Raw genomic sequence first — 144,179 nt, 5'->3', positions numbered from 1 at the left:
CCAGGAACTCTGCTAATCACTGGTCATATATTATCTCATTTAGTCCTTACAAGAAACTGCAGTTTGCTCTGGTTATTAGCCCCATTTTAACAAACAAGGAAGCCAAGGTTCAGAGAGAGGAAGTTTAGCCTACTCGATTTTTAATACTTGCATCCTAGCTCCTTTGCTCTTTCCTCTCTCCTCTGGCTCACTCCCCTGGCTCACTCCCCTTCCCTCTAGCAAAAGAGAAATACAATCCAGGATGTGAAAAGATGCTCCAAGAACACAAACTCACATTGTGTCTAGAGCATCTGCAACTCCCGTCACCTCCCCCAGGATCACTGGCCATTTATTTATTCGGGAAACAATTACTGCAAGTCTCCTCTGTACTGGCTGAGGATAAAATAATAAGCAAAAATAATCATCATGTAGCCCTCAGGAGTTTACCGTCTGGGAATACAGTCAAACCTGCTGGATGTCTCTGAAAGCAAATGGGGCTCTCTGCCCCACCCCCAACCTCTGCCCAGGTGGCAACTCATTCATTCTTTAACATTTAGGATTTACTGAACTAAGATTGAGTTGGGCTGTAAGTAACGTGAAATCCAAGTGTCAATGTCTGCCTTAAACTATAAAGAGAGAGGTGGATTTTTCTTATATGACAATGTCTAGTACAAAATTGTTTAAAAGATGTCAGGGGTGCCTGGGTGGCTCAGTTGGTTAAGTGTCTGCCTTTGGCTCAGGTCATGATCTCAAGGTCCTGGGATCAAGCCCCATGTGGGGCTCTCTACTCAGTCAGGCGTCTGCTTCTCCCTCTCAGTCTCCTTCTCTCTCTCAGATAATAAATAAAATCTTAATTAAAAAAAAAAAGTAACATAAACTTAAAGATGTCAGAACAGAGAGAGGTCTTGATGGTACTGTTGGCCTTCGCCACATGGACATGAGATGGCTGCCACAGCTCCAGCCATTAAATCTGTATTCTAAATAAGAGGAAAGTGGGAAGGTCATCAACAAAAGGGCTTCTGTCAGCTAAGTCAGCCTTTCTTTTGTGGGGCTATTCTGGACATCCTTTGCAACAACTGACACTTTTATAACAGACACTGTCTCTACCTGCCCCTCAAGCCCCTTATAGTCATCACCCAGTTACCATAGAATTTTCTTCTACAGACACCATCCTGTGGCCCCAGTCACTTGCTTGGATCAACACACAGAGCAGACTCGAAGTGCGGGAGTTAATGGTGCCCAGGGGAACCTCCCCCAACAATGGCACTTGTTGGAAGTGCCAAGCTTTCTTGCCCTCAGGTGGGAACACCTGGGGCCTATCATACAGCATCTCTCAGAGGTTCCCAGGGGGATGAAGCCCCAGTTGTCCCCCACAATAACCTGTTCCCTTCCCTACTCTGCATTTGGTTTCTTCCTTGTCTCATTTCCCCCACTTACATATACAACCTTCTTGGAATCACCCGCCACGTGAACTGGCTCTTAGACCTTTGCCTCAAAGAACGTGCTTCTGGGAACCCAGCCTGAGCCAGCCCGGTGGGTGAGGCTGTATCCCATGGCTACCTGGGCTCTAAGAGTCTGGAAATGCTGCTCCCATCAACGCTGGGTTTCTGCAGCCAGGAGGCTCCCACCGAGCCTATAACGGTCCCTACCACACCTGAGTGCTTACCTCTAGAGGACACCCAGAATCCCTGCTGTTAGCGCCAAGGACCCTCACAGTACCATGTCATGCCAAGCATCACGCGGGGCACAGGGGTCCTGTTGCAGCCGGGCACATCCTCTGCCCTCGGCGAGCGTACGGTCTCCGTGGGGAGGCAGAGACAAAGAGCAGCTACAGTACTGCGGACTTTGGAAAGCACTAGTTCCCTGCATGGCTCTGTCCTAAGAGATTTAGACGCACGACAACATGCACTTTCTATTACCAATACTCGTACCTTAGAGGGTCCGGCGTTAGGTTCTACTTCTCCCTACTGCTACAATGCACATTCCCACCCCCGCTCTTTTCCTCCAGTGCTTCTGCCCAATACCCTGCCTTCTCTTGGCCTCCTTGTGTATTCAAGCCATTCCCTCCAAAAGACCTGGGAGCCTCTCCCTTCCAGCTCTTTCTCCTTTGGCTCAATGGATCTTGGCCGCATAGCAGAATCGCTGGAGAGATTTTTTAAAGCCCCACCTGTGGGCGGTGGAGGGCTGCCCGACGTAGTCCTGAGCGGAGTGGGAACCAGGCGTCGGTGTCTCCAAGCTCCCCCAGGCAGCTTAGATTTGCAGGCAGGATGGGAACCGGTATTCTAACCTCTCCCTTCTACAAAGGCCTTCCGTTTGACCTGAATCTCCCCTGAGACTTTCATCATTTGGTGGCTGGCTTGTGTGTATTTGTCTCGTCCCCCAAGCCTGGGTCCTGTAGCAGCCTTCCCAGCATCCAGCAAGGGCTGACCTTCCTTTCCACACTCAGCCAAGATGTGTGTGTTCACCAGGAGGCTGGCGGACACACAGGGAGTCATTTATCTCCGTCTCTCTTCTCCCCAGCCCTTCCCGCTCAGTGGTGGCCGTCACGCAGGCCCCCTAGGAGCTGACCTCTGCCTGGTCCGCATGTGGCTCTCAGTGGGGCCTCCTCAAGGCCAGTGCGAAGGGCTTGCCCTACCCTCATGCAGCCTGCCCTTCACACTGGCAGGGTCAGAGGGCCCTGCAGGCTGGAGTGTGCACAGCCAGCCTGCAGGGCCCCTTCTGCCTCCCTCACCTCGGCTCCAGCCTCAGCAAGACCTCAGGGAAGTGCCTGCCATTGCAGAAAAGAGTCTCCAAAGCCGCCAGGGGCGCATCTCTGTAACTCAGCCCCGCTACCACTAAGGGGGAGAAGTCACACCGCTCCCCTCCCCTGGGGCCGACTTTTGTTCCTGCCACCACCAGGACAGAGGTTATGACAGAAGTGACCCCCAGGCTGGGTCACCAAGGCGATCCAGCTTCCTTTTGCTATTCTCTCATGGCATGCTCCTTTGGAGGCCCGGTCACCTTCTGGGAAGGACGCCCAGGTCCCCCTGGAGAGGACATGTTAGGGGGCTGCTGGGTGGCAGCCCCAGCTGGGGCCTCAGCCCATGGTCAGATGGGCTGCAGACCTGTGGGCGACGCTCCTGGGGGGCTCCTACTAGCTGCCCTTCAAATAAAAACCTGCCTGGGAGAGAGCCACTGCAGGGACCCAGCCAGCGTGTGCATGGGCAGGGGCCAAGGGACCCACCTGCTGCAAGCTTCCCGCCATGACGTCGAGGCGGTTTCTTCTGCAGCCGTGGGAAACTGACATACTGAATGCAAGTGGGCTCGAGGCGTGGGGGGGGGGCAGGGAATTCTGGGGTTCCCAGAAACAGCTGGTCCCCTTGGCCAGGAGAACCTCTTCTTGGTGGGACAGCTGGAGACAAGCCAGAGCACCGACCTCTGAGGTTTGGAGCCAGGTGGGGCCCTGATGGTCTGGCTCCCAGGTGCCCCGCGTTGTTCAGCCCCAAAGTGGCTTGGGGGTGATGGCCCAGACTGGGGGCCTTTGAGCCAAAGTCTCCTTCTTGCCCCTGGGGTGGAGGAAGCAGAATGCGGGGGGGGGGGGGCAGTGAACAAACAGGGCTCCACAGGGAGAGCGGAGTTATCACCCGAAGCCATGTTTGACTTGGCTCCTGCTCTGTTTTTTCTTTTTCTTTCTTTCTTTCTTTTTTTTTTTTTTTTTAAGGAATGTGTTGCCAACATTTAAAAACTGGAAGACTTCAAATAAAAACCTGTAGATATATAAATATGTATCCCCACCCCCTCCCCATCACAGAAACAAACATGCTGAGTTTTTCTTTTGAAAATCAGACCAGCTGGGCCCACGGGGTCTGGCTGTCTGTTGGCAACAAGGAGCTACAGCTGACTGTGACCCAGGGCTGTCCTCTCCAGTGCACCCCAGTCCCCCTCTCCCTGTTGCCTCCAACTTACCAGGCTTCACTTACCATGGTAAACTGCCTGGCCCCTGGAGGCATTTGACTTTAGAATTTCCAAGGCCCATTGGCTCAGCTGGCCACCCAGGTCCATCCCTTAGTAGCTGTGGGAACTAGGACAAGCTCCTTCCTGTCCTCTGCCTCCAGTTTCCAGCCTGTAAAACTGATACACCTGCCTTGGAGCATGGAGGGGGGAGAGAGAAACAAAGCAAAACAAAACAAAATGCAGGAGAGAGACTTATCCCAGCATCTGGTGTATGGCAAGCACTTTATAAATAATTGTCATTGTTACCATTATAGTTATTTTTGTTATCTGAGGTCTTGGACCTAATTCTCCTATGGCTCCTGCTCAGCCCACACAAGCTGTGTCCCAACACCCCACCCTGCAAATCCATCCCTGAGGCCCAGGAGAGCCACGGGGACGGGAAACGGCCCAGAGCCACAGCTTTGCCTGCAAAAGTAAATATTAGTGTTGGCCCAGCCTGGGAGCACTGGAAGCAGAAGAGCAAGTGTGCTGGAGCCCCGAGCAGCACGCCTGCCAGGAGCTGCCAGGCAGAAGGACCACCCCAGCCTGGCCCTCCAGGTCTCCAGGTTGCTTCCAGGAACTCAGCCCGTGGACCCTGGCACCCCTACCGGTGTCCCATGACCAGGAACGGCCAATTCCTACCAGGCCTGGGGTCTGTGATGCTGGGGTCTGGGATTCTGGCTGTGACAGTGACCACCCCCAAGCAGGTGACAGAAGGGCAATGGCTTCCCTTGGGGACAACATGACCAGTGAGGAGGCAACCCAGTGGGTCATGCAACTCAAGCAGAAGGTCTTGCTTTGGCTGCAATTGTCTGATTATTTTAAGGAAAAGGAAGCAAACGGAGAGTCAAGGGCTTTGGATCAGACGGCTGACCAAAACCAGAGACCCACCCTGGCCACTGAAAGGGGTCAGATGAGGACAGAGGAGGTTATTGTCACACCCTGGACCCCAAACAACTCAGAGACTAAGGAATACTTGTGCTCTCTTATCTTCCCCATCAACAGCAGGACTTTAGCAAACTTGCCAAGTACCCAGACATCAGGGTGGGGGGTGGTTAGTTACAGGAGTGGTGGCCTTTGGGGTCAGTCAGTCCTGGGTTGGCATCCCAGCTCTGCCACTTAACAGCTGTGTGATCTTGGTCTAGAGTCCTCTCTGTACTTCAATTTAATTTTTTTTTTTTTGAGATTTTATTTACTTATTTGAGAGAGAATACGAGCAGAGAAAAGGGCAGAGGGAGAAGCCGACTCCCCACAAAGCAGGAAGCCCAACGTGGGGCTCCATCAGGACCCTGGGGTCATGACCAGAGCCGAAGGCAGACACCCTGCCGACTGAGCCCCCCAGGCATCCCTCAATTTGCTCATTTGTAAACTGGTGATAACTCTGCCTACCTTTGAGGATGAAATGAGACCCTTCCGCTTCCCAGTGCTTGACGGAGGGAATGTGGTTGCACCAGCTGAGCAGGGCTTTGTGCCCGGCACCTCCTGAGCCAATGACCAGCCTGTGGACAGTCAGTAGCCACCTGCCCCCACCATCACCACCGCCATTCCACGTGCGTGCGATGGCATAGTATGCAGCCGTTTAAAAAGGAATGGGGGCCCTCCTGCATAACCAGCTCCCTCCAGATCGACTCGTGGACACCCAGGGATGGTGGGTAAGCACGGGTTTCTCAGCTCACCTCTTCCCTGTGGCTGGGCAGACCCTGCAGGCTAATGCCTATAATCCTGGCTGGGCAGGAAGACCCTGATGGCCCCAGCCCCCAGATGAAGCCCCCCCCCACCCCGCCGCTTCTACCACAGCATCCCCCACAAATAAACCATGGACACAGTACATTTCTGCTGGGGAAAAACTCCTTCTCAACTCAATTCGCTGCCAAGCCAGGCGAGTGCTCCAGCTCGACAGAATTATCAGCACCGAGCTAACAGTGACAGATGAACCGAGAGGCAAGTGGGGACAGCCAGCAAACAGATCTATTTCCCAGCTCCGAGATTCCATCTGGGTTTCCCCCAACAAAAGACGAATTTCTCTGCGGAGGTGTCCACAGGCCCTCGTGTTGGAGTGAATTTTCTTCCCCTCGGCCTTCTGCCAGCGGCTGAGGAAGGAGGCAGGAGCCCAGGCGGCGAGCCCCTTTGCTGCAGCCCTGAGCACCTTCGGACCTAGGGAAGCTTTCCCTCGAGCCCATCCTAGAGGCCACAGGAGGACTGGTGGGGGGGAGGGGCGGGGGGGGGGCGGAAAGCCTGAAAAATGCAGCTCTTTGGTGAAAAGAGATGGGCTGTCTGGAAGCGAATGGAAAACAGTCCAGTTCAATCCAAGGGGAAATTCTTCTTCCCCCAGGCATTCTATCTTAGGAGTCTTCCCAGACAATCTTGTCCCCCCACCCCCCACCCCCCGCCCCGGGCCCCGCCGTAGCCCTCTAGGAACTGAAAGTGCTCCTGTGGGCGCTGCAGGTCCTGCTGGGCAAACGCTCCCTAGATGATAACACTGGAAAGCTCTCAAGTCAGCGATCCGTGGCCGCAGCCGGGCCAGGTGGTGGCCACACACGTGCAGCCGTGGGGGCTGGTGACGCCCGGAGCTGTCTCTCTGAGTGGCGGGGAGGTCCAGCGCTAGAGGTCTCCCGGCAGCCCCCCTCCTCGGGCACGCTGTGAGAGCCGCTAAGTGATTCCACAGCTCCATGCCTGGACAGCCCTATCCATCAGACGGGACAGGGAGGACACCCTCCCTTACAAAGCGGGAGTTGCTCTTAATATCACTGTTCTTGTGTCTTGATAGGGAGTATTGCGGTAAGCTAGACACCTGCAAGCCGAACACTGGGTCAAAGGGCATTTCATTAACCATTTTGATAGATACTTAAAGCCCTCCCAGTTTTCACCCCTGTGTCAGGCAACTTTTCCTGTGTAACAACCTTGAGATTTCAGCGGCGTGCCACAACAAACATTTCTTTTCTGGCTCACCTGCGGGCAGTGAGGCCTGAGGGTGGGGTTGGCATGGCTGGGCGGAGCTCCAGGCTGTGTCTCCCATCCTCCTGGGGCCAGCAGCTCCCCCGGGGAAATGTGATTCTCATGACAGAAGCACAGGAGACACAAGCGGAGACATTCAGGCCTCTTAAGACCCAAGTCACAGCCGGCCACCGTGACTCGACTCCCAGCCCCATCTCACCCAGCAGAGCAAGTCCTGTGGCCAAGCCTGACAATGGGACAGAGGCCTACTGTCTCCCATGAGGTCACTGGAGCCGGGGAGGAGGGAAGACTTGCTGAGCCATGATCCAGCCTACCCTACTCTCTGCCTCACGGGTGTGTCTATTTAGGTTCAGGCTCGGGCACAGGGAGGTACAGACAAAATGCCTATGGCAACACAGTTGATGCTATTGAAACCTAGTGGAAAAACCCAAATATCCACCAACAGGGAGTGGTTCACTAAACCACGACTCATAGGGAGGGGGGTACTATGCAGCAGTGAACAAGGACCGGAGCCGATCTCCATCAACAGGCAATGAGAGAGTCCCCAAGTCACAGAACAAGGGATCATGGACAGTAGGATTCTTTTGGGGGGGAAGAACATCTCACCGTGTGTGTGCGTGCGTGTGTGTGTGTGTGTGTGTGTGTACATATGGAAGAAAGGCTGAGAGGAAGGCCATAGTCCATTTTAACCCTGAGAAAGAACTTCTAAATCATTTTCATCTTTTACAAAGATGATATGTTTATATATTACATGTGAAGTTCTTTTTTTTTTTTTTAAACTAGAATACCAGAAGAAAGATTTTAAAATAACCATTGTTAGGGGCTTGAGACCTTATTAGAGGCAAATGTTGTAGGAACTCAGGAATGTTTGGCTCCTGCCAAACCAGGGTCGTGCTCCTTCCCCTCCGCCATCACCCTCCTGTCCCACAAAGTCCCTCTGGGAGACGAACTCACATGAGCCATCAGAGAAGGAAACTAAAAGTGGCCCTTTTATTATGAGCTGGGCTTCCTGCCCAGGCAGCCAGAGGCCCTGGGCAGTGACTGAGCTGAAGCTTGAGGACGGGCCCACGATCCACGTGGGCTCCCCCAGCCTGCCAAGCCCTGGCCTCACGTCCGGCTGTCTGTTAGGCCTGATAAGACTGGAGTGTCAGAGATGCCCACGAGGAGTGGGGGAGAGCCAAGATCGTCACACGGGCGCCAGGAGGTAGGCGGGGGCCTCCACCGGGGACCCACCTCTCGAGAGGGGGAAGCCACACCCATGTGAGTAAGCCTGCCTGCCAGGAAACCCAGGTCCCTGCTGGCGTTCCCTCTTTTGGGAGAGGGATGAGAAAGGAGGCAAGAAGTAGAGGGTCTCTATAATCACGACTGTTTCCTCCGAACCCCTAGACCAGCACTGTGCAGCACGGCAGCCGCTAGCCCCATAAGGCTACTGAAAGCTCAATGACTTTAAAGATTCAGCCACTCTGGTGCATTACACACACACTACGTGTGCGACAGTCACATGTGGCAGGGGGTGACCACTTCGAGTGGCCAGGATGGAGAGCACCCACGGTGACGTGGGAAGTTCTGCTGGGTGGGGCTCCTCCGGGTCACATGCAGGGGCAGGGACCGAGGTGTGTCCCCCAGGCTGTGCATCTGGTATGGGAGGTGGGGTGCTGGGGGGAGCAGTGAACCTCGCTCTTCTGTTCTGGACATCATCAGCAATTTTCAAAATGTCTCGGATTCGGAACACCCCAGGAGGCCCGGACCAGATGTCAGGAGTATGGTCTCCTTCCCGGGGCTGGGGGAGCCGGCCTCCTTCGTCCAGGCCCCATTCTCTGCTAGGGGCAGCCTAGGTCTGAAACAAAGAAATTTCCATCTGTCTCCCCTTGGCCATTGCACGGAAGGAAAGTGGACACCTTTTGGACAGGGAGGGACCGCGCCTCACCCAGAGAAGTCTGGTTTCTGCTCATGTCATTACACAAAACTGCCTGTTAAAACCCTCATGTGATCCCCTGAAAATCAAGTTTCCAGTCTCACACCCAGGGTCCCCTCGATGACGTTCAGCGCTCCAACACACTGCCTGCTAAGAACTCCCCTACCTTCTGTGCCTTTGGCCAGAGCGTGCCCCTTGTGATTCCACTCTCCCCAGAGGTGCTGCCCCAGACCTTTCCCTCACTGTTTTGCCCCCGAGGCTGTCGACAGATTGCCAGGGGCTGAATCCCAGCCCACAGATGTGGATTATTTGTTCCCTATAACCCTTGGGCAAAGCTTGAATAAAGGGCCTCAAGACACCAAGAAATGTCACATAAAACCCCAGATTTCTGGCTTCCTTCAAGAAACCAGATGTTGTTACAAGCCCAGAGCCATCTTCCCACATGCCAATAAACCCACGGGAGCCCAGAAAGGCTGCATCTTCTCCCAGCGGTGCTCTGGCACTTGCGTTTGCCTCAGACCCCACTGCTCCCTGGTGCTCCCACCTGACCCCAGTGGACATTAGAATAAGGGACTTCACTCCCACTGTTCACTCCCCCAGGGCTCTCCTCTCACAACTCCCTGGGGGTTCCCAGGATTCTCTCATGCTGGACTTGCCATCACCTCTCCTGTCCCCCTCATTGCCACCACTAACCTAGACCTCATCTGGCTATCCAATAGCACCACCTTAGCCGGCACCAAAATACCATCTCCCCTTCCTTCGCAGGCATGCCTGCCACCGTATCTCCAGGGACAGGGGCTCCCTGCACAGGCCAGAACACCAGGGGCCACCAGCAAACTTCACAGCCCAGCCCTTTTCCTAAGTACAGTGCCCCTCAACCTTGGCAGCACAGTCTGACCTTCCCTGGAACAGCACCGTAGTTTCTTCCCTGGATTCCCTCGTAATAGTCAACAGCCACTCATTCACTGGACATTCACTCATTCATTGAGCACCTACTATGTGCCAGGCACTATTCCAGTGACAGTGACAAAAATAGATAAAAATCTCTGTCCTCATGTGCCTACATTCTAGTGGGGAAGAAAGGGTTAAAAAAAAAGAGAGAGAGAGAGAGAATAAGAAAAGATACCCATGTGTAAGATGGTGATAGGTGCCATGGAGAAAAACTAAAAAGAGGGTCCCAAAGGGGGCTGTCATTTTAAATAGGTGGTGAGGAGAGGTCTCAATAAGAAGGTGACATTGCAGCCATGACCCCAAAGAGGTGACGACGTGAGCTGTCTGGGTATCAGCAGGCAAACCAATTCAAGCAGAAGGAACCTCCAGACAAGATGTGCCAGGGTGGCTTGGTCTAGGAACCACAAGGAGCTCATGGGGCTGGGGTGAGGAAATTGGGCCAGGGGGGCCTCCCAGGAGATGAATCAAGGAGGTATTTGATGGGGGAGATTGTGTAGAACTTGGTGGCCCATTGAAAGGACTTTGTTTTCTAGGCTGAGAGAAATGGGCTGTTCTCAGAAAGTCCGAGGCAGAGGGGAGAAGTGATCGGTCAAGGTTTCTCAGGATCTCTCTGGCTGTGGTGTTGAGCAGAAGCCAAAGGAGCCGGGACTGACGTGAGGAGATCAGTCTCAAGGCAGCGCAGCGAGGCCAGCTGGAGATGCTGGCATGGACCAGTTAAGTAGAATGGAAGGAGGGAGAGAGACACAGTGACTTTCTGCACCCAAAGAAAGTAGCACCAAATACACCTGCAGACGTGTTAGAGCCGGGATACGGGAGCAAGTGCCCTCTGAAGACACTGGCAAGGACCACTGCTGCGTATCCACAAGGACAGTGTTGCTGTGAATGAAATGGTGAATTTCTTACATTCATACCACTGAACGCATTGCTTTCCCAGAACTGGGTCATTGAATCCTCCTGCAAACCTACATGGCTGGGACTAGTGCCCTGCCAGTCTGTGCACTGGGGAGATGATACAGGGAAGACTGGAAAGGCAGGGCCGGAGCACCTAACCCCTGAAGCTTGTGGCTCCCTGGCCAGCCTGTCTGGCTCCTATCCTGGTTCTGTCACTCTCTAGCAACAGGAGGTAGGGGACTTGATTTCACCATCTCTCCCCTTATGGCTGGGTAACAAACCACCGCAAACCTCACAGCAGTCACTGTGTTACTGCACATGCTGTCTGGGCTCCCCTGGGCAGTCCTCCCCTCCCCCAGAGTCACCGGTGCACCTACAGTCAGGCAGGGGCTGGGGCTGAGGTCAGCTCCAAGGGTTCCCTACTCATGCACCTGGTGCCAGGGCTGGGGAGGCTCACATTCCCCGAACGAGAAGGCTGGAGCTACTGGGGGCCCTCTGAATCCTCTCCAGGATGGCGGCTTCGAGACTTCCCAGCTTCTTTAATGGAGGTGCAGGGCTCCAAAGGTCCATGTCTCAAAAGAGGCAGAACCAGGAGGATGCTCCAGCATCAGGATCTGGTCTCAGAAATCACACGGTCATCTCTGTTCTATTCCAGTCCCCAGAAGTGAGGTCCTAACCCTAGCCTATATTCAAGGGGAAGGGGATTGGACTTCATCTCTTGAGGGGGGCAAAGAATTTACAGGCACATTTTAAAACTACTCTGTGCCTCAGTTTCCCCATCTGTAAGATGGGGCAAATTATGATAACAGTCTACCTCAAAGGATGAAATTATTCAGGTACAGCATTTATACCATGTCCCATACATAGCAAGTATGGTGGGTTTTTGTTTTTTGGTTTTTTTTTTAGATTTATGTTTGTTTTGAGAGTAAGCACCAAGGCGGGAGGAGCTGAGGTAGAGAGAACCCTAAGCAGACTCCATGCTGGGCATCTCAGGACCCTGAGATCATGCCTTGAGCTGAAACCAGGAGTCAGATGCTTAACCAACCAAGCCACCGGGCACCCCAGTAAGTCCTGTTTTTTGTGTGTGTGTGTGTGTGGTTTTTTTTAAACAAATGATTGCACTTCATTTAGATCAAACTCAAATAACTTTCAAGCCAACAACCTGGCTTTTCCCAGATCTTTAGACATCCACCAGGGACTTTGGCTTAGATGGTTCCTTGCAGGTGCCAGCCAGCCCAGAGGGGCTCCCAGCTGAGCAGCACCTGGCTGGGCCTGGGACACGGGCCCTCCAGGTTTGACTCCCCACCTGGCAGGTAGGGGTTAATTCGTTCTGGCTCATTCGTGAGTTCAATTGTGCAGCAGAAGTCTGCGGCTTCCAGCCAAGCTCCCTGCTCCCCTCCCAAGGAGCCATGTCAGAAGAGGGAAGATAATTAGTCATTAAAATGAGTGCTTCAGGAAGATGACAAACGTCAAGCCCCCGTCTCACAGCTGGGCGACATCCTGACATTTAGAGCAGTCCCACAGCCCCCGTCACAACGCTCAGGATGCAACATCCATCCGGCTTTCCAAGTCATGGCCCAGAGGACCTTGGGGCTGCCCTTCCGGCTGCAGACTCCGTGTGCCCCGGGGTTCCACCAAGAACTCACTCTCTGTCATCTGTCTGGCAAAAGTGGCATCCCACTGAGAGTGTCCCGTGCTAACAATACCCAACCATGGGCCTTGCCTCCCTCCCATGCATTCACCAAGCTGCTTATCTATCTGTCTTCCCACCAACCCACACACCCATTTTTTCATCTGTTCATCCCTCCTTACACCGATCTGTCCATCCATCCACCCCTCCTTCCATTTATTCCCATGTCCATCGTCCATCCATCTCTACACCAGTCTACCCAGTCACCCCAGCTGCCATCCAGCCACCTCTAACCCAATCCTTCTCCTCATGCAGACACTTAGTACTTTATATACTCAGTGCTTAAGTACTTAGTACTCAGTACTTTAGTACTTTATGTACTCATTTATTTCTCCAGCCAACATTTATTAGCAACTACTATTCCTTCCTTCCTTCATTTAAACAACATGTAGAGAACTTAATATCTTTTATTTATTCAGCAATGAGCTCCTAACCGTTTACATACTCACTTAATAGTGATGAGACAGACACCGTTTATTTACTTATTCTGCAAACTTGTTAGCAACCACAATTCAGTCAGTCAGCAAACAAGCGAGCATTTATTGAGCACTTACTGATGCCAGAGCCTGTTCCAGTCATTTGGGATCTGGTGATAACAAGGACAACGCCCATGTCTTTCAGCATCAAAAAGTCTAAGCAAGGGGCGCCTGGGTGGCTCAGTGGGCTAAAGCCTCTGCCTTTGGCTCAGGTCATGATCCCAGAGTCCTGGGATCGAACCCCGCATCGGGCTCTCCGCTCAGCGGGGAATCTGCTTCCTCCTCTCTTTCTCTCTGCCTGCCTCTCTGCCTACTTGTGATCTCTGTCTGTCAAATGAATAAATAAAATCTTAAAAAAAAAAAAAGTCTAAGCGAGAAGACAGACCCAGCGACAGTCCTGGTTGTTCTCTAACAACCGTGCGTTTGTCAACACACTGACAAACACACGCACGTACTCGGTCTCCAACAAGATATACGGGATCAAGACTGGAAGACTCCAACAAGGCTTCCTGAGGGAGTCCAGGCAGCGGTGACTCACCCGTGGGCTTGACACCCAGGCTGCCTTGGATCCCAGCTCTGAGGCTCTCATGACTGGCCACCTGAGTGTCATTTTTCTCCTGGAGAATGGACGGAAGAACATAGTCGCGCTTATGCAGAATCGTGAAGAGGGAGGCATGTATGGTTCCTGATCAGAGAGTAAGTGGTTGCTCTCTGTACTTAAAGCGTGCGGAGCCATTAGCCACTGAGAAGGCAGAGGGAGGGCGTTCCAGGCAGCAGGACCCAAAGCCGAGGCCCAGGGGCCAGAAAGTCTTGTGGTGTGCGGGGCTGGGGCATGGGGGACTAACTGTGATTTAGGGTTGCTGCAAGAAGTGGGGAGAGAGGAAAAGGAAGGGGAGGAGGGGCTGGGGAAAATACGGACCACAGCATTTAGGACAGGGTTCTCAAATTTCGTTCCCTGGAGCACAGCATCAACATCAGGTGGGAACCAGAAACGCAGACTGGGGGGCCAGACTGCAGACCCACAGGATGAGACACTTGGGGTGACGCCCAATGTCCGGTGAGTTCACAGGCCCTCCAGGTACCTGCGATGCTCTTGAGCCTGATCTAGGGAGTGAGAGGCTCTTTTGTACTGGTAGCTGGGGAGAGGGTAGGGAAGAGCCTGGCAAGGTTTCCCTGGGGAATGAGGGTCAACAGATTGGCTTTCCTTACCTAACAATAAAATAGAGTTTATTTATTTTTTTAGTCGTCTCGACACCCAGCGCGGTGCTTGAACTTACAACATACTCTTCAGACTGAACCAGCAGGGAAGGTAGGTACCAGAGAAAACTCGGCTCTCCTGCCGGCAAAACAATTCCCTGCCAGCTCCCCAGGGAACTGGGGGCCAGGTGTGAGGAAGCACTTGCCTTGGGGACCGCCTACCCCTGAAGGCTGGGGACAGCTTCTGGCTCAGATCTGAGGGCACTCAGCCAGGACTCAGCCGGTTCTGGGGGCTCCGCCTCCTCCCTTCGTGCCCCAGCCTCTGCCTGTCACACGCACGCAGGGGTGTCACAGGAAACAATGTGCCTTTGCGAGCCGCCCTGGCTGCGTTGGCAGAGGCCTGGCGTCAGGCATCACAATGACTCTCATTTCCTAGGAAACAAGGAGTCGCACTTGTACCTTTGCTGGGAGCCTCCGCATTTGGAGCCATCATGTGACTCAGGCAGCTATTTTTAGCTTCCCCCAGCCCTGTGTTGTAGGAAGAATGATTTGATGAAAATACTAAACTCATTAAAAGCCTGGGGGATGGGAAGGGGAGGGGAGGAGAGGCTGCCAGAGCAAGGAGGCTGCAGCCTCCAAGATTCCAGCCCAGGCTGAGCAGGACACAGGGGATAACAGCGGGGACCTGGCATTTCCCCCGGGTCTGTGCCTGGGGAAGTGGGTGGGAGGAGGGACCCACCCCCACCCCCGTTCCTGGTATGGCTGGTTCCCGCGATGAGCTAAGCACTGTGCTCAACATTTTATCCCATGGCTTTATTTCTGCCTGACCATGCTCTAGAAAAGAAACCCCCCACCCCATTCTGTGGAGGAGCAAACTGAGGCTCAGAGGGCTTAAGGAAATTGCTCGAGGTCATTAGCTAGGAAGCCTGGCTTCTTGGACTGGAACCCAGGTCATCCGACGCTGGAGCTTGCCCCTTACCCATCCTGCCAGAGGGAACCCTATGGGTACCTGCTAGCAGTTGGAAGCAGGGAAACAGGGCCAATTTCGTGGGCATGCCACCCAAGCAATCACACGGGGCCCACACTTGGTAGGGCCCTACTGTCAGTTTAGTAAGTGCTGTTACCCTCTTGAAATTCTCAGTCATCCTTAAACAAGGGGCCCTATATTTCCATTTTGCATAGGGTCTAGCAAATTACACCACCTGTCCCACTAGAGAATTCTCCAACCCTCTTCACGTGCCCCTCTAATCTGCACAATGCATGAGTTTCTGTTTAGTTTTCTTCCTCCTGTTCAGAATAAAGGAGGACTTTTTTTTTTTTTTTTTTTTTTTTTTTTTAATTGTGTTCACAGTGAAGACCCAAATCCTGGAGTCACCCAGAAGTGCCTTCCAGTCCCAGCTGGGCCACTTACTGGCTGTGTGCTCATAGGAATCTGCTTCTCCTTTCTGAACCTATTCCCTCATCTGCCCCATTTATGGATGCAGGAGAATGAGCTTGGAGAAGACAGTAACTTGTCCAAGGTCACAGCCAGAGAGCAGCACAGGCAGGATGAGAACCCAAGCCTAACCACAAGTCCAGGGTGAACGTCAGACCCCGTCCTGCCCTGAGCGGGGAGCACAACCCCTCATCTCACACAGAAGGGTGACCTCAGTTCCCACTGGAGCCCCTTCATCCCAAGGACTCTGAACCTGATGTGGGTTCACGGGGAAACATGGGCTCGGCGAGCCTCATCCCCAAGCTTCAGACACCCACGCAGGGAACCTCCTCCTTGCTCCTTTGGCCAAAACATGTTTTAATCGTCCGCATGCAAACCAGCTCCTCTCACACCAGCACACCAATTTCCCAGGCAGCCCGCACTGTTCAGAGGCCTCAGTTAGGATGTCCTACTATAGAGGCACTGAGGAGAAAACGCTGGAGATGGTGCCAGTGGCAGGAGGATTGCTCAAGACAGACCTATCTTTCTTTGGGAAAGACATGGTCTTCAGAGTAGAGGACAGGATGACCACAGGGGGACCGGACAGTACAGAGAATCATACTGGCCTCTGAAGAACCTCCAGGATCAGGGAACCCAGACTGAGCCAACTGCATTAGCTGCTGCCTCACCCATGTCCCTGGGGCCCTCACTTCTGCGGACATCCAAAGGCTTCTCAGGCAAGCACATGGGACCCTCCATCCATGGGAAGCCCTGGTCTCAGGAGCAAGCCTGGCCACCTGGAGATTGCGCAGTCCATGCCCCCCAGGAGCAGCCTCAAGCAATGGCAGTGGGGAGGTAGGGATCAAATGCCTGCCGCCTTGCACCTCAAGTGGGACAGTTCTGAGGTGAGCTCCACACCATCTCCCCAGGGACCCACCAGCACCAAGGCCGGTTGCCCGTGGCAACAACCTACTCAGTTCTGTGTCCTCTCTTGGCTGCTTTCCCTTCCCTATCTCATTTCCCGACACCTCTGCCAGTGTTTCTCCCCTCAAACCCTCAGAGTCTGCTTCTGAGGGAGCCACCCTCACCACAGAAAATATTCATTCATTCATTCATTCATTCATCATTCATTCATGCTACAGAATGTCTGCTGCTTTATGAGCATGAAACTTACTTCCCATAAGCCTCTAAAAATTGGGAATTGTCATTCAGTTAGAAAACACTCATGGAGCACCTCGGTTGGCTCAGCCTCTGACGCTGGTCCCCTTGGCTCCAAATAAACCCAGAAACCTTTACCGAGAGTGTCCCCTGTGCCAGGCCCTGAGCAAAGACCCTCCATGAGCATCTCTTCTACCATACAGACAATGACCCAGTAAAGTGGTTATTTGTCACCTCCTTTTTCAGACAGAGAATTGAACCCATAGGAAGGCCAAGGGTTTTTCCAAGGGGGCATCACAAGGAAGCAGCAAAGCCAGGATCCCAGCAAGGTGTGTGGGAATCCTGAGTTTGCTGAGTCTTGACCTAACCACCATGCTACACAACAGCCCACCTCCCCTGCTGCACCCCCCAGGCTCCCCACACCAGCCAAGTGGCCCTAACATTCACCCAACAAGTCAGCTACAAGTGGAGGAGCTCAGGCCCAAAGGACTCGGGCCCCAGAGTCAATTCTCTACCCCTCCCTTTACCTGCTCTGTGACCTCAGGCAAGTCAGTTCATCTCTCTGAGCCCCAGACGCCTCGTGCCTACAATGGGGTGGTGGTGATGGTAGTTCTTTGGGATAATAAACTGATGCCTTAGGACTTCCAGAATCCAGACCTGGCCCCAGTTGCTGTATCTAAAGACACAGGTGAGCGTGTTGCGGGGAGGCCATTTCCAGTTGTGTTCCAGGAGTGTCTCCGAAGCAGTGGGCTGAATCCCAGATGCCTTTCCCATGGAAACAGCGTTCTCAGTCTGCAAGACCCTCTTCCAGCCACCAGGTACCACACTTCCAACTGGTTTAGAGGATTATACCTGCCTCACTCCACCACCAGCCAGGCCCTCTTTCACAAGAGAAGACTGAGCCCTAAGAGGTAGACTTCACAAGGCCAAGAACACAGACAAGCATCCAAATCTGGGACCATCCAGTGGGGAAAGGGGTGGGAGATGGGCAGGAGCTTTGGGACAGCAGAGACAGGTGATGTCCCCCTGAGCTGTTGAAGGCCCCAGAGGCAAGGAGAGTCTGTCTAGATAGGTGGCTTTGGGCAAGTAGCCTCTCTGGACCTCAATGTCATCCTCTGTGAAATGAGATACTAATCAGCAGTATGGGGTTGTTGTAAGGATTTAATGAGATGCTGTGTCCAAGGCCCTCAGCTCATTGTCAGCCTAAGTGGGAGCCTTGGAGGGGGAGGGCATGACGAACGGTGGCCAACCGTCCCTTTCACACATGACCCCAGCAGTATCTCTAGTCTGTATACATTGCTTACAATGGATCTTGACCCTTCTCCCATCGCAAAGTAGAGTCTGGGGGTGCCTGACTGGTTCTACCAGTAGAGCACGTGACTCTTGATCTCAAGGCTGTGACTTTGAGCCCCACACTGGGTATAGAGATAACTTAAAAACAAAATCTAAAAAAAAAAAAAAGCTGAGTCCATGTTCTCGCCTCTAAAACTCTAGAGTCTGAGCCGGCAGTGGCTTTGGCAGAAGTGACACTATGAGACTTCCAAGGCTAGGTCAGGAAAGACAATGCATCTGTCCCGGCTCTTTAGCGACACCTACTGTTTGAACGCAGCCACCATGCTGGGAGGAAGCCCAATGAGCCCCGTGGACGGATTCCCACTAAGAAGAACCAAAGGGTTCAGTCGGCAGCCCTGGCTGAGCTCCCAGCAACCAGGCAGCATGCACTGCTGGCCACGTGACTGAGTCATCTCAGACGCACCCCCTCCAGTCCCGGACAAGGTACTTTGGCATTTGTCACATGGAGCCGAGGAAAGCTCTCCCCACCCAGCCCTGTCCAGATTGCAGATCCATGAGCAAAACAGATGATGGTGGTTGTTTTAAGGCACTAAGCTTGGGAGCGTTTTGTTTGCAGCAGAAGAAAAGAGATTCAGAAAGGTTAGGGAATTTGCCTGACATCAGAGCACTGGTCAGTGGAGCTAAGCCTGAACCAAAGTCCTCAGTGTCCTGGAGCAATTCTTCTCTTCACAATCTGTGGGGGTTTTTTTGTTTTGTTTTTTGGGGTTGTTTGTTTGTTTTTAGAGATTTATCCATTTGAGGGATTGGGGAGCAGACTCCCTGCTGACAGAGAGCCTGACATGGTGCTCCATCCCAGGACCCTGGGATCATGCCTAGAACTGAAGACAGACACTTAACTGACCCAGCCCCCAGGCACCTTCTACAATCTTCATGTAATAAATGAGTTCATCAGGGCTCAGAGAAACTCAGCAACACACTCCAGGTCACAAATGTTATGGGCTGAAGTGCATCTCTCCAAAGAGAGAAGTTGAAGTGTAACCTCCCCCACCCCACCTGCAGGTCCCATACTTCAAAATGTGACCCCATTTGGGAAGAGGGTTTTCAGTAGAGGTAATCAGGTTGAGATGAGATCATTAGGGTGGCCACTCGTGCAATATGACCAGTGTCCTTATTTTTTTAATAAAAGGAAATTTTGGCCATAGATCACACAGAGGAAAGACCATGTGGAGAATGTCATCTCCAAGCCAAGAAATGCCTGAGGCTACCACAATGTAGGAGAAAAGCCTGGAACAGATTCTCCTTTATGGCCCTCAGACAGAGTTAACTCTATGACACTTTGATTTCAGACATCTAGCTTCCAGAAGTAGGCAACAATAAATTTCAACAGTTTGAGACACCAAGTGTGTGGTAGTTACTGCAGCCCTAGGCAACTGGTAACAGCTCGGAAGTGGGAGTCTACCCCAAGTGTGCCTGAATTCTAATTATGTTCTACTGCCTTTCCCCTGAGGCATTCCGGGAAGGCTTCCTGAAGGAAGTGGCATCTAAGTCCTGAAGGATGCGGAGGAGTTAACCAAGAGGTGAAGGAGGCAAGGGTGTTCTCTGTAGAAGGGCAGCTTGGGATGCCAGGAGACCTGCTCTAAAGGCAGAAGATGTTCTCCTGGCTGGCATGGGCGGGCGTGTGGCAAGGGCACAAGCTGGCCCGGAGGCAGGAAGAGGATGGCCTTTGTTAATCCAGCAGGCAGGCCATTTGGATGTTACCCCGAGGGCAGTGGGGAGCCATCTGCCTTTTTCTTCTGATTCTTGTCACCCCAGCAGGATTCCTCTAAGAGCATTTCACACTGGGCCCAGCCCTCCCCCTTGGAGCCTGGAAGTGAGCGAAATGGTGGGTTTGTGCTCAGCGGGAGAGGCGCTGTCTTTGCAAAGCCCCCTCAGGTCTGGAAATTAAGGGCTTCCACTGCGGCTGACTTCCACCCTGCGGGCCCCTCAAAAGGTGTCCTCATTGCCAAGTGCGAATCCAAATAAAGAAAGGCCTCCACAGAGCTCTTGCTGGGGGTAGAGGCATGGGAGGGGGGGGGTTGGGGAGGCCCTCTGAGGGTGGCTTCCTGAGATCTCCCCTACAGGGTGGCCCCATCTCAGGAGGCACTGGGTGGGATCCTCAGGTTCTCCTGCCAATGGGAAGGCTTCCAAATAAGGCGTCCCCTCCCACCCCCAGGGAGCCGGCATGTGGAGTCATTATTAAGATCCCTGTCATCTAAACAAGGCCCCACTGGTTGTGGCAATTTGGATGTCAGATGCCTTTCTCCTACCACCACCATGCCCCTCAAAATCATCTTTGCATCTCCCAAAGTCTTCCCCAACATTCCTTTCAGATTCCAATTCCTCGGCTAAACCAGAATTTCCCACGTGTCCCTAGGCCGCCGCCGTCACCCCGTGCCCCCGCTCCAGTCTCCTGACGACCTCCTGCCTCCCCCAGGACCCCCGCAGGTGCTCACCAGTCCTGGATGAACAGATGTGGCCCACAAACACCGGATCAGGGAACTGCAAGACCAAGCAGAGGCTGGGCGTCAGGAGCCGGCTGCAGGGGTGTGACTGCCGCAAAGTGAACCCAGCACCCAACCACTCCCCCAGAGGACCCGGCCATCTTTCCAAGAAGCTTAAGGGGTCTTTCAACCGTAAGATTCTCCTGCTGGTAACTGTCCTGAGAGGCTAGGAGACTGAGTGGTCGACCTGATGGGAGCCAGCCTTGATTGGTGGGATTGATAGGGTTCTCCCCCACATGGTCCTGCTGAAACCCCCTTCCCCTGTGCTGCCCCCCCAGGCAGGACCCGGAGTCTTGCTTCACAGGGGTCCAGAGTACGCCCAGAAGGAACAGAAGGAAGGCAGGGGGAGACAGGGGAGGAGTTTAACTCAGACTTCTGTTTGTGTGTGTTTGTTTTGTCTTTGCTGCTGGAAAAGAATCAGGACAGAGGGCTGGCTGTGCCTTGTTCACAGCAGGCCCCCGGGAGGTGGCCAGGCCCTCTGGGGTTATGGCTGGGCTTGGAGACAGCCTCTCCCCTCACTGCCATGAAATCTAGATTAGGCTGGGTTTCCACGGGGAATAAAGAGGAATGATTTCCTAGGAAGGGGCTGGAGTCTGAAGGCACTCAGGGCACCACCAGGGAGGCAGCTGGGGTGGACAAGATGATCATGGACGGAGGCAGTCCCTAAGGAGGGCCCCTGCATCAGAACCCAGGCCAGCCCCCACCCCCGGCTCCCCCCTCTCCCCACCATTGCTGTGCCTAAGAGGGAGCAGCCTTGGGAGGGGGCAAAGGACTGAAGTGTGGGGAAAGGCCAGAGGGGCCTCGGATTTCTATTGTGGGGGCAAACACTGCAGCGAAGAGGTGGGGTGGCCCCATGGGGCTGAGATGGTCCAGTCAGTCCCACCAGCCCTCAGGACGAGGGCTCAGAGTGGGGCTGAGAATGAGAACCTTGGAGAATATGCAGACACCGCACAGCTTTTCCAAAACTGAATTCGGGCTGCAGAATCACCAGAGGAGGAAGAAAAGACATCGAAGGAGAGTCAGAGAAACAGACAAAGGGAAAATTACAGGCCGAACGCGGGAGGGAGAGAGGCAAAGAGAGGCTTGAAGGCGAGTATGACGGGGAGGAGATGAAAGAGCTACAGAGAGGAGATCCGGGGAGAGGAGGAGACGCAGGGGGATGGGAGGGAGGGAAAGGGGAGGAGGAGGAGAGTGGGGGAAGGGAGGGGGAGGAGAGAGGAGAGGGGGGGAGGGAGGGGGAGGAGAGGAGAGCGGGCCCAGGGAAGAAGGGAGAAGAGAAGGGGCAGTTGGAGGGGGGAGAATGGAAGGAGGAGAGGAGGCTGGGAGGGAAGCACCTTGCAGAGGAAGAGAGGGACAGCCGCAGCCCCCAGGACATGCAGCCTTGGGGTCCCAGGCCGCACACACAGCCTTGGGGTCCCAGGCCGCACAGCTCAGGGCCATGCTGCACCCCATACTACCCTCCGCAGTGCAGGGCATGGGGCAGAGCCCTGAGTTCCAGTAGCCCTGGGCAGCCAGCCCCCTAACCCCGCCCCAGTGCCCTAACCGGTTTCTGCCTTCCTCCGGTGAGTAGAGGCAGAAACCCCAGTCTACACCACTGGCCCTCACCTAGCGTGTGCTAGCGCGGGGTGCGGTGGCGGGGTGGGGAGCTGCACCCTCCCCCAGAGGCTGCCTTAACGGACACAGCCCCGCAGCGACTCACCGAGCCCCAGACGAAGGAGCCCCAGGCGTTCAGAAGGGCAGCTTCTGGGTCACGGGGTCACAGAGAGGGCGTGCTCCAGGCAAAGAGCAGCCGAGGTTAGGCCCCATCAGCCCCAGTTTAGGTCTCTGGCCCCACCTGGCAGCAAGGAGTGCCGTTGAATGTCATCTTTGTTTCGGGGGGGGGGGGGTCTTTGCCCACCTAACATCTGAAAGTTCAATTTGGAAAGAACGAAGAATGTTGAGGGACATCAAGCGGAGAGCAGCAGGGCCCCAGAGAGAGGGAGCAAGAAGTCCATGGTAATAGGGGAGCCAGGAAGAAAGGGGCGCTAAAGGCGTGAAGGGTTTCTGAAGGGGAGAGACCAGAGCGAGAGGCTAGGGGGCAGGGCATGGGGTGCCGGACCGGCATGCGGCTTTCATTCCAAGGGGAGGCGTATATAGAAGTCCGCAGGTTCTGGCTCTGCCCCTCATGACCGGTGGCTTCGGGCAAATGACTCCAATTCCTGGGACCTCCGTTTCTGCACCTGTAAAATGGGCACAGCCATAGCACAGACTTCTTGGCTTCCTGTAAGGGTGTGGAGTGAAACGCCCACAGCGCACACACCAGCAGCGGGGCCCGCCGGGAGCCCTCAGTGACTAGAAGCTGTGAGAGAGCACAGGTGAACGGAACCAGGTGGAGAGAGGTGCGTGGGAAGAAGCTTCTAGGAGCCCCTTTGGCCTAGGCCATCATTTTGCCTGCTTGGAAAAACTCAGCCCCAGGTTGGCAGTCCCAGGAATGCTGCGTTGAACCCCTTCCATACTTTCTTAATTTCGTCCTCACGCAGACCCTAGGAGTTGGGGTCTGTTCTCATCTCCATTTTAACGAGGGAGCCCGGGCTCTAAACACCGGATATGCCCGCTATTGTCGCAAGGCTAATAAGCAGTTGAGCTCAGGTGCCAGAAGGGGTCCAGAGAGTCCTCCCTGCCAAAAGCACACTCCGTTTCAGCAGCAAGCAGCCTCGGTCTCTCTGAGATGAATGTTCACCCCTCAGGCTTCAAAATCCTGGCTGACCCTGCTGGACCAGGGAACAGAACCCCTGAGGAACCCTGCCTGGCTGTGGGGAAAGCCCCAGGCCCAAACATAGGAATTCAGTGAGCGGGACACTTCCCTTCCAGGCTTTTCCTTGACATTCCTCTCCTCTGGCTTAGAGGAGGGGTTGCCGCAGGAAAAGCATGCGACGTCCAGGTCACTGATGCTCGTGCCAGGACGCGGGTCCAGCTGGGGCATGTGTGCCGGGCAGGCAGGATCCAGAGAGCAGGGGGGAGGGGCCGGGGCACAGAGGGGGCCCAGTGTTTTCTCCCAGGCGGCTTGGAACAGGATGTTCTGAAATGAGGAGGTAAGCCAAGAAGTAGGGCATGTGCATGTGCATGTGCATGGGTGTGTGTGTGTGTGGAAGGTGAGTGGTACAGTGGGATGTCAGGGGCAGAATATGAGCAGCTGGGGGAGGGTTAGGCATTCATCTGAGCAGAGCAGGTGGGAGCTGATGATGGAGGTTGGAGAGGGGGAGCAAACAGGGGAGGGAACGGGGGAGGAGAAGAAGGAAAAGGAGGACCCCAGCGATGTCAGGGGCATCTCCTGCTCTCACTGTCCCCTGTCCCATTCCACTGGGAAGAGCATGGGGGTCCCTGCTCTGAGGAAAGCCTCATGGACCATCCCGGCGGTTGGGGGTAGCAAGCTGGCCAAGATCTCTTCCCCTGGCTCCCTGGCCTGTGGCTTCTCTGGGTGACCAGTGGGTTCTATGAGCCACACGTCCTCTTATTTCCCACCCCACACCCATCCTTCCTGAAGAATCAGGAGCAAGAGGCTGATTTGGGACCACTACTTCTGGACATTGCTCTAGGGGGATAAGGCATGTTTCTAGTTTGATTTAGGGGTTTGTCTGGGATTCAATAATGATTCATTTGGTTCCATAAGAAGGCAGACTTTGCAGGGGCGCATGGGTGGCTCAGTCAGTTAAGTGTCCATATTCAGCTCAGGTCATGATCCCAGGGTCCTGGGGTCAAGCTCCACATCGGGTTCCCAGCTCCATGAAGAGCCTGCTTCTCCCTCTCCCTCTGCTGCTCTCCCTACTTTGTCTGTCTCTGTCCAATAAATAAATAAAATCTTAAAAAAAAAAATAAAGAGGGCAGCCTTTGTCTTGGTGTTAATGAGGTTAGATGAGGGATGGTGGTAGTTGGCTGGTTGTCATAGGGCTTGACCGGGCCTCAGACTGTCGGACCCTGAGACTAAATAGGACTGACTGGCTGACTGAAACTGGGTGGATGGATTGAGCTTGACTGGTTAGGTGACTGGTTGACCACCAACTACAAGTCTGACTGACAACAAGGCTAACTGGTTGATAACAATGAGCTTGGCAGGTAGTTGACTTGTTGGCTGCCTAATTCAAACTGACTGGATAACTGTGTGACCAGGAGCCTTAAGTGATGATCTTGCCTGAATGACATTAGCCAGCTGGGGGCATGGCTGCCTACTTCAGACTGACTGGACGACTGGGTGTCTGACCCCAACCCCAGAGCCTTGACTGATGGCCTTTAGTGCGTGCTTGACTCTCAACCGGCTGTCCGGCGGCTGCTCCTTTGTGGCTGTGACTGACCAGGCCACAGACTGGAGATGCCAATGACTAAAGGTGACCGACCAACAGGCAGAAACTGACTATGCCCGATGGACTGCTCCGGCTTGGTGACCTGACTGTGTGCTTTAGTCCTTGAAAATCAAGTGCCTGGCTGCCTTGACCACCGCAGACCGCCTGATGACCACCTACCTGATGGTCATGGAATCTCGCTGTGAGACACCACCCTTCCAACTGAAACACCTTCATATGCTGACTGGCTGACTGATTTTGATTGGCTATTGGGTGACAGATGATTACTAGGGGACTGCTTGGCAATTTGAGGGGGTGCTGACTGACCCTGCCTCGACTGGCCAGTTGGCCGACACCTCGGTCAGGGAGACCGGCCGACTGTGACTGAGTGACCACCATGTGAGTGAGCGTGTCTGACCATATAGCCCTGACTGTGCGACGGAGTCTGACACTGAGACAATGAACAACTGATTGGCTGAGCTGGGCTTGCGGGCTGACAGGCTGGCTGTGACTGTGACCCCTGGTGTGAACAGCTGTGACTGGGTGTAACTGAGTCCAACTGTGAGTCAGTGGCTGACGGCCCGACTGGCTGACTGGTGGAGGCCGGCAGGACGACTGGCCGACTCGTGTCGTGAGAGGCTCTGCCTCGCTGTGTGGCCCTGGCTGCGTGTCACAGTCTGACTGTGAGACCATGACAGACTGACTGACTGACTTTCCTGGCCAACTGCCTCTGGGTCAGCCTGTAAACACAGCCCCTACCTGTCCCAGAATGATGAGGGGCCCTACAGGGAGCTAGCCCAGCCTGAGGGACAGAGCAGCTTCTGTGGAGCGGTGGGGGCGGGAAGACAGAAGCAGGAGCCGCCAGAGGGAGAACGGGAATAGGCCCTGCCCAGGGCTGAGCCCAGATGGAAAGTTCTCCACCTCACCCTCACAGGGGCTGGGTCACTGGCCCACATTTTCTGAGCTATGTTTTTGGCTCTAGTCTTATAGCTCCTTTATTTGGGGGGAATGAGGAGGGAGGAGAGGGAGCTGGGGGAGCCTATGAAAATATCGAGCCAATAACTCACCAGCAGGATGCCGGTTATAGGAGCCTGCTGTGGGGGAGGGGCGGGAGGAAAGCCAAATGGGGGTTGGAGAGCAGGTTAGGGGGCTTGGACTGGGACCAAACTCTGCCCTGGAAAATTCAGGCCTTGTAATGCGGAGCTGGAGAAGCCTGAGGAAGGAGCAGTGTGTCTGTCAGGCACACCTCTCTTACTTCCTCCATTTTATAGCTGAGGAAACAGAGGCCCACAGCCCTCAGGGCCCAGGGCATTTCCCAAAAACCTTGCACCCCGGGACCTCCCCAACAGAACCTAGGAAAATGGTGAACTCCAGCCCTCTCTTATGTGCCCCAGCAGGCACTGGGCAGTCGGTTTTCAGGGGCACAGTTGAGGACTTTGGGCAAGATGCTCGGCCCCCGGAGCCTCAGTCTCCTCGTCGGTTAAAAGTATTTCTAACAGGAAGGCATTTGGCCGAACTCAGATGCCTCTACCGCCAGCTGTATGTGTGGTTTCCTCACCCACAAATGTGAACAATATCAACAATGGCTCTTACTCTCTAAGCCTCTCCAGAGAGGGGAGAAAACAGAATCCAGACAAAGACCTCCACTCAGTGCCTGGCACTGAGCAAACAACTAAGAAATGGGAACATTCAGGATTACCAACACTCACCTCCCGGGGGTATGTGAGGATTCGTAAAGATCTGCCAGGCAGATACACCTGGGAAGCCACGCTCGACCCAAGTGGTGGAAGACAGCTGGGCATCTGCCAACAGCTCCATCCCTGAACCCGGCTAGGCTGTCCCCAGCCGACCTGAAATGCCACCGGGCCCCTCCCCGCCAAGGATTTCACAGACTCTCTGGGGGCTTTGGCTGCTCCTGACGCTGGGGCCTGGCCCCCAGGGACGGGGAGGTAAAAACAGGAGGAAATTCTCTGGGGTTCCCCCGGGAAGAGCCAAGGACCCAGTTGTCATGAGGAGGCCCTGGGTGGTGCAGGGGCCTCTTCTAGGAAGACCCGGGGTCTCAGGCCCTCCAGGGAGGAAAGGCCAGGCTCTCCTCTGACCCAGGGCAGGATTTCCCCAGGAGGCTGAGAACCCAGGTATGAGCCCAGAAAAATCCCTCCCACACTAACACAGTCACCCTGTTCTCAAAGAGCTGTTGAGGATATGAGCTCATTTGACCTTCACAGCTACCCATAGCTGCAAATTAAAACCAAGTAATGAAGCCTCACCAAGGTCACAGCTGAAGAACAGAAAGTGGCCTCCTAACTCCTTCCCTCCTCATTCATTCCTTCCTGAGGCTGGAGACTTCAAACACAACTGCCTGCGGATCCCAGCTCAGCCAGTTACTGGATCTGTGACCTTGGGCCAGCGATGTCTCTGTTCAGAGCGTCAGTTTTCGCCTCTGTAAAATGGGGATGACTATATCACCAACGTCACAGGATGGTGGTGAAGTTTTGACAAAATGCTCAGTAAAAGCTCTAAAAATGTAAGGCTCCAGGGCGTCTGGGTGGCTCACTTCATTAAGCAACTGCCTTCGGCTCAGGTCATGATCCTGGAGTCCGGGGATCGAGTCCCACATCAGGCTCCCAGCTCCACACGGAGTCTGCTTCTCCCTCTGACCTTCTCCCCTCTTATGCTCTCTCTCACTCTCTCTCAAATAAATAAAACCTTAAAAAAGAAAAAATGTAAGGCTCAGGGAACGGGAAGTTTCTCTCTTCAGTCCCACGGCTGCTTCCTCATCGCAAAACAGAAGGAAGGACCTACTACACAGGGTCACTGGGAAGGAGTCAACAAGCCCCTAGCATAGGTGCAGCCACATCGCACAGCTCCCGGGGCCACGACTCACATCCTCAGTGATCAGTCATGGCCTCGCCAGCTCTCATAGGAACTATTTATTTGTCTTACTCTTACTGGGTAAAGCAAAGAAGGAAGCAAGTATTTAAATACGAAGGGTGTGCTAAGGGCTAAGTGGAGGTGTGGGAGAAGGCAGAAAAGGGACCCCCGTGAAAGGAGAACCAGTGAGGGAAGGAGGAAGGAACAGAAGGCGTAAGAGACATCTAGTGCTAAGCAGGGAGACAGACTGCACCAGCTTGGGGGCTCCCGACAGAGGCAAGGCCCTCGAAAAGGCCTGGAGGCTGGAGACAGTGAGCTTCTGGGGCCACCCCAGATCCTAGTGGGGCTGGAGTTAGAGTCCTGGGGATGCAGGTCTGGAGAGGGTGACCTCAGCCCATGCTTGGCGAGGAGGAGGGCAGAAGGAAGACCCAGATTCCTGAGGCTCAGGAACACTGGCAGAGGGTCCTTGAGGCTTTGGCCAGACTCTCGGCCAGTCCCTGAGCAGCTTTCCTGCATGGGGCCTGGGAGAGGGCTGCTGGGCTCCCCGCTCCCGATGCTACAGGGTTCTAGGCAGGGACAATCACTGTCCCATTTTACAAAAATTTTCTCCATTCCACTCATCACCACTCGGTGTATTAGAAATGTGGGTTATTTGCTTATTATTAAATAACCCACAAATGTGGGTTATTTTAAAACTGCACAAAGAGGGGTGCCTGGGTGGCTCAGTTGGTTAAGTGACTGGTTCAGCTCAGGTCATGATCCAGAGAGTCCTGGGATCAAGTCCCACATCTGGCTCTCTGCTCAGCAGGACCCTGCTTCTCCCTCTGCCTCAATCTCTCTCTGACAAATAAATAAATAAAATCTTACACAAACAAAGACCAGGATTTTTGTCTGCCTCATTCACTGTCATATCCTCCACACCTACAATAACAAAAAGAGCAAATGGTTCAAGTTCAGAAAGGCGGGGTGACTTGTCCAGGGTCGCACAGCCAGTAAGTGACAAAAGCTAAGGATCTGAACCCAAGTGGGTCTGACCCTCCTATATTAAGGGTTTGGCTCAGTGATGCCTGTCAGCGTCGTGAAGTTTTTTTATGTGGGCACCAGGCCTTCAGGCCCTGCCCTCTGCCTTCTCCTGGTTGATGATGGGGTAATTGCGGGCGGCTGTGTGACTCACCCTAGGAAATAACCAGAAGAATAAAAATAGTTTCTGTTGGCCCCAGGCATTAGGTTTCACAACAGAATGGGGGCACCGTGAGAGCAAGGAAGGTGCCCATTTCACTTGGCACTGGGTCATCAGTGCCAGACAAATGCCCGGCCCATCGATGGTGCTCAGGACTTCCCTGTTGATGAAGACCTTTCCCTCCCTCTCTCTCTCTCTCTCTCTCTCTGGATTCTGGACCACCAGTTTCCGGCCTTGAGGTCCATGCCATGTTCCCTGCTTCTCTGAGCATCCCTCTGGCTTCTGGCTCCCCAGGGTTCATGACCCAGCCTCAGCAAGCCCCTCCCTTTCCCTGAAGTCCCTGCTCTCTGAGCCTAGTGTCCATGACAGTCACCCCGACATCATGACGGGAAAGGTCCCGAGTTAGCCTTCCTGCCCAGACGGTCCCCTCCATGCTGGCCAGAAGGTGAACACAGATGTGCTCTGATACCCTTTCCACGGCTCCATATCAACTTCTCCCTTCCTCAGCCAGGACTTTCCAAGAAAAACGTACCCTCTGCCCTTCTCTGTACATTCCTTCCTCCCAAGCTACCGGAAATTGAAATCTACAAATTTCCCGGGCTGGGAGACAGGGAGGAAAGCAATGGGAAGGTGCAAACAAGGCCTCATTAAGCCCCGTCTCCAGCCCAGAGGGGCAGGGCAGGGACGGTTGCAAGTATCTCCCCAAAGGAGGAAGAGGGAGACAGGAGGATAGGTGTATTCGTAGACCATCTCAGCCGTGGCAGAAGGTGACTGATGCCACACTGAAGGAGAGAGAGCCCGCTCTGCAGGAGGCCTGCGGGCTTTACCCAAGAGGAGGCCTCAGTCACTGCCACCGCAGCGATCTTTCAACTGCGTGCACAGACATTTCAATCAGCCGCCAAGCACCCCAGTGCCAGCACTTGGTGAACTCTACTAACTCCATGTTTTATTTTATTTATTTTTTTTTTTTAAGATTTTATTTATTTATTTATTTGACAGACAGAGATCACAAGTAGGCAGAGAGGCAGGCAGAGAGAGAGAGAGAGAGAGAGGGAAGCAGGCTTCCTGCGGAGCAGGGAGCCCGATGTGGGGCTCGATCCCAGGACCCTGAGATCATGACCCGAGCCGAAGGCAGCAGCCCAAACCACTGAGCCACCCAGGCGCCCCTAACTCCATGTTTTAGAGCCTTTGCTTTACAAACACACTCATACTGGATCGATGTCATAATAGGGCCGCTACGAGCGGACGACCAGCACCTCCCAGTAGCCAGGGCTCTGCGCTCAGCACTTTATCTCCAGTAAGACTCCGCAATTTCACAATGTTTCTGTGAGATAAGGTGCATCCATTCTATGGAGGAGAAAACTGAGGCTGGGAGAGCTTAGATCACTTGCTCTGAGCCACAGTGCTCTTCTCATTTGTGCTTTTGTCCCCCTGCAAGGGGAATCAGGAAACCACTGCCTAGAGGCCAATCTAGTTGCTGCCTGTTTTCATAAAGTTTTATTGGAACACAGCCTTTATGTGGTTGCTTACGAATTGCTTCTGGCTGCTTCGTGCGCTATAGGAGCGGTGCTGATTAGTCACGGCCCCACAGGCCAAAAATATTTACAATCTGGACTTTGGCAGAGAAAGACCACAGCTTCTGCTTTATCATCTATTCTCTGCCTGTTCCCCCAAAGGGACCCTTTGTAAAGCTAACTCAAGTCATGCTGTAAACTGTTTAAAATCTTTTGAATAGGATCCAAATTTCCTTCCAAAGCCCATGGGGTCAGCAGGATTTGGCACCTGCTAACCTCTCCCATTCTCACCCCCCACTGACCACATTCTAGCACCTGGGACGTTTTTCCATTTACCTAATGTCCTGGGCTCTTTTTGACCTCAGGACCCTTGCCCATGCTGTTCCTATGTCTGGAATGCTTCACCGCCCCTCCCGCCCCACTTTAAGTCTTAGCTCAAATACCATTTCCTCTGAAAGGCCTCTCCTGCTGTTACTCTGAATCCCCATACCCAGTCTGTTTCTTTTCTAGAGTGGTCATAGTTTGTCATTTTATCTATATGTTCACTTTGAATCTCTCTCCCTTTTTTTAAAAGATTTTATTTATTTATTTGACAGAGAGAGAGAGAGTGAGAGCAGGAACACAAGCAGGGGGAGTGGGAGAAGGAAAGTAGATTCCCCACTGGACAGAGAGCCCAATATGGGGCTTGATGCCAGGACTCTGCAATCGTGACCTGAGCTGAAGGCAGACGCTTAACAACTAAGCCACCCAGGTGTTCCTAGTCTCTCTTTTGCCCTAGACAGTAAGCCCCAGGAGGGCAGGGACTGTCCCTGTGTTGATGAGTGCTTTATCTTCCACTGGCCCCTAGGAGATGATCTATGAATAGATCTATGAACATATGAGTAACCGCAGCACATGCATGTTGGCCCCTGGGTCCTCAGGCCTCCCAGCCCCCTCCCTAAGCAGACAATCCTGTCCTCTCAACCCTCCCACAAGCACTCAGAAAGCAAGACTCGTAAAAGACTGCAGAGGGACTAGGTAAGTCCTGAGACGTGGACAGCCAGGCCCTGCCCCCAGTGAATTCCCCAGGGACCAAATCCCAGCACCTGAACCCCTTTCCTTCTGTGGAAACGGCTGGCCAGAGAAGAGTCGTCCCCTGGATGGCTGCTCCTCACTCAGGCCCCACCAAGTGCTCCCCAAGATTCCCATCCCTTGAGAGGCTTCAGGACACAGCTGGGCTTCCTTGGAGGCGACCACATGGCAAGACTGGGTTTGGTGCTGAATGGGAGCCAGATCCTGGGTGGAAGAGGGTTGGATGGGGACCACTGAAGAGATATGTCCATGTCCTAATGCCTGCAGCTTGTAAATGCGACTGTATCTGGAGAAAGGGTCTTTACAGATGCAGTTAAGGATCTCAGGATGGGATCATCCCAGCTTACTGGGGCAGGTTCTAAATCTAATGACAAATGTGCTTTTAAGAGACAGAAGAGAGGGGCACCAGGGGGACCCAATTGGTTGAGCATCTGCCTTGGGCTTGGGTCATGATCTTGGGGCCCTGGGATCGAGTTCCGCATGGGGCACCCTGCTCAGTGGGGAGTCTGCCTCTCCCTGTCTCCAACCCCGCACTCCTGCTCTCTCTCTCTGATGAATAGATAAGACTTTTTAAAAAAAGAGAGACAAGAGATAAAGAAGCAGACCCAGAAGAGAGCCGATGTGCAGACGGAGGCAGAGGCGGCCACGTGCCCCAGAACACCTGCCAGAAGCCGCCAGAAGCCGAAACCGGCAAAGCAGGAGCCTTTCCCAGAGCCCCCGGAGAGAGTGTGGCGCTGCCGCCACCTTGACTTCCGAGGCCCAGGCCCCCGAACTGTGAGAGAACACAGCTGCCCAGTTTGTGGCTAATTTGTTAGGACAGCCACCGGAAACGAATACACCTGAGAAGGGCAGCCTCCCTTCTTGCTTTGGCCCATGAAGGACAAGCTTCCGGAATCACAGCATCGTCTGCTGGAAGAGACGCCCGGGCCCAGTCACCCGCCATTTGCTGACCCCGGGCACCCCGACTCCGCAGGACCATCCCTTTCACTTCCACAGGCCACTCTGCTCTTCTCTTAGTATTTTTCTTCAGGGGACCCGACTGGCTCCCTTTTCGAGCGTATTTCCAGAGAGCTCTTCCCTGATGGGGAAGGGGTCGGCACCCCTTGGAATTCATCGCATCCAGCCTCAGTTCACGTCTGCAGTCCACAGAGCACTTGTGAAACCCTGACTACATACTGGACAGCATTCAAGGCTCCAGAAACACAGCAGGGACGACGCAGACGGGACACCCCATCCTGTGGGCCCGGCCACCTCCTGCAGAACAGGTTAAGGGATAATCGTCCAGAGAAACACAAAGCTGTCAAAATTCATGACCTGTCGTGGCATGTCCCCTCAAACTGTGTGTGACCCCCATGTGGGGAAGTGCTGACACAACCCTGCCCCTGCCCCTGCCCCACAGGGAAGGAGTGGAGGGTGGGGAGCAGGGTGGAGGCAGAGCCCCGGCTTTGAATTCTGGCTGTGCCATTGCTTGGCTAGAGGCCCCTGAGAGCCTCAGTCTGCCCCCTCTCTCTGCCCCACCCCTGAAGCAGAAGGGGTCCAGTTCCCGGGGCTCATGGTCCACTGTGGTCAAGAGCCTGTGCTCCAGTGAGAGCGAGGGGCCTCTCCCCCAGCCCCTGGGGTACGTGGGGGTGTTGGGGCGGAGCGGGCACAGTGGCATTTCCCAGGTGCTGAGCCCGCTGGGCCCAGAAGCTGGCTGGGAGGGCAGGCGAGAGGCAGGCTCTGGGAGAGAAGGCACAGCCTGCCAGCGCTCAGAGCGGTGCCAACCCCATCCTCCCACGGGCGACAGGAAGGGGTGTCTTGTGACTTGTGGGATCTGTGGGCAAACAAACCGTGAAGCTGGATACTCGCCCAGGGAGGACAGGAAGCCTGCTTCTGAATCCTTTGGTTGTAATAAACATCATGCATCGAGTATCTACAATTTGTCAAACCCAGACGACCTGTTTTATATGGTTTACCAGCACAGCAATCCCCAGCTTTACAGAGGAGATGGACACAGCACAAGGGGACATGGCTCTAAATGACAAGGCCAGGGTTTAAACCCAGAGCTTGTCTTAGCGACCTCACTCTACCACCTTTAACTCTGTTTCTGAATTAGTAAGGTGTTTTTGATTGCAAGGGACAATTATCCAATTCACACTTAAGCCCACCTCTATCCCCAAAACAGATTTATTGTAGAGTTTAGGGCTTTCAGGCACAGCTGGATCTAGGTGCTCAAACAATGTTCTCACATTCCTGTCTCACCCCTTGGCTTTGTTTTCACCAGGATCAGCTTCACCTTATGGTACCAGAGGCACAAAGATGGCTACCTGAAGCTCTTGGTTTCTACTCTGTTTTCCAGACTCACTGGAAGCGGGAACTTCTAAGAGTTCAAGCAGAAGTCCTGAGCATTATTCTCATTAGCTCAGCTTGGATCACATGACCAAATGGGAACCAATCATTTGGTCAAGGGGTTGCTGCATTCCCATTGGTCAGAAGTGGATCAGGTGTCCATTCCAGAAGTGAGTAGGTGGGGACAACAACCCCCATCCCCAAAATCACGGAGAATGAAAGGCGCGCGCGGGGGGGGGGGGGGGGGGGATGATTTACCCAAGAGAAATCAGGAATCATGTCCCAGCAGAATAGGTTCTTGGCAGGCAGAACCAACTGGCATCCTCTACTGACTGTTTCTCCCTTCAGTCATTGGTGAAGTGGTAAAATCTCCAATTTCATCCTCATGAAAAGAGAAGGTAAGGGCTTCTCCTAGGGCAGCAAGGCAAGGTGGCCTTGAGGTGAGCTACCTTTGTGTGGTAGGTTGGATTGTAGAGGAAGTGGGTCGCACCCTTCTCTGAACTCAGAACCTACCTTTGTGTGGTAGGTTGGATTGTAGAGGAAGTGGGTCACACCCTTCTCTGAACTCAGCACCCTTCTCTGAACTCTAATGGCTCAGCATACCATTAGAGCCTTTGGGCAACAGGGAATAGGTGAGTGTGTGGGAACACAAGCTGTCGATGTGTTTGTTTCATTTAGTTCGATCTTCGGTGCTTCTGCCATTTTGCCATAATGTCTTACTAAAATTTTACCATAATATCTTACCATGAGACATCCTCTGGATAAGTACAGATCACACAGCAAAGAAATACATGGAACATTCCTGATCATAGACCCAGCCTAAAGCAGAGGTACCCCAGATGACCCACAGTCCCAAGAGCAAGACACATAAATAGTTGTTTTTGTTAAGTTCCTAAGATTTGGGGCGAGTTGCTGGTTAGGTGGCATTCTAACAGGAAAATCTGGAGGTTTCTATGTTGAAGGAGACCACCATTCTTTGAAGTCAACAGTCTCTCAGGAAGTTAGTATTCTGAGCTGGGGCAGTGTATATTCTGCCAACACCCCCTAGGAACCCAGAGAGCCATCATACTTTAACATGGTGGCCATATTTCAACTCCTACCCAAGAAAGGCTCCAGGGGTCAAAAGGACTTCCAGCATATTTCTGGATGGGGTCTCTCAAGATCTTTACCAGCTGTGCTACCTTGGGCAAGTCACTCTGAGCCTCAGTGTCCCCATCTCAAAGAAGGAATAATACTAAGCCTTGGCTGTTGGTGGGGAGGGGACTGATTGAGAGCATACACAAACACAGCTACAGTGCCTGGTGTGGTGAGATGAACCTGGGACGAAAGGAATCTGGAACTTGGCAAGGCAGGTTTTTCTCTTCTGTTTTGTTTTGTTTCGTTTCAGTTACTTGAAATCACATAGGCGATTTATTTACTTAGATGGTTCATCACACAAATAAAAAATAAAACAAGGACATGTGAACAGCGCCAAGCAATTGCTACAACTTGAACCTTTGGGGAGGAACGCCGGCTGGAGGAAAAGTCACAGTTCCATGAACTGGGAAGACCTCGAACTCTCACCCTTCATTTCCACTGGGAATTTACTATCAGGTGGGATTTTAATGCCTGTTGGCCACCCAGCCCCTTGTCCAGCCTTCTTTGGGCTCTGCCTCTCTCTGCCCCTTGTCCCCAGCCCTACTGTGTGGACCTGAGTGAGATAATGGCCCTAGACCAATATCCATAGCAAAGCAACAGCTAATCCAGTGCCCAACCGGGTGCCAGGCACTGTGTTAGACAGTTAGGCAGAACCCCCTGAGCGCTCACCACATCCCTGCGAAGCCGCTATCCGCTTCACATCGGATGAGAGCTAGGCTTGGAGATTTCAGGTGACGCGTCCACACCCCACGTCCCTATTCTGGGCTGTACTCCTTGGTCCTGGGTGCTGCCAGCCCCAGAGGATGCTGGGTCAGCAAGAGTCACCTCCATCTTGCATGGAACCTCAGACAGAAGTTCAGTGTCAGGGCCCTCCTTCTCCTCATTCTGTACTTCCTGCCGCAGTCTGCGAATCTGGCCCTGGCTCCATCGCTCTGCTGGGAGGGATGGACCCAAAGCTGCAGCCTCTTCAAGCCCATCACTGGCCATATCTGGAAAGGGCATCTTTGAAACTCGAAACTCTGACCCCACAGCAAGTTCCCCGTCCAGGCCTTGGTGGCAAGCAGACATCTCCACGGCAAAGCCCACTGGAAGGGGCTGCAGAGCCCCGTCCTGCTCTTGGCATGACCTCTTCCCAGCCGCATGGCCTCAGGCATTCACTGATCTGCCTGGGCCTCAGTTTGACCATCTCTATTGAGAAGCACACACAGTTGATTCAGGGGTTTCCGGTTTTAGGCGAGGATGCCCTTGGAGAAAGCACTGTTGGAGAGCAGCTGTCGCAGGAGAGGCCTGGGCCATGGCTCGCCTCTGTCCTCACGGGAGCAGTGGGAACACTACTAACCTGGCTCACCCCGGGGGCCCCACCCAGCTCCAGCATCCTGTGTGATTCTTGGATCTCAACACGAGTCCCCCAGAAAAGTTTTTCTTCCCAAATGTGTTAGTTGAGACCCTTGGGATTCAAGTGACAAAAACTCAATTCAAACCAAGTTAAGCAAAAGGGAGGGCTCTAAGGGCAGAGTCCCTGGAATTCCAGGGCGGCTTTTTTCAAACTTGGCACTCCCTCGCCTAAAGCCCCTTTGAGTGGCTTTTCCCAGCCTCCCCACCCCCACCCCTGAGAAAATGTGAATGCATTCCTTTAGCTTCTCAGTCTGTACCTGATCTGGCCCCTGGTTCTCACTCCCTCCTGCTGAGCCTCCCCCTCCCTCATCCAGGCCTTTGCACATGCTGTGCCCTCTACCTGGGATGTTTCTCACCAAGCTCTTTCCTATGGCTCACTTCCCCCCCTTTAGGCTTCAGCTCATTTGTCACCTCTTCAGAGAGGCCTTTCTTTTCTCCTCCAACTTCAGCAGCGCCCCTAGCTCCCTTTCGCCTGACCTGGGCCGTGTCTTTGGTCAGCATCGTCTGCAGGGAGTTACCCGCGCTCATCTTGCTGTCCATCTCCCCGCTAGACTGTCCACGGTGGTGTAAGACTCTCTGACTTGCTTCCTGGGGCATCCCTGATGTCTGACACTACTCGCTGTGCACGAGGGCTCCAAAAACATGTGTGGGATGAATGAATCAACAGTTGACAGTAGCTCTTCAGGCTTTATCAAGTCCAGATTCCTTTGCCTCAAATTCAGCAGATTTCTCCTTCTCCCTCCTTCTCCCTCCGGGACAGGTCTGGAAGCCACTGTATCCTTGGTACTTTCCTGCCCCCTCCCACCAAACCATTCCCCCGTCCCCCCTACCACCACACCCCCACCCGGCCCCCACCCAAGTCTCCCGTTAATCTTCCAGAAGCTAACCACTTCTGCCCATCCCGTCTCCGCTTCCAGACCAACCTGCCATCTCTCCCCGCAGGGCTCCTGCTGCTGCTTCCCAGGAGTGCTCCCCTTCTGACCACACTCCCACCTCACCCCTGCAGCTCGGCTCTGATTGCAAAGCTTTCCCAGCATCGTCCTGACACTCAGAGGAAGCTCACCGCCTTCCTGTAGGCCCCAGAAGCCCCCCATATGCCTTCTTGCCAGTTTCTTCCTGCTCCAGCCCTGTGTTCACTGGACGCTTTCCCCAGCTTAACAAAGCACTCTGCACTGTTGTCCACACACTTGGGCCAGGGCTCCTGGAGCAAGTCTGCCTCCTCTCCCTCTTTCACACCCCAGGGGCAGAGACACAGCCTGACGTTGCACACGCAGCCCAGCCCTGTTCCTGGCTTTTAGTGGTGCTTGATAAATACTGGTAAATCAATGGTTGAATAAACTCAGTTGAAAACCTATCATATGCCAGATGTTAATCTAGACATGTAAATAGGTTATCTCATTTTCTCAGCAGTTTTGCAATGTAGGCACTATTGTGTTTGTTGATTGAATACATGACTGAACCAAGGAAAGAACTAATGGGGGCAGAGCCACAGTCCACAACCACACAGAGGCCAGGAGGAAACAGCATTTGTGAAAGGCACGGAGCATCAGGCATGAGCGAATGAGAGAGAGACTGTGGCAGGATGCAGCCCCATGGCGTCTATTACCGGTTGAATGGTCTTCCCTTGAAATTCCTATGCTGCGGTCTCACTCCCAGGACCTCAGCATGTGATCTTACTAGGAGGCAGGGTCTTGGCAGATGACATTAAGATGAGAGTGATAGGGTAGCTCGAATCCAATGTGACGGGTGTTCTTATAAAGAGAGGAAATGAGGTCACGAGGTACAGTCACGTGGAGAGGAAAAGGCCGGGGAGAGGGGGCCTGGGACGGATCCTTCCCCCACAGCCCCCAGAAGGACCCCTGCCAGTACCTTGATCTTGGACCTCCAGCCCCATACATAAAATGTATATGAAACCATACATTTCCACCCTTAAAGCCCTCCAGCCTGGGGTACTTGGTTACATACAGCGTCCCTAACCAACTCAGGCGGCCTCTGAAGGCACTGACATTCAGACACACTTTCAAGCCCGGTGGGCCAAACGAGATTTGTCCGGAGGCCGCATCGTGTGGGAGGAGGAGCAGGGAGCCAGTGCCGTGGCTTCCCATGTCCCGGCCACACTCCGTCCACTGGGAATCAGCTCTGTGGGAAGCTGAGGTCAAGCCCATCAAATGGGAATTCAATTACGGTTTGGAGACGCATCCTTGAGGTCACAGATTAAATGAGGGCAGGCGATGAAGGCAGGGCCTCCCTGAGGCGCTGGTGCCCCAGGCTCGAGAGGCTGGGCAGCGGCCCTGAGCAGAGCTCAGCGAGGCCGGTTTGTCAAGCATAGGAGAAAACCTGAATTAAAAAGAAGAGGTAGACTGGATTAGTTTAGACATGTCTGTTGACTAAGATCCCCAGCATATGGTAATCAATGCTCTATAAAGCACGTTGGAACTGCCGTTTACACGTATCTGTTCACTGTAAAAATGGAATCTATTTTTTTCCCCTCAATTCAGAAATCTCATGTTACATGGAAAGGTTAATTACAAACCAACTTCTAAGAACCCTTTGTTGGAAGCTTCTGTTTCATTTTCTCCAAGAGGAGTCCTTGAACTCCATATTTGGGAATGCAGACTCAGGCTGGCTTCGAGAAGTCACTTCCTGCTTCTAGCGGCCCCCAGATGCAGCCAACCTCTCAGATGGCCCGACGGAGTTGGGACTAACCAGAAACCACTTCAAACCATCCACAACCGTCTAAAATGTGGTTTTGTTGCTTTTTCCATTTAGGTTGAAGACCACCATCTCTTCAGCATGTTGTTCTGGTTGCAAAAGTAAGAGGGTCTCAAGTTCTGGGACCACAATGAAAGACATACAATACTCCAGTGGCTACACCAATTAGGTCTGTGTGTTCCCAGCGCTGGGGAAGGTAAACGGTCTATTACTCTGTGGGTAATGCATACCACATGGCATTCCTCGGCCTCAAGGAAGCCCAAGAGGCCTCGTTTTCCTAGTGATAACTGCAGGGGCCTGGCACAGAGTAGGTCCCCAGCTCTAAGATGGAGCCCCTTCATCACCATCAGCTTCGCCGTGAACTTCCCAGCTTGCCATGGCCCCATTGCAGCCTTCCCAGAAGGCTCATGTTTTCTGCAGCCGTGTTTGGAAACTTCCTTACAGCAGGTGTGGGCAAGGCTGGTTTTTGTCTGCTTGACCATTTTCTGCTTCCTCTGGTAATAGGTGTCCATGGGGTCTCACCAGGCAGTCATGAAGGTACCCAGCCAGCCCCTGGGTATCATGGCTGGGCCCATCAGAGGACTGCATTCCTCTGTTTGGGTCCGGGATGGGCACGTGACCCAAATTCCCTGGGAGTTATAACTGGTGTGCAAAGTAGTCCTCCTCTTTAAAAGAAAAAAAAATTTATTCTGTCCTATAGGGATATACACTTAAGCTTCTAGCAACCAATATTCTTGCCTGATGGAGTGTTCCTGGCTACAGCAGAACCACAAAATAAATCACAATGATGATAATAATAATAATGGTCAAATACTTATGTAGTATTGACTCTGGCAAGCACTATTCTAAATGCATTATGTTTATTACCTCCCTGAATCCCCACAACTTTCCTCTGAGGTCAGCACTCTTATCCCAGATGAGGAAACTGAGGCATAGGAAGGTTAAGTAACTTGTCCAAGATCACAGAACAAGAGAGATTCAAATCCAGTCAATCTGGCTCCAAAGTCTTCACTCTTATTGGCTACCATAGAGCTCACAAGGGAAAAAGAGAAAGATGTCATCGGTTAAGGCCCTGCATCTTGCCATGCCTGAAGCTACTCCTGAATCTCCCAGCATCACAAGCCAATTCATTCCCTTTGGTGCTTAAGCTACTGTGTTTTGTTGTCTGTGTCTTGCAACCAAAGGAGTCCTGCTTCATACATCCCTCTAATACATTCTGCCTAGGTAGAAGACAGACAAGAAGCATTGCAACGAATTTTCTATAGTGCATTTAACAGGGTTCTGACTATGAACATGAAATCCTTTTTTCTATTTCTATTGTTAATCTTTTTCCACAGACTATGAAACAGAGGCTGGAAGAGGTTGAGTCACTCCTCCAAGACTACATAGCTAGTAAGTGACAGGTGTGTCTGAGTCCCCTCAGGTCTGCCTGACCCCCTGTCCATGACCCTGACTACCTCCCTACAAATCCGTAGTGTCATTATGTTTATTTGTTTCTTAAAGATTGATGAATTCATTGATTGATTTTAGAGAGCAGAGTGTAAGCAGGCATAGGGAGTGGCAGAGGGAGAGGAAGAGTCTCAAGCAGGCTCCTGCTGATTGGATAGCCCATTACGGGGCTTGATCTCAGGACCCTGAGATCATGACCTGAGCTGAAACCAAGAGTTGGATGCTTAATTGACTACGCCAACCAGGCACCCCATCATTATGCAGATTTTTTTAATGCACAGTCCAACTGCTCCCAAAATTAACATGAAGGGTCATAATAGAAATGCAGATGGCAGGACTGTTAAAATTGGTGTTTTTTAAAAAATAATCTCTACTCCCCTCCATGTGGGGCTTGAGCTGATGACCACAAGATCAAGAGTCACATGCTCTACTAATTGAGCTAGCCAGGCACCCCTAAATTTGGTGTTTTTAAACAATAGTTTTATTTATATATAATTCCCATATTACATGATTCAAACATTTAAAATGTACAACTCAATGATTTTTCCCATATTCACAGTGTTATGCGAGCATCACCAAAATCAACTTCAAAACGTTTCATCGCCCGCAAAGAAACCCTGTATCCTTTAGCAGTCACTTTCCATGTCCTACAAATTTGCCAGTTCTAGAGATTTCAGTGCTTTCTTTTTACTGCCAACAATGGAAATTCTATGGAAATATTGCATTTTATTTACTCATTCATCAATTGGTAGATATTTGATGGGGTTTTTGTTTGTTTGTTTTACTCTTCAGCTATTCTAAATAATGCTGTGTACATGTTTTTCTGTTTTCATTTCTTTGGCATAAACCAGGAATTGCTGGGCTATATGGTAACCCGATGCTTAACCTTTTGAAAAACCTCCAGACTATTTTCCAAAGTGTCTGTATATACCATTTTACATTCTCACCAAAAGTGTCTGAGGGTTCAGGTTTCTCCACATCCTCAACAACACTTTTCATAATCCTTGTTGTATTATAGCCAGCCTACGAGGTGCATCTCACCAGGGTTTTGGTTTGCATTTCTCTGATAGTTGATGATGGTGAGCATCATCATGTGATTATTGGCCATTTGTATATGAATATTGGAGAAACATCTATTCAGATCCTTTGTCCAATCGTTGTCTTTTTGCGATTGAGTTGTAAGAGATCCTTATATATTCTATAAAGTCCTTATCAAAACAAACATAGGATTTGCAAATATTTTCTCCCATTCTATGAATTGTCTTTTCACTTTTTTGATTGTGTTCTCTGAAGAATGAAAGGTTTTAATTTTTATGGAATCCAGGTTATCATCGTTTCTTTGGTTGCTTGTGCTTTTGACATCAACTGTCATTAACTGTGGATATCCAGTTATCCCAGTACCGTTTGTCAGAAAGACTATTCTTTCTCTGTTTAGTTGTTTTGGCACACTTGTCAAAAATCAATTGACTGTATTTCTGGACTCTCAATTCTACTCCATTGACCTATATATCTACACTTATGCCAGTATCACAATATCTTGATTATTGTTGCCTTGTAATAAGTTTTTAGTATAAGAAGTTTGAGTCTTTTGGGGCACCTGGGTGGATCAGTGGGTTAAGCCACTGCCTTCGGCTCAGGTCATGATCTCAGGGTCCTGGGATTGAGTCCCACATCGGGTCTCTGCTCAGCGGGGAGCCTGCTTCCCTCTCTCTCTCTGCCTACTTGTGATATCTCTCTGTCAAATAAATAAATAAAATCTTTAAAAAAAAAAAGTGTGAGTCTTTTAATTTTGCTTTTGTTTAAGATTGAGCTATTCTTTCCATATGAATTTTAGAATCAGCTTATCAATTTCTGCAAAGAAGTCAACTGGGATTTTGATAGGATTGCACTGTGTCTGTAGATCATGGGGGTGTATGGCCATTTTAACAATATACAGTTTCTGATCCATGAACATGGGATATATTTCCATTTATTTAGGTCTTCTGTCTCTTTCAACAATACATTATAGTATTCAGAGTATGGGTTTTGCATTTTGTCTTTTGTTGAAAGTATTCTAAGTATTTTATTATTTTTAATGCTATTGTAAAATGTAATTTTCTTAACTTTATTTTCAGATTGCTTATTGTTGGTATATAGAAATACAATTGGTTCTTTAATATTGTTCTTTTATTTTGTTGTCTTGCTGAACTTAGTTGTAATAGCTTTTTAGTGGATTCCTTAGGATTTCCTATAAATAAGATCATTCCCACTGCAAATAAAGATAATTTTACTTATTTATTTCCAATTTGGGTGCCTTTCATCCTATTCGCTTGCCTAGTTATGCTAGCTAGAAATTCCAGTACAAATTTGAATAAAAGTGGTAAGAGCAGACATCTCTGTTTTGCTCCTGATCTAAGGGGGAAAGTATTTAGTCTTTCACCATGTAGTATTGATGTGGGCTTTATATGGATGCCTTTCATCAGTTTGAGGAAGTTCTCTTCTATTCCTAGTTTGTTGAGTGTTTTTATATAAAAAGGTGAAAATTAGTTTTAAGAAGAGACCTCAAGACTTTCAGATAAAGACAGAGCATTGAGCACACATATCGTTTTGTTCCCTCTTGGAACACCGTTTAAGCTAGAGTAAAAGTTTTTTTGTTTTGTTTTGTTTTTTGAAAGAAAAAAAAAAAAACCACAGGTCTGAAAGAATGAAGAGGAGACAATAAAAGAAAATATTTTAAGCTGGAAAATAGATGGGTAGGTAGCCACTGCCTGCAGAAAGCCAACTCTAAGCCAACTCTAAGTTGCAAAAACCAACAACCAATCAAATCCACCAAAAAGTCAGGAATTTATTGCTCATGTAATTCCAGAAGCGGAGGTGAAGGGTAGAGAGGATAAAGTAAGGAGGATTGGTTAAAAGCCAATAAAAAAAAAAAAAAAACAAGTAGATGGCTTCCCACATCTGCTCCCTGGGCTCACCCCTCACTCCAGGATGCAGGGAACACACTCCTCTGCACTCCCCTCCAAAAAGGAGGTTTACTTCCTGGAGAGTGTGAGGCAGAAGATGTGTGACTGTCTACAATGAAGGCTGAGCCCCTAGATTGCTCCCTGTATGTCTCTACCTCCAGGCAGGAATCCCAGAATGAAAAGACCTAGGGACATTTATATTCAGGGTTCCCCAAAAAAGAGTTCCCCCACATCCCTCTGTATTTAACCAGCTCTATTCTTGGCTTGGTGTGTAGAGCCTGTTAGCCCTCCTCTCTTAAACAGGAGATTTAGACATACCTGAGAAGAGCCTTTACAGGACATAAAACAAGGAGCTTAATAGCAGACTAGTCTGAGAAAAGAAAGCTTTCTATCATCATTAACTTTCTCAGATGAGAAAATATGTGGCAGGCATGAAGAAATAGGTGGAAATGACAAAAAGGAAATGTACAGAAGAACAAAAAAATGGCTCTTGGAAATTGGAACAATGACAGAAGATATGAAGAACATCATAGAAGAAATGGAAGGCAAAGATTAAGTGTATCAGTTTCCTGGGGCTGCTCTAACCAAGTTCCACAGAAGTGGGGCTTAAAACAACCGAGATTTATTGTCTCATGGTTTCGGAGACCAGAAATCCAAAATCAAGGTATTGGTAGAGATCTGTTCTTCGTGAACCAGTTCTACGAGGAGAAACTGTTCCTTGAGTCTCACCCCACTTCTGGTGGTCTGCTGGCAATTCTTGGTGTCCTGAATCTTATAGAGATGTCACCCCAATCTCTGCCTTCATTTTCACCCAGTGTTCACCCTGTGTGCGTGTCCATCTCTGTGTCCAAACTGCCCCTGTAATAATGACACCCATCATACAGGATTAGGATGTACCCCATTGACTTCAGTTTCACTTGATTACCTCTGCAAAGACCCTGTTTCCAAATAAGGTCACATTCAGAGACACTGGGGGTTAGGACTTCAACATCTCCTGGGGCACAAGATTCGGCCCACAGCATGAGGTCATTTCTTTCTAAGAAGAACAAAATCCTAAAAAGAACACAAAACAGAAATCATAAGAAAATCAGAGGAGGTATAATACCTGGATAACAGAAGTTCCAGAAAGAAAAAGAGAAAATGAAGTTGTCAGTGAAATAGTTCAAAGGAGTCTCCCAACACAGAATGACTAAAATTTGGAGATTGAAAGCACCTACTGGACATTCAGCACAGTTATGAAAAAAGGCCCACACCAAAGGGCACAGTCATGAAGTGTCAGTGTACTGGGGACATAGAAGAACTTCAGAGGGAAAGGGAGAGAATACCAAGCAGACTCCCCACTGAGCCCGACATGGGGCTCAATCCAACAACCCTGAGCTAAAATCAAGAGTTGAACATTTAAACCAATTCAGCCACCCAGGCACCCCTACGATTTTATTTTTAAGTAATCTCTGCACCCAATGTGGAGCTCAAACTCACATCCCTGAGACCAACTGTTACATGCTTAACTGAGTGAACCAGCCAGGCACCCCCAGGTAAGCTTCTTTAAATGCCCAGAGAGGGAAAAAAAAAAAAAAAGTGGTTCACACACAGGATTGGGAGCCAGAGGGCTTTAGGCTGCTCATCACCAGATGTGAGGAAGATAAATGACTTCCAAGATTGGATTGTAGTAGGTAGGTATGAAGGAAGAGTAAAGGCATTGCTGGTCTTGGAAGGTCTCAAAGAAAAAAGCTCTCACACACACATCCTTTCTCAAGACACTACTGGAGGATGAGCTCCACTAAAATGAGGGAGTAAAGCAAGAAAGAGGAAGACCAGGATGGCAGGAAACAGGAGATACAGGGGAGAAGAGAAAGCAGGATATGCCAGGATGATGGTCAAGGGAGGTCCCACCATGAGAACCTGGATGGAGACAGGTCAGGAGACTCTAGGAGAAACATCTCCAAGAAGCTACAACTAGGACACCTGAAACCAATGAATCTGTTGGCAAAAAATGAGAGGACAGGCGAGTTAGAGTGTCAATTAGCTTTTAGTTTCACCCTCCCCTCTGCTTCCACCCCCCTCCACCCCCGCTTCTGACCAGCAGCTTCCAGGAGGCTATCCCTGTGGATTGCAACTCTGAGCTTCCTCACCCTTGGCTTCCTATTGGGTTGGCTAATGAGTAACACTGGCAGGAGATGAGAGGGCATGAAGCACAGGACGTCCGTGCCTGCTTGATGCTACCATCTTGGCAGCAGCTAAATCATCTATTCCTCCCTGACCACAAATCCTGCAAAGCGGCCCCTTCTCCACAGCTCCAAATCTACTGGGCTCCAGTAACCCTATGTCCCCCTTTTGCCTTTCAGGCCTGGCACTGGTAATGGTTTCCCACTGTTGCTAAAGTCTGGGGGTGTCTCTCCATCCTTGTCCATGCTTCTCCCGATAGACCTTTCATGGATAGCCCATGGATTGAAAGCCCATGGCGTGTCAGTGACAAACTTTGTCTGACCAGGACCCTGCTAAGCCTGGGTGTGTTTGTTTTTGAATTGGTGATAAATGCATAGAGATATGAGCAAACAAACAAAAATAATCACTCCAGGAAAATAAACCAAAAGAAAGGAAAGACAAACCAATCATAGTTTTACCATAAAACGTTACTTGTGTTGTACACTTTTATAGTCAAAATAATATACTCATACTGATCTAATCAAATATGACATAATAATACAGAGAGTAGGGTAGAGGTCAGGGAGAAGTCTAGATTTGTAAAGTGAAAATGGGAAGAAGGAAAGAGAGCTAAAAATCTCACCTCCCATAGCAGAAGTTAAGAGGTAACGGGGAAGATGGAAAACGCAGGAAGGAGCCCACTGGGCATGATTCTTATGACACACAGAAAGAACTACCAATGAAATGGTGATAAGGTATAAAAAAGAGTTTCCTCTGAAGAAGGAGAAATGGAAGAGAAGGGAAATGGGAGTGGAAGTGGGAATGCTGTTATTCTTAATGTATTAGGTAGCTAGGACTGCATAACAAAATACCACTTTAAGGGTGGCTTAAAGAACAGATACTTATTTTTTTCGCAGTTCTGGAAGTTGAAGATCAAGACACCAGTCGGGATGCGCTCTGGTGAGGCCTCACTTCTTGACTTGTAGACAGCTGCCCTCTTACGTCCTCACATGGCCTTTTCTGTGTGTGGTGAGACAGACAGGTCTCTGATGTCTCTATCTCTTCTTATTAGGATACCAGTCTTCTTAAGGAACCCCACTCTTATGATTTCACTTAAAATTTACCTATGTCTTTAAAGGTCCTCTCTCCAAAGAGGTCACATGAGGAGTTAGGGCTTCAGCATACGGATTTGGGGGACACTTAATATGACCTATTGATCCAGGAGATTTTTTAGAATATGGGCACATGGAGTAGAGTGTATTTAGGGAGCATCCGCTCTATGTTAAAGTGTCCTGATATAAAGACCAGGACTGAGGGCAATAAGAAATGAGCTAAGGATAGAGTATGGAGCATATATGCTTCTTAGGAGTCCTGCCCTGGGATCACACAGCAGACTCGGTATCAAGGGCGCCAGGGAAGGACCAGACTCACACAAGACCTTCCAGAGCAGAAGCAATTAAATATGTAACTGAAATTTCATCTCTTCCCCAACCCCAAACCTCAGACCACAGAATTCCCAGGAACATTTCCCAGTTTTCATTCTAGAGGAATCAGACTAAAAGCTAAAAGGTGACTGGCAACATAGGGAGGTATTAATCTTCAGCCTGGCTCTCCTGGAGTTCCACATGCCTCCACCTGGTTTCACTTTGCTCTCATTGTTAACAAGTCAGCCAGAAGGGGAAACCTGTCTTTTTCCGCTCAGAATCTCTCCTTGGATACCGGAGGGTGAACAGATTGGAACAGAGGAAGTGAAGTTGGAATTGGTTCTTTCTCATTCTTGGTCAATTTCTGTTTATATTTCTATAGTCCAGCAAAATGGTGTGGTAGAGTAGTTAATGCTCAAAATATTTGCTGCCCCGCCCCGTGGCACCCAGCCTGGGGGATGACTATACTTCCCTATCCCATGTGGTGTATGAGGCTTTGGCTAATAAAATGTGAGTGGAAGTGACGTGTGTCACCTCTGAGCAGAGATTGGAAGGGGCCAGGCATGTTTTGCTATCCCTTCTGCCTCAAGACAGATGTAATATCCCAGAGCGAGCCTGGGTTCCGGAGTAAAGAGGACAAGAAGTGGAGCTGTTTCTCCACTTGTAGCCTGGGTGAGAAACCAACCTCTGCTTTTGTGATCTGTGCAGATTGGAGGTGATTTGTTACAGCCGCAGAACACAGCCTGAGCTGCCTGATTCCAGTGGGGATCTCTGCAGTTTGAAGCTGCCCAACAGCAGCCCATTAACTCATGTCACCACCACATTTCTGCCGAAAATGCATCCTTTGTTCTTCAGGGAGAAAGTCATATATAGGAAGTGAGAGTCATGCCAAAATTGTCTGGATGCTTCTTGGCCTGCAGTGGATATATATATATATATATATATATATATATATATATATATATATATATATCTCCTGCTGGTTCTTTTTCTCTGGGGAGCCCTAACTAATACATAGGGGTATAAATAAAAGAGAAGTTTACATCTCACCGGTAAGGGGTCAGTAACTAGGCAGGGCGCCCTAGGACGACAGAGCCATCTAGGACCCAGGCTCTATCTTTCAGCTCTTTTAATCCTTACTATGTAGCTCCCATCCTTAAGATGGGATCATGATCCATGGTGACTAATGGAGTTTCAGCTGTCACCCTGAAGTTCTAAGCCAGAAGCCTGAGCAATCAGACAAAACTAAAGCATGCTTGCCTCCCTCCCATCATGAGAGGACATTAAGAGTCTCTACTGCATTAACTGGAAGATGTCCTTGTTTTTATTCAAAGATTTTATTTATTTGAGACAGAGAGAGAGCACGCAGACTCCCCGTGGGGCTGGGAACTCTTACGTGGGGCTCGATTCCAGGACTCCGGGACGACTCAAGCAGAAGGCAGTCACCCAACCAACTGAGTCACCCAGGCGCCCTGTCCTTGTTTTTATATCCAAATACAGCCCTTCTAATTAGACTGATTTCAGTCCGGCTGTGCACTTGGCAACACTGGACAAGGGCTGTCAAGGCGTAAGGACTGTCGTGTTCTTGTACAGTCTGTGATGGTTGCCTAATGGGAGTTTGGTCGGACTCTCATTTCCAGGGTGGACTCCTTGCAGACAAAGACTTAGAGTGGGCAGAATAAAGGGAAATGTGCTGACATCCGATGAACTAAGAGAAAGCAACCAAGCAGAGGCATACAAAACCAGGGAAATAAAAGGTTAAGCCCTGGGACTCCTGGGTGGCTCAGTTGGTTAAGTGCTGTGTTCGACTCAGGTCCTGATCCAAGAGCCCTGGGATTGAGTCCCACATTGGGCTCCCTGCTCTGCAGGGAGTCTGCTTCTCCCTCTGCCCCTCCTCCCTCTTATTCTCTCACTCTCCGTCTCTCTCCAATAAATAAATAAAACCTTGAAGAAAAAAAAGTTAAATCCTTGGAGGCAAGAGGCAGCGGGCTGGCCCCCATCTAGGCTCCCCCTACAGGGCCTGCTGCCTCTTGGGATGCTCACCCCTTCTGTACCCCTGGTCTTGCTACTGGAAAGCCTGTTCTCCAAGAGAGTTGGGAAGGCAAAGCCAGAATCTTCCGTGTGGGGAGGACTCTGGGAAGGGAGGGAGGGTATCAGAGGTGCTCACCAGTGCATGGGAGAGGGTCTCTGGCTGTATCTGCCCACTGCAGGGCCCAGGAACCGCTCTGCCAGACAGACCTCCCCTCCTCCTCCTGCCCCTGCCCAACTAGGCTGCAGGGCCCCTCCCTTTTTGCAATGGACATGACAGCGGGCAGAAAGGAGAGTAAAAGGTCACACAGGTCTTGGGTTTCATTCTTCTGTGTGTGGTCCCACAGCTCCTAGCCTCCCCAGCCCCTTCCCCGTCCCTAGCCCCCAGCCCACCCCCTGCCCGCTCTGGCTGGGCCCTGTAGCACTGGGTAGGGAAGGGTGGCTGGGACCCCAGGCGCAGCAGCATCCCCGCCCCCCAACCCCCAAATCCCCTCCTCTGCCTCCTGGACTCTATTAAGCAAACTCTTCAGATGTCTGGACCACAGGTGGCGGGGACTTTGGCAGGCACTGAAGTGGATGGTCACGTCAAAAGACGGCCAATGCCTCACCTGCTGTCAGGAAGAAAGGCTTCTGGCATCCAGGGAGTCAAGAACTGACTTAAGCAGGAGTGTGACTAAGATGAGAGCAGACTGCAACTGACAGCCGGGGCTCACTGTTAGATGTCCCCAGAAAGGGATGGAGGGGAAATCCAGGAGGCAGAGAGCGAGGGCTGGCCAGCTGGGACCAGGCTGCTGGCATGCACACACCCGGGATTGGGTGATGGTTCTCTCCTGTCCGCAGTTAGGATACCAAACCTTCCCTCTCCTGCACCAGGGGTTCTGTTTTCCAGCCGTGAGCGGTCGGATCCTCATAACTAGTAGGCACCTGAAGGTGACACGAGCTATCCCTTTGGAAGGCGACTGTGGTTCCACATGTGGCCTCAAAGGTAGGAAACGGCAAGTGTGCAGGACACCCCAATTACCCTGTGGAGCAGGAAACTGACATTTTGTACATATCTTACCAGGACCCAGGGACTTAGCAGCTCACTAAATCTTCATGTGCCAGTTACCATTCTACAGAGAAAAAATAAAACAGGTTAGAGAGGCTCAATAGTTTCCTCATGGCCACAGGCCCATCTGTATGTACCCAGTAAGTCTTATCTACAAGTCTTTTCACAAATGCTCTCCCCAGACTTATTATTAGTTGGTGGAATAAGTTTTAAAAACACCATATTAAAGAAACTGAAATGGGTTTCTTTCCTGCGGGACTTCTCAGAGCTTTTGATATGCTAACGATCACAGTGGAACTGCAAGAGGGCTTCTATATTAAACAGGATTTCAACCAAATTTATTTGGCCACAGCTAGACATCTGGCCTAACTTGCGTTCAAGGAACATACTTTGGAGGAAGCTGCCCATTCAGCCTCTTCAACACGAAAAGCCAGGACTCTGGATTAGACGGCTTTGATTCAAATTTCAATTCCTCCACTTACTATCTGGGTGGCCTTGGGCAAGTTCCTTAAAATCTCGGCACTCCAAGTTTCCTCATTTGTAAAACAGGCAGGCAGTGATGCCTTCATTCCACAACCATTTATCCTGCCCAGACGCTGCCAGTAACCCTTCTAGACTGAGGGCTATGTCAGTGCTCACCTCATAGAATGTGACAGATGGGAATGTATTCCAGGGAGCAGGACATTTTTTCCTCTAAGGGGCCAGATAATAAATATTGTAGGCTCTGAGGACCACACGGTCTCCCCTGCAACAACTCACTCTGCCTCGGTAGCAGGAAAGTGGCCACAGACAACACAAGAATGAATAGGTGTGGTTACATCCCAATAAAACTTTATTTATAGACACTGAAATTTGAATTTCATATAATTTTCACATCACAAATACTATTCTTTAAATTTTTTTTCAACCACTTAAAACATGTAAAATCCATCCTTAGCTCACGGGCTGTACAGAAAGAGGCAGTGGGCAAGGATTTGGCCCACGGGCTGTCATTCGCCCACCCTGACTCTACTCCATAGTGTTTCTGTGAGGATTAAGGGAGCTAGTAAGGCACTAAAGTCAATACCAAGAAAGTGTGCTGTTCTTGCTGCTTAAATAAGTTTCACAAAGGCAATGCCCCTCCACGTAGAGTGGAATGGATTTAGAGTCAGAATGAGATGAGGAATTGTCCCAGAGCTGGGAACATGCGAAAGGGTCCCAGGCAACTGTCGTTCCCAGGAACTGCCACATGCCTGCCATTCCCAGTTCACTCAGTACCATTGAGGCCCAAGTTCCCACTAGGGATTTACAGGTTTCCATAGAAGAGCCCAGCTAGTTGCGGGCGCCCCGCCTCTGCTCGGCAGCCACTAGAGTGGTCCCCACCTCTTGCTGGCCCATAGGTGAGCTGGCCCATCTGGCCACCAGCAGCCGCTGATTGCTCCCAGATAAATGGAGGTGCTTGCAATTCTCCCTCTTATTAGCCTATTTGTTGGCTGCGTCCGTCGGCATTGTCAGGATGCTCTCTGCACGCAGGCGTCGCTGGAACGTTACAGTATAATTTATCAGAAGGTCTTGCCTCTTGGGAGTGCCTCACATTCACACATTTTCCACTCTGGCAGACTGTTCTAATTCTAGCCAATGAGATAGCTCTTTCTGGAGACTTCTCCAAACGGGCACAAATTCCTTTAAATGTGAAGAGGCAATGAATACAATTTATATATCCGCCTTGCTCCCGCATGCAGAGCTCTCCTGCTTCTGGGGCTGCTATGACGGCTGAATTACTCAGGCTAAAAAACTGGTTTTCGTCTACCATTCACTCTCCATGAGTGTATTTGTGGCTGATCTAGTGGTTTGTAGCTCAAACTTCTTTATGCCCGGAGCTTGTGACATTTACATGTGAGTGAAAAAGCCTTCCCCGTCAGTACGCATGTGCATGTAGATATAGGTATGCACGTATGTGGGAGCAGGGACAGTACATGTGTGCAACCCACAGCCAGTGCTTACTGAGCTCCTCCCACGGAGTGATGCCAGGCACCCTGGGGGTCCCAAATTCTCCCGCTGAGTGGAAACTTTTTTTTTAATCACAACAGCGCGGTGAACATCATTTAAAAAAAAAAAATCAAACTTTTAACGAGAAGATGTATTAATTGTAACACAGTTTGTAGATATGGAAACACCAAGCAGCTCGATTTGCATGTGGCTTGCAACCAACTGCTCTGGGCCAGGGGGCAAAGATATATATATTTATAGAAGTATGTATATAATATAAAAAGAAAAAAAGGATATAAATCGGACCAAACCTTTCTCATTCATTCCCAGTGTTGACAGCAGTGAAGTGTCCGAGTGAATGTTCTGAAAAGAAGGTTGCTCCCTACCAGTATTAAAACCATGATAGAGACCACCACGGGGGCACTGGCCCTCTGCCCCAAGAGGACAGGGCAGAGGAGGAGAGTTTGTTCCAGACATGAGGGAAATGAACCTAAGGAGACTCACTTGCCTAAGGTAACCAAGGTCAGGTAGAAGTGGGGCTCTAGAATTCTACAGTTCTGACTCCAAGGGTGCATCTTGCTGCTTCCAGGAATCACATCCGTTTGGTGGTTTGCCCTGTTACTTGAGAGTCCCTGGGGTTGGCAGAACCGGTGTGACAGCCTGGGCAGTCCAGCCTGGCCTACATGGTGACACCCCGTCACCGCCAGCAGGCCTATGGGTCTGGCATTTAGAGCCACAGTGCTTAGCCCTGGCCTTCTCCTCCGCAGCCATTCTGAACAGGAAAACAGCCTTTTGAAGAATTGGCGTTGGATACTTAGTTTTCTTTCCTCACTCCTCCAAGCCACTCAGCCAGCCTTCCGTTTGGAATTCCAATGGCCACAGGGAGTGCCCCACAATTGAAGAGTTGCTTAAAATCAGCCTTGCAGAGTTCTCCAACTGCTTTGGGTGGGATTGGTCCAGGGCAGGAATGGCAAATGAATTTTACCACACCGGAACATGGGCTCATGGAGCCTGCAGAGCTGTGCTGAGGTTTCAGAGTCTGAATTCAGCTGAAAAAGAGAGAGTACTGTGACTGATGCGTGCTGGCAGGCATGGGCTGGAGACGGGGAGACCGGAGCTGGGGCTGCCACTTGTATGCCAGGGCTAGGTCAAAAGCACCTGCAGGAGCGGGCCAGTTGCAGTCCGAATGCACACACTCCTCCCCTTTAGCTGTGTAATCGGCACCACAGAAGCACCTGGTCGCCAGATGCCCCCGAGCCAGCCCCCAGCAGCAGCTTTGTGCTGAATACCTGGAGAGAAGTCAGGGTTACCAGGCAGAACATGACACCTGGGTTAGCCACTTCCACTCGAGGGTCTGTCCTGACCTGAACCCCTCCTTCGTCTTTCTAGACATGTCCCCATGACCTTTCCCAGAGAAACCAGAGCCTTCGCTGCAGTTTTCAGCGGTACGTTTCTCTTGCCTGTAGCAGAGCCAGGACTGCCAGGGAGAACTGAGCCTTCCTTAACACCCTGAGGGGCTGCCAGGATAGACTCTTGACTTCTTTGACAGGACCTCGATCAAGTTTTTAATTCCAATACAAGGACGGTTCTGAATCTCTCCTTGCTGTGACTTTAAGGGTTCAGAGTAACTCTTCAGAACTGCTGGGAGGTCAGGGACGAGACAGACCCAGAGCCTCTCGGATACCCCTCATCTCTTTGCTGCCTCAGGCAGAGGCTGGCTGGGTGCCACGTCACAGGACTCTGAAGGCAGAGCAGAAGCCTGGGCACCTTCCTGCTTTAGAGGTCATCCTAGCCTTGACCAAGACCAATTCAGCCAGTGTCTCACCACGCTGGTGTCAGTCTAGCCATGGTGTTCTTCAGTGGGTGGGGTCTAGACATGTGTCAACCCTGGGGTTTAGCTGAGGGCAAGAGGGAATGAGCCTTTGCCTCCCCTCCTGTCGTGACTAGAAAGCATCCACATTCTTTCCCTAAGAGACATCCTTGCACTTTCACTCAAAGGGCCGACCTCTTGCTGTATGCCTCTATCTGGGGTAAGGGGCAGCTTCCATTGTCCCCCAAAGGGTGGAGCCAGTGCCCCAGCAGTGGGGACCCTCATACAGGACTCCTTAGGTACCAAAGAAAGCTGAGGGGTGAGAGGTACAGCCCATCGCCTGTCTGTACCCACACTGGCCCCTCGGAAACAGACCTAATATGACCCTTGCCCTTCCACCCTTCAGATCCCTTCTGAGAAGTCAGACCTGGGTTAGGACTGGGTACTGGAAAAGGAGGACAGGGAGAACATAGTTCGCTTTTTCCTCTTACCAGGACTGGCCCATTTTCCAATTCAGCATCCTGCACCACTTTACACAGTCTTCCTTTCAGCACTAGTTCGGGTGCAAACTAGGACAAAGAAGAGTAATCGGGGGCGATCTTGAAGTGTTTTGAGTGGTTCCCATACTCTTTGGAAGGGTACAGCGGCTGCCGTGGCCTCTCGGCAGTCCCGCTTGCTCTGTTTGTGTGGCTTTTAAGCCCGATGCTGCATTTCGCTGACATCCGAGGTACGTCACCACGTACCTAACTGCACTTGGCCAGAAACGGGTTTTCTTCGGAGGGTTTTCAGTCATCCGCTTAACTGTCGTCAGTCATCATCTTCTTTAAATCACCGCAACCGATCTCAAAGGATAAGCTTACACACATTAGCTGCTTTTCTTCCCCCATCTGGACATTCTTTCGCTCAATTATGCTTGCTGCTGCAGCTTAGAGACACGTCCCGAGACATACAAATCCACTCGCGCTTCTGATAAACAACCAGAGTCGTCCTTAGCCTCCTGCTCCCCCTGGAACTATCCCACAAGCTAAAGATTCAAGTACAAAAAGGAACCATTTTCATGGGGCTAAAATCTATACACAAGAAAGTAAATAAAGATTTCCGCGTAAATTTTACTATTTTATTTGTGAAAAAACTACAAGCAGAATTCATAAATAGACATTTCTATTTAAAGCAGGAAAATGATAAAGTGGCTTCTAATAACATAGTCGTGCACATGCCAGTAACAGGAATATATTAACATCTTTTATTTGCTAGACAAAGAGCAGTGTCCAATATAAATTTTCCCAAAACATTTAAGACCTGTGAATTTCTGACCAGTTCACAAAACCACCAACTGACACTTTAGCATGAAGAAAAAAACAAACCTAACAGACTGTCAGCTCTAAAGACGTTACAGAGCAGAAACTTCCGAAAGCGTTATACAAGCTGTCTTTCTGGGCAAATGAAAAATATAGCTCGTATAATACATTAACAAAAATTCACAAGATAAGATTATGTTTTGACATACTTAACAAGCATTCTCTATTTGTCTCCAACAAACAAAGCTAAGGAAATAATGTAACCATCTTTACACAGTAAATTAAGGTTACAAGTCATACACAAGAACAGAACTGCTTGCGCATTAAAAACTGTTCAGCTCCATTGTCATACTCTAAATGTTGGCTCTTAAACCATTTTCGGTTACATACAAGCAAAGGTTATTATATATTCAGCAATTAATAAATTTTCAATAATTTAAGATACGGTAGCTTAAAAAAGTAGACTGAGAATGGTCTTGATAAGGCAGGTGGAACATTTTAGTGGAACTAAACTCACAGAAGCTTCTGCCAATGTTTTTAAAAGATCCAGATTGAAACTGAAAGGTTTTGATTAAAGTATCTTGTGGGTGTCCAGATGTCTTTACCATTTTTAAAAAACTGCATGACTCGAGCAGAGCAAGTCAGGTAAGCTCTGTGTGTGCGCGCGCACGCATGTGAAAGATCCTGTGGTATTAAAACAAATGGAAACTTGCAAGCGTAACACTGTGCTTTTTTGTTTTGTTTCGTTTTTATAACCTGCTTACTGTGCCACTGAATACCAAGTATTTCTGGTCCTCTTTTATATATATCTTTATAATCTACACTAGTGTTTTTACGAGCTGCCTACTAATTGTAGGGCAAACTGCAAATGCAAGAAAGTTACAGGAATTCCATTTCCAGAATTACATGCCTGAGGGATGTCATCAATTTCGGAAATTAGAAGTTTTAAGGTACCTACCGCCTCACTACCTCAACAGACGACGCGATGGCAGCTAGAGGCCCGGCACCGTAACATCTGTTGAGAGAAGTCCCACTGTTAGCTGCAGGTCTATCCAAATGCCAATTTCATCTCACCTGTTCTAACGCAATCCTCCCTTCCTTCACCCCGCCCCATTCTTTCATGTATTGATTTATCACGGAGGCAAAACTAAAAAACCAAGACATTGGCAATGAATTAATTAGCAGCCTATGAGTAGCTGGTTAATCAGCTTTTTCCACTAATCTAGGGGTCCAATCACTTTACATGAAACTAATTTTGAAAAAGTACACAGTGTTTCTGAACAAAGTGCATTCCAACACTTATTGGTTCAAAAAGCAGTGCAACCCACGTGAGTTTGGTGGCATTTAAATTTTTTTGTAAAAAATTAATTAAAAAACGTAGCAATTCCTTACATCTCTGGAAAATAAATATGGCTGACTAATTTACCCTCCCTGAGACCCTTAATAAAAGGAATATTAAAACTTTAGAAGGAATGTCTTTGCAATATCCCACTAATATTAAAATGTGGATTTAAAATTCATAGTCAAATCACTATGTATTATATATTCTGATGCTTACAGAAAGCATCGGATTTCCTTTGGTTCATTAATAAATACTTTAAAAATGTATTTAAAAAGATAGCATAGCTTGCATCCCAGATACAAGCATTATTTTAAAAAGAGGGGAACAATTGTCCATGCATTTGAGAATAGGACCACAGCAACAAATGGCACTGCTTTATCGTCTATACCTTTGAGAACAGAATTTGAATTATGGTGCATTGGTGACTATAGAATAGTTTTAATGTAAATGTGAAAGGAACCTTTCCTGTTGGCTACTCAAATCAAGCTGTTAATTGTTTCTTTTTGTTTTACTCGTTGCCTCCATAGACAGGTACTTCTGTTCTTAAGCAAACCAGGTTTTCCACACCAAAACGTGGCGCTTCATCACAAATCGGCTGCCCTCCCGTGAGTCCTTCGGTACGATCAAGTAAAGGAAGGTAACACCAAGTTCCCATGCTTGAAATGACTCTGAAGCCTATGAACTGTGTGGATATGAATGTTAAGAGTTAAACGGAAGAGAGACCCTAAATGCAAACAAAGCAAAACAAAACATATGAAAATTAAGGAGGGGGTGGAATCGTTATTAGTGGCCTTTGTTTTTTGTTTTTGCAAGATAGTAAAAAAAAAAAAAAAAAAAAAAAAAAAAAAAAAAAAAAAAAAAAAAAACGAGTGAAAAGAAACCTTGAAAGAGTACGCTCAAGCTATCTTTATGATGAGAGAGAAAGATCACAGGCTCGCAGGAAGGATGAGCTCTCCCTGCAATTCTGGCTGCTAGTGCTTACACCATTCACCACTTGAGTTCCTTCCCACAGCAGGGAATTGAGAAATGTCTCTGAATACTGAAAAGCTCCATGTCGGGACTGGATGTGCAGTTGATAACCTCTGTTCAGTAAAGCAAACAAGAGTAGATTTTAAGAAAGAGAAAGAATTCTTGTAACTAAATTGGTAAGGAAAGGAAAAGGAGGGGACACAACGCAAACCAATTTCAATTACAAAAACCACGACTGCAATGTCACGTGCAAAGTGGAGATAGGGAGTTGTTTCTGGTATGGACCAAAAATACAGTTTAAACGGTTTTAATCCTAAAACTAAGAGACGATTTATATTTACCTCAGTCATGAGTAGAGGTCTGGAAAATGGATGGAATTCGAGTGACAGAATACCATATTTTCATGAGTGCTTATGGTAAGAACAGCAATGTTAACATGTAACCGGAACTTACACGAATACTTGGCATTCTGGAGCTAGTTTAGTTACTTTTGAATGATCAAAGCCCTCCCAACTAAACCATTTGTGATTTGTCAGTTATTCCATTGCAAATGCAGGCTATCTGGAGCAGTCTTTAAATTTGAGATCACATTGTTTAAAAAATATATATTTTTCTATCGTCCAGTACTCTTTAGACAGATGAGAGAGTCAAGTTCCCACGCAGGTTGGAACATACTTCACGTAAGACTGATTTTAATTTAATTTCAGCACTTTCATAGAAGGGACTGTCCCAGATCTGTAACTGTTCAATGTTGTATTCACTTCACAGTGTATCAAGCACCAGCGTTGCCATGGATTGGTTTCAAATAACCCTTTATATATAATTTTATATTTATATATATATAGTTATATCAAAACTGATAGTACATAGTATAACTGGAAGAAAGAACTAAACTTAAAAGGATATGCTGAAAGGATGGAGTCTGTGAACACAATAAATAAAAGTTCCCTCCCCCTCCCAACCCCTCCCCCCCAACAAAACTAAAACAAAAAACCAGTTGTAATGTACATGGAAAATTGTGCACAGCAGATTTTTTTTTTTTTTTTTATAAAAAGTAGATTCAGGAGCACATCCAATTATAAATGATTGTTAGGAAAATCATATAAAACAATGGAATACATAAAAGTGTCAAGAGTAATCGTCAGGGTGCGAAATTCCTTGGTGGCCAGATGCCCATGGCAAGCAGAAATTATCCCGGCAGCTTCACTAAGAGGCCGATGTCCACAGAAGATTCTCCAGGGGGTGCAAGCAGCATGGGCAGGTGGAGGATTTGAATTTCATACCCTGATTCATAGTTTTCACGATTCCATGTGCAATTTCAGAAAGATTCATCATTTACTGCTGACATGTCGCCCTTCGGCGTGGAGGAACGGGAGGAGCCCTTGTCTGTGCTCTCCGACCCCGAGCTGCTCTGGTTCTGCTGTTCTGACCCTGCACTGGAGGTCACTGTGGATGAGGATGTCGAGGAGGAGCGAGTCTTTTCCTTAAAGTCTGTGATAATGACGGTGACGTTGCCCACAGTCACTGCCAACTGCTGTGCGGTGCTCCTGTCCACGTTTTTCAGCCGGGGCCTGAAAGCAACACCCCAGGGAACAGCCCATTAAGTAAGCTACGGATGCAAAGCGACCTCATCAGTACACACGAGACTTTGTGACACTGTGGCAACGAATCTGAACTGGAGCCATACATACCAAAGCTTACTCCTTTGGCAATAGAAACCAATACTGAACAAAGCTTTGGACCAATGCAAATTATCATCAGCTTATCTTTTTCCTGTTGTGGCCACAGTGATACAGAAATGGCCCAAATACACACATACGTGTGTCTTCAAAGTTAACAGCCCATACCTAGCTCATGCTCCCCCTGCCACACCATTCTTAGCCTGCAAACCCACAGGAACAAAACCACCCATGGGTTCTTGACTAGGACCAAGTAAATCAGAGCATCGGTGCTGTATTTCATTCTAGTTTCAAATACCTTGAGGTGTGATTCGTTTCACTGGTCTTTGTTGTAGCATTTGCAGACTGTATACTGTTTGCTTCGCTAGGAGGATCTTTCAGAATATCAGACTTTGGTCTAAGGTGGGGACATAACAAAAGGCATTTAAAACACAGCTTAGATTCACCTGCAAAATCATTTACAGTGTGCCGAGTTAGCTAAGAATGGGAACTTACTTTGTTTTCTTGTTGGTATTTTTCTTGGTGACACTAGGACTGATTTCCTTATCTTTCTCAGGTTTCTCTTTGTCTTGCTTTTCCACTTTCTCCTTCTTCTCCTTTTTAGGCGGTGGTGGGGTGGCGTACTGTTGTGCCACTTGTTGTGCCACCAGCTGAGAATTGATCCGAGGTTTTCTAGAACATTCAAGAAAAGACACATCACTCTTGGCTTTATGAATTATTTCTCTCTCTCTTTTTTTAAATTTCGGATTTATAGTTTCTTCGGTATTTTATTACTGGTATCTGGCAACTCAAAACTAAACTACTTGTTACTTCTACACTATTGTGTCTGTGCAGTACAGATTAAGCTCATGAAACCTTTCCTCCTTCAAATCCACCTCCCGTGTAAATATATCTACCTTTAATGACACACACACATGTGCTCACAAGTCTTTCAGCCCATAAAACATGACAGTGTTTCTGAGAGCGCTGAGAACACTACTTCTTTTGAGCTGTCAAGATTATACTGACTGACAGCTTTCAAATACTCCTGCTGCAGAGGGTTAATCTCATTTTATTAAATGGACACTGGTAATCCCTTGAAAGGAGAATGAAATTAGAAGTGTGACATTCACTTCTCAATCTAATTATTCCAACTTGCTCGGATCCCCTGCAGCTCTGTGATTGGCATGGACAACACATATAGAGCAATAAAAGGTAACTATGGTTCATACTAGCTCCCAAGGGGGTGAAAGACTGAGAGTCACTATAAAAAACCTCAGACAAATGATACATTCATTGTGCCATCAACCATTCTGTCCCCGCCAATCTCCAACTGACACTGGCTCTTAACACTATTGTTTACAAATTCTAAGTGCTGCCAAACACTGTGCACAATGCAAAAGCATTCAGACCCAAATGGGAAAGGGAGAAAGAAGAACCTATGCTTATTTACAATATTCATTGAATAAAGACTACACAAGCCTATGCTTATATACAATATTCACTTTCAAAGACATTCCCATCTAGACCGACATTTATAATAGCATAAAGTCTCCAAAAACAAGGTAGGAAACAAATACCCAGATGGGCCATTAATGAGGTGAACGACTGGCTGCCGAATGTGACCATCACCTTCAGACCCTAGAGCTCCCTCTCATCCCTCTCCAGGATGGAGAACTGGGCCAGGAAAAATAACCTGACACCCTAGGTCTGGCTCATCAGTGGGTAGGCCAGTGGATGAACACTGTGGGGGTGGGGTGGGGGAGGGAACAAACCAACAAATTTAGAAAAACAAAACTTAAGAGCTGCTAGATTCATGACATGCTGAAACCCTAAGGTAACCGCTGCGTTCCTTGAGCTCCTGAGTGCGGGTGTGGTGTGGATGAGGAGGAAAGCAGGCAGAGGAGGAGACTAATAGCTCACTCCCATGAGTTCCCCAAGGTGAGCCAGAGCATGGAAGGCACTGGGTTTGCTCTGAGCCTTTCAGTGCTTGTTCGGTGCCCGTGTGGCTTTGCCTGAAAACAGACCAATAAAGGCGCAACCAATCTCAGATCAAGTTTCCTACCGGCCTCCAGCAACACAGGCCTTGCTCATGGGGTGGCACACGTAAAACCCAGTCACAGGTACCCCTCAGCCTGGACCAAGAGATTCAAACACAGATGGGAGGTACCCTAAGGAAAGGGAGGAGTATACTTACTCTAAGCCCACAGTCCCCAAACACTCACAGTCCTTATGTGAAAGGTCACCTTCTCTTTTCCCAGGTTCTGAGAAAGGCAGAAGCAGCCATTCTAACACAGGCTACTCTGCCAAAGCACAAGTTCGAATGTATTAATACTTACAAGGAAGATAAGCACCACTACCAAACATTTCGCAAGCACTCACTGGGGACACAAACAGATCCACTGTCTAAAGGGATTACGGAACAATTTATATAAGTTAAAATAAAATGCCATATACGCTAAATGCCGCTCAGGCGTCAAAATGAGTAACCTGACCAAAATTAGTACTGTTAAAAAAGCAGAAAAACTTTACGAAAAACTACACCTTAAGGGAGATTTCAGTTAAGCCAGTATGTCCACTTTACTCCAGAGAACTCTGACACGCAAACACAGAGGGGGCCCCTAGACACCTATCTAAGAGAACCTTCCACAGAGACAGAATCAAAGGTAACCACTGTCCTAATCAACAGGCCCACCCAGTCTGAATTAGAGGAGGCTGTCTCACTCTAGAACACCCTACAAAGTTCTGTCATTTGTAACGCTGTACTGAATTGTTAAGCAACTGTATTCTCCTCAGTGGCAAGATCACATCTTCATCATTCTTGTCACCATGTCATTCAGCACAGTGGCAGATACTCAATAAAATTATCTACTGGATGAATAAAGACTAAACAAACATAGCAGAGAAAGACCAAGTAAAATGAGACCGGACAAGAGGGTTGAAGCTTTGGTGGTCAGGAGGACGTCAATGCTGACTTCCAGGAGAGCAGGCCACATGGGATCAATAGCTCCAAAGACTTGACGGATTACAGGCCGCACAAGGCCTGGCACAGAGGTGGGAAACAGGAACCCTTCTCTGAGCATCGTGGTGCTGAGGTAGAGGACAGCTCTGGCCATTATCGAAAGCAACAGGCCAGGTTTGAGATTTCTATAGGAAAAGGAAAACTTAAATCATGTTGTATGCTGAAAGAGGGAAAAAGGCCGAAGGCAGGCCAAAGAGGGGTTAACTCATGGGGCAAAGGAGAGACAAGTACAACGAAGAAGAGTCCTGGGAAAGGAATGGGGACACCTTTCTTCTGAGACAGGAGAAAGATGCTACATAAAAAGGGGATTATGAGGGATGCCTGGGTGGCTCAGTTGGTTAAGCAGCTGCCTTCGGCTCAGGTCATGATCCCAGCGTCCTGGGATCGAGTCCCACATCGGGCTCCTTGCTCGGCGGGGAGCCTGCTTCTCCCTCTGCCTGTGCTCGCTCCCCCCCCCCCCGATGGATGAATAAAATCTTAAAAGAAAAAGGAGGGGGGATTATGAGGAGAAATTAGAGGAAGTCAGAGAGGAGAATCAGAAACCATGGACATTAAAAGTGGTGTATGGTTCAGTGAGAAACAGGCACTAAGAACAGAAAAGAGAGCTAGTTATGATCAGAGAGAGAAGGAAATTGCTAATTTTAATTTTTTAATTTGAGTAATTGGAGTAAAGCTGACACACAGTGTTACACTACTTTCAGGTCATTCAACAACTCTATATGCTACACCCACAAGTGCAGCTTCCATCAAAAGGGAAGTTACTTGTGTCTTGGGTGTGGGAGGGGACATGAGTGTGCGGGCCATAAAGATGCTCTCAACCAGCCTGACATCATGCTTGTCCGGGATGGAGTATTCCCAAACACGGCCGGCCTGCCAAGGCTCTGGGCATACCATGGCCAACAGGTGAGGTGCCCATGTGTTTCTGCCCCTGGTGATCATTCCCTAACACTTCCACAAATACACTATCAGAATTCTTCTTCAACACATGCACCATGATCCAGTACCTACAGGGAAAAAAATCCACATGTACAGAAAAATTCAGCCGTAATTGTTAATATGCAGCACACGTGCATACCAATGGGACTATTCTTACTTGCTTCTAAGAAAATGAACGGTGGAAGAATGGTGAAGTTGAGTGCTATTCTCCAATAGCCTACCAGGCCACAACCTCATAAATGAAAAGGACCCAAGGCTATTTGGGATCTGATAATAAGCAAAAAAGCAAGAAATACAGAGTGTCTGCTAAAAGCATCTGTGTTGTTTCAAAAATATTGCTGTTTTATGTCATATATGCCCTAAAATAACAACCTAGGTCCTCAGGCATTACTTGTACCCTCCCCACAAAAAACCCTCCACAACAGACAAGCATTTATTACTTAAATTACTATAGCAGCTTTTTCAACCCCCACCCAAACAAGTCCCATAGAACTTCTGAAGGGTACTGGGGATGAGGTAGGAAATAAACCTAACCAATTTTTTAAAGACTGTATTTTTAAGTAATCTCTACACCCAAGGTCGGGCTCAAACTCAGAGCCCCAAGATCAAGAGTCACATGCTCTTCTGAGTCAAGCAGGCACCTGACAGCTAACCAATTTTTAAAAGGTGCACAGTGTTTGGGAACGAAGTGCATACCAATACTTCCTGGTTCAAAATGCAAAGCCAATTATTTTGGAAGGGGAGGGTAAAGAAAACTAGAAGGCTCACCAGTGTGAACCCCCCAAAGTGCTGCCCTGTCAGGACAGTTTCGGCAGCTCCTGCCACCTGTCCCCTTCTTGTTCCCAGGCCTGTGTTGTGACTGCACGTGGAAGAAGGCGAATGTCCAATGCACATGGAGAATGGCACACTCGGCTCCAGCGAGGCCGCGCCAGCCTCTCCAGACAAGACACTGAGGACTGCCTGGAATGGCTGAGGCAAGGTCCTTGCATGGCCGTCACAGAATGGGCACAGCACCTCTACTGGAGGGATGGACTGTCACCACTTCATAAAATAAGAAGACTGAGGAGCTGCAAGATAAATTTGTCTAAGGCTAACAATTAAGTAGCTCAGCTGCGATTTTTAACCCGGATCTATCTGGACTCTCTCTGGACTCCTGCTACGAAGATAACCTCAAATGACTCTCTCTGCTTTTCAAGAGTCCAGACATGTATGTGCATGTGTGTCTATCTGTGAGAGACTCGGGCCCAGGGTACCAGGGATTTGAAAAGCCCAGGTTATCACCAGACAACTCGCCAAGAATGCCAGTAGCCACATTAGCCTCACCATCCTCATTCTGGAAAGGCCCCTATGGTTGTCCTTAAAGGAAGAGAAAAGGGCAGGGGGGTTGACAAGAATGCTTTCCACTGTCTATGGAACATTCCCAGGAAGGAGTGAACCCTTATCATGATATGGGACACCTGCAGATCAGTAAGAAATCATTCCCTTCCATAGATTTACATTGCCTAATGTGTCTTCTAAGTGTCATACAACACACAGTGCACTTAATAGGCACAACTTTCAACATGTTGAAAGGGTCAATTCTTCAATATGCAGGTGCCAGTCTAAGTTCTTCAAAATTACCTGTTTTTCAACTAATAAACCTAAAATAAGCAATTAATAACCTTCAAAATACAGTGGGAAGCACGAGATCAAAGCGCACAGCTTAAGCTTTAGATGTCCACTAAGCCTTGAATTAAAGCCAATCAAATAACAACAACAAACAAATGAAAAAACCTATCTGAGAAATGTTATAAACAGGGGGGCCTAGTTTCCCTTCCTTAGAGGGTAAAGTTGACACTAAAGATTTTTGCATCTTCTTTTAGACTTTTAATGGGAAAAATATCTTAAAATTATTTTATAGGTTTATTATTGCTGTTTCAATAAACATTTACAAAGAAAATATGCTGTGACATTTTCAATAATAGACATTATGAAAACATGTCTATGTACTTGCATTTAAAACAGCTAATATTTTGGGATGCCTGGGTGGCTCAGTCTGTTAAGTGTCTGCCTTCGGCTCAGGTCATGATCCTGGGGTTCTGTGATGGAGTCCAGCACTAGGCTCCCTCTCAGTGGGGTGTCTGCTTCACGGGCTGCCACTCCCCCCACTTGTGCCCTTGCTCCCTCTCTCTTTCTGACAAATAAAAAATCTTGGGGGGGGGGGGAACACCACAAAAAAACCCACACAGCTAATATTTCAGTAAAGAGTCCCTTCCATAAAAAGTGAAGCAAATCTTCATGTATAGACAACCTTATTTTATACTAGGAAAGAAAAATTTCGGAGTTTGAACATATCTGAATGAATGAATAGAAATGAAAGCACAAAACAATCTTTCTGAATTGTTTTTGTTATGTATACTCATGCCACTTTGGGGGAACACACATAAACCTTTTTAAAAAAATTTTTAGTCAAACCTATTTTTAAGAGGTGTTTCCATCATATACCCATTTTTTTGTCTGCTTATGTACTCAGGGGAACATGAGATCTTACCACTCATTTCTCATGCATTTTCTCTATCTCAGCTAGCAAACACACAACAAGACAAATCCATTTTCTTGTGGTTCGGGCAACAAAGAAGAATCTCTAACAAATTTTATCTTTTCCTTGATTACATTCAGCTTTTCCTAAATTATCACTAACAAATTGTATCTTTTCCCTGATTATGTTCAGCTTTTCCTAAATTATCATTTGTGCATTTTGCCAACTTAAGAGAATTCCATCTGGTGTCTCACTTTTCAATTAAAATACCCCCAAAGGCTCTGGAATCAATCAACTCATCCTTTTTTTTTTTTTTAAAAGGTACTTTACAAACTTAACAAAACATCTTCACTAAGCTTGTACTTTCCTCAAGTTCTCTGGATGTTTACAACTCCCCAAACCTTGTCTTGCCTTGGCAACGTGTTAGTTGAAGAACCAGCAACTTCAAGGATTTAACAGTTCTAAGAATGCCTTTCCACTATTAGCTCACTCCTATCAGGAGCCCATTTTTTAATGCTATATCACATAGTAACATAAAAGAACCTTCACACGACCCATTTTCCTGTCCCTATGTGCAAAAGGTCATCCTATACATATGTACTGGGCTAGCTAGGTCAGATTCTACCCCACTCAACAGTGACTGAACTTTTGTATTAATGATGCCCCCAAACAAAAACATATCAGCTAGGAACACAACAATGTCTGTATTTACTTCCAAGGCAATGTATACACTGGGTCAACAACACTGTCCAAACCACAATAATGGCCCCTGGCTTTGATGACTAGTACAGAAAAGAGGCCCTACAAGAACAACCTGTTTTCTGTTCATTTTACCCACCAGGTCCTGACCCGTTGTATTTTTTTTTTTTTTTTAATAGCAATGATAACCCAGAAGAGAAATGCTGTGAACAGAAACAGAAGTTAGAATTCTAGCCCCAACATCAATGACCATGAGACCTCAAAAGGTGATAGAAAACTTTTAAAATCTAGAAATGTACAGAACAGATTTAAAGGTAATAGGCCACTTTTAGGGTTCTTTCCCTTTGTGTATACTTGTTTTTTAGTAATTATCATCTCACTTTATCCTCAATAATTCTAAAGGTAAGTTAGATAGCCAGCAAGAGTCTCAGTTTTAAAACAAAATAAAAGGGTTAACAACTACCCCAAAGAGAAGAATCATCTCCAGACTATCAGGGTGGTACTCTTTCAGCTACCCATGTAAGCTGAGGCTTTTTTTAAACAAAGGATTTTAATCTCTTAAAAATTTCTGTACTAAGAATCACCAACGTGATCAACTAGCCCAATGAAGAGTAAAAGATGAGGAAATACAGCAGATAATCTGGTTTAAAAATAAATCCCCAGGGAGTTTCTAGTTAAGTGCTTTCTCCAACACTATTTCAAAGGACTGATTATCTTAACAGACCTATGTTCAGCTTTGGGAAAATGAAACCATTCCCAACCCAATTCCTCCCTGATGCAGGAAACACAAGACCTTGTCGTACCCGTTATTAGTCCCAATGACCAGGGTGCCCTTTCAGCTGGCTGGCTGGCTGGGGCCCATGACAACATTACTTAGACCTAGCTGGCTTTGCTGTGAAAGATCAGTACTCGTGGCCTTTCCCAGAGCTGCTCCAGCCACAATGTCAGGCCACGCTGCACCAGGGTGAAAAGAAACCTGTATGATCTTGTGACTTTCACTGAGGCCAATCATAATTTTCACATGGATAACTTTAAAAGTCAAGTATCACTTAACTTTGCTAGGATCATACATGGTATGGCATTATTAATGCCTCTCTGCTTCCCAAACAATATCTCTTCTTGCTATTCTTTTCCTTCTAATAAAGAAAATGTTCTTTCCTCTCTCATGTAAACAACACTTGTCTTCATGAAATTTTTCAAATCCTTTGGCTTATCTTTTAGAATTAGCCATTAAGTGACCCAAGGGGTCTTAGTTCTCATTCTAGGTCACTCCTTACCAAAGTACGCAAATTTGACTCAGGGTAACCACTCTACTTTGTACCAGAAAACTAAAAGCTTTCTCTCAAATCTGCCTTCAGCTACCAAGTTTTTTAAAAACCCAAACCAGCACCATAATTTATCTCCTGTATCTTTCCTTCCGCCATCTTCCACACTGCTGACAGGGAGAGCACAGACTCTGGAGTTAGGACAGCCTTTGGACTGCATATAGGCCCCACTACTGAGAGCTAGTAGTAGTAGTTACTCAAAATGGGAATGGGTCAATATCTCATTTAATACAGTTGAAGTCAAGATTAAACGAGGTGAAGTTCACTTAGTTTACCATAGCACCTGTACACAGAATGCAGATACTCAACAAAATAATTCCCCTTAAAAGTTAACAGGCACATTTCAAAACACTACTTTTCCAGCTGCAAATGTGTCTACCACCCTTCCTCAAATACTGGGAAGCAAATGGCAAGATCTGGTAAACCTTGGCCCAGGAAATGGTTCTAGAGATATAAATCCTTCACACATGTTAGTATCCTAAAGTTAATTATGCTATCTAACGCTCTCCAGATACAACTTGGTTAGGAACAACTGGCTCTCACAGAACTAATATAACCATCATTAACAAATAGTAGAATCAGCAATGTTCTATTCTAGATTCAAAATTGTCATTTTGAATATTCATATGTCTCTTAATCCCTGAAACACACCTACTTTACAAATAACCACTAAGTTTATGCACTATATAACCTTTCTAGAACTCAAACACATTCAACAGGTAAAAGGAGCTACAGGTAGTTTGGAGTCTTGAAAGGAAGACATCTATTTTTTTTTTTTTTAAGATTTTATTTATTTGAGAGAGAGAGAGAGAAAGAGACAGTGGGAGAGAACACAAGTGGGGAAGAGAGAGAGAAGCAGACTCTCTGCTAAGCAGGAAGCCCAATATGGGCTCAAACCCAGGACCCCAGGATCATGACCTGAGCTGAAGGCAGACATTTAATTGACTGAGCTACCCCAGGTGCCCCAAGACATCTAGTTTATAGAACAACCTGGCAGCAATGAGTATCTTAGTTTCACGGTTCTCAAACTGTGGTCCAGAGACTCCAGGGGGCGGGTCAGTCCTCCAGACCCTTTCAAGGAGAGTCTACCTATAAAAGCCAAAAACTATTTCCACAGTAATTTATTCCCCATAGTAATTATTTCCACAGTAATTCTAAAACACTACTTGCCTTTTCACTTTCCAAAGATTATATGACATAGTGACATCACTGCTCTGACATCTCATGAAATATGTCCGTACATCTGATGCTTAAAGCAATACAGTTAGAACTATACAGGACTGCTTATACACAGATCTTTTCTGATACAGTACAGTACTGTAAATGTATTTTCTTTTCCTTATGATTTTTTAAAAGATTTTATTTATTTTTTTGACAGAGAGAAAGAGATCACAAGTAGGCAGAGCAGCAGGCAGAGAGAGAGAGGCGGAACCAGGAGGACAGCAGAGAGCGGAGCTGGGTCCCAGGACCCGAGATCATGAACTGAGCCAAAGGCAGAGGCTTAACCCACTGAGCCACCCAGGCAGCCCCCACCCTTATGATATTCTTAGTAAGATTTTCTCTAGCTTACTTTACTACAGGGATACAGTAATACATGTAATGTACAAGATACGTGTTAATCAACTGTTTATGTTATCACAAAGAAATGATAAGAGTAGGCAATCAGTAGTTAATTAAATTTTGAGGGAGTCAAAAGTTATATGCAGATGTGACTGCAGGGGCTGGGCAGGCAGGTCTGTACCTGTACAACCTCCCTGTTGTTCAAGGGTCAACTTTATATAGTCTTGTGTTTTAAACATTTCTCAGTTTTCATTTCTGATATGGAAAATATTTATAGATAGATACAACCAATATGACTGAAAGCTCCTTGGGATCTATAATAATTTTATCAACAGAACTCCTGACCAAAAAGCTTGAGAACTGCTATCCTAGAACTGTGCCAAATTTTCTTACTATTCAAGTCTGCTTTATTACAGGCAAAGAAAGCAGACACTCAGAAAGCAACTTCTAAAATAACTGAAGCTGAAATTATTCCTCAGCAAAACTTAAAAAAAGAAACATGAAAAGCAACATTACCTCCAAATGCAGGTTAAAAAAGTTTGAAAATCAACACAAATTTTATACTTAGTAAACAACAACTTTTAAGAAGTGGGCTTAAAGTATTTCAACTATAGACTAAAATCTGGCTTCCTTCTATTTCCTCTCCCCTGTGGTGCCTAAAATAACAGATTTTTATTGTGGTCATTCAAATATTTTAAGTAAATGTCCCACAATAAATATGCCCTTTAGATCTCCCAAGCCATTTCTCAACCCAATGAGCCACCCAGGTGCCCCTCCCACAGCCATTTCTCAAAAGCAAGCCCATTCACTAAGAATGTACTAGCTGACTTGAAGTAAGGAAAACTATTTACTAAATTGTTTTTAAACTGGACCTTCTTTGAAGATGGCTAACTGAATTTTTTTATACCTCTATTCATAATTTTCAACATACATTTAATTCTACAACAACAGACTTCAGTGTCCAGACTGAAAAGGTTCTTTGGCTCGCTGGAGATATCCTCTGAGCAGTATCTTTGCGCCACTGCCACTCTGGAGGCAGCCTATCATCTATCTGAAGCCACTGTCCAGGACACAACAGGTGCGATGGAGGCAACTCTCCCCAGCCCCTCTTTTAGAGGAGAAAGCCCAACAGGGATCCAATCCCTACCTTCTGGGCTAGCATCTTCTACCTCTCAAACCCCATGTGAGGGAAGGCACAGAGAAATGGCATGCCTTGTGCTGTCTCCTCTCCCAGTTTCGCCTCTGGAATTCTGGTTTTTGTTTTCAAATTCACTGAACGTGTTTTGCCTTGTGTCTCCTACATGCCTAGTCAGGGCGCTGTGCCATCGGGATGTGTGTGGATATATGCTCAGTTTTCCAAGGAACTGAGGAGAATAGATTCCAATGGCCCAGATCGCTGGTAAGGGTCCTGTTTTAGGAGGTGATCACTGACACACAAGCTGGATCATAGAACTTCACAGGTGAGGTGTCTAAAGTCTCCCCCTCTTTGCTTTCTGTATTTTGGAACTTAACTCAGTGTGATCTTGAATGAGTTACGTATCCTCTCTAAACTTTAGTTCCCTCACTGGCAAAGGAGATTAGAGGTAAGTGATCTCTAAAGACACCTTTAACTAAGACACCTGTATTCAATATTTAATAGAGACAACTAGAGTATTTGTTCCCAAGGCAAAGGCAAGTTTTCAGTTTATCTTTTTAGTAACTCATTTAGCCTCTTTTTAAAAAATGGGATTGAACATCATGAGGTACATTCTACAAACTACACTGTTGGTTTAGTGACTGATATGACCTCTCTCTCCTCTTGCAAAAGACACACAAAATTACTTTATAAATGATGTCAATGATTTAAGAGGAATCACAGAAACTACAGATCTCTAAGCAAACCACATTTGCAGATGCAAATAAACCCAATGATGAACCAAGTCCTTCTCTCTCCAAGAAACACTATACCAAAGCAATCCAAATCACTCTGCAAATTACAGCTGTCAAAGATCCCATTTAAAATGCATTTCACTACTTTGAAATTACAGTTCGTGTCACAAAACTGGGCACTTGCAAAACACACAAAAGAATGAGAACATCTTCAAAGGGGAATAAGCAATAAGATAATTCAAAGGAATCTAAGGTCTAGCAAGTCAGTAGCCTTTCTTCAGGTCTTGGTTTTCTCACCAGTAAAATTAAAGGGCTGGGCTTAATTAAGGTAATCTTTAAGGATTCTTTCAAACCTAACCCTTAAAAACAAAGCAAAAATGTACATACCAGAAAATAACAGTTCTAACAAACAAGCTAGTTCCTGGTCAAATTATCATGTTATAGTGGGTTTCGTAAATCACCGGTAATCAAAACTTAACGCCTGCCATCACTTTGGAAGGCTGTCTACTACAGAGTTTTCTCAGCCTCGGCACTATTGATATCTTGGATCTCCTCATTTTTTGCTGTAGGGGCTGTGCTTAGGCACAGGGGAGTCCTTAGCAGTATCCCTGGCCTCTACCTACCAGATGCCAGTAACACCCCATCCCCAAGTTCTGACAAGCAAAAATTTCACCAGACACTGCCAAGTGTTCTCTGGGAGGCAAAATCAAATCATCCCCAGGTAAAACCCACTGGTCTGTACAAGAATGTAACATAGAGGAGAAATATTTACAAACACGGGGAAGCGGCCCAGATTACAACAGCACTTCCATTAAAATTTCATGGAATGATTTCCACCAAAACTATATGTAATGTGTTCATGATTCTAGTTGCTGGGGTTTACTTACCAGAGATTGGGATTTAGAAAGAAGAATCTGAAGAACTCTGAATATATTCACTTATTTTTTATAAAGTCGTATGATAACTCTTCTCAAACACTGCAATAATTTTAATAAAGTTTTGTACTGCATAGCAACACAAGGATTTACCCATTGTAAGATATATCATTTACACTGATATTAAACTCAGGTCTTTGGTAATTCCATGCATAGCCAAGCGTCGCAGATTTGGTCAGGAGCACACCAGTTGCTCAGATCTAAGTAACAACATTTTAATATGTACCACCTATTCCAAGGGGAAAGCCCAAGATAAAATGTAAAGCAATTTCTGTATATTAATGACCTTGAGACCAGTCTGATCCATCACCAAAGAGATGCCAGAGGAAAGACTATTTGATGGCCTCTACACAATTTCAACTCTGCCTCTTAAAGTTATCTAGATTTCAGACACTTCAGGTTAATCATGGTTTTTATTTCCAGTAAGCAAAGGAAAATTTTAGGGTATCTCAAACAACTGAAAAATTAGACGTGAATGAAGATGAGGACTCTGAAACCACCAGGAGCTCTCAGCTACAGAAACTAGCAATGGAGGGGCGCCTGGGTGGCTCAGTGGGTTAAAGCCTCTGCTTTCGGCTCAGGTCATGATCTCAGGGTCCTGGGATTGAGCCCCGCATCGGGCTCTCTGCTCCGCGGGAAGCCTGCTTCCTCCTCTCTGCTTACCTGTGATTTCTCTCTGTAAAATAAATAAATAAAATCTTTAAAAAAAAAAAGAAACTAGCAATGGAGTCTCAGAATTCCTTCAACTTGTAACTATGATTTTGTTTTGTGAGCAGCATGTGGGACAGTGTGGCATGGGGTGCAGGCGGGACTTCCAGCATTAACATCTACAGTACAGTGAATCTCTGAATTCAGTGTCTGGTCCTGTTTGTGACATTTCTCTGATAACCAGAAAATCATGAGGATTATCTGAATAAGAACAGAAACCTAAATAAAGACGAGAAGATGTCAAGATCCATGGTCAGCAGCCACATATCACACCCGAACAGGTCCAAGTAGGCTAAGAAATTAGTCATGCAAGTACCAATATCTGCTTTAGATAAAGAAAACACCTGTTGCAAAATATTGATAGCCACTTCTTTCTAGATTAAATCCCTTTAGTTCTGAAGGGCCTCAGAAAGTGACGTTAAGGACATTAAGAAACATTCTTATATAAAAACTCTTAATTCTGTGCACAGCCACTACCTATTAAGTATCTTTTTTTTTTTTTAAACTTGGGCAAAATTCTCAGAAAAACTTTCCTATCAATTAAGTAAACAGATGTCATCCAAATCTATCATAATGGGTGCTGCTTAATGTTTTTAGTGTCAAACATTTGTTATTACCGTGTTCAGACCAACAACTCTGTATATTCTCTCCTCCTCATTATTCACACGCTACCATTACCATACAGCACAGCCCACTTGCCTCAATCTCTCCTACCACACTTTTAACATCTTCACTGTCTTCCTCTGTTCTACTTCAGGACCTAAGCACGTTCCTCCTTAGTGTCCTACCAGTAATTTTCAGCCTTCCCTCTAATTAATCTCACACGATGCTATTGAGACCAAGGGTCTGAAAAAGAAAGTTTGGGTATTTCTCTAAAATCTCTGCCCCTGCCAGTGGTTTACAGAAGTAAAACTCCCTAACTAGATGTGAAGGGCTCCCCACAATTCAGTTCCAACACTCCGCTCAAGTTCACTGTTCCTCCACAGTCACCACACCTCAGGTTGCTTCTGACTTCTACATCAAGCTACAGGTACCTTAGCTCAGCCTTTTCAGAAGATATCCTTTACCATTTGCTTTTGCTTATCTACTGATCCCTTAGCTTCGGAAGTGTCCTTCCCCATAACTGATGTGCAAAACCCATACCTATTTGAAGATGCAAACCAAATACCCCAGCTTTTGGAAATTCTCCTGGCTAATACCAGTTAGTGGCCAGATTTTCAGGGTTCCCAAACTGTCTGATCTACCTCTACTACTTAATACTCTACATTATAATACCACCTTATTTATTTGTCTCTTCTTACAAGATGATGAACATCTCTGAGGCAATACTGACATTTTAAGTTTTATGTTGTACTTCCCAAACCTGCTTCAAAATAATTGTTTCCTGACAGTAGCTCCATTATTGCTGGCTGCAGGAATGTTGTCTGTACAACGTAATCAGCAATGAAACGCATCCTGAAAAGAGAGACACTGTGTTGTGTGTCCTGCATGGATCATCTCAAATTCTCACAACTTTCTAAAGTCACTGCAGGAACCAAAGCCTGAAGGTCTGACATAAACAGAAGGCCAGAACTGGTAGAGTTTAATCCAAGTTTATGCTCTTTTCCATCAACCCACACTGCCCACCCAGTGAACCTCAACAAAGGAAGGAGGGAACTGAAACCAGTGAGGATAACAAAAGAGAATGGCATACTGAGAGAGAGAATGATTACAGGAAAAAAACAGCCATAATATTTGAAGTTGCAGCAAATGAGGACTGAAAAAAACAGTTCTCTGAATCTGTTAATCAAGGAGGTGCATTTGCAAAAGGAATGTTTCTCTTCCATTCTTTCAAATTACACAAATGCCCCTTCACCTTTCCTCCTACCTCAAATATCCCAACTATTTCAACATATCCAACCTACACTCACAACTATATAGGTATGAAGAAAGCAGACTCTGACACTGTGCTGTACAATGCCTATTATTTTTAAATATCTAGGGCCAATGAATTGGTACAAAATTCTTAGGAAGTAAAGCCTAAGGAATGCTCTTGATCTTTTCTGTTTCTCTAGCAAAGTAGAAAGATCTATGGGTTAACAAATGACTTCTCAAAGCATTGCACAATTAATAAGTCTGCTTTCTTAGTATTTTTTTTAAAAGATTTTATTTATTTATTTGACAGACAAGAGATCACAAGTAGGCAGAGAGGCAGGCAGAGAGAGGGAGGAGGAAGCAGGCTCCCCACTGAGCAGAGAGCCCGACGCGGGGCTTGATCCCACGACCCTGGAACCATGACCCGAGCCAAAGGCAGAGGCTTTAACCCAATGAGCCACCCAGGTGCCCCTCTGCTTTCTTAGTCTTACAGGAACCACATTATCACAAGAGTAAGTACTGTGGCATCAAGTGGGATTCTCCTACTACCTGCAAGCTTTCCAATTACACAGATTTATCTAAATCCTTCGCTTATAGGGAGATATTTGTATAAACTAAGAATATGGTATAGTGCATACATGCCAAGTATCCACATCATTCCAACACAAGAAATTTCCAAGTTGGTACTTTATTTCAAATCAAGTATCTGCATTCAGCATCAATGTAAGCCAATTTGCATACCCTGTAATAAAATTCCAACAAAATAAAGGTAAGGAACCTGTGGTCTTGCAAAAATGACTCTTCAATGCCTTTGTTTGAAAGACTTTCTCCCTCTTAAGCCAAACTGCTGTAACTTAACTTTCTTCAAAGATTCACTGAAAATCTGATTCACTAATTTGCAGATAAGAGATTTTTCAAGTGCTTTGTTTCAGAAGTCTGGAAACAAGTTTTATATGTTTCATTTTTACTAATTTTAGAGTTGCAAAAATAGTACCAAGTTGGCATATACCTGTCATCCAGCTTCTCCTAATGTTTACTTCTTATATAAACCTAACTATCAAAACCCCAAAATTAATACCAGGGTACAATATTGTTAACTAAACTGGACAATTTTTTTTTTTTTTAAGAGAGAGCAAGTGTTGCATACACAAGTTGGCTGAGGGAGGGGAGAATAGAGAGATAGAGAATCTCAAGCAGGCTCTATACCCAGAGCAGAGCCTGACATCCCTGAGATCATGACCTGAGTCAAAATCAAGAGTCAGACACTTAATCCACTGAGCCACCCAGGTGCCTCTGGACACACTTTTTTTTTTTTTTTTAAATTCTCACCCCTTGGGGCGCCTGGGTGGCTCAGTGGGTTAAGCCGCTGCCTTCAGCTCAGGTCATGAGCTCAGGGTCCCGGGATGGAGTCCCGCATCGGGCTCTCTGCACAGCAGGGAGCCTGCTTCTCTCTCTCTCTCTCTCTCTCTGGCTGCCCCTCCATCTACTTGTGATTTCTGTCAAATTAATAAATAAAATCTTAAAAAAAAAAAAAATTCTCACCCCTTGTCCTATACCAATGTCCTTTTTCTTTCAGCATCCTGTTTAGGCTCCCCATACTGCATTGTGCTGTTACTTCTCAACAGCTCCTCAGTTTCCTTGTCTTTGATGGCCTTGATAACTTTGAAGAGTACCAGTCACTTATTTTGCAGAAATTTCCTTCATTTCTGTTTTGCTTGATATTTTCTCATGATCAAAATGAGGTCATACATTTTGATAACACCACAGCCACGATGTGTGTCCTCCTGCATGCACTGTATCAAAGGGTTCATGTTTTCACTGTCTTGTTATTTGTGACGTTAATCATAACCACTTGGCTACGGTGATGCCAGTCAGGTTTTTCTAAAGTTACTGTCTTTTAAATCAACCATCTTAAGAGTATCTTGAGATTATACGTAAGAATATGCAGTTTCTCCTCAAACTTTCACCCACTAACTTCGGCATGCAAATGTGGACTGCACAAAACTTACTATAGTTCTGTTTTTGCCTAATGGTGGTTTCCCAAGTCCCTCTTTCCTTCTGTATTTATTAAATAGAATTCTCCTGAGGGTTAAAAGCAGTCTCTTCTCTCCCATTTATTTTTATCAGTATGAATTCATGGGTATTTACTTTTATTCTATATGCGAATAAAACCCAATACTACCCAGGTTGCCTGGGTATCTCGGTCAGTTAAGCATCTGCCTTTGGCTCAGGTAATGATCTCAGGGTCCTGGGATGGAGCCCCACATCTGGATCCCTGATCAGCAGGGGAGGCCTGCTTCTCCTTCTCCCTCTGCTCGTGTGCCCTCTCTATCACTCTGTCTCTCAAATAAACTCTTTAAAAATAAATAAATAAAACCCAATACTACCATTTATTTATTTTGTTCCAGCTTTGGCCACCAGGAGCTCCTTCTTCAGGTTCAGTTCATTTGAAGAGCCCTCATCCTTTTCTGAGCTGTTAAAGTCCAGAAGATTTTCAGATCAACTGTTCCTAGGACTATTTTACATTCCTAAGCACTGCACCCAAAACCATTACGGCCTAGCTATAAAAGGAATAAAACACTCTCACTTATCAGTCATGTAAAGTGATAAATCATTACATCCTATCCCAATCAGTGTTATATTACAGGCAGCACAACTATTAGTAGAAATTGGGTGATGTCTAAGCAAGTAATAAGCAAGTGAGAGCGCAAGACAGTACATTTTCTCCAAATATACTCACTAATCTAATGCTTCTACTAACAGAAAACTTCTGTGTTCTGAAGATATCCTTGATCATTAAACATTTTGTGGCCAGAGGTAAAATTGCCAGGAGGAATGATGATGGATTCCAGTTAGTCAGAAAATGTTCTTTAAAACACAAAACATAAAACTGTTTTTCTGGCATTGGGGGATGCAGGGCAAACTTCAGGCTCAGAACAAAATGGAAATAGGAAAGCATCCAAGAGCCAAAGCTGAGTGCATGTTCCCATGGCATGGGAAACAAAGAAGCCCCTCCCGTCCTCTTTGTGCAGCTCTGTCCACAACTTTAGAAGAAATAACTCCCCACGTGCTTACAGATGCATGATCACCCACCATCCAAACAAAAAACAAGGGAGGCAGGCAGGAAGAGTAACAGGTGCTGTGGTCTGCTAAATAGAACAACTTTTGCCTAGGATACATTTTAAGGCAGCACAATTTACATAAGACAAAATGCACACAGTTTTAAGAGTACAGTTTAAGTTTCGACAAATGTCAACACCCCCAGTCATGGTTCCTTTGTGTCTCCCTTCTAGACAACCCGCACTCCCTGCTCCAGGAGGCCATCAATTTGGTTTTTGTCACTAAGGATTAAATCTGAGTTTCATGTAAATTTATGTGAAATTATAGGGCATATATTCTTCATTTGTGTATAGCTATTCTTGTTTCACGTAATGTTCTGATTCACCCATGGTGCTGTATTTGTTTACCGAGGCTCCTAATGATGGACATTTGGGCTGCTGCCAGTTTTTAGCTATTAATGACTGAGGCTGCTATGAATGTTCACCTGCAAGTCTTTGTGTGGACATGTTTTCATTTCTCTTGGTTAAATTCCTATGGCAGGTGTATATTTAAACTTTATGGCAAAAGTGTATTTAACCTTTTAAGAAACCGACAAACTATTTTTCAAAGGGATTGGGCTGTATTGTATTTCCTCCAGCAAAGTATGGGCATTCCAAACGCTCCATGTCTTCAACAACACTTGCTACGGTCAGTCTTTTTAAATTGAGTCGTTCTAGTGGGTGTACAGTAGTAGCTCAATGTATTTTTTTTAAAGATATTTGTTTGTTTGACAGAGAGAGAAAGGGCACAAGCAGGGGGAACAGCAGGCAGAGGGAGAGGGAAAAGCAGGATACTTGCTTAATGGGGAGTCTGATGTGGGGTTCGATCCCAGGACTCTGGGATCATGACCTAAGCTGAAAGGTAGCTGCTTAACTGACTAAGCCACCCAGGCACCCCTTAATGTGGTTTTAACATGCAATTCCCCAAAGACTGGTAACGTTTAGACAACTTTCTGCCTAGGATGTACTTTTATATAAATGCAGTTGGTGTCTTACCAGAAACAATAAGATTTTATAATATTCGGGAAGATCAAGAAGCTTGCCAACCGATAACCACTGAAGCTGGGCAATGAGCAGGGAGACTGTTGGCTCTACTTTTTTGTTTAAATTGCGTTTGTTAAATACAAAACCAGAAGCCTGCTGGGTTGCATGCCCACAGAATGTGTTGTTTTAACTGATACAGAGGAACTCAGAAAAAAAATGAGGTAAAGATGACTACTTGTCTAATTTTGGCAGAGTAATAAAATAAAGCATTATGACTCTGAACTGAACAGCTTTAAGAAACTACCATGAATGAACTCCTATAAATTATCCAATTGACCCAGAAGAGTAAAAGTGTACATATTACATACAAAGGTTTGTAAGAATACAGTAGTAAAATACAGACACAGCAGACAGGTAACAAGACTGGAAAAAAGAGCTACCACTTTCAGAATGAAATTCTGAGGAAGTTCAACAAACTGGAATAACGGATGTGAGATCAGACAATAAGATTTCACAAAATAGGTCATATTAATGGAGATTATCTGCTTGTATTTCTTAACCCAAATATAACTGGAGTAGTGAAAAAATTCCTAGATGTTAAGGAAATGGAATTTAGCTCTGGTTATTTTATCAATTTGCAGAATAACAACAAGAACCACAGCCTTCAGCCTTGATTAAAAAGAAAAAAACAGTCCTGCACTCCTCTCATAGGGTTGAGGATAAAATGTTGGACCAGCGAAACAAACACTTGGGGGGACAAGTATAGAAGACCTATTTTGGTTTTCACACTCACACTTTTGCATACATATTCAAGTTTTAAAAACTTTGGATTTAGTAAAAATGAAAGAATATTTCCCTAAGTTTCATATCAATATATGCCTCAGAGGGTTGATGCTACATAAATACTCCAAGGAAAAAAAGGCAAGCCTTCATTGCCATATTACATTTATTGAGTACCAGTGGGGACAAATCAATTTTCCAGGTAAGTAAATGTGCCCAGGGCCAAACAGTGTTGTTGGTTTTTTTTAAAAAAATAGATTTAAAAAATTATATCCTACATTTCTCATATTATTAAATACTACATGGAAAATAATTTAACCTTTTCTGATTATTTTAGGCCATTATAATTAGGTTCCCCGGCGAAGTATGCAGAGATGCTCCCAGTCCTTATAAGCCATGCCACAGTCTTCATGGTCCATGTCCATAAGAGTGCCACAGCAGTGCCGTTTCTGCTACCCTAGCACCTGCCCACTGTTTCTGTCATTAATAATGGGTCAGTAAAGGAGCCTGGAACACACTTAAAAACTGAAAGGCTAGAACTGAGAATACAGTTGTTTCAGAAGCAAGTTATTATGTACTCAGTGTTTGACCACTCATTCAGTATCTTCTCTAAATGAAACTTTTTCTCTTAAGTGAGTTATGACTGTAATAAATCCATCAAACATAAAAACACATTAAAATTATACTTAACTGTTCTTAGTAGGAAGTCATAGCTATATCATCTCAGTATGTATACACATCCCAAACCTAAAACCTAAGAAAGGAAAACTTGAAAAAGACATAAACTCGTAAGTCATTCTCATCCTGTAAGTAGGAGCTATCTCCCAGGAATGACAAATACAGGAAACCAAGACCAAAGCTGTTCCCTTCAAACAGCAGCTAGCCAATGTATTTTTAATTGGTAGGGAAATAGGTGAGGACATATGAGGACCAGCCATTAAAGTCTTAATCATACAGAGGTGTTTCCTACCCAACAATGACCCATCTTCTTTTGAAAGAATCAGCAAATCCATAATTTTTAGAAAATTACCAAAAAAATCAGAAATTTACAAAAACTAAATAATATTAATTAATTATCAATTTAACTTTTTTGTTTCACGTAATAGCAGAATGAGCTTTATTCTACCTTTTCATCTGCTGAAGAATGTGATAAGCCCCGTGCTCACCACCTTTTGGCAAAACTGAACAAACTATCTCAATACGTGAACATGCTTAGAATAGAGTGACAGGCAGAGCAAGTGATTCAACTGTGGGGAGAGACATGGCATACAGCAATCCCCCAACCCTAATTTTCTGAATTGTGAATAATCATCCACAGTCCAAGATCCACAGTCTGGATAGGACGGTTACTCCCAACTTCCATATGCACCCAAGCTTCAGATAAGCCCATCTCTTGATCAAAACTATCTTGCCCAAAGCCCCAATTTTCTGCCTGTGCACAACTGCACCACTCAGAGGATATCAACCATACTTAGGGGAAAAAAACCCAGAAGTTTCTCTCAGTTCTGTTCCCTATGAGGGAGGATGGAAATTCAAGCCTGTACATACTTACAGGTCTATGAATGCAAAATCAGCCCCATACGAAATGTTGCAAGAAAACGAAGGTGAATGAGACAGGGGACAGAATGAAGTACTATAGGACATCTACTAAAAAAAGTACCAAGTACATGTACAAACTACATCAGAGTTTTGTGCAAAAGGGAAAAGACATCCAGTTGGTGTGGTAAGAAATACCTCCAAGGGAGCCTGGGTGGCTCAGTCATTAAGCGTCTGCCTTCGGCTCAGGTCATGATCTCAGACTCCTGGGATCAAGTCCTGCATCCGGCTCCAGCTCCTCAGGAAGCCTACTTCTTCTCACTCTCCCACTCCCTCTGCTGTGTTCCCTCTCTCACTGTGTCTCTCTCTGTCAAATAAATAAAATCTTAAAAATAAATAAATAAATAAATAAATAAGGAAAAAAGAAGTACCTCGGTGGAGGAGGAGGAGGAAGAAAGGGTTTCGAGAGGACTGTGAAGAATAAACAGGATTTTCAAACTTCTGAAGACATAGGCTGGGCTTCTAATCAAAATGTGACTTTACAGAAACCTAGATCAGTTGCCAAAAGGTGCAAATACAGGCTTCTCAAAGAAACACATTTGTGAAAAACGCCCTAGTATCCTCCTCAAAGTTCACAACAGATCATAAACATCAAAGACTAAAAACCGTACATTAAATCCACATAACTTTCTCTTTACACAAACATTCCACATTTATTTAATCACAGAAGCACCTCTGGTTTGGGTTTTCCCTGTTCATATTCACTGAATTTCTACGTTTTCAGAGAATCTTCTTTCTCTGTTCCATCTGCCTCACCAGTGAACTAAAGTGTGAGGACTAGAACCTTTTTTTTTTTTTGGTGTGGAGGAGAGCAGGGTGGGGGTGGTATTCTGTTATCCTAAAGGAAGTTGTGGTTTGTTTCCATTTTTCTCCAGTAATAAGTTAACTCCAGAAAGTGCTAAGTGTCTGTGAAAAAAGTTTGAATCAATAGCCAATAGAGTAAGGAGTTTAAACATTTAAAAAATTACAATTCCCCAGGGTAATCTTATTGTAGTTACAGGATTACAAATGTCTTCTAAAGATGTTAATACATAGAATACCTGCAGAGGTTGCTCAAGTAAGCTAGATACCCTCTCTTTTATTCAGTTGTGAAGTGCAGAGAGTCCCTGACTTGCAGTGGTATGACTTGATGGTGCGAAAGTACGCACGATCAGTAGCAGCCATACTTCCAATTTCAGATGTGGATCTTTTTCGGGACTAGTAGCACACAGTATGATCCTCTTGTGATGCTGGGCAGCTGCGCATGCAGCTCCCAGTCAGTCCCGGACCACAAAGGTAAACAACTGATACACTGGCAACCATTCTGTTTTTCACTTTCAGTACAGAATTCAACAAATTGCATGAGGTATTATTTTACTTATTTTTATGGGGGGGGGGGAGAGAGAGAATCCTAGGCAGGCTCCACACCCAGTGAGGAACCCAATGTGGGGCTTGATCTCATGGGCCTGAGTTGATGACCTGAGCTGAAACCAAGCATCAGATGTTTAACTGACTAAGCAACCAAGTGCTCCTTACATGAGGTATTATAAAATACATCCCACTAAAAGAAGGTTGTGTTAGATGATTTTGCCCAACTGCAGACTAACCCAAGTATTCTGAGCACATTTAAGATAGGTTGGGCCAAGCTGTGATGTTCCATAGATTAGGAATTATTACATGCTCTTGTAGACTTGATATTTTCAACTCACAGTGAGTTTATCGGGACCCAACCCCCTAAGTCAAGAAGATCTACTGTTTTTTCACAGTAATAAGTAATTTCCTTTATTTTACAGACAAAGAGGCTTAGAGATAACTAGTAATTTTCCCAAGAATCTGGATTGCATTTAACACATGGTAACAACCAGGTCAGTGCCTAACCAAGACTTGTAAACATTTTTCCCAGCTTATTAACAGAAGGGTCACTGCCTAAAACTCCAAGCCCCAAGTGGTGTCATGTTTTCTTAATATTATCAGGTGTCAAAGGGAAACTTTTACGTTTCCCACTTTCTAACACCAACTGAGATGTCAACAATTTTAATGTGTTACTACTTCAGAAAGATTAAAATATGGGAAAGTGATGTATCAGAACAGGCAAAACAGGGTATGATTTGATGTATTCTTATGGATCACTTAACTCTTGCTCAGAACAGTTACCACTGCAACAGATACAGTGTATTTACAACTGAATTAACTTAAAAAAACACTGCAATGTTCTATTTTTTTAAAGTTTTTTTTCTACTTATTTATTTAACAGAGATACACAGTGAGAGAGGGAACATAAGCAGGGGGAATGGGAGAGGGAGAAGCAGGCCTCCCACTGAGCAGGGAGCCCAAAACGATGGGGAGCTCAATTCAGGACCCTGGGATCATGACCTGAGTCCTGGGATAATGACTTGAGCTCAAGGCAGATGCTTAACTACTGAGCCACCCACACGCCCCCCCAACAAAATACTCCCAATTTTCTAGTTCTGAAGTCAGATTGGACTCCCTCCCTCCAAAATAGTTACCTTTTATTAATACACAACCTAAAGCTTCAGAGAAGGGGCTGATGTTGCCATATGACTATCAACTGCCTTTTATTTTATCTATTCAAGAGAGCGAGCACAGGAGTGAGAGTATGAAAGACAGCATGAGCAGGGAGCCCGATGCAGGGCACTCAATCCCAGGACCATGACCTGAGCTGAAGGGAGATGCTTAACTGAGCCACCCAGGTGACCCTGTCAATTGCTTCTTAAAAAGTCACCTTAAAAAATAAATTTCCAAATCCAGGAAAAATACTTTTCTTAAAATTGATCTGCACTTTATTCTGCTGCTCTGGGGCACAAAGAGAAAAGAGCATGGGTTAGTAAAGGGAATTATGGGACACCTACACTAATAAATGTTCCCAGAAAAATACCAGATTTGTGTCCCTGGGATATGTTTATTCACTGAGCTAACTGCTAAGGAAACAGAAATAAAGAACACTACCTATGTATCTCAAATAAATTCTTCAGTACTTAACATGGGTGGAGTCTTCCGTGGAAGCTTTTGTGAATGAAGTAAAGTTATTAACCTACTCAGAAAAAAAGTTTGTGCACAAGTAATTATCTGCATGCAGTTTCAGATTTATAGATCCCACGATTATGACTGGTCCAACAAATATCAATTTATATAAAAACAAAGAAGAACAGGGATGACTGGCCAAGATTCCATCTGGAACTTGCAGAATCTCAGAATGCTAATGTTCAAGCTGTCTGATTCTTTCTTCTCATCCACTAGGAGAACTACAAATTCAGTAATTAAGGTGGATCATGCCTGGAACACTATCCAAAAACATAGCTAAATTTGAATGGCAGGCCACACACACACAAATGCCATCTTACCTTTTCTTACTGTTTTTGTCATCCTACATTTTTTCTATAAGTCGCCTACAGTATTTCCACTAAGGTACAATATCCACATTCAAGAATCATTCCATCTTTCCCTCTCCATCCAGCCCTGTCACTGCATTTTATTACAGAGAAATTAGCAGAGTTTTTTATTTTTAAACTTATTTATCTATTCTGAAATTGAGTTTTTGCCTGTGTGTTTAAATTCCCTAATTATTTTATGATCAAGCATAGTTCACTTACTCTTTTTTGAAATCTGAGCCTCTGTAAAATATGATCTTGAAGATGAAGAGGACTGAGAGAGTTGTGATTCTATTCTCCTACGACACCTTGAACATTAGCCCTGAATTAAAAATCTGTACTCTGAAGTCCTCTCAGACTAGAGATACTTTGGAATATGTTCCAACATGGGGGAGTAAGTCTTTTTAAAAGGGTTTTAGTCAATCTCCTTCGCAAATGAATCCACTGGGCCAATTTGAAAATGTAACTATTACGGGAGATCCCTGAGTTGATGGGGGTAGAATAAAATGGAGTGGCTTGGGTAAGATGAGTTCCACAGGCCTATGTAGCCAGTTCGGGGCAAAGGCAACTTTCAAAAGTAGAGATGTGGCCTCTCCGGGATGCCTCCAAATGAAATCTCAACATCCCTGATAAGAGTCTACTCTTTCCAACCAAGTAACCTTCCTTCCAGGTAAGACAGTACTCCAGTGTTGTCTTTTTTTGACTGTGGGGCTGCATTTAATGACATCCATATAACTTAAGTGACTTCTGGCCTTAGAATATAAATAGTGTGGCTTCCTCCTTGCTCACTCTTGGACCACTGTGAGAAGCCAGCAGTCATGGTCATGAGGAAACTTACAAAGCCTTAAGGAGAGGTTTATATGGTAAGCAACCAAGACCTACCTCTAGCCAGCAAGGAACTGAGGTCTTCAGCAAAGTCATTTAAGTAAGTCATTTTGAGAAGCAGACTCCTAACCTCTGGCAAGCCTTCAGATGACTGCAGCCCAGCCCAACATCCTGTTAAAAGCTCATTAGGGACCTTGAGTCAGAATCACTCAGATAAACCATTCCTAGATTTCTAATTCTGAGAGGAGGTTTCAGAATGGAATAAAACTGGTTAAAAGCTACAAACTTCCATTTACAAGACTTAAAAGTACTAGGGATATAATGTATGACATGATGAATATATTAACACTGCTCACAGTATATTTGAAAGTTACTAAGAAAATAAGTCCTAGGGTGCCTGGGTGGCTCCTCAGTTGGCTAAGCAACTGCCTTGGACTCAGGTCATGATCCTGGAGTCCTGGGATCCAGTCCCGCATCGGGCTCCCAGCTCCATGCGGAATCTGTTTCTCTCTCTGACCTTCTCCCTTCTCATGCTCTCTCTCTCAAATAAATATCTTAAAAAGAGAGAGAGAGAAGAAATCCTAAAAGTTCTCATCATAAGGGAAAAACCTTCCCCTTCACTGTTTTTTTTTTTTTTTTCTTTAACTCTTCCAGGCAACAGAACTTACTGTGGTAATCACGTCACAATATATGTAAGTCAACTCATTATGCTGTATGCCTTAATAGTGCTGGTATATCAATTATAGATCAATAAAACTTTAAAGGAAAAAAGGGTGTGAGATAATACATTTAAATTTAAGTTGCTATTTAGAGGATAATTTGTTACACAGCTCTAGATAACTCATACACAACACACACACACACACACACACCCCTCCCCGTATTTCCCAAATCTACAGTACTTTATAAAGTTAAAAAAAAAAAAAAAAAAAAAAGCCTAGAAAAAAGGACACACGTTCCAGGTTATAAGACATCTACTATTTTCTACAAAACTCTTAAGGTTATACATCCCGATCAGATCCACTCTAAAGCAAATAAAGGTTAATCTGAGGAAGCTAAAAGTGAATCTTAATTAATTAAAGTAACCCAGCTCTGACCTCATAGTCGACTCTTCAGATATTCAATCAAATCAAACTGTCAATAGTTACTGTATTCCTTTGGACCATGAGTCAAGCCAATTTTTGACGTAGAAGGCCAGACTGTTTTTGGCTCTGTAGGCCAAGAGGCAAAAATAAAGATTATGAGCATACTTATGTAACAACCATTTAAAAATATAAAGACCATTCTGAGCTTTCCAGACCCTATAAATACAGGTGGTCAGCTTCAGAGCCTAAACTACAAAAAGTCATCATCTCTCATATAAAAGCAATCCAAAACTTTCAGTGTCCGTATTTCAAAGGACTTCCCCACAGGCTGCACTTTATGCAAATATCAGTTTAAAAAAAAATCTTATTAACTGGATTGGCTGCTTTTTACTGAAACAGTAAGGCTTGCTGTTCCAAAGTTAATAGTATCTCAACCCCAGAGTCAGAAGAACAGCGACAGCATTCCTGTCAAACTGAAAGAAATGCAAATTTGTTTCACTATTAAGGGCAAGAGAGCAATAACAGTAATACTCCCAGCAAATAAATTGATCATTAAATAAGGGGCTTGAGTAGCAAAAATGACATACTGGTTATAGCCAAAACAATAAGGAATTCTACTACTTACCTTCAACTATTACCATTATCACACCCTCTGCCTTTTAAAATTCATCAAATTAGTTTCCTCTATATATATGTAAATATAATTACTGTATATTTGGGAAATGTAAGCTTTGAGATACAGTTTTGAGATACACATATATATTATACATAATATATATATATATATATATAGATAGATAGATATATAGCATCTATATATAGCTATAGCACACAGCTCTGTAAAATCAGCTTATTTGCACCAATGGCTGGAGTGAGGTTAATCATACTACATTAGCTGTCATTACAATCTAAGAGTCAGGAGACCTCTAATATCTAGCTCTTACACTCTGTGACCAGCTGCTCAATCTATGCCCAGTCTTTTGTCTTCTCTGGGATTAATATTCCACATAACAGAACTAGAATTTATAATATCTGAAACTTCTAAATAGTAAAAAATCTATAACTGATACATATATATATAGACTTAAAACAAGAAGCCTGAAGTTAGTTAATTCTGTCTCCTTAACTGGTATTAGGTGTTAAGCAGGTATTATACTGAACAGAAGAAAAGAAAATGAAAAGAAATTAAGGTATGGAAAATACTCCATTTGCTTAAGTTTTCATATTAGGAGAATTCTCTAAACCAATAAAATGTCTTCCAAGAGAATGTCAATCTCCTTGTTAATCTGCCTTAAAACAGTGTTTTATCCCGGTCTCTAACATGCAAACCCATTAATCTCCACATAATCCCCCCTCCCCATAAAGACTTCCTGTTAAATGCACTCTCTTAAGGGAAAATATCACTCTCAAGAACTTGAAATCAGGCTGGCGGGCCAATCAATGACCCTGAAAACTCCTATAGGAAAGTAACAGGTCAAGCTACATCCGCCACAAATGGATACACAGTACTAACTGGGAAATTTTACTTAGTCCTGCACTCAACTTGGCAACAGAGTATCCTGCTTGGTGACTGAACACATTTAGGGATGACATCATCTTATCTTTGGCATACAGTGACAACAAGGATCCAATCTAAATCCATGCATAGTATGTACTGAGAAACTGTTTAGTGTCTTAATATTTTAGATATATTCAGCATAAAGTTGTGAATTTACTTAAGAGTCCATACTGAAGTAAAATTTTAAAAAACTGAAAAATATTAAGCACTTCAGGAAAATTCAATGTTTTAAGAAACTTACATTTTCTTAAATTTATTTAATAAATTTAGCGCTGTGCCATGGCTAATGATCTTCTAGCCAATAAAATCTATTCCACAAAATTATTAAGGGCTGAGAAGAGGAACAGGAAAGACCTGAATGTTTCAAAGTAAAGAGTGGAAATGAAACTAATGTTTAATTGAGATTTGGGACTTGAACAAAATCTGACCATATTCTCCTTCCTCTATGTTCTACAAAAGATGCGATCACTTAAAATTTATTAAAGTCACAGATTATTTATATATAAAAAATCAATAATAAGTGAAAAACAAAAGCAGAAAATGAGGAGTAGGAAAAAGAACATATAATACTGTTGCTATATATAGTTCATCAAACGTCAAATTTTGGTTCACAGCTTCCCAGGGCTCCCTGGGTACATCGGAAAACCACTGAGTAACAGATTCTGGTTGGGGGCCACTTGATCATTACGAGTAAATGGAGTCTCTCTAATCTTCCTCTGGTATCAGTAGTTTTTTTTGTTTTTGTCCATTTTGGGAAGAAGCTAAACAGGATCAGTTGGAAGAGAAATTTTCAGATGAGGGTCTAGATACTAGCAACCAGATAAAGTTAAGTGCTGAAGTATGAAAACAATTAAGGCACTTAAAACCAGGCCATCTGCAAACCAGGCCATCTGCACGCTTGTGGGGTACAACAGAGAAAGCTATAGGCAGTGTTACAGTTTTTTGTTATCTGGAGAGCCCACCTCAGCACATGGACAAGTCACTAAACTGACCTCCCTGAAGTTCTCCATCACAGGCCATGTAAGGTGATTCTCACCTGGAAAATTTTCAGCAAAGGTGCCCACCAGGATCACAGAAAGGTCTTCAGGTTACTGCCATGGATATTCCAGCTTTGCCAATGCTTTCTGGTGCATTTAACTACTAAATAAGCATAAGCCTGGCAAGGCCAGTCATTACCAAAGAACACTGATAAGTCTCTGTGCATTTTATTCCCTGGACAATTAAAAACAAATAACTAATAAAAAAAAGTCAACCATGATTATAATCTTTTCCTTAGTTTATGTACTAGGATGTGTCTTATTTAAAGCTGTGAGGGAAGTCCAGACAAAAAGAATAGCAGACAATCATGTTCTACTTGTTCTTCCAATTACAAAATTATTTACTCCAATTTCTTTTGTTTTACAGATGACAAAAACGAAATGCAGATATTTAGTGATTTTCCAAACATTTTACTGCCATTTTGTCCCAAGATCCTAACTCTTGGCTAGAGTGGTCTTGCCTTTTTTATTCTATAACACTGCCTTCCTTATAAAATTTCATATAAATATCCTGAATATTATAGGATATTAATATTAATATAGTATTAATATTATAATATTATTATACTCCTAAGTATTAGAAATTTGTCTTACGACTCATCTATCAATAAGCCATCAAAAAATTAACGAACAACTGGGTTTGTGTGCCAATTTTGGACTTAAGATTATCTCCACCTCAAAACAACCCACCCAACAGAGTCACAAGTACTTTATTTAAGTCAATGAATTTTGCTGCCATTTGACAATGGTTCCACGACAAAATAACTGCTGTTTATTATCTCTCCACTACAAGTTTTCTCACACTGACTCCTTACCATCCATCCCACAAATAGGAATGACAAATAGCCAGCACCAATCCCTTCCCTTCCAAACCCAGAGCAAACATGGGAGAGACCAGATGAGGCTCTAGAATCCTCCAAACTACACTCCAGGAAAGCTATGATAAAACCCACAACCTATTCTTTTCTCAGACCTACTATTTCCAGTTCCTTCTCTTTTTTTTTTTTTTTTGGCCACCTTAGCCTCTACACTAATGCCAAAATCATCTTTTAAAATAGGACTATGATTTTTCCTCTAAAATCTTCACTGTCTTTCAATTACCTAGAAAGTCAATCCTAAAGCCCACAATGTAATACCAATCTAAAGCCTCCACCTATATACTTAACAAATATGTCTAGCTACTGACCCTGTTCACCCCCCAAAATGACAACTATTCCTTTTCCTATCCTGTTCCAAAGCTTCTCCTGACTGCTCCTGTTCAGAACACTGTCTCCAGCCAAGCAGTCTTCGAGTTTCTATTAGCTCTCCTATTCTCCTTATTTGGTTCTATAGACACACATAGCTAATGGAATTTTTTGTCCAGTTACTCCGCACTTTGATTTATTCATTCATTCAACATATACTGCATCTCAAGTGCTGTGCTAAATGCTAGAAATACAACAGTGGGTAGAAACAGGCTGATCCCTACTACTCCTAAAGAGCTTCATCTGAATAGTCAAACCAGCAAATAATCACAAATAAAAGAGGAAAATATTCCAAAGAAATGTCAAGGGCATATTCAAAGAAAGTAGTCTTGGGGTGGAGTTAATGAGGGATGTGGGGAGGGAGAGTCAAGGACAGAAGTCTCAGGTAGAGGAAAAATGGAAAATGGCACTTGGTATGAAAGAAAGTCTTACGGTGTTAGGTAATACTAAAACAGGACCAAAGTCGCCGATATGCAGAGACCAGGTAGCAAAAGATGAGGCTGGAAGAGCAGGCAGGCAGCCAGACAGGCACTATTAATTACGATCCATCTAATTACAATGTGCCCAGTCGCCATAAATTCCCTATCTGCTACTATAATCAAAAACTTAAAATGTACTTGCTGAATGAAGTTAAATACGGAAATGTGTTGAAATATTAACAAAATATGCAACTTGCTAAACAAATCAGCAGCCTTGTATAGCCAATCCTACCAAATTCATATCACTGATTCACAATTATGGTTACTTACCCTCAGAGATCTGCAATTCTCAAATCTAACTGCACATCAGATCAACTGGGGGCCCTTAAAGAACAAGAATGCTCTCGCCCTACCAACTGTAATACTGATTTAATGGGTATTTTATGGGGGTCACCTAGACAAATGCATTTTATTTTACCTATTTTCCTGGTCTACATGTTTTTATCTATAACTGAAGTATAACTGGCTTACAAGATCATATGAGTTTCAAGTATACAACATACTGATTTGACAATTATACACACTACTCATTGCTTACAGTAAGTGTAGTCACCGTACAATATTATTGTAGTATTATGGACTATATTCCCTACACTGTACTTTCGATCTCTGTTACTTATGATTTATTTTATAACTGGAAGTATGCAGCTCTTAATCCCCTTCATCTATTTTGCTCATCCATCTCCCTCTCCACCTTCCCTCTGGCAACCACCAATTTATTCTATTTATGTGTCTGTTTTTTGTTCTTTTTTGTTTTTTAGATTCTACACATAAATGAAATCACGTGGTACTTGTCTTTCCTGGTCTAACTTATTTTACTTAGCATAATGCCCATACATCTGTCCGTATTGTCACAAATGGTACTATCTCACTCTTTTTTATGGCTGAGTAATATTCCACTGGCAATATATCACATTTTCTTTATTCATCTATCGATAGACATTTGATTGACTTTCGTATCTTGGCTATTGTAAATAATGCTGCAGTAAACATAGGATGCATTTATCCTTTAAATTCGTGGTTTGTTGTTGTTGTTGTTTCCTTGAGTAAATACCCTGTAGAGTTTTTGGATCCTATGTTATTTCTATTTTTTTATTTTTGAGGAACATCCATACTGTTTCCCACAGCGGTTGCACCAATTTACAATCTCCCCAATAAGGCACGAGGATTCCCTTTTCTCCACATCCTTGCCAATACTTGTTATTTCTTGTCTTTGATTTTAGCCATCCAGAGAGAGATAAAGTGATATCTCATTGTGGTTCTGATCTGCATTTCTCTGATTAGAGATGTTGGAACATCTTTTTATATGCCTACCAGCCATCTGTGCGTCGTCTTTGGAAAAATGTCTATTCTGGTCCTCTGTTCATTTTTAAATTGAAATGTTTTTTGGTGATGAGTCTATATATTTTGGATATTAGATATGCCATTTGTAAATATCTTCTATTCACTAGGTTGCCTTTTTTATTTTGTTGACTGTTTCCTTAGCTGTACAGAAGCTGTTTATTTTGGTTAGTCCCAATAATTTATTTTCGCTTTTGCATCTCTTGCCTGAGAAGACAATATCTAGAAAAATGTTGCTGTGGCCAATGTCTAGGAGATTACCAATGTTTTCTTTTAGGAATTTTATGGATCCAGGTCTCACATTTAAATCAAAACTCCATTTTGAGTTTCTTTTGTATATGGTTTAAGAAAGTGGTCCAGTTTCATTCTAAGACACCATCTTTCCCCAACCATATATCCTTGCCTCCTCTGTCACAGATTAAAGGACCACATATACAGGAATGGGCTTATTTTGGGTTCTCTATCCTGTCCCATTGACCTGTGCCTATTTTTGTGCCAGTACCACACCTCTGTACTATTTCTTCATATCTGGGATTGTGATATCTCTAGTTTTGTTCTTACTCAAAAATACTTTGGCTAGTCCAGGTCTTTTGTACTTCCACACAAATTCTGGAATTGTTTTATAGGTCTCTGAAAAAATGCTATTGGTATTTTGATATGGATTGCACTGAATCTATAGACTTCTTTGAGTAATATGGACATTTTGACAATACTAAGTCTTCTAATCCATGAGCATGGTATAATTCTCCATGTTTATTTATACTGTCTACAACCTCAGTGTCTTACAGTTTTGGGACTATGAAGTTTTTCACTTCCTGGATTAAAATTTATTCCCACATATTTTACTGAGCAGAAGTATTTTAAATAGCTTCCAGGAGACTCTAATGTGAAGTCTGGATAGAGAATCATTTGTCTTAGGGATAGTTCCCCTAACAAACTTCTCAGAGATGGCTTTTGTTTCTCCTAGCTGCTCCTTTTGAGATAGGCCCTTCCCCTATTCCTCCTAGGTTTAACACAACTGCTGGTGTTCCCAAACACATCCGTGTAGCTACATCCAAGGAACCACATTCATTCTTTTTATACCCTTTCGAACAAGATGCTATAAAAAGCAAAGGGAGTGGAGGTGCTGAATTGGAATTTAAAAACCACCCTGAAATAACCCAGTTCAGTCTTGAATACTCTAGTCAAAATTCTCCTTTGTGCAACAGGGGTAAAATTCCTAAGGTGGGAGACAAAAATGAGTAGATGAGTAAATTCTGCCCAAGACAGAGCAATGTGCCCCATCATCAGCAAAAAAAGGAGAACGAACTGGGAAAGGGTAACCAATTGATTCATGTTTGCTTGCTTCCCAGGCAAAAGGCTCTGAGAAACTGGAAGAAAATTACAGAGGGCAGGGTCCGAAGAAATAGGGAGGAGAGGCGTGCATTCAAAATTGCTCCTGAGGATGCAGGCACGTATCAGTTAGGAGAACCCAAATACAAGTCAAATGCAGGTTGACTCTTAAGCTATTAAAATTGCCTGAATTTAAGGAGAGATTTTGGCTATAGCTTTTGTTTTATAATAAAAGAATTGGTAATCAAGGTTACCTGTAATAAGGGGACTCTATCCCTAATGCTGCTTATATACAAAGGTAGTATTTAAAATAATTCAAAATTAAATGCATGTTATGGACAATTTTGGAATTCACTGGCTCCCTTAGATTATCTGTGCATGCCCCGTTCTTCAGTTCAGGTTGAGATGCAAAGACAAAGGATATTTTAAATGATTATGTAGGCAGTTTTACCTATTAAAAAAAAAAAATCAGGATTTTTATTTTTTATCTCAAAGGATACAATTCAATTTCACCTTATGTTTTAAAACTAAGCCCATTCTAAGAACAATTACAAATGACACAATGAGAAAAAATTAGCTCTCTCCAAGAACTTTCTGTTGTAAGATGAAGCTGGGCCAACTGTAAATCACACCATCCTGGCACCATTATTTGAGGCCATTTTTCATTTAAGGAGTCTCACATCAATGGCAGAAGTGCCTTTCATTACCCATCCCACTTAATGCACAAAATCTCCCTCCTGTTCCACTGACCGGAGTATATAGAGCTGATATGAAAATGCATTATTGGGCTTCTTAATGCCTTTGCTTCCTGTTAGCTAAGGGTTGAACACTTGTCAAAGCAACTGAACTATGTAGCACATGTGGAACTGTCAGCCTAACAGTGCTTTAAGGAGAATCTTGAGTGTATGAATGAAATAAACAGTGTCTGCTCAGCAAATGCCTCCCACCTCCAAACTTCTAAATTTCAAACATACATGAAATGGTTTTTTTTCTTTGAATTCAGAACAAGAACATTCCATGTTACCTTTTGATGACATAATTTAAAACACATTTCAATCAGATTTTTATTTCCTTCCCCAAACATAATTACACTCTGAAAAAGAAGTCTGACTGAAAAACGCCAACCACCGCAAGTCAGTCTTTTAACAATGGCTGCATTCTTGGAAATACATTCTATCCCAGTGTCACCATTAAGGCAATGGTATGTCTTTGTATTTAAAATATTCATTTAACATATATCTTAGACTGGCAGAAGCAATGCAAAATTACTTTATCATGCATCAGGCAGCGTTTTCAAATATATCTCTGTTCATGTGGTATTTAAAATTATTCCTATAAACTCAGCAATTTAGTACTACCAAACCATTTCCTCTACATTTAGTATTTCTTCTAATTGTAGATGGAAACACACAAAACATGAAACCACCCCTTAATAAAACTGTTTTTAAAGTAATGAGCCTGTTTACAATGGGCCAAGCTTAATGCCAATAAAAGAAAGATATTTGGATTCCGTTTTGGAGATTATGATCTAAACCTATAGACAATGCAAGATATTCAGTGCATACAAAGTTAAAAAAAAATATCTGGTACAAGGTAATAGTTCATTCAGTGAACTGGTGAATACATAGGCAAAAGAGTAATAGCAATTTGCTGCAATAAATCCTTAGGACTTCATGCAGAATAGCTGAACACATCCTAATTTTTAGAGAAATCTATGTGCCTCACATCTCTGAGGTTACTCAAGGGAGGGAGGAACAAGCTGAGAAGAGACATTTCAGAAATAAATGCAATTAAAAAGAAACCCTGAACAACAACAACAAAAAAATGAAGTAGCTTGCTGTGTATAAATCTATACCATCTATAGAAGGGAAAGAAGTATGCGACCTGAGATGAAAAAAATGTAATCTGTTCAAGAAAGGGGGGCTTTGGAATATAAAACAACTGATACAATGTGCTCAGCCAAGTACCTGACTGGTAAAACTGCATTCTCATTTCTTCTTTGGGTGGTTAACATAGATAGATAGCTAAGTTACTCGAAGTGGGAAGTTTATTAATGAATGGACAGAGATCTTAGCTTTACTTTCAAAAGTATGTAGTTGTTATTTTTCTCCCCAAATTCATAATTTTTAACACATTACCCATTGTATGAGATGGTATCTCTTAAAAATTGTTATTATGCATTTTCAAGTGGTTAAGGATCCTTCCTCTTAGTAAGACATAAGAGAACTTAAAGGTCTGACTTACTGAGGTACTAAATGTTGAATAATCTGAACAAAAAAAAGTAAGTTTCCAAAGAATCAAAACCAGCTTCACCTTAGTTCTCCACCAAATTTGGAAAGGCAAAGCCTGAAGAGATGGGTCCACAGTCACGGGTGATCCTTCACAACAACACAACTACCTTCCACTCCCCACTTTCCTTCTCTTCAGTGAAACTCCTCTGCAACTCAAGTCCGCATTATCATACTTACTGTAGGTGTGCTCTGGATGGGTTATAGATAGCCGCCTCTTTAAAATGACAGCACCTTCATGGCTACTGTAAAGATAAAAGTCACCTAAAAATGCCTTGTACCAGGCCTGGGAAACTTACTGGAGATTCACTGGTCACTCATTAAGTAGTTATTATCATCCCACCTCCTGCTGTAGATCAAACTACAGCTCACCTGGGCTTTTCAGTACACACCTGCTCACCTCTGGTATACTCCTTCCTCTTGTTTCTCACGGAGTCTCAAAGTTCATTCTTTCACTCTCACTGATTATACCACTCCCTCACTCCAAAGCATGAGCCCAAGTTCCCACATGCTCTACGGAGCTAAATCTAAGCTGTTACCCTCCTGACCCATTCCATAGCAACACTGGCACTTTGAGTCATTCTTCGGAGATAACCTCTTCCCAGACTACTCTTTCTGCTGCCCAATTCAACCCATGGTGTCATTCTTTTAATTATACCTTGAGAATCACTTCTTTCATCGACTTGACAAATATTTATTGAATATCCACTATATGCAAGACCCTATGCATTATTAGCCCCTCTGACTGACAAAGGAACTGATAGCTGGAAACCGCTCCATAATTCAAACCTAGAGTTCTCAGTTTCGCTTACACATCACACTGGTACTGTGTTGCTTCCTCACTTTCAACACAGTTATTCATATATTCAAGTAATTCTCACAAAACAACAATTTCACAAATAAGAAAACTACAACAGGTTCAGCAATGGTATGGACCTTTTAAGACCTAGCTAGTGACAATCCAAGTAACCTTTTTTTTAAGTCTTCTGTGTATACCCCTGAAGCTCTACTGATGTACTTTTCAAAGACATTGCTGGCTTATTCTCTACCACTAACTACACACCTGTGTTTGATGCATTACGGTTTAATATTCTCAGGACATGGTTTAATATTCTTGTGGTCCTGTCAGGCAGTAGCAGCAGCTCTGGGTTCAAGTGGTTTGAGTGTGGTACTACAGAAGCAAAGATTGCATTTCTATCTCCATGTAGACCAAGGTGTTCTGCTGTTTGGTGCCCAAACACGCTGCTGCTATTTCTGCTGTAAAACCTTCCTGTAAATGCCTACCATTACCCAGAGCCAGAGAGTGTAACGCTTCATTCAAAAGTCAACCAACACACATTAGGTGTTCACAAGTCAAACAGTAACCTGTCTTCTGAGGATGGATAGGGGCAAGGGGGGACAGACAATCCGGTAAAACGTTAATTTTAAATGGGAAAGATGATGGTGAGGATGCTAGGTATTGTGGCACAAAAAACCGGGAACAGCAAGTTTGCCCTGGAAGATGAGTGAAGGAAATGAGTCTTCAGTGAACCAAATGAACAAAGGAAACATCCCTAGGAGAGGGGGGGGGGGGAAACCTACATAAGGAGACAGAGACAAGTAAGTGTGGGAAAGTCCCGAATCATTTGGACAGCAGGTGCTCACTAAGTACTCGGGTTACTGGAAAACTAAAAGCATATGGCTGGTGGTGATGTCTCCAGCACAAAGACCATCGCTGCTGCCAATTTCAGTTTGCAGGGATAAAGTCACATGAGAACAGAGTCTACTGGTGATGTATTCTTCTAGCACCAAAGTCAGTCTTCAGCCTCAACCACCCAACTAAAAAAAATGACTTCAGTGGTCATCTCCTCAATTCTCCCAAGAGCATACAGAACCAGTATGATTCCAAATGCAGAGAGAAGGTAATGTACTACCCTGTGGAAGCATCGAACAGTGGAGCCAGTTCTCTTCAGAATGGATACAGAAAGGCTGTTGGGATAAAGAACGCTGTGTTTGCACTTATCTCAGTACTGAACACAGAACGGATACATAACTCAACCTGAGGTTTGTTCTCTTATCTGAAAGCTAGTACTAAACAGTAAGGAATTTCCATTGCTTTTGTGTTTCTCTCAGAGGGGAGAGGGAAAAAAGCCAAAAGATACACTATTTTCCATGGGTCGTAAGAAGATACCTGCAAATAAGGCAATTGTTAAGACTGTCAGATGATGTATTTATTTAAAACAAAGATTTGTTAAAAAGAAGAAGGAGGAGGAGGAGGAAGAGAAAGAAGGAAAGAATGAATACAGACTGTAAATTGGAGGATTTAGAGCTGGAAAGCACTCCTAGCTCTAATAAGAAGCAGCCTTTCATTTCACAGATTAGAAAACAAAAGGCGGAGTCGGTGTGTGACTTGCCCAGGGTCACAGTGGGTGCTCAGGCAGAGGCCTCACACTGAACTCCAGACTTTCAAGGCATTCTCCATTTCATTACCTGTCCTCTTTTCAAGCAACATACCCCACTTCAAAAATAAGACTTTATAATGGGAGTAATAAGTAGCCACAGCAATCATGGGGAACAAAAAGCATCATTTTAGAATGCTTCACAAACTCAGTATTTATATTCACTTGAACTGGCTGTATTTCAGCATCAGCTTTTTAGCCTAAAAATACTTTCAAACATGTTACTCTATTACTGACATTGTACTAATCACCGAGAAACTGATTACTACCAGGAAAAGTATTTTCTAATGTGCTAAGAACACCTAACTTACAGATAACAGTTTTGTAGTAATTAAAAATTAGATCATTAAGGTTTCTGCAAGAAGATACTTTACGTAAGTTCAACTGTAGTGTCCCATTTAACCCTTGCTCTACCAGGATAAATAATCGAAGTCTGGATTTACTTGACTCAAGCCAAAGTATTTTCATGTTCCATTTAATAGTTGTTGTTAACCTACCTCATGGTTCCTGTGATATATTCAGAAACTTTGAAGTATACTGTAAACCATCTATATTCAGATACCTGAGAACACAAACCTAAGTACATCTTACATATAAGGAAAACAAGTAATCAACTCTAGCACACATGACAAATATTAGGATAGCAAATATTAAAGATAATTAGCCAATTTGTAAATCTGATGACAAACTCTCTTCTTATTTATCTCTAGAAACTAATGTAAAAAGAGGAACAGCCTCCCTCCACCAGGTACCATGAAACCATTTCATAGGTGACCAGGACCACATACACACCTGGCAACTTTCAAGGTCAAGATCTACAGGGAGACAAAAATGAGGATGGTTCACTCTTAACTATGTCAGAAGACTAAGAATGATTCCAATCAATCCTTGTGCAGCCATACTAATGATGTGAATAAGAAACAGTTAACACTTTTTTTTTGGTGCTGCACCAAAAGGGATTCCAATATGTTTAGCAAATTTACCTTTCATAGCACATTTATCCTTAAATGTAGTAGAGCAGCCTAAAGATCAGAGCAAGTATACTGGTCAAAGCCAATTTCTTCCCCAAACACCTTCCCCTCCGTATTCCCAAAAACATTGACAAACAACTGTTACCAGAAAATATTCTTCAAAAACAGAAAACCAAAATCCATCATCAACTCCAACTAAATGCTGTGAAGAAAAACCTAATTAACTCACACAGTGAAAATGCAGCCAATAAGCAAAAATATAGTATTGGGGGAAAAAATAAATCAAGGTTAGCTTTGGTCACCTGCTTGTTCACTACCGACCTTCAACAGTTTGCAAACATGCTTCCTGGTTTGTAATCGAAAGCATCCACATCAGCTGGGAGCGGGCCCTGCCTACTCAGTTTCCTAGGCTACGGGTGGCAAGAAGACAGGATCAGATTTTTCCTACACAGCTAGGTGCTTTGCTAGCTGCAGCCTAACTGAAAGCTTGGGGTTAACACAATAGGACCCATCACCATAGAAGGCTTGAAAACTGTTACTTGAAATTTGTTTCTGGCAAACTCCAAGACAGTAGATGTTTAAAAGATTATAGCATGCTTATTAAAACACTTTCCCATATTTTCACTTCTGTGAATCAATTACGTTGGGAGAAAAGCCTGTAACTAATTTACATGTCTGCAGAAGCAGATACTCCATATCCACAAGATGAACCTCCACACAACTGTGTACAATGTACAGCATAGGAGACACCTCCCAAAAAGGCACAGCTAATTCTCTGATGGGAATGATCTCCCACACCACCTTAACATGTTACTCCACCAACACTCCAAATGCCACACACTTTCTCCCTCACAGATTTCTCGTTTAAGCTTTTCAGTGAAGCAACTGAATTCCTACCAAACTCCCCCCATCTTTTCATTAACTTTAAATATGCTGTTTTACTTTCTAGCAACAAGAAAAATAAAACTTTTGCAAGCAAAAATCTGCCCGTGAAGCTGGAAGTGTGCACTCTTCAGTCCATACCATCATGTCTGGAGAGGTGAACTCAGGCCCCTCCGGTTTCAAGTTCATTCTCAGAGTTGCCTAAATGGTGTGAGCCTGTGCATGTTTATACAATGCCCAAAGCAGGACTTTTCTGTACAGAGAAGATTCCTAAAAGACATGGCAGTGCTAAGTATACTGATGAGGTATTCAAATCTCTCTCTAACCTGGTATGTACCTGAGAAGTTTACTTTTATTTGTCATCGCTGTACTGACTTTTGCATATGAGATGATGAGAGGGCAAGAACTCCAAATCTAATGCCATAATTAGGCATACAGTTTGCATTCCTTCCCTTATCAGATTTTAATAATATTTATTCAAAACCTGCCTTGTATTTGATAATTTTGCTAGTAAGCCGATGATGGCAAACTAAGATGAAACTGAAACGTACAGGTATGAAGGGAAGAAAAAAGACAACAAAAAATTAACACCTCTCAAGTCAGAATTACATTGCAGCAGTTTATTTCCAGATGGCAATTGTTAAAAAGCTTGCTGTAACAATAAAGTATGTATTAAAAAGCCTCAAAAGGAGAAACAGAAGACCCTTTCTATTTCTTCTGCTATGAGCTCTAAACAGCGTGAGGAGAGACAATAGAGTTCAAATGGAGACACTGGTTCCCCACCAGTCTGAATTTCCAATAATAATTGAGAGCATTTGGCATTCATTTTAGGGTGTGTATATATTGTGCATCTCCATCAAGCTCATACTTGTACAGGAAAAAATCCTAAACAGGCCTAGGGTGAAAGTATTTACTGCTTTTTCACTGTCAACGAATGATGAAAACAAAACTGTTCGCACAAGATTTATACTACATTCAGAAGGTTCTGGGGCAAAAAATATAAATACTCTAAGCTGTTTTTCACTGTTGGTTAAGAAAACCAAGAAAAGAAGGCAGTAACCCAGTATCATTTTACCAACAGTAATAAAAGCTCCTAATGTGCATATATCATTCTTTCACTGGTAAAACTGCCTTCTTTAAAAATGTACTTCTATAAGACAAAAAAATATAACTGAACTTCATCAAAATTAAAAACTTTTGCCCTTCAAAAGACACAGGTTAAGAAAAATGAAAAGGAATATGTACTTACTAAAGGACATAATATATCCAGGATGTAAAACTCTTACCAACTCCAGACAGAGAGACAACCCAAGTGAGCAAAATATCTGAATTTGACCAAAATACATACACAAATTGGCTAATAAGTCTAAGATGCTCAGTATCATTAGTCATCTGAAAAATGCAAATTAAAACCACAATGAGGTTCCACAACATAGCCACTAAAAAGGCTATAATCAGAAGTTGTTGGTGAGGACATGGAGAAACTAGAATCTTCATATGTTGTAACATAAAACAATACAACCACTTTGGAAAACAGTTCAACAGCTTCTTCATAGGTTAAACAAGAAATTATCATAAAAGTCAACAGTCCACCTAGATTACCTACTCAAGAGAAACCCATGTCTGTGCAAATGTTTATAGCAGTACTATTCTTTTTTTTTTTTTTAATAGTAGCACTATTCTCAACAGCCACAGATTGGAAACAATCCTAATCCATTAGCGGATGAATAAAGAAAATGCAGTTTATCCATGCAATGAAGTATTACCCAGCTATGAGATGGACAAATCTTAAAACATTATGCTAAGTGAAAGAAGCCATATATAAAAGACTATACACATAATTATTCCATTGACACAGTATTACTACAAAGACTAAAAGGTATCAGTGGTTGCCTGGAGAGTACAAACTGACTGCAAACAGGCACACGGAAATTTTTGAGGTGATTTAAGTGTTCCAAAACCAGACTATGGCGATGACTGTACAACTGCATAAACTCGCTAAATTGTTTGACAGGTGAATTGTTTATTATAATATTAAAAAAAAAAAAAAAAGGCCGCTATAAGTGAAAACCGAACCCTCCAGAAGCTAATTTTCAAAATATTCTCACATTTACCAAAGGCAAAAGATTATATTTTCAAACACCAATTGTATTAGAATTGAAAGGAACTTAAGACGACAGTTTTCCATTTAAGGCGTATTGTTTAGCCATGTCTAACACAGCAGATATTTCCTTCTTATCTATATGGTCAAAAAAAAAACAAAACAAAACACACAATCAATACATTGCTCAGTAATTGCATTCTTGGGCATTTACTCTAAAGAAAGAAAAACCTGTGTTCATGCAAGAATCTTTACATAAGTGTTTCTAGCAGCTTTATCTGATCATAGCCCAAAACTGAAAACAACTCAAATACCCTTCAAAGGGTGGATATTACAGCTTCAGTATGTCCACAGCATGGAATACAACTTAAAAATAAAAAGGGATTAACTACTAATACACACAATTTGAATGCACCTTAAAGAAATTACAATTAAGTGGGAAAAAAATCTACTCTTAAAAGGGTAACATATATATGATTCCATTTACAAAACCTTCTTGAAATGACAAAATCACTGAAGAGAGACCAGATTAGTGGTTGTGGAAGAGGCAGGGAGCAGAGGAAGTGACTGTAGGGATTCTTGTGATGGACTCATTCTGTATCTTTACTATGATGGTGGCATTACAAACTACTTGTATGGTAACATTACCTGCAACTAAATACGCATGCACACATTCTCTTTCTCATTTCCTCTATCTTACAATGACACAGATAGGTCTAAGTAAAACTTGGGAATTTAAATAAAGTCTGGATTGTGTCATTGTCAATTTTCTGGATGTGTTACTGTTTTCTACAATCATTCAAGACATTATCACCAGGAAAAACAGGATAAAGGTTATAGGAGATGTGATATGTCTCTAGTATTTCTTACAACTGCATATAAATCTACAATTATTTCAAGACAAAGTTTTTTTTAAGTTAACAAAAATTCAACATAGTTTATTTGCACTGCTACCTCCACAGAATACCAATAGCTCACATATTCTGAGGCTGTATTACGTTTTAAGTCTTGCAATATATTACTCTTTTTTATGGGGTAGAAACCTTCTCCTGCACAGCAGACCAAAGAAAAGCGATTACAATCAATCATTAACTGATTCTTAAATACCAGAGAACAAACATAGGAAAGAAATGCAGCACCTAAAACTTCTACATCAAGCTGCATAAAAACAATCTCTAGAGGTGGATTTAAAATTTTAACCAAACACCCAGGAAAAACCTCTTCCATCAGAAAGGTATCATACAGATGAAGCCAGGCCTTCGAGATTTTAAGACACAAAAAAAGGCATACCCTTCATGATTAATTCCAGGTTTACCAAGTAACTTCAAATCACCAACCTAGGTTCTTAGCACCTTGACACCTTAAACTCCCATCTGATAGAATACCTGGTTAGTGGAAAGAATTATCACAATAAACTTCTTATACTTCAGTCTTTTGGGAGCCTGATTTCATCTTCATCTCTCAACTCCACATAAAGCATGCAAAGCTATACCCTTTCCATCTGGTGACCTACTGATGGCACGCACCCAGCAAGTCTTCAAATGCAATGGACAGCTGCCAGATAAAGGAGGGCTGAGGGTAAAGGTGGAGAAGCCTTCCTTTCCATTTCAAAGTAAAAAGCAACAGTAAAGGAGCCATTTGAAAACTGTAACGTTACCTGACACTTATAAAAGAAAGAAAAACAAGATGGGCACATACTGTGGTCCTTTTGCACCCTGAAATTACAGGTAACAAGACAAAGGACAGAAAACATGAGAAGAAACTATAAAGGCACCAAAAGAAAGGAACACCAAAGTTCAAATTATAACTCAGGGAACAATGTCCAGAAGATTAAACCTTCTTAACATTCCAACACAGTTAACAAACAGAGAAGGATTTCAAACAGCTAACAAACATACAAAAATAAGTTTAAATTTCTGGATAAGGGAAATGTACATTAAAAGAATGAAATACCATTTACCATGGTCCCATTTTCCACTCTCATTTCTAGATCAGAAACCTGATAACGCCAACTGTAGGTATTCTACAAGAAAACTGGAATTCTGCTGTTAGCAGAAACACTTTGGAGACCAATTTGTAATTCTTAATGCTCAAAAGGACCATATCACATAATCTCGCAATTCCATTTAAAGATCTCTTGTACTTGTCACAAGATGTGAACAAAGATGCTCACAAAAGTGCTATTTGTAATAAGGACAAGGAAAATCCACCTAAGAATAGATAAGCTGTATTTTATCCAAGGGAACAGTATGTAACAGTAAAAATATGCAAGCTAGATCCAGTATCAATGGTTTGTATCTCACACAATGCTAAGCCAAAAAAACCCAAAAACAAACAAACCAAAAAAAACCAAACACACCAAGGTACAAAAAGGTATGTGAAGTACACCATTTAGACAGATTTTCCAAACTAAGAAAAAAGGTTTATACTGATGGTGAATTCATACAAACACGTACCAAAAAACAGGGAACTATGCAAAGGAATGATATGTATCTCCTTCAGTTATAGTGGTTGGGAAAGGCACTGAGGGAGAAAAAGTCAGAAGAGGTGTTCACTGTTTCAATTCCTGCAAAATGTTCACTGTTTGAATATTTTAATCAAAACGATCCAAATCAAATGTAGAAAAAAATGTTAACATTTATTAAATTTAGGGGATGAGTATTATTTTGTGTTTTTCTATTAGTTTAAAGATTATGTTTTTTCAAAGGTTTTAAAATGGGAAAGTACATTAAGTCAAAGGTAAAAAGGAGATGCAAATTCTACCAGGAATCAAGAAGAGACATCATTACAAGTCTTAGAGACATTACAAGGATAAGGAAAACTTACAATTTGTGTATGTGACAGCTTAGATAAGATGTCTCAAAGAATTTTCCCAACTACCAAAGGTTACATAAGAATAGGAGATGTAAACAGACCTGTATATATTTTGAAAAACTGATTTGTACTTAAAGACTTCAACAATTAAAACAATAAGACCAAAAGAATACCCCCAACCAAGACGACTTCTTTGGTGAATTTCCACCAAAAATTTAAGACAGAACTCTACACCGATTCTTCCTTCCAAAAAGAACACTCTTCAACTCAGTGTTATTAAGTCAGCATTACCAGAACATCAAAAATAAAGACAACACATGAGAACTACAGATCCCTCTCAAGAATATGGAACCAAAACTCCTTAAGAAATTAGAAAACTGAATCCAGCAATACCTAAAAAGGATAACACATAATGAACAACTGAGTTTGTACCATGAATGCAAAATTGTTTCTCGTATCTGAAAAATGAAAATACTAAAATACAATTTTATTGACATATTAGCAACCGACAATTGGAAATAAAACATAAAGTACAACTTAACAATAGCATAAAAAAAACCCATTAACTATTCAGGGATAAATGTTAACAAAATATGTATAAGATCTGTATGCTACAATATACAAAACACTGATGAGAGAACCAAAGACTTAACTAAGAGATATACCATGCTTGTAGATGAGAAAACTCATTAATGTTAAAATCAATTTTCCTCAAAATGATCTGTAGTTATGATATCCAACACAGCAGCCACTAGTAACATTGATATCTACATCTGCGTTTAATTAAAATCACATAAAATTTAGAATTCGTTTCCTCAATTTCGCTAATCACTTTTGAAGTGGTCAAGTCACATGTTGCCAATCACTACCATACTGGACAGTGTAGATGGGAAACATTACCTTCATTACAAGTTCTTATTGCTACTGGACACTGCTATCTACAGAGTCAATGCAATCCAGTCAAAATCTCACCAAATTTCACAGAAATGAGGATGGAAAAAGAGGATCTCATATACTCTAAATAAATAAATAAATTTTTAAAATTCAAAAAAAGTAGTACTAAGCTGAGGGACTGATGTTACTTACTGGATTTCATGAATTATGATGATTGCTAACAGTATTTAAAGATGGTGTAGTACTGGCAAAAACACAAAGTCCACACACACACACACACACACACATACACGAGATCATTTGATTTTGAACAAAGATACCAATGTAACTCGTAGAGAAAGGAGAGTCTTTCAATAAATGGTACAGAATAAGCTGGGATGTCCATATATAAAAATTAAGAACCTCAATCCATACTCTTATCCATATATAAGAATTAACTCAAAATGGATTAAACACCTAATTGTAAAACCTCAAGAGTTATTATAAAACTTCTGAGAAAACATAAAGGAAAATCTTTAGGACCCCCGTCTATGCAAAGATTTCTTGGATAAAACATAAAAAGCATAAGTTGTAAAAGAAAAAAATACATATATTGAGTTTCAAAAAATTAAAAATCTCTATTCTCTGAAAGACAGCATTTCCCCAGTTTTGAGAAATAATTGACACATACCACTATATAAGTTTAAGGTATACAGCATGAAGGTTTGATTTATATACATCATAAAACGATTACCACAAGTTTGGAACAGCCATCATCTCATATAAATACAATAAAAAGGAAAAAAGATCTTCTTGTGGTAAGAACTCTTAGAATGTACTCCTTTAACAACTTTCCTATATGCCATACAACAGAATTATGGTCATGATGCCGTACATTTCATCCTTAGTACTTATTTATCTTATAACTTGGCATTTGTGCCTTTTGACCACCTTCTTCAAATTCCCTCTCCCACTGAAAGACACCATTAAGAAAATGAAAAGTCAATGACTAGGAGAAAAAATAAACAAAATACGTATCTAATAAACTGTTATTTGGAATATATGAAAACTTGTATGAAAGCTGAGTAATAAACGCAATGGGCAAAAAAAAATCTATAGTCATTTCCCCAGAGATATATGGGTGATTTAATGTAAAATCACAGAGATGTATGGGTGATTCATGTAAAAACACATGAAAAGATGAGGCGCCTGGGTGGCTCAGCGGATTAAAGACTCTGCTTCGGCTCAGGTCATGATCCCAGGGTCCTGGGATAGAGCCCTGCATGGGGCCACTCAGCAGGGAGACTGCTTCCCCCTCTCTCTCTGCCTGCTTCTGTGCCTACTTGTGATCTCTGTCAAATAAATAAAATCTTAAACAAAACAAAACACATGAAAAGAGACTTATTGTTAGTCATTAAGGCAATGCAAATTAAGATTACGATGATAGACCACTAAAATCTACTATACTGGTATTACAAAAACAAAGACAAAGAACTGACAATGTCAAATACTGAGGATGCACAGGCAGGGATTTCTACACTGTTGATGATGAAAAACAAAATGGTCCTCTTGGGGATGATGCAAATATTATTCTTGATGGTAATTACAGGGTTAATAAGTTCATAAAAATTCACAGATCTGTACACCAAGAAGGATTAATCTTATTGTATGTGAATACCTCAGTACGCCTGACCTTAAGTATTTTCTTTAAAATATTTTAACACTTCAGTTTTCCAAACTCAATGCAAACTTCCCTAACAACTCCTCTCATCATGTACTTCTAAATGTACTTCTAAAAGCCTCATATTACCATACTGATCAAACCTTAACTCCAAAGACAACCAAATGTTCCATATGACTAGACAATCTAGTATTTCCAATGCACAGTACTGTAGAGCTAATCACATAAACTTCAAAAAGGATAAAAGCATGTAAAGTACTCCACCTCTGCCAAAGTACTATAGGACCTCCACTATCATCTATGAAGAAAATCATCCAAGAAGAATAATCAAATGAAAGGAGTCTAAAAGCAAAGGAAATCTTCGGGAAAGCTATGCATGTGATGGTAACAAGAATAACAAATCACCACCCACATTCATACATCCCTCCCACAGGGAGAAATTAGGTGGGCAGACAAATCAAGAGAAAGATAATTCACACCTGAATCCCCTCATATCAAATTTCCCTGTCATGCAAACCAAATCATAGGACTTCCTATGACAACACCCAAGTACTGGAAGTCTAAGATAGTTCAGACTGTAACAGAGAGTATTTCACAGAAGTGCTTTACACAGAGAAAAACGAGAGCTGGAAATTGAGAAGAAACAGTTCTTATTTCATTATGAAATACAAACGTGCCTACCACAGTTCTGAATCTTCAATGTAAAGAAACCGTAAAATCTAAGGCATTATAGCACTCATACTGCAGCATACAGAGGAATGCCTCTTATCATCTTCCTAATGCTTGGTCTGTCAGAAAGGTGATACAGCTTGGCAGAAGAGGACAAAACTAATCCAGAAGTCTAGCCCAGGTTCTACTACCACTAACCTGTTTCATGACTTGGCGCCAGTCACTTAAGCTCACTGGATTCTAGTTTTCCTGGATTTAATGACTGGAAAAAATCATCTCTAAGGTCCAATCTAAAGAAGTTTTTCCATGGAGGAAAAACAGTAGCCCAGGGCAATTCAAAGAATTCTAGCTCTTCTTGGCCAGATATAACTATAGTCATTATGAATGTGGATTTAACATTAGCTCATTTTATTAAAATGTTCATTATTTATTTCCCAATAGCCTATAGGCTTTAAGTAGAAAGCACAGTGCTGCTCAACAAACCCTACACACTTGAAACATGTAGAAAACAACAAGGGCCATCACAAACTGCTAAAAGCCAGTGATAAAGAGAAATCTTAAAAGCAACTAAGACACACTTTGTAAAGAAAAAAAGGGGGGATGGCAGCAGATTACTCATCTGAAATAATGAAACCCAGAAAACAATGGAACACAACCTTTAAGGTAGTGAAAGAAATAAACTGAACCTAGAATTCTATACCCACTGAAAACAACTTTCAAAACAAGGACAGAAACTGGAAGCCTCATACACTGTTGGTAATATAAAATGGTGCAGCCACTTTGGAAAACAGGTTAAAGAGTTACCATTTGTCCCAGCAATTCCAATTCTAAGTCTATATCCCAGAGAAATTAAACCATGTATCCATACAAAAATGTGTACACTAATGTTCATGGCAGCATTATTCATTAATAGCCAAAAGGTTGTTTATCTATACAATGAATATTACTTGGCTATGAACAGGAGTAGGTACTGATATATGCTACAACATACAAGTTTCCAACATTAAACATTATAGTAGTGAAAGGACCCAGTCACAAGAGACCACATGTCATTTGATTCCATTTATACAGAATATCCAGAACCCTGAATCTTTAGAGAGAGAGTTTATCAGTAGTTCCCTAGGACTGGGGATGGCTGGGTGCACTGGGAGTGGGGGCACCCTGAAGGGTGACAGGTAAAAAGCAGGGGATTCCTTTTGGGGGTGATGAAATGAGGCCACAGTTCATAATTCTGCGAATATACTAAAGACCAATGAACTGCACACTTTAAATAGATGAACTGTATTATATATGCGTTGTATCCTCAAAAAGCTGTTGTTATCAGAAGAAAAGCAAAATAAAAACTGAGAAATAAAAAACAAAAGAATCAATCACCAGCAGACCCAAACTGTAAGAATGTTACAGGAAGTCCCTCAAGCAGAAGGAAAAATTACCACATGGAAATGTGGCTCTAAACAAAGGAATGAAGAGCACCAGAAATGGTAGGTATGTGGAAAAATAGAAAAGATTTCTTCTATTATATTTCACAATCTCTTTAAAAGATAAGTGACTATATAAAAATTCTCTTAGGGAGGATTACAACAGAACTAACAGCAGAAAGGCTAGGTACAGGAAAGTGGCAGTATACTTCTACTCTTATACTACAGATGACCCTTGAACAACACAGTTTGAACTGCATGGGTCCAATTACAGGTGGATTTCTTTTAAAAAAAAAATACATGGTACAAAAATATTGTAAATGTATTTTCTCTTCCTTATGACTTCCTTAGTATTTTCTTTTCTCTAACTTAGTTCACTACATTATACATTATACATTATATAATATATACAGCATACATAATACGTTAACTGACTGCTTATGTTATTGGTAAGTCTTCCTGTAAACAGTAGGCTGTAAGTATTTAAGTTCTGGGGGATTCATAAGTTATGTTTGGATTTCCACTATATATGGGGCTGGTCCCCCTAATCCCCAAGTTGTTCAATGGTCAACTGCTATGTAAAGAAGCGTATCTCTTGAAGATAATCTTAGATATATACTAAAGACATATACTAAACGAACAACTAAAACCAGAGAGTTATAGCTAAGAAAAAAGGATATAAACTGGATTAAAAAAAACAAACTCAACTAAGCCAAAGACAGCAGAAGAAAAGAAGAAAGAGGATGGATGGGAAAAACAGAAAACAAATAGCAAGGCAGATTTAAAATGAATCATATCAATAATCAGAACAACTGAAAATGGTCTTTTTAAAAAGGGCAAAGACTATTGGGACGCCTGGGTGGCTCAGTTGGTTGGACGACTGCCTTCCACTCAGGTCATGATCCGGGAGTCTCGGGATGGAGTCCCGCATCGGGCTCCCAGCTCCATGGGGAGTCTGCTTCTCCCTCTGACCTTCTCCTCGCTCATGCTCTCTCTCACTGTCTCTCTCTCAAATAAATAAATAAAATCTTTAAAAAAAAAAAAAAAGGGCAAAGACTACAATAGTTACAAAAAAGAAACCCAATTATATCTGCATAATAAGAAATCCACGTCAAATATAAAGACACAAACATGGAAAAAGGTATGTTATGCTAACCCTATTCATTTGTTCAATCTACTTAATACACGACAAAGTAGTATCAGAGCAAAAAAATTACGTGATAAAGGTGATTTCATAATGACAAAGGGCTCAATTCCTTAAGACATAATTCTATATATTTAATCCATCTAATAAGCAGAAGAATTAAATTAGAAGTAAAAAAAATAGCAGGATAACCGGAATTCTCCCATATTTGGAAATGAAGCAACAATTCAAAATAAAGCACCAGCCAAAAGAGAGAGGGTCAGTCAGAAAATATTTTGAGCCAAATGAAAATGAAATACATTATCAAATTTTATGGACTGTAACTAAAGTAGTACTTGAGAGGTTAATTTATAGCATCAAACACCTATACATGAAAAAAATAAATAAATAAAAGGTCCACTAATCAATGACCACACTAATACTTTAGGAAACTAGGAAAAGAGGAGCAAATGACACTCAAAATAAGCAAAATAAAGACCAGATCTGAAATCAAGGGAAAACCAGATAAACAAAGAAAAAAACAACAAAATCAAAATCTTGTTCAGATAAATAAAATCAGAAAGACACAAATCATCAATAAGGACTAAGAAAGGGGACATCTCAATAAATGCTACAGGTATTAAAATAAATGTACAAGAATGTACAAGACAGCTACAGGTATTAAAAAGAATGATATGAGAATATTATCAACACCTTTACTTCAGTAAAATGGGCAAATTCCTACATTTCTTGAAAGGCACAAACTGCCAAAACTCATTCATGAGGAAACAAATAATCTAAATATTCCTATACACTTTAATTTGTCGTTAAAACCTCCATAAGGAAAACTCTAGGCCCAGATGGCTTCACTGGTGAATTCTAACAAACACTTAAGAAATAATATCAATTCTATACAAACTCTAAATGAGAAGAAAAATTATGCGTTCCCACCTTATTCTAGGAGAGACACATCAGTCTAAATACAAAACCAACTACGTTGCAAGAAAGCTAGACCAATCTGAGAGACAAGAGACAGAGATAAGGAGAGAGCAGGAGCACTGATGAGAGTGAAGAGAGCTAGAGAAGCAGGGTCCCTGACGCAGGACTGCTGGGATCATGACCTGAGCTGAAGGCAGACACTTAAAAGACTGAGTCACCCAGGCAACTCAGATGCAAATACTCTTTAGAAAGAAAATAATCTAACTCAGATTACTGCCAACAGAATACAGAGTGGGATTTTTCCTAGGAGTGAAAGGTTGGTTTAAACTCCAAAAATCAACCAATGTAATTCAGCATTAAATATGAAAAACTGTATGACTGTCTTAAAAGATGCAGGAGATGCAGAACAGGGAAATGTACCTGACAAATCCAACATCGGACTCCCAGCTCCATGGGGAGTCTGCTTCTCCCTCTGACCTCCCCTCTCATGCGCGCGCTCTCTCTCTCTCTCAAAATAAACAAATAAAAAATATTAAAAAAAAAAGAAAAGAAAATGAAAAATATTAGTAGTCTTATACTCCTTGATTTCAAGACCTTAAAAAACAACACTAAGACAGTATAGTACCAGTGTAAAGACAAAACAGATTGATGGAACAAGACAGAGTCCAGAAACAGCATCAAATACACAGTCCATTGATTTTCACCAACATGCCAAGGCAATTCAATGAAGAAAGACTAATCTTTCCAAAAAATGATGCCAGAATAACAGGATGGCCATATGTTAAAAACAAACAAACAAAAACAAAGAAAACAACCAAAAACCCCAAAACCAGCTTACCTCACCCTTACAAATCTGTATACAAGTATCACTTCAAAACAGACTACATACCCAGACATAAGAGTTAAAACTGTGAAACTTCTACTACAAAAATCTGAGAAAATTTTGGTAATGTTGGGTTTGGCAAAGACTTCTTAAATATGACACAAAAATAAAAGTTATAAAAGAAAACAAACATACATAGAACATACATCTGAATCTAGAATAAAGAACTCTCACAATTCAGTAAGTCAACCAAACTTAAAAATGTGTAAAAGACATTTTAAAAAACTTAAAAGATGGCATATAAGCATATGGAAATAACAATCTTTATTAGTTATTAGGAAATACAAAACCACAATGAAATACCATCGGACACCCTCTATTTGCCTAAAATTAAAAAGGCTATATCAAGGCTGGCCAAAATGTGGAACTGAACTCTCACACACTGCTTTGGGAATTTAACACACACAACCACTGAGGGAAAAAAGATTAAAAAGAAAGAGTTTGGCAGTTTGCTACAAAGTTAAAACACCAATGATTCCACTGCTTTACTCAAGTAAAATGAAAGTGTATGTCTACACAAGACTTGTTCAGGAATGTACAATACAGCTCTATCTGTATTGGCCAGAAACTGAAAATTCAAATGTCCATCAACACGTGGATAGATAGAACGGCAAAATAGGCATATAATGGAATAGTACCCAGCAATAAAAAGGGATAAAATAAACATGGATGAATCTCAAAATAAGCAAACTGATTTAAAGAAACCAAAGGAAAACCCAAAAGTACATACTGTAGAATCACAGTTACACAAAATTCAAGAAAATGCAAACTGACCTGTAGTTACAGAAAGCAGATTAGTGGTTGACTTGGGATAGAAAAGGGTAGAAGGAATTACCAAAGGGCAAGAGAAAATTTTGGAGGGTGACAAATATGACAATTATCTGTGGTGGTTTTCCAGGGTATTCTTTAAACCTGAGTATCTTACAGGCCAATTAAATTTTAATAAAGCTAAAAGAAATTAAACCCTGATAACAAGATGTTCTTTTTCTCCTGATTACAATACTTTTTAGGTTTTTTTTGAGAGGATTAATACAGATAGAGAAAATATACATTACTGTATAAATTAATCTACATGTTTTACTATTCATTTTTTAAAATTAAGAGATCAGATCTAGTTGTTTAGTTCTGTTTGAGAATGTATTCTAGAAATGCTACAAATACATCATTTTTTTGTAGAGGAAAGTATTTTCTCACTAGCTTTAAGTATTTTCAAAATGCTTTATCTTCATTCCTAGTAATTTTAATTGGCAATTAGAGCCTAACATTTTAGCTGTAAATTTAGTATTAATACCGTAATTACCATTACACACACACACACACACAACACACCACATAAATTATAACATGCATCTTTTCAGAAACAATCTGTACCATCAGTGTTTCACCAAGGCATAAAGTGGCTTTCCTGATGGTTCCAAGAGTTCATAAATCTAAGTTCTTTACAACTTTATGTAATTTTGGGGTCACTGTGCTCTTATATTCCCTATAGAAGAGTAAGATCCTACTCTTCTTCCCGATCTCCATACCAGTATCCAGCAAAAAAACACAGCCAGGCTAAGTTTAAAGATCAACATTCTAGTTAGCTCGTTCTTGCTTCATAGCGTCTTAAAGTTTTTATGGGGCTGGACACAGGGAGATGTGGGACTTGTTTTCACCACTTTTGAATCCCTGAATCTTGAAAAGCCAGAGGTAAGGGAAGAAAAGGAAACCAACTATCACTTGCCAGAAGCCTTCTTTTTTACATTTCAGGGCTTGGGTTTGTTTGTTTGTTAGAGCTGGGGCTGAGTGGTGATAAAAAGGTTTAAACTAATGATTAAAATGAATTTCCGGGTTACATGAACAAAGTCTAAATCATATAAATTCGAGTGGAAAATGGCATGAACTGCTCTGCATTCATCAGCTGTTCTTCGCTGCAAAGCAGAGGAGGCCAACAAGATAGCTTTCTTGATTCTAAAGTGGCAATTCTTAAAAATGTGTTCATTCATATACAATAAATAGTATTCCACAATTTTTAATTTTTTTAAAAAGATTTTTATTTATTTACTTATTTGACAGAGATACTACAAGTAGGCAGAGAGGCAGGTAGAGAGAGAGAGGGGAAGCAGGCTCCCCGCTGAGCAGAGAGCCCAATGTGGGGCTCGATCCCAGCACCCTGAGATCATGACCTGAGCCAAAGGCAGAGGCTTAACCCACTGAGTCACCCAGGCATCCCAGCAGTCCACAATTTAATACAAGTATCTGCAAAACTGAAGGCCAAATTATAATCCTCCAGAATGGACCTATAGAAAAAGTCTGATTTATCTGCAAACTACAAATATTCTACTCTGAAGGACAATCCATCAGCCCAAAAGCCTGTTCTTTAAAGCAAAGAAAAAAAATTAAAAAAAAAAAAAAAACAAGAAAACCGCATTCTATAGCTTACTTTTTACAATCTAGATAGATCTGCTCAATTGCATAAAGGTAAGAGAGTTTTTTTATGATGAAAGACTAAGTAGCAAATACCACCCATGAAGCCTCAGTTGTAAGTTTAGCTCACACCTCTTTCCTCAAAAATTGATTTGTTTGCACTAGGGTTAGAAGTTAAAATGACACAAAAATAGTCAAGATATGTCTGTCATTATGTTAGAATTTCAAAGATTTTTCACCACTTTAACATACTATTACTAAGACTTTGGAGAAAACTACCATAAATGTAAATTTCACTGTAGAGATAAGACATTTGAAAAAGTAAAGAGTTAACAAATACAACCCTCATTTCTAAAACATCATTTCATATAAAACTAGAGGGCCTGGATAAAGGAAAGAGGAATAAGAAAAAATAATTAGACCTATTTACCTATTTACTTGACAAAAATCAATGAACTGGAAACAAAGCAAACTTCTGGTGATTGCAAAACAAAACAGAAAAGTAAAGATTATACTGGTCACTGAGAAGAACAAAGCAAATATCCTTATACAATATTCTGAGCATGTTATGAATAAAATTAATTCTGAAAATACACCTTTCAAAACCACAAGAGGATCACAATGATTCATCAAGTTACCATTAGCTGGTTTAACTAATGCGATTAAGCCCAACACTAAATTTAGCAGAAGTTCCCCAGTTAGGGATCAACATGTTGCTGTGTACTAAATTTACTCATGTTTGTATAGGACATTTCCTGTTTGCAAATGTTTTTACAACTAGGTATGGATTTTGTAAGGTTGCATGTAAATCTCTTTAGAAGCCAATTTCACAGTTCAGCATCAGTCTCTATTTTCACTGAGAATTTAAATATTCGCAAAGTTTGTGTTCCATTAATTAAAGGCTTATTAATAGTTACCAAATTTAAAATGTCACAAATTCTTATTTACCAGAACATTCCAACTCACCAGATCTATCTTCTCTCATGAAATTTATTATTAGATCAATGATTTTTGGAAATACTGATATACGGGGCACCTGGATGACTCCTTTGGCCTAAGTCATGATCCCAGAGTTCTGGAACTGAGCCCCACATCGGTCTGTTGGGCGGAGAGCCAGCTTCCCCCTCTCCCTGCCACCTCCCCACCGTCCCCCCAGCCCGGCCTTCTGCACTCAATTCCAGGCACACAGGCATTCTCTGTCAAATAAACAAATGAAATCCAAAGAAAAAAAGAAGATGAAATATCCAATTAAGAGGCTTCATTTATAAAACAGTACCAACTCAAAGGGAAAGATCACCTAGGACTTCAATCCTGAAAAGTAACAGATAAAATACCAGTATCTAAATTACTAATAATTCAAAAGACTGTCCAGCCCACCTCTTGAAAATCCCTTGCTAAGTAAGGGAAGCCCAGTCATTCTGAGTCCTATTCAGCTGTAAAATTTCCAAGAAAAACAGACTTCATGATCTTGTCAATTTTAATCCTTTTCCTCCTTAAGCCATACTGTATCTAGACCACTCTAGCCACTGTTTTACAAACGTTTCAAGATAGCTCTGTTTCTAAAACCTTAAGCCAGCAAGCACAGAACAAAATGGAATGTAAGAGAAAGGCATTTTCTAGTTCTCCTGAGGTGACCCTTTTTAAAACAGACACTGGTTGTGGAGAATTCTATTTTGCAATAAACTGTTGTCTCAGCTGTGAGCAGAGGAGCAGGTATGAACTTGAAAAGGAGATGATCAAGAGAGCTAATGTTAAGAGACTATATGTAAAGGGATGCCCTGGTGGCTCAGTCAGTTAAGCGGCTGTCTTTGGTTCAGGTCATGATCCCAGGTCCTGGAATGGAGTCCTGCATCAGACTCCTTGCTGGGTGGGGAGCCTGCTTCTCCCTCTGCCTGCCACTCTGCCTGCTTGTGCTCTCTCCCTGACAAACAAGCAAACAAACAAATAAACAAATAAATAGAAAGTGAGAGGCTATGCAAAGAGGGGCACCTGGGTGGCTCAGTCCCTCAGCCTCTGCCTTCAGCTCAGGTCTTAATCCCAGGGTCCTGGGATGGAGCACTGCACAGGGCTCCCTGGTTGGCAGGAGGGCTGCTTCTTCCTCTCCCAATCCCCCTGCTTGTATCCCCTCTCTCACCGTCATTCTCTGTGCCAAATAAATAAATTAATAATCTTTTAAAAAAAGAGAGAGAGAGAGGCTATACAAAGAGTAAAATTAAAAACTAAGGAGAGGAAGTAAACAAATGTTGGCAGTATTTCCAAGTCATTCGCCAAGTGCTTTTTAAAATTTTTAATAGACATACCCTATTTGCAGAAAAACTGATCAATATATGACATTATTTTAAAAAGGAAACATTTTAAAACTAGAGATTGGAAGAATGGATTATACTTTTAAAAGTTACACCCAAGAGTACATAAGCTGTAGCACATTAAGACCTTGCCTCTGAAAATTTAACTGTGTCAGTGGCACTATCCTTGGTCATGTGGGCTTCAAATTTAAATCTGGGGCAAAATGTAAAAAGGAAATTCCACTACAAAATGAAATGCACAAAGTTCTTCAATGACCACAGAAAAAAAGAATCGAGAGTTTTCCCAAAAGTTTACATGAGCTGAGTCTTACATCTAAAGGTGACTTTTACCAACTAAAACTAAGAGGTAGAACGTCTTCAGGCAACACAGTGACAGGAGAGAACATGCTGAGGAACACAAGTTTGACCAGAAGGCACATGGTAAGAAGTGGCAAAGATGAGCTGGTAGGTAGGACAGAGCCAGACCATGACAGGCATCGCAGGTCAGGTCGTTTAAGGAGACAAGGCAATACCTCCTCCGGCAATCAGGCAGCCATGAGGCAGCAACCAAGGATTCTAGGCAGTCGAGCTACACGATCTATTTTCTAGAGAGATCACTAGATACCTGGCTGAGAAAAGCTACTCCAAGAGTCCAGGTGCAGGCCTGTACTGTAGAGATTTGCAATTAACAAAGTTCACAATGAACTGAAAAATTAAATAATGAGGACCTAAATTAAGGTGGTAGTGACAGGAATACAGGAGGAATAAAACAACAGAATTTGGCATCTGACTGCCACAGTTGGTATCTAATGATGCCTATAGACTGGTGGCTGTAGAGATGGTATCACCGTTTTCAGAAAAAAGTTTATTATAAACAGTATGAATGTGAAGTTGGAGAAGATCTGAGTCAAGCGCAACCGTGCTATATAAACCCAGCTGGGAATGTAAACTCTAAGGCTCATTTCGTTATCTGTAAAATGGATATATGTATCATACCCTTAAAAGGATTAAATGAGACAATGTATGAAACAGTCTTAATATAGTGCCTATTTGTTAAATGCAGGTTAAATGTTGGCCCTTATCAGCATTACTATTAGATTGAGTGCAGGTTACAGATGAAGACTTTGATGAGGTGTCCCACTCTTCTTCCTGTTACCCAATTAAGCTCCTTCTAGGTCTGTGTTCCAATCACTCCCTCAATAACGGCCATTCAATAAATAGTAAGCATAGAAAAGTACAAATGTACACCTGTTCTAATAGAACCAAATTTTACCTTGGGGCATAACACAGTATTAACTATTTCAGTAATACACTTTCCAAAAAAAAGAAAAAGAGAAGCACTGAGTCTTTCTTTTAATTAAACAACAAAGACTATGAAGACCCCTAGGGCTGTAGTGGACATTTCTGTAGTTAATACACCTTCCACATCAGGTGTTTTGACAGAAAGCTCTTATCTTAAAGATGTGTAATAGGAGAATAACTGAATCTAGTCATCTGGTCAGTCTGTGAGGAGTTTAAGTTCTTAGACTGGGAAAGAGAAGAACAAAGATTTTTAAGTCCATAAATGAAGGGCTATTAGTGAAGGGTTTCAAAATAAAAACCTCAATTATAACTTAAATAAGGAAATTTCAACTATACATACTTTTTTAAAAAAAGATTTTATTTATTTATTTGACAGAGAGAGAGACAGCACAAGCAGGCAGAGTGGCAGGAAGAGGGACAGAGAAGCAGGCTCCCCGCCTATCAAGAAGCCCGATGAAGGACTCGATCCTAGGACCCTGGAATTCATGACCTGAGCAGAAGGCAGCCGTTTAACCAACTGAGCCACCCAGCATCCCACAACTACACATACTCTTGCCAAAAAGTTTTAACAGATAAAACCTTCTTATTAAGAGACTCTGAAATGTATAAATATCCTGAGGGTGGAGGAGTGACACATTACAAATACATTATTTTCAATAAACTTTAGACAAGTAATTTGGCATCATGATATTTCATTATTACATTAGAAACTGCCATAACTGACATAAATCACAGTATAACTGGAGGAACAAAGAAATCATCCAGTTCCATGAATTTCAGGAAATTCAATTAACTGCAACCCACGGTTTAAAATCTCAACCCCGCATATGTATCCACACACACATAATATCGTTCAATGTGACATTTTTAAACCTTTACTCACAATATAATTGCAGTAAACAGACAATGTTACACTGAAACTTTTTTTTTTTTAAAGATTTTACTTATTTACTGGACAGAGATCACAAGTAGGCAGAGAGACAGGAAGGGAAGCAGGCTCCCAGCCAAGCAGAGAGCCCGACTCGGGGCTTGATCCCAGGACGCTGGGATTATGACCCGAGCCGAAGGCAGGGGCCTTAACCCACTGAGCCACCCAGGCGCCCCTATACTGAAACTTTTAAGACATCCTAAAGCACTGAGAAAAAACAAAAATTTCTGAAACGTACCATGAAATTTCAGTTAGTCTGGATGGAGAGCCACATTCCATAGCCCTCACAAATAAACAAACAAACAACAAACAAAAAACCACTCTAACTAAATTCTAACAGAATTCTAACAGAATTTCCTGTTGCTAAGATTCACCAAAATCAGAAATGAGTTCTTCATAAAGAATTATGAAGTGTCATTAATACATTTACAGGTTCAGCAGACAAGAAGAGAGGCACTGTCAGGCACATAAGGAGGAGGCTGGTGGATGGGGGAGAGAAAGAGGCAAAGAACACTCTACCTACCCACCTCCCCCTATTATCACTCCTGTCTTGAGCACCAAAATGCAATCCCTGCTATTATAAACAAACATCAATGATGTACACCAAAAGTATAGGTCATGGTAAGTTCACTGTCATACATTTTGTTCCAGAGTACTCAACAACAAATTAGAAGACTTGTGACTCCTTCAATTTCCTTAACTGGAGGGGAAAATAAAAAACCAACACAAATAAAGACAGCAATGCATACACTGGAAAGCAGAATCTACACATTAGAACACAGAGACCAAAGGCCTAATTGTATGTGCTCCTGTATCAGACCCTGTCCAGGCACCACTGCCTTGGGAGAGTCAATCATTCCCAAACTCAATGCTGCCTCTGACTACTGATTTTAATGATGGCATGCCATGTTCTTTCAAAGTATTGTGTAATTTTCTGAATGAGTAAAGTAATAAACAGTACTTGAAAAGTGATTTTAAGACAGTCACCAGTATTATACTGCATATTCTCAGGCCATTTTCATGAGTATATTTTCATCAAGAGACAGAGTGAGAAAAACTCAACATTATAAACAGAAACATCACAACAAGCAAAATAAATCGCTTAACCTAATAGGCTTACATTAACCTTTTTCATCATGGATGAGATGATTAATATCTAATAATAGCTAATAATCAGGATAATTCTAAACAAAGTAGATACTATATTATTGCCCTTATCTAATTTAAATGGCCCTGGAAAAGTGTCCTCCCCTGAGACAGCAGAGGAAGAAGGAAAGAAATTAAAAGAATGCAGTTAGAACACTTTGGTTCCCTATTAATTTGTCCATTTAATTATGTCACCTTTCTATTTCTTCTATTCTACTAACTGGGTATGAAATCAACTAAGTTACTTCACTTTTCTGAGTCTCAACTTCCTCAACTGTGAAAGTTGGAAAACCAACTCTATCTCAGAATTGTAATTCCAGTGTTACACTGGAAAAACAGACAAAAAACTAGTATGATAAATGTAAAGTGCAGTGCAACTGCATAGTACTTGAGAATATCATCTTGAGACTTAAAGTCTAAATGCTCAAGTGCCTGGTGAAATACCCTGCACACGAGTGCTCAAATATTTGTCCCTTTATTCCATCATCATTTAAAACTCAGGTCCTAAAAGTTCAATTCTGGAAAACAAAGACTATCTCATGTACTACTTATGTATTTTTCACTAGTAATATTATTAAGAAATCAGTTGTGCCTTTAGTCTGATGAGTCATTCAATCCAATACAATACAATCCATCAACAGCTTCATTACTTTTAACTATGTGTTCTGTGTTAGGTCCAGTGCCAAGTTCCTTCAAACATTCTCTTACTTAAACCTTATAATACCCCTATGAAGAAGTTATTATTCACAAATGAAACACAAAGCACAAGAGTAACTTGCCCAAGGTTACCAGGTTAGCAAATGACATGGCTGGTGTTACTCAAACTGAGGTCTGACACCAAAGCCTTGGCTCTCAATGCCAACTACTACTCTCCAATATGGTTGTCACATGTGGCTACTGAGCACTTAAAAGGTGGCTAGTCTGAACTTGGTTATGCTGTAACTGTAAAATGCATACCACATCACAGTATGATTTTTATCATAGTATGATAAAAAGAATGTAAAATATTTCACTGCAATTTTATACTGATTACATATTGAAATGATAACATTCTGGATATAACTGATTAAATGAAATAACTTTCTTAAAAATGATTTCACCAAAGGACACCTGGGTGGCTCAGTTAATTAAGCTTGAGCTCAGGTCATGATCTCAGAGTCCTGGAATCAAATCCCGCATCCAACTCTTTGCTTAGCAGGGAGCCTGCTTCTCCTTTCAGCCTGGTCAGCCTCCTCTGCCTGCCCGCCACCCACCACCCTGTCCCCCGCTTGTGCATGCACTCTTTGTCTCTCTCTCTGACAAAGAAACAAAATAAAATCTTTAAAAATAATCATTTCACCTGCTTTTTACTTTCTCACTGTGGTTAATGAAGCCTAAAATTTCATGTAGCTTGCAATGTATATACTTACACTGGACAACACTGAGTCAGAACATCATACAGGACATTTGTAATACCAAGAGCAAAAAACAGCTTTAAATTTACAAATACAACATGTTTTAGAGTATAAATATATTCTCTAATCTCAGCTAATAGCTACTGAAATGCTAAATCAGTATAACCAATATAAACAAAACTTTACAATCTCAATGTAAATGTTATTTAAATTTCAACATTCCAGAATTAGATTTTTAGAACTTATTATGAATACTGGTTTTTCCAACTACCAAAGTGATACCAACTCATCTAAACCACAAAAATTACAAAAACGCATACACACACACAAAAGAATCCAAAAGAATCCATCATGCTACTGCTCAGAATAATTTGATCACTTATTACTTTCAAGTAAATATATTAAATTAAGTGGTGTGAAATATTAAAGTGGGATCATGTTTTATCATTTTGAAACTTGTTTTTTTCTAATACTGTGAACATTTCCTTTTATTATATATTCTTTCTAAAACTTCACGTTTTATTTTGAAATAATTACAGATTCACAGAGTGTTGCAAAAACAGTATGAAGTTCCATATAATTTGCACACCATTTCCCAGACAGGGTTGCATCCTCCGGATTACAGTACATCAAAACCAAGAAACTGCCATTGGGACGCATGTGTACCGTTTTAGGTTACCTTATCACATATGTAGATTCATGTAACAACCACCACAATGAAAATTAGATTTAATTAACACAGAACATTCCCTCTCAGTACCCTTTTATAGTCACAACCACCCTCCCACCCCGCTGGGTGCCTGTTAATCTAACTTTGTTATTAGAAAAATGTTAATGGCTGCCTAAAGTGTGTGACCTGTACAGATTGGCTTTTTTCACTCAGCATCAAGCCCTTGAAATCCACATCAGTTGTTGTATGTATCCAGAGTTTGTTCCTTCATAATTGCTGAGTTATATTCCATCTGGTATGGATGTACCACTCATCTAATCTACTGAAGGACATTTGGGTTATTTCTAGTTTTAGGGTATTACAAATAAAGCTGACATTTTTAAGAGCTGCAAAATATTTAGAACTATTGCATAGTTTTTAATCAATTCCGTGACTTCTATGTAGGCATTTTTTTCTTTTTTAATTGCAGCAAGAATTACTATGAAACTCCACTTTTTGGGCCACAGATCCTTGTGGTCTTAGCAAAAGACCTGCCCCTCATGTAGCACTCTACCAACACTTAATGAGTTCATCAGCCAGGCAGCTATTTTTTGTTATAATAATGATGTAACAAATGTATTTACACAGAAATTTTTACATGCAGAAAACACTAATTCCTAGTTGAAATGTTAGGTCACAAGGTACAAATATTTTTAAAGGAATTGATACCAACTGGCCTTCAGAAAATTTAAAGCAACTTATCTAGCACCAAGGCTCTGTTACAATGTCCACTTCTTCCTAGACTAAAAATTTTTAGTCTTAAAATTCAACTTGCCAAAAATGTTGTTTTGTATTTAAGTAATAGAAGTTATACATTTCTCATGTTTCCTGCCTTAATTTGTAATTCTTTTATTGACTACCTATTCATATTCTTTGGCCAACATTCTACTGAAACACTAGTTTACTGACTGTCAAACTTGGTTCTAACATATGTTACAAAAAAAATAGTTTTTTAAAAATACATGTGTCTGAAATCCAACACACATATTAATAGCCCAAGACAGTATCTGATTTTTCAGTGTGGAAGACACAAATTTAGTTGATATGGTCCCCCAATTTATAAGTACTCTTCTACTAGACACAATGTTATTTATTAAGAAATCGCCTCTAATTCCAGCTCTAAGTTCATGTACATCCCTACATTGATGTGGGGATGCCTGGGTGGCTCAGTCAGTTAAACAACTGCCTTCAGCTCAGGTCATGATCCCAGGGTCCTGAGATCGAGTCCTGCAACGGGCTTCTTGCTTAGCAGGGAGCCTGCTTCTCCCTCTGCCTGCCGCTCTCCCTGCTTCTGCTCACTCACTCTCTCTCTCTCTCTCTGACAAATAAAATATTTTAAATAAATAAAAACATGAATGTAGATCACTTCTCTTAAATTCACTGCGAAATGTCAAGACATAAATTTTCTCTAACATCAAAACTCTCCCCAGTTTCATTAAGAAACATGGCTGGCTTCTCTTTAGAATTGAAGGTCATCTAACCAATAGTTCTCAAAATTGTGCTCCCTAGACCAACACTAGCAGCACTAACATCACCTAGTAACTTCTAAGAAATGCAAATTCACAGGCCCTACCCCAGGCCTACTTAATAAAAAAAAAAAAAAAAAAAAAACCGGAAGGTGGTGGGTAGAGCCAGAAATTAAGCAATGTGTTTCAACAAGCATTCCAGGGCATTCTGATATATACTAAAGTTTGAGAACCACAACATTAAACAAATTTAACAGAAAAACATTAAATCTGGATTGCCTTACACACTTATTCTTTTCATTTAAGACTTCGGCAAAGTTAATCATGCCACAGATACTAAGAATTCAAAGATATATTTTCATTCTCCCCCAAAGTAAAAAAAACCCAAAAAGAAAACTGGAAACTGGATGTTAGCTTTATTTCCTACAAAAAGGAATCCATAAAACCATGAAGTGATCACAAAAAATTTCCTTAGAAGAAAAACCCAAAATGAACCATATAAAACCAACAGGTCAGAACTGATGTCTTTCAAACCAGAGACTCAATTAGTTTTGTATCGCACACTGCTTGATACTCCCATTCCTACATGGAACTACAACCTACAGCACTTTGAAAATTCAATGAACTAGCATATTAAATAGCACCTGGAAAACTATAATTACTCAAATATTTGTGGTCCAGGGAATAAATAAATAAATAAATTGGTCAAATAAAAACAATTCTGTATGGCAGAAAAAAAGTGACCTTTATGTTGTTTTGCCCCCTAACTTCTTATAAGCATGTATTACCACCTTCACAACCAAAATAAAGGAGAATCATGACAATATGTAATGATACAGGAAAACACCCTACATCAGTTATTTTTAAGTTCTACCAATGCACTGATAATCTCTCTCCTTCGTGTAATAAAAATTTATAAAAGGCTGGGTTAGTACCAGATAAACAGAGTTCCAGCCTTCATGCTTACTAAAGTTTGAAATTCAAAGTGAATACATTGAGTATTAACCCCATTACAGAGGTGTGTTACTATGGTAGCTACTTCCTATCCAGCTGTGTAAGTGTCCCATTTTCCTCCAAGTAAGACCTGAGCAGGGAGCCCAATGAGGCTCAATTCCCAGGACCTCGGGATCATGACCTGAGCCAAAGGCAGATGCTTAACCAAATGAGCCACCCAGGCACCCCAAGACAATAGAACTGTTTGGTTTTGACTGAAGGTAGTTTCAGCTGAATTTTTATTTCTTGAAACCCTGAATATTCCGGCAGACTTATGCTATTAAACAACTTTTAGTTCTATAAAAGAATGAACAGTGTAAAAACCTTATACCCTATATATGAAATCTGATCTCTTCTTAGAAACAGTCACCAGGTTTATTTTCTCCATGACTAACCACCAAGTACTCAATAGGTTTTAAGGTCCAATACAGGCTGATAAAATTGGCATCCTACATCACCTTTAATTTCCTGTCCCTCCTAAAAGCTACTTCATCTTAAAATGTATTGCTAATGCTCTTAAATTATAAAGTTCTAAGTAAGTTTTTTTTAAAAACATATCCCTTCTACCTGTTTCTTTTCTCAACCAAAAGATCATTTAAATAGTTTTTCTAAAATGATAAAGGGAGGGAAAGAGAGCATTATCTAATCCTATTGAAAAGTCAAAATTTCACTTGTTTACCTTTTGATTTCAACTATTCATGATTTCTGACTAACACTGCAGTTTTCTTGCACTCTTTATTGACAATTCTTCTTTGACATAACAGTCAATCACTGCATAGAACTGAAATTAAAGCTAAATAAATGAAGTGAATGATTAACAGAATTAATCCAGATTACTAAACAGAATACACTCTATGCACAACTTCCAACTTATAGGTATATTAACACAAGAGAACTTACATGATGGACAGCATAACCTCTGCATCAATACCCAACACATTCTGTACCCATTTCTAAACTACTTTTTAGATGCCAGGTTACATGCACACCCATCTAGTTCCTTAAAAGTGATTTTGCACATGACTGATCCTCTGCTTCATTATCCGATTTATAAGACTTTTGGCTGCTTAAATAACCAAATGGGCAACCAATAAGGATCAGGAATCATCAGAGTTATTGTTTAGGTAAATGTGCTCATGCTCTGAAGCTCCAAACCACTCCAGGAAGTACTTTAAATGCACTGCCCTACAGCGTCCAAGACTCAAGTTCTGTGTTTAATTTCCAGCACATGTTTAGAAAAACAAAACCAGAAAAACAGGTATATTACTTTTAAGGACATACTTCATAAAGACAACTTTCCCCTAAACTAGTAACGTTACACACACAGGATTCAAGCCCCAATATGAAAGCTTATTTATTACATAAAACTTTTAAACTAATTGGAACAGTTTTAAGGGGGATTCCAATTGAAACTCATCTTCATCTATTCCATATACACTTACTGAACCCGTCAGTGCCAGGCAATGCACTACATTATTAAGAAAAATAAAGCTGTGAAAAGAAAGGCCCTGACCTCAGGGGGGCAGCTTGGTGGCTCAAGTCAGTTAAGCATAGGACTCTTGGTTTCCACTCAGGTCATAATCTCAGGGTCATCACATGGAGCCCCACATGGGGCTCTGAGACTGCATGGAGACTGCTTAAAACTCTCTCCCTCTGTCCCCACCATCCCTCCCCCTCTCTCAAATTAAAATAGTAAGTTTTTTTTTTTTTAAAGGTTCTACCCTTAAAAAAGGTAGAACATAACAGGTGTTATGTTCCAGGTAAAACAAGTAAAAACATAACAGGTGATCAAATAAAAATTCTGTTCAAGTGTTAAGTGAGTTATACATGATTTGGAGGGGGAGGCAATCAAATAAAAATACAATTCAAGTGTTAATAATGAACTACACCTGACTGGAGTGATGAAAAGGCTTCCTGAGACATCTAGTACAAACAGTAGTGAGGCAGGACACAGAAGGAAGGAAAAGCATTTCAGAGAAAATCCAGAGGTGTGAAGGTATGGAAATGAGGTATCATGGTCATGCCTGGGAAACAAGCAGTTTGGCAGAAAGCACACACACGTGCGCGCGCGCGCGCGCGCACACACACACACACGCTATATGTGGAGGGCAGATGGGGTTTGGTGGCAGTCTGCTTGCAGAAATCCTAAAGGGACTTGAAAGGACTAAATCAGAAGCCCCTTGTGATGCTTAGTACTTGAACTTTATCTTAAAGGCAACGAGAACTAGGAGGTAATTTAAGTGGACCAAGCAGAGAGAGTTGGATCTGACTGCCATGAGCATGGATGCATAAGGCTGGTGACGGTTATTATACAGTAAATGGGAATTACCAGCCTGTGGGGAGAAGTGGAAAGGTGTGGATGACATCTGAAGTGAAGGAAGAGCTGAAAAGGATGTAGGAGGGAGCAAACTACTAACTTGTATCAGCCTGCACAACAAACTATATCTAAGAATCATGAATCCCAGATTCAGTAAAGCCTTTCCCAAATACCCACAAAGACCAACTACCTCTACCATGTACTCATTTATTCCATGCCTACCACCACTGGGTGCTCCTCACACCACTGAAGATCTTTGTCTCGCCTTTTCAACATGTTAGGTTCCCTGAAAGCAGGCATTTTTTATTTACTTAACCAATGACTTGAAATATAAATGACTGATAAAACACTACAACTGATGAAGCAAAAGTTTACTTCATTTATGTACTGTAGAAATGTTCCACACACCAGCCTTTATCCTTACACTCAATGATGTGTGAATTTACACTACAGCTGAGAGAAAACACCTATGTTCAAGTATGTAGGTAATAAAAAGATAGCAAGGAGATATCCTATTTCTAGAATGTGTAAGGGTCTACACGCAGAGTTGAGCTCTAAAATAGTCTTAGGATGAAACAGCAGCACTGGTAAATTCAGACCCATGCACACAAACACAGATGAATCTCAGTAAGGCTGGCCCAGGAGTGCATCTAACTGGATGACTCCACTTACACCAAATTCAGAAACATGCAAGAACAGTGGCTGAAGTGATTGTCAAGAGTGTATCATAGGGGCGCCTAGGTGGCTCAGTGGGTGAAAGCCTTTGCCTTCAGCTCAGGTCATGATCTCAGGGACCTGGGATCAAGCTCCCTGCTTAGCAGGGAACCTGCTTCCTCCTCTCTCTCTCTCTCTCTCTGCCTGCCTGCCTGCTTACTTGTGATCTCTGTCAAATAAATAAATAAAATCTTAAAAAAAAAAAAGGAGTGTATCATAGACTCTGGGGTCCTGGGTGCAAGTCACATGGTGTGTTTACCTTGTGAAGGTTCCTCAAGCTTTTGCTTATTGATTTGTGCACTTCTCTGTACATATGCTACAGTTCAAAAATTTTACTTAAAGGGGTGCCTGGGTGGCTCAGTGGGTTAAGCATCCAACTCCTGACTTTGGCTCAGGTCATGCATGATCTCAGGATCCTGGGATGGAGCCCTCAGTCTGGCTCTGGGTTCAGTGCAGAGTATACTTAAGATTCTCTCTCTCCCTCTGCCCCTGCGGAGAGGCTCTCAAATAAACAAGTATCTTTAAAAGAATAAATAAACCTTAAAAACAAACAAAAACAAAAACAAAACCCTCCTTACCTAAAAAAGAAGGAGGGAACTTCCTGAGGGGGAAGAAGACTCCACAAACAAAAAGGCCCTGGTGACAGAGCCAAAGAGAAAATGAGAACCAAAAGACTGCAGGACGTTTCCGACTGCAAAGAACTGCAAAGAATGTTCAGATTGCAAAGGAGACATTTAGGGATCCACTATTACCTGAAGTTCTAATGAACTGAGGTAGTGCTGACAACCTCCTCAAGTAGCTGCCGTTTACCAATAGTTATTAATCTTGGAATTTCTTCAGCACTGACAGAAGCACAGGATAAATGTATGCCTCATGAGGAATCCACTCCAACCTCCCATCCCAGTAACTGACAGGATACACTGAGAAGTTAGCTGGCCTGGCCTCAGTATATAGCAGGCAACTAAGGAAAAGCTAACTAGCCTGTATACAAAGGTTCCAACTTTAAATTGTCCCCAACTCAATGAGCTAAATGGCAGGGGCTACAGAAATAACCTACAGAAGTAACGATCCCTTGCTCCAAAAGAAAGGAGCATGCATGCTGCCTAAAAAGGCCAATGTGTACCTTAACACTGTCTAGAAAGAAGTTCTCATCACTCCGCAGTTCCACATTCTGCTCTGATTTCTCAAAACACTTGCCACTGGCCAAAATTATTTTATTTTTCTGTTTACTTGCTTATTTTCTCTTCTTCTCCATAGTATTTCAAACCCCATGAGAACAAGGACCTTGTCTGTTTCTCCACCACTGTACACCAGAGCCCATTTGGCTGTGTGCTCAATAAAAAATTTGTCAAATAACCACAACTACCCAGGTAATTTACTTTAAGGTCACCAAGTATACATAAGATCAAGTCAGTACCAATAAATCAGTAAGTTCAATGTAATAGCAAATACAAAATAAATTATCACCGTTTCTGGATAAGAGTGATCTTTAAAAAACCTACCAGCTTTGAGGCCAAAAGGTTTGGTAAAGTTTGATGGTTCAGAAGACATGTAATTTTTCCATGTATTTAATGTATTTATACATTTATTTATAAATGTATAAATGTAAATGTTTATACATATATTTATAAATAATGTATTATTTCCATGGATTTAATGGAGAAATTTTATGAAAGGCAAACACTACAGTAAAACCCACGTGACCTAAGGAGAAAAACCACGGTGGTGGATGATCTGAAACCATAGGAAAGAAACCTGGCTCTACTCCAGGTTAGGTACACCCCACCCCTGCTTTCTGGGAGTTTCTTACCTGAAAATTATCATCTCCGGGAGATGCACTTCTGAAGCAAGATCAGAACTTTCACGTCTCGCTAAGTATGTATGTTTTCCCCTAAAACTTCTAAAGTATTTCATGACTATTCATGGGCTATTGAGTTGTCAGGCTACCTGAATTTGAGGAGAGAAATGTCCAAACTTAAAAACTACAAAAAATGAGGGAGTCGGGGAGCCTGGCTGGCTCAGTGGGTTAAGCCTCTGCCTTCAGCTCAGGTCATGATCTCAGGGTCCTGAGATCGAGCCCCACATCAGGATCTTTGCTCAGCAGGGAGCCTGCTTCAGCCTCTCTCTACCTGCCTCTCTGCCTACTTGTGATCTCTCTTTCTGTCAAATAAATAAAATCTTAAAAAAAATTAAAAAAAAAAAAAAAGATGAGGGAGTTCCAGAACAAAGGAAATGTTTTCCAAACAAAACAGAATACCAACTTCTAATTCAGCATCCTGAGTACCAACTTTTTTTTTAAGTGACATAATTTTATTACACATCTAAAGTATTTCCTCACTTCTGTCTGCAAAAGCTCTAAAAACTTTTCAGAGATGGTATGCAAATAAACATGATTTGAACCCAGTATCACAATAAAATCTGGCTCTTAAGACTACACAAGTTCTAAATCTATGGTAATTACCCAACACAAAAATTTACCAACTTTCAAGTGAGTGTCATTTAAGCAGTAGTTGAGGGTCAAAATGCAGCACTATGATCAAAGAGGCACGAATGAGCTCCCCCTGCTGCAGCAGTACCCTGGCAATCTTTATTTCCAACAAAGACATTATTGGATTCAGAGAAGTAGCAAGACCGAAGCAAAGAACATTGAATCTACCACCGAGTCTAGGAAGTTACTCTGCTCACACTCAAGAACTTCCACTTAACAAAATGGTTAAGTAAAGTTGTTAATATGCAGGGGGTTTTCATTCTAAAAGCTGATGGCATCATCTTTCATGAGACTGGCAAACCCTACTTTATCTATCTCCTATTATCACCTAGGGAAGGGAAAGAGTTTCCTCCCCACCCACAGCCACCTTAAATATACACTCCTTTATTTCCTGTGTTGAAAGGCTTAGGGTAGAGTTCTCTCAGCATGGTGAGGAGGCAACCTTCCCGGGAGCAGGTAACCCCTCCATGTTTTTAAGTTGTATCACAGAACAAACAGGAGAAAACCATAGGATGTGATGGAAATATTCCCAAACTGATTTGTGGTGATGGTTGCACAAATCTTTAAAATAACTGAAATTCAATGAATCATGCACTTACTATTAGTGAATTCTACAGTATGTAAATCATACCTCAATAAAACAATACAATAATCACCAGCAAGGAGCAGAGTGCGATGATATAGTTAGAAAAAGGAATGTATCTAAGACCCAAAGAGACCCTCCATATAACTGACACATCTAATATAGACCACTGTTTCCTCCTGAACGTCAGTATCCTATTAAGTATATCCTCCTCCTTCCCTTAACACATTCCTTTGGAGCATCTGACCTCCTTCCATTCTGCTCTGTGCTGCTCCAGTAAGAAAAAAGACCTTATGAATCACTTCCATGAATCTACCTGGAGAATTCAACATATAAAGTACACATGGCAATAACAATGAAAAGTTGGCAGGTGAACTTATAGAAATCAATTCCCTTTTCAGAAGAAATGGGAAGGAGGAGGAGGCATCCTAATTGATTCCCCAAGCCAGACTGCTCCAATCTCCCACACAGCACTTTATTTATACCTCTCTCAGAGCCTTTAAAACTTGGATTCTGCTCATCCTTGTGCATTTCTAACCAACCCCCCCCACCCCTCACCAACAATCTTGACCAGTATCTTTCACATCCTAGGAATTTAATAAATGCTCTTTGGGTAAGAGTTATTATTCTCCTCATTAAATTAAGTGACACCAATTCTATCCTCAAAGGGTAAATACAGTTCTGTGTCCTGCTGGACCTACTACTAATTAAACTCTGACTTCCTTCTTGACTTGGTAGATTATGGCAATAAAGACAAAAATGATGAACAAACTCCAAAATGACCACTGGCTAGGCCAGCAGCTAGGCTCTTGTTATAATATGAATAAGAAACACCAGCTCAGAGCAATAAAACCCAATTTCTACGCCAGCCAGCAGGTTAACATAACCCTTTTATTATTTTTAAAAGTTATTCTAAAATCACAAATTTTTGCCTATTACTCACCATCCAAACCCAACAAGTTTTCTACTGTCATCTAATTAAAACTATGCAAGACAAAAAGTATTAAATCTTTGAAGTACCAAAAAAATTACAGGAAAATCACAGAGCGATAACTAGTATGGCAGGGAAATTAACCAACAGTTTCTACACCTCATAACCCCTGAATGAAGACCTGTTGAAAGTCGCCTTACCGCATGAAATCCATTTCTAGCCTAAGAAAGCCAAAATGTTGTCTGTTTTCCAATTAAAGATGGCTTCAAGAATAGATCTCAAACACCAAAACACTGACAATAACCAAGATGAAACAAAAAGGCCACGTAAAGGTATCACAACTTTTAATAAGAGTGTTAAGTCCTCCAATCTTGGAAATCTGTGTTCAAATCCTACTCAACCAGAGACCTCAAAAAATTACACGAAAACCCTTAAAGATAAGAGATAAGTATCCTGGTTCCTGAAATATTTTGTCTTTAGTAATTTAATAGATCTGTTAAAAAACTGAATTTCACTGTCATCATCTGTAACTCTGAAAAAACATCTCTATTGCTTTTAAAATCAAAACCTCCCACATGCTTCCAAAAAGTTGATAAGTCAAATTCTTTTAAAAACATGCAGAAACTGAAATGCATTTCATTATAAGATAATTATTCCCAGCAATACATCAGATGTAAACTTGAATTTGGTTTTGCTCTTCACCAGTTAAGTTCTCAAGTTCTTAGGAGTTTCCTAGTCATTTACTTGAGCATCATCTACGGTAACACTCAAAGCAAAACCACAATAAAGAGGTTTGGCCTCTGAGGGATTCTACATGTAAAAAAAACATTACTCATAAATAAAATACAATCACTATTGCTTTAAATAACAAATACATTTCTAAACTTTCATGCCATTTGATGGAATTCCGTTTCAGAGAGCAAAACAAAATCTATGAAGCTCCCAATAAGTGCTTTTTATTTTAGCAAAATTTATTCTATCATAATACAAAAAGTGACATGAATCTGCTGTAAAAACTTCTGGAAAAATATTGTTAGTTCTTGAGTACTTTCATTCAAAACACTCTTTATTGAAAGAGTATAAGTCGCAGAACTGCTCCACCAGTAATTGGACCAAATCATCCCAGAATTATCTTCTTTAGGTTACCCAATATCCTAGGTAATCCCAAGTATAAATAAAGCAGTGAAACCCTGGAAGGATACGTTTAGTCAAAGAATAACATCAGTGAGAACTATGAAGTACTGCAACACAATCATACTGGACCACCACCGACTCAAAAACAAGTACCTGATGAAATGAGACTTCTGGCAACCAACTTATATCTTCAAGGATCCTCTAGGCACTCCTCCCCAGCTTTCACACCCATATACCCCAATGCCTTTCTATGAAATGACATCAAGAGTACCTTTACTTCAAACTCCAACATTAAGGACACAAACTGCAGATTCAATTTAAAAGATGACCAGAAGGCTATAGAATCAGCTTTGACATTTTATCCAAATATATCTAAACATTAAACATGGAGTAGTTCAACTCGTTTTGATACCTGATGCGATTTACTACCCTCACAAAAATGAAAAGGAATTCTTTCAACATTCTTTTCATTGTAATAAGACTTTAAACACAGAAAAACTTTACAATAGTCTATTCATTTCACCATTTTGCAGAATCGTCCTCCATCACCCCTCTGCATAAGATAATCAGGAAAAAAAAAAACCACACACAAACTGACAGTTCAGCTTTCCAAAAAAATGCACTTGCTTTATCAAACCCCAACATTTATTTTCCAGCACAAGAAAGTAACAAGACAGTTGCAGCTCAAGACAGGAAAAGCACAACAACAGCATAACTGTACGTCCACCACTAAATCGCTCAAAGAAAAAATTCAGGGCAGGCAAATTAAAAACATTCTACAGATGGTGAAAATAAAAGGTCTAAACTCCTACAATCCATAGCAAAAGCACTGCTTCCTCTCTTTTTGAGCCAATACCAATAAGCCGATGGATACAAGTGTCAAATAAATCCAGCCTGTTCGAAATAAGACGAAAACCTGGAAAAATTCCCTCCCATAAATCATTCAGTGAATAAGACCGCTTTGCACACAACACAAAATACACACAACCAAAACCACACGTCAACCACCCCCAAATGCAAAAAAGCCATAATCAACAAGTTGGAAAGAGGGCTTGAAGTATAGCTCTCCACCCTCTCCCCGACCTTAAAAAACAAAAGTCCTTCAACAAAAGCTAACACAGATCTTCAAGTACCTGGTGGAGGTGCCTTTCCTCACATCGCAGATGCTGCATTTAAAGGCTTCAGCGCTGTTTCTGAAGGTGCAGACGCTACAATCCCAAAAGCCTTCGTCTGCCGCAGGTTTCGCTTGTCTTTTTGGCCTTCGGAGGAGTGAGGAGTGGGGGAAAGGGGAGGGAAGAGACAGGGAGCAGGAAAAAGGGGGAGAAACAGCAAAACACAGACGCTGGTGAGCCGTCGCAATTTCGCAGGAATCTAGTGCTGGAAACTTCGCTTGGGCGACCACCCACCCACCCTTTCCGGGGACCAAAACAGGGACTGGGGAGGGCACGGGGCGCCCCCACCGGCACCCTGCAACCTCCGGGCCCGGACCGTGCTGCCTCGCACAGCAGGCGGCGGCGGCGCCCCGGGAAAGGCCGCGGCGGGCGCAGGAAGCGGGCGGACTTGTGGACTTGAGCGTGGGGCTGGGGGGGCCGGCAGGGGAGCCGCGGGCCGGATCTGGAGGGGGCGCGCAGGGGCAGCCCGAGGCCGGCGGCGGGGAGTGGGCCGGCTCCTTCCCTCTCCCCTCCCATGCTCGCGCCCTCCCTCCCTCCCCACCTGGTTAAATCTCCCTTTGTCTGGGAGGAGTGGCGGCGGCGGCGGCGGCGGCGGAGGGCGGCTGAGGAGGAGCCGCCATGGCTGCGGCGCGCACGGCCGCCGGCCCCGAGCGGGAGCGACACCGCCTCCCGCCGCCGCCACCGCCCGCCGCCGCCGCCGCCCCCCGCCCCCGGATCTCCATCTTAGCAGCGCCTCCCCCCGCCCCGGGTGGCTCCGGGGCCTAGTCGTCGCCGGCCCCCGCCCGCCCCCAGCCCTCCCTCCCCTTCCGCCCCCTCAGCTCCGAGCAGGTACCTGGTCGGGCTCTTCTTGTCGCCCATGGTCATGGATGGGCTGTACCCCCGCCCCCCCCAAAGCCGAAACCGGCGCCGCTCGGAGGAGAAACGCCGTCCGGGGAGTCGTCGCGGACCGGCCCCCCTCCCTCCCCCGCGCCCGCCCGCCCGCCCTCAGCCGCTGGGGCTCGAGCTCCGGCCGCCGCCGCCGCCGCTGCTGCCAGTCTCCGGACGAGACTAGTCCCCGCCAGCGCCGCCTCCGCCGAGTGACTGACGAGGGGCGGGGCCGGGCGCCGCGCGTCACGCGCCGTGTAGCCAATGGGAGAACGGCGGCCGGCGCCGCGAGGGCGGGGGCGGGGCGCGGGGGAGGGCGTGGCGTGGCGGACGTGGGCCGGGCTGTCGGTGTGCGTGCCCGGGAGTGTGTGCGCGCTGGGAGCGCGCGTGCCTGCTGGTGGCCCGGCGGCCCGGCGTGGCGGAGCGTGCGAGCCCGGCGGGGCGCACGTGGCCGCGCCCGGGAAGCGGCGATGGGCTCCAGACCCTGCGCGTCCACCTTAAGGGGCTGTCGCGGCCACTGGCCCCAATCGGCCCCCAGGGAAGTAGTTCCGTGCAGTTTGCGCGTGCCACTGGGGCTTGCAACTGCCGCGCCGCTTGCTATGCCTCGAGGCTTGTAGTGCCCCGGGGGCCGGCGGGCCTCTTTCTTTTGGCCAGGGTTCTCAAGCTCCCTTCCTCTCTTCTGCCACGAGGAGCTTTGTATCAGCCTCTCCTAAAGTCCGGGCCTCCTGCCGATACCCCAGTCCTAAGCCCCCTTCCAGGCCCCTGAGGCAGGAGAGAACTGTGCTGTAAGGGTGTGGCACAACTAAAGGTTCCCCGAGCCTACACTCAGGGACACCAACTCCCGCTTGAGAGCCCCCCCACCCAACCTAAAAAGGGCGTTTCCCTAGGGAACTTGCTGTTCAAATCCTGATGGCCACATGCCAGCAGTCTAACCTTGTGCCTCAGCTCCTTCATCTGCAAGGTGAGGCTAACAATCCTCCTCCTGGGGTCGTTTGGAAAAATTCAGAAATACAATGCACGAAAAGCACGCAAGTGAGTGCCTGGCACTGAGGAAGGGCCAATATAAAGTATTGGGTTAAGAACTATTGGAACTGGGTCTGGGTTGAGCACCATTTCCCGCCGCTTTGGACAATTCTTGAAGGTGAGGAACAGGCAGTACTGGCTACTTTCTGACCACCTTCAAGAATGATTGCCAAGGGGCACCTGGGTGGCTCAGTGGTTAAGCCTCTGCCTTCGGCTCAGCTCATGATCTCGGTCCTGGGATCGAGCCCTACATCGGGCTCTCTGCTCAGCAGGGAGCCTGCTTTCCCCCCATCTCTCTCTGCCTGCCTCTCTGACTACTTGTGATCTCTGTAAAATAAATAAATAAAATCTTTAAAAAAAAAAAAAAAAAGAATGCTTGCCAAATTGACTTGAACCTGACTTAGACCCCTTTGCCCTCAGGGAGTCAGGACCCTAGATGGTTAGCTAAAAGACTTGGCTAGGTGGAAGCTCTGGGTGCCGGTAGGGAATTGGTCAAAGAATGATGTTAGAAGTTGGAAGGTGCGGGTAGGGGTGCGGAGGGAAGATAAGACCCACCCACAGCATCCACTGAGATATGTTTATATGCAAACACAGTGTGGGTTATCAGGACTGCGCGGGATGGAAGGAAACGAAGGAAACACCAAGGCACAAGATGAGAGAAGCTCACTGGGACTAAATGCCCAAGGAGCAGGAAGTCCTAGGATCATTCCAGGGAACAGAAAGGAGAGAATAAAAGAGGGAGGGAATGAATGTGTCAAGGATAAGCTTGATCAGCACATGCTGTCCTCTCCAGGCAGGCACACCCTGGAGAGCCAGGAGCTAGAGCGTTATTTAGCAAGGGTCAGCAACCTCCTGGGCCTCCTTGGCTTCCCCTCTTGTCTTCTGAGGAAGGGAGGGAGAAAAGGAGGAGGAGGAGGGAGATAGAGGGTTGGGGGGCCAGAGAAAGCCAAGGGGCATGCACACAAGCCATGGCCCAATGCCCCCATCCTTGGTCCCTGGTGTCTGCCTGGCTTCCTCCCAAGACTGAAGGTATTGAAAGAAAAGGGGCATTAAGAAATCCCTGGAGGAGTGGTCTCTGTATAGGGGAACTGGGTAGCTGGGGAGCAATAGATAGCGGAATGGAGACTGACTAAATTATGTACACAGAATAAAATGCACAAATCGGTTTTTAGCTTCATGAATTTTTGTAGATATCTACTACACGTTTGTATCCACCATCCAAATCAAGATACCGAAATTTTCATCCTTCCAGTGAGTAACTCCCCTCCCCACAGGTAACCTCTATTCCAGCTTCAGTCACCAAAGATCAGTTTTGCCTGTTTGAGTGTCATAAGCATGGGTCATAAGGTATGCACTCATGTGTCTGTCAACTTATTATTTGTGATATTCCTCCATCTTGTTGCCTATTATCAGTACCTTTTTATTTGCTTGTGTAAGAATGTGGAATTCCATTGCAAATACATGGCCATGTAGTTATCCCTGAGAGACAAATTTTTTAGTGCATTTTTAAAATTCTTTGACCTGTTTCACCTGTTCAAAAATAAAGTTTTAAAAAATGTTATTACGAAAAAAAGTTTCAGAATAGAGAACTAATTTCTAGGAATGTATCAGACCCACACAGCACCATGTGGTTATAACTGTACAGGCTCTAATTTCACTCCGTTGTTGGAGGTAAATATCTACTAAAAGCCTCCTTGTAGGTACAGGAGCCAGACAAGACTACTTCTGGAGCAATGGGCTGTAAAATATCTTGGCTCTAGGCAGAACATCAGACCATCATTCTAGAGTAGTGGTTTGCATCTGAGCTATGTAGGAAACAAATCTTCCTCCATGGCACTGCCTTGAACCACTGTGGGATGTAGGGATGAGTTGGATTTGACAGACAGCCCCTCCCCTGCTTTTCTTTCTCCTATTTTGAACTTCAATTTCAAGTTTCATTTGAAGGAAGGGTTCTGCTTTAAAATTTATTTGAAATCCACGGTCTTTGGAATAGATGCTGGCTAGAAGCACTCCCCAAGAAGTGTCTGATGTAAATGATTCCACAGATACACAAGACAGATTAAAAGACCCATTCTGCCTCCCTTCCCATCATTCACTCTACTTCAGTCACACTGGCTTCTTTTGCTGATCTTGGAACATTCATGCTCCCACCTCAGGGCCTTTGCACCTGCTGTTCTGTCTAGCTGGAATGTTCTTTCCCTAGATAACCACATTCTTAGCTGCCTCACTTCCTTCATGTCTTTGTTTAAAAGTCACATTCTCATTGAAGTTTTTCCTGGGGCCCTATCTAAACATACCACACACCAATCCATAACCTGATACCTTAACTACTTCTGTCCCCCTTAACTACTTTACTTTCCCCCCCTTTGAGTACTTTAATTTCTTCTCCTTAGCACTTATCACCATCTACATACCGTGTAGTTAGTTTACTTATCTTGCTTAGCAGATCTTTGCCCAGGAGAATATAAGTTTCATAACAGCAAGGATTTTTTTTCTCTTTTTTTTTTTTTCCCTTCCCCCTCTTCTATGTAAGTGCCCTGGAGAGTGCCTTGTAAGCATGCATTGAAGAAGTGGGGTCTTTATTCTGAGTGCCATAGAAGCCACTTTTAAGTTCACCAAGAATATTTGTGTACCTGAGACTGTCTGAGGTCTGCCTTAATAAGTGAGATACTGAGAGAAAGCAGACCTCTGGAGGGAGAGGTTGTGAAGGACTTTCATATTGGCCTGACAGAGCAGGAGTGCAGTTCCAGCAGGCTTCCCTTTGTTTGCTCAAGAAAGAAGCAAAAATTATTGATCCTCACCAAAGAAGGGTCTGGAATGTTAGCAACTTTGCTACCTCCTGTCTTTAAATTTGCAAGTGCTAGTCCTAGACAGAAAACCCACATATTCACTAGGAGGAGGACTTCAAACCTTAGGAATACCCAGTAAAGCTATTATAAACAAGTCAAGGGGTGGGGGGGCCTTTCTCCAAATACCTCATGGTTTAAGCCATCTCACCCATGTGTCACCTTCTGGTCCGAGTCCCAAACTGCAATTCGGTGTGAGGTTTTCACTGGTCTGCAGTGAGAGGAAATGAGAAAACTAACAGTAAATGTATGAACACTTTCTTATATTCAAATAAATTACCAACAATTGAGTCTTGGGAAAGAGTATTTTTTATAATGAGATCATGTCCTTCCAACTTTTTTCTTTTCTTGGAAGGCTGGATAATTGAATGTCCCTCCCTTCCCCCCTACCTTCTCCCCGCTCCCCACTCCAGATTTCTAGGTTTATTGACTTGTTGGCTTTCAAGATGTTCTGGCTTATAGTTGAGTAAGAGCGTTAGATTCATGCACTAGACTAATGCAAAAAAAGGTTTTGATATTCGTATCTTGAGTTAAAGACATAACATTCTTACGGAAATAGTGCTAGACCCCTTCAAATAGTCTTGCTTTTTCTGCTTCATCATTCTTGATATAATATATAAATGCCCTTTTTAATAAAGGCAATAGTAGACATTAGTTCTCTTTCTTAAAATGTTCTCAATTGACCACATCACGAAGTGACAATTCTGTGTTGACTTCTTTTTCTCATGTGATCTCTACTCCCAGTATGGGGCTCAGACTCACAACCCCTGGGATCAAAAGGGGCACATTCTATGGACTGAGCCAGCCAGGTGCCCTTATGTTGACTTTCTAACCTTCTCTTGTCATTTTAAGTATTCCAAAATCTAAACGATTTTAGCAAAACCTTCAGTGGGAGTGTTACTGAGGAGAAGAGGAAGAACAGTATGATTTGGTGACTAAGAAGCCACCCAAGCAGGACAGAAACTAGGAAGGTTAAGATTCCGACCCTAATTGCTAAGATTGAATGCCCTACTTCTCACTCAATGTTCCTTCAGTGGTTCAGAAGAAAACATTGTTTCTTTTTTTTTTTTTCAGATTTTGTTTATTTTTTTGACAGAGATCACAAGTAGGCAGAGAGGCAGGCAGAGAGAGAGGAAGGGAAGCAGGCTCCCAGCAGAGCAGAGAGCCGGATGCGGGGCTCAATCCCAGGACCCTGGGATCATGACCTGAGCTGAAGGCAGAGGTTTTAACCCACTGAGCTACCCAGGCACTCTGAAAACATTGTTTCTTGAAGCAATTAACTACATAGAGTGTTTTAGGAACTGCAGAGAACCTAGCGCACTTTACACAAAGACTGGGGCTTGTGCTGGTATCACTAGGGACATCTGCAGAGCGATACTGAGGATAGGAATGTCTAGAGAAGCAGCCTGGAGTCAAAAAAAGGTGGAGCTTCCCTGACCATCTGTGTTTGAACCTTAACCAGATTTTGCAACCAGCCTGTGTCACCTGTGCACGTGCTTATCAGAGCTATGAAGTTTTATTGATCTCCTTCTGGCACAGTAGGAAATATCACCAGTCGAAATCGTCCTGGGTTAGACCTTATGCCATTTATAAAAATTAATTCCAAATAGATCATAGACCTGAGCATAAAACCTATAACCATAAAACTTGCAGAAGAAAATACAGGAGAAAACCTTTGTGCCCCTGGATAGACAAAGATTTCTTAGACCTGATACAAAAAACCATGATCCATAGAAGAAAGAATTGATAGTTTGAACTTTATCAAAATTAAAAACTGCTCTTTTAGAAAGACACTGCTAAGAAAATGAAAAGACAAGTCAAAGCCTGGTAGAAGATATTTGCAAAGCACATATCTGATAAAGGAATCATATCCCAAATATATATAGAACTTTTACTATACATGAAAAGATAAGCAATCTAATGAAAACATGAGCAAAAGATCTGCATGGACATTTTGTTGAGAAGGATAAGTGAATGGCTAATAAACACATGAAAAGACACTCGGCATCCTTATTCATTAGGAAAATGCAAATTAAAAGCATAATTAGATACCACTGCACATTAGAATGCCTTAAATCAAAAAAATCCTGACAATCCCCAGTGCTGGGGAGGAAGTTCAGCGACCCTCACAATGCCAGTGGGAGTGCAATATGGTACAGTTCCTCTGGGAAAACGGTTTGGCAGTTTCTTATAAAGTTAAACATACACTTACCATACGAGCCAGCAATCCCACTTCTAGAAAGTTACTAAAAGAAATAAAGACATATGTTCACACAAAAACCTGTACTTGGATATTTATAGCAGCTTTATTCATATCACCAAAATCTGGAAGCAAACCAAATGCCCTTCAGCTGGAGAATGAGAAACAAAAAGCAGGTCCATCCCTACCACGGAATACTACTCAGCAACAAAAAGGAACAAATGACCGACATACGCAATACAGATGAGTCTCAGATACGTTATCCCAAGTGAAAGAAGCTGGTCTCCAAAGGTGACATATTGTGTGATTCTATTTATATGATATTCTGGAAAAGGCAAAACTACAGGGATGGGCAGATCCGTGGTTGCCAGGGGTTGGGGTGGAGGGAGGGTTTGACCAAATGGAGGGGCAGCAAAAGGGGATTTGGGGAGAAGATGGAAGTAATTTTCATCTTGATTGTGGAAATTGCTACAAGACAAAAATGCACTCATCAAAACTTGGGCCTGTACGCCACAGAGTTTTATTATATCTAAATTACTTTAGTAAATCTGACTTTTGACCATTCTGTCATTCTAGAATGGAAAATTCCTCAAGTCTCTATGCTCCACACTGCCTGCCCCAGTGATATTAACCACAAGAGCTAGCATTTTGTAGTCTAGCTGCGTGTCTAGCACTTGGGTAATCCTTGCTTTCCTGAGTGTTCTCCTTAGTAATTCACCCAATTATTCAGGCCCTGATTCTTAGACTCATCTTTGACTCCTCTGTTGACCCTATACCCTACATCAATCCCATTAGTACATCTTTTGCACTTGACCTTCAACACACACCTTGAATCTGAACACTTCCCATTATGTCTCTTGCCATCACTCCAGTCCAAGCTAGGATCAGCTTTCAGCTGCCTAAATGGCCTCCCTACCTAAATGGCCTCTTGCTCCCTGCACCTGTCTGGATGGGCTAGGTTATGTCCAGAAGTGGCATGCCCACTGTGGGCCAGTTGCAGCTCTGTTCCACATCTTTTCCCTCCAGAACCCAGGAGGATGGAGCAGTGTCCACGTTGAACACTGCTGGTCACAGAGACGGTGGGTAAGGACTTCTGGAGAGACTCGCACTGGCAACTGATTAACAGCTTAGCCTTTAAGTGACACTCCTGACTTCTGTTCAGTGGTCACAGCCCATGGCCCCACTCAGCGACAAGAAGTGCAGCCCACCATGTGTCCAGGAGGTGGAGAACTGGAAGTATGTGTCCATCAGCTTCGTGACAACCATGACTCTTTAAAATCTCTTCTCCAAACAGTGCTCAGAGGGATGTCCACGACAAAGGCAATCCCCTGCTCAAAATGCTCTCATGACTTCTCCTGACAGTTAAATGAAAATCCAGAATCCTGACTCTGGCCTTCAAGGCTTACTAACTTCATCCTGCTTCCAGCCTAGCTCTGGGCACACTCTACTCTTATGCTTTCTTGCCAAACCCAACCATCTCTTAGGGCATTTCTCTGTGTTCTCCCCCACATATTGCCATAGTGCCATCTTTCTCATTGTCCAGATGTCTGCTACCTCTTCCCTCTTCAGAGAGGGGATCTCCCTGACTGAGATATCATACACAGCATAACCCCCGGTCAGTTTTCCCCTTATCCAGCTTAATTTTTCTTTTCATCATTCTTATGCCCTGCTATTACATGCTGTATTATTTGTTTTTGCCTGACTCTCCCACTAGAATTTAATTTCTATCTATCAGGACAATGACTTGGCTTTGTTTCTCCATCCCTAGTGCCTGGAACAGTGTAGAGAATATTCCTCCACAGAGTAGGACCTCAGAAATTCTTTGTGGAATGAATGAAGCACTTTTACATCTATTACCCCATTGAAACTCCTAAGTGACTCAGTGAGGTAAGAACTATTATCATTGTCCTCCTTGACAAAGGAAGAATCTGGAGGCAGGAAAGGGATTTGCCTGGATTCGGGGACAGGGTTTGCATTCAATCTCAGCATCTGATTTCCAGGCTCCACCTCTTATTTTTTTTTTTTTTAAGATTTTATTTATTTATTTGAAAAAGAAAGAGAGAGAGAGAGAGAATGGGAGTGAGAGGGAGAGGGAGAAAGAATGTGAAGAAGATTGCACTGAGCCCGACACAGAGCTAGAACTGGAAATGGGGAGATCATGACCAGAGCTGAAACCGAGAGTCAGACACCGAACTGACTGAGCCACCCAGGTGCCCCCTAGATCCCCTCTTCATCTCTGTCTTCACTATGCTGCTTGTGAAGCCCAGCTTTCGCTGACGAAAAACCAGCCAGTTGTGGAGGGTGCCTAGGGAAGGGGAGCAGATGTGGAAGTTCAAGCAGTCCTTTCTGACTGAAGATCCCAGGGTCCTCATAAAGGCAGAGAGGTTTGCCGGCCCTGGTACACCTAGTCTGTGGGCCCACATTATGGTGAATTCTTGCCAAATCAGATAAGAATTGTGTGACGGAACCCAAGGAATGCACAATGCACTTTGGCACTGATCTATTTGGGACCTTAGAAATATGCAGAGCAGGGGGTCCCTACGATGGTATCATTTCCTGCATTGTCTCAACAAATATCTATTGATCCCTTGGATCCCGGAATTGCTTCCCTAGCAGCTGGTCCTTGATACCTTTAGAGAATCAGAGTCACAGAATTCGGAGGGTAGGAAGGAGAGTCAGGACAAGCAATCCGTCTACTTGTATCCTTTTAGTTCGGGGCAAGACCTCTGGGGGCATGGAGATTACAGAGGGCTTTCTCACACATCCTCGCCCTTGATCTTCACAGACCCCTTCTCTCGGTGAGAGTCACTGTCATCCTTCTCCTTAGGAGGAAGATGTGAGTGCTGAGGCTCAGGCAGAGCACAAGACTTGCCTCAGGCCATAGACCCACAAGCAGTTTTGAAACCTGAGCTTCAAAACCTGCTTTTCTGATGGCAGGTTCTCTTTACTAGACCACAAACAGGATCCATGGGACCCAAACACCCTGGGATTCCTTAAGAGTTAGATTAG

At 43.8% G+C, this 144,179-nt stretch overlaps 1 protein-coding gene and 1 non-coding gene across 2 annotated transcripts; both read right to left on the bottom strand.

The window, feature by feature from the left end:
- Nucleotides 1–54,872: 54,872 nt before the first annotated feature.
- Nucleotides 54,873–135,271, bottom strand: LOC101679007 (RING1 and YY1 binding protein). The gene is made up of 5 exons (XM_045077862.1): nucleotides 135,070–135,271; nucleotides 134,199–134,324; nucleotides 59,553–59,729; nucleotides 59,356–59,454; nucleotides 54,873–58,949 (listed from the first exon to the last, which is right to left on the bottom strand). Exons 1-5 carry the CDS (start codon nucleotides 135,099–135,101, stop codon nucleotides 58,697–58,699), a joined length of 687 nt encoding a protein of 228 aa, XP_044933797.1. The 5' UTR covers nucleotides 135,102–135,271; the 3' UTR covers nucleotides 54,873–58,696.
- Nucleotides 122,862–123,011, bottom strand: LOC123394497. Its single transcript, XR_006609273.1, has one exon. It is a non-coding gene; the product is annotated as a small nucleolar RNA SNORA62/SNORA6 family (small nucleolar RNA).
- Nucleotides 135,272–144,179: the final 8,908 nt, after the last annotated feature.

Source organism: Mustela putorius, unplaced genomic scaffold (assembly GCF_011764305.1).
Source record: "Mustela putorius furo isolate JIRA1106 unplaced genomic scaffold, ASM1176430v1.1 tig00000095_pilon_pilon_pilon, whole genome shotgun sequence".
Lineage (NCBI taxonomy): Eukaryota > Metazoa > Chordata > Mammalia > Carnivora > Mustelidae > Mustela > Mustela putorius.
The sequence above is the reverse complement of the archived record's forward strand: the minus strand, read 5'-3'. Positions and strand labels throughout refer to the sequence as shown.

Bases quoted from the DNA above. Each gene is read 5' to 3' on its own strand.
- LOC101679007 (XM_045077862.1), bottom strand. From the start codon at position 135,101: ATGACCATGGGCGACAAGAAGAGCCCGACCAG. The intron at 134,325-135,069 runs GTACCTGCTCGG...ACTCCTCCGAAG, and splicing joins GACAAGAAGAGCCCGACCAG to GCCAAAAAGACAAGCGAAAC. The intron at 58,950-59,355 runs GTATTTGAAACT...TGTTGCTTTCAG, and splicing joins GAAACGAATCACACCTCAAG to GCCCCGGCTGAAAAACGTGG.